The sequence below is a fragment of the Girardinichthys multiradiatus genome, chromosome 17, assembly GCF_021462225.1.
Source record: "Girardinichthys multiradiatus isolate DD_20200921_A chromosome 17, DD_fGirMul_XY1, whole genome shotgun sequence".
Lineage (NCBI taxonomy): Eukaryota > Metazoa > Chordata > Actinopteri > Cyprinodontiformes > Goodeidae > Girardinichthys > Girardinichthys multiradiatus.
The window spans coordinates 2,422,917-2,532,531 of NC_061809.1; the positions used below are offsets into that span (position 1 = coordinate 2,422,917).

General features: G+C 40.7%; 3 protein-coding genes and 1 long non-coding RNA gene across 4 annotated transcripts; 3 read left to right on the forward strand and 1 right to left on the reverse strand.

Moving 5' to 3' along the window:
* The first annotated feature begins 17,938 nt into the window (after positions 1-17,938).
* Positions 17,939-45,379, forward strand: lrig3 (leucine-rich repeats and immunoglobulin-like domains 3). The gene is made up of 19 exons (XM_047390221.1): positions 17,939-18,411; positions 25,962-26,033; positions 26,134-26,208; positions 32,528-32,662; positions 33,003-33,146; positions 33,282-33,425; positions 33,523-33,666; positions 38,989-39,132; positions 40,567-40,647; positions 40,730-40,801; positions 41,229-41,300; positions 42,312-42,475; positions 42,660-42,995; positions 43,080-43,361; positions 43,449-43,925; positions 43,998-44,156; positions 44,250-44,390; positions 44,479-44,727; positions 44,806-45,379. Exons 1-19 carry the CDS (start codon positions 18,215-18,217, stop codon positions 45,030-45,032), a joined length of 3,315 nt encoding a protein of 1,104 aa, XP_047246177.1. The 5' UTR covers positions 17,939-18,214; the 3' UTR covers positions 45,033-45,379.
* Positions 45,380-50,206: 4,827 nt separating this feature from the next.
* On the forward strand, positions 50,207-91,686 carry LOC124883280. Its single transcript, XR_007042144.1, has 3 exons — positions 50,207-50,356; positions 50,500-50,629; positions 91,423-91,686. It is a non-coding gene; the product is annotated as an uncharacterized LOC124883280 (long non-coding RNA).
* Positions 91,687-93,436: 1,750 nt separating this feature from the next.
* On the reverse strand, positions 93,437-96,541 carry atp23 (ATP23 metallopeptidase and ATP synthase assembly factor homolog). The gene is made up of 6 exons (XM_047390013.1): positions 96,291-96,541; positions 96,041-96,086; positions 95,034-95,115; positions 94,804-94,941; positions 94,641-94,724; positions 93,437-94,550 (listed from the first exon to the last, which is right to left on the reverse strand). Exons 1-6 carry the CDS (start codon positions 96,436-96,438, stop codon positions 94,347-94,349), a joined length of 702 nt encoding a protein of 233 aa, XP_047245969.1. The 5' UTR covers positions 96,439-96,541; the 3' UTR covers positions 93,437-94,346.
* Positions 96,542-98,768: 2,227 nt separating this feature from the next.
* rpap3 (RNA polymerase II associated protein 3) lies at positions 98,769-104,946 on the forward strand. The gene is made up of 17 exons (XM_047389240.1): positions 98,769-98,919; positions 99,097-99,257; positions 99,678-99,836; positions 99,924-100,034; positions 100,122-100,249; positions 100,847-100,968; positions 101,054-101,124; positions 101,198-101,326; positions 101,434-101,561; positions 101,651-101,772; positions 102,295-102,365; positions 102,452-102,544; positions 102,781-102,974; positions 103,824-104,001; positions 104,167-104,264; positions 104,354-104,454; positions 104,571-104,946. The coding sequence occupies exons 2-17, from the start codon at positions 99,105-99,107 to the stop codon at positions 104,654-104,656; spliced, it is 1,944 nt and encodes a 647-aa protein (XP_047245196.1). The 5' UTR covers positions 98,769-98,919; positions 99,097-99,104; the 3' UTR covers positions 104,657-104,946.
* Positions 104,947-109,615: the final 4,669 nt, after the last annotated feature.

Sequence of the window (109,615 nt, forward strand, 5' to 3'; positions counted from 1 at the left end):
TCAAATAATATTCGCTCATGTGAAGAGGAAATTTAGCACTGAGCCTTGTTCTTTTGAACCTGTGCAGTTCACTTTATTATGCTGGATATCAACCAGCATGACAGAATGCCTGGAGTTGGAGTTGACAATTTGTTGTCCTGATCACAGATTCACAGTGGGGTTAAGATGCAAGGAACAGGTCTAAAGGCTCAGCATGATTACCTTTAGCCTCACTGTTATCACAATTGCCCTGTAACATGACGCTCCATCTTTATTGTCACCTAATTGTGCCTAGACTGTTAAATAAAGTTGCTTTTAGAGTACAATAAGAAACCTCCCGGGGCACAACACAGAACGCATGACAAATATCACCTTTTCTTTTCCTGACAAATGCTTTTGTCTGAAGAAAGCTCTGCACTGGTGGCAACATAATTCTGCTGTACACTCAAAAAGAGATAGTCCTGGCACTTGTTAGATACTCCTGGGTGTCCTGAAGCTCTCTTTACTGCAGCTGAACCCCTCACCTTGAAGTTCTTCATGATCCAGATGTGTTGTTTCAGCTGCTTTATCTTTAGCTCTAATTTCCTTACATGTGTTGCCATCTTGACTTGGCCACACATGTGTGGCCTTCTTAATTTATGGTGTCTTGCTGACACAAGAACATAATGATTTCATAATGATTTGGCATCTTCTAGAAAGAGACTTAAAGAAACTGTCTGCCTGCAGACTGCTGCATCCAACTATAATAATGGAAGGTTGGTGGAAGGAAAAGCACTAGCTAAGTAAGCTAAGCAAGTAAAAAAGTCTATGAAATGTTTGACAAGATTTTTTTTATTATGTAAACTGTTCACAACTTCAGAACTAAATGGTGATTTTGGGCTGAAGTTTCCTTTCTTTTAAGAACACAGAAAACTCTTACAGTGCCCTCTGCTGGTGACAAATATAGGCTTTGTTGTGTGAAGTCTAATTAAGAAGCTTCAGCATCTTCCTACATTCATTGCTAAAGAAGCCTATAATCTATCTATCTATCTATCTATCTATCTATCTATCTATCTATCTATCTATCTATCTATCTATCTATCTATCTATCTATCTATCTATCTATCTATCTATCTATCTATCTATCTATCTATCTATCTATCTATCTATCTATCTATCTATCTATCTATCTATCTATCTATCTATCTATCTATCTATCTATCTATCTATCTATCTATCTATCTATCTATCTATCTATCTATCTATCTATCTATCTATCTATCTATCTATCTATCTATCTATCTATCTATCTATCTATCTATCTGTCTGTCTGTCTATCTATCTATCTATCTATCTATCTATCTATCTATCTATCTATCTGTCTATCTGTCTATCTGTCTGTCTGTCTGTCTGTCTGTCTGTCTGTCTGTCTGTCTGTCTGTCTGTCTGTCTGTCTGTCTGTCTGTCTGTCTGTCTATCTATCTATCTATCTATCTATCTGTCTATCTATCTGTCTGTCTGTCTGTCTGTCTGTCTGTCTGTCTGTCTGTCTGTCTGTCTGTCTGTCTGTCTGTCTGTCTGTCTATCTATCTATCTATCATCTATCTATCTGGATCCACTCCAAGAGTCCCACCATGGCAACATCTTTGGCATTACCCAAACACAGTATTCCAGGTATAGAACTTAATACCAAAAGTACCATGGCTTAGGGAGGCTTTGCTTCTGCAGGACCATGAATCCACCATGAATTCTACCGTATATCAGTGGGTGCTTGTAAAAAATGTTAGACTATCTGTGAAAAAAATAAAAGCTGAATCAGACGTTGGCCTTGCAACATCACGATGACCCATAACATACCAGTAAGTACACTCAGAACTGGCTGAAAGGAAATGGAAAGCCATAGGCCCAGATCTGGAAACCCCTAAAACATCTCAGAATTCAATTCAATTCAGTTTATTTATATAGCGCCAATTCACAACACATGTTGTCTCAAGGCTCTTCACAAAAGTCAGGTTCATACATTCCAATTAATCCTAACAATTGAACAGTTCAGTCAGATTCAGTTATTTATTCAAATTGGATAAAACGTTTTTCTGTCTAAGGAAACCCAGCAGATTGCATCCAGTCAGTGACTTGCAGCATTCCCTCCTCCTGGATGAGCATGTAGAGACAGTGGACAGTCACTGGTGTTGACTTTGCAACAATCCCTCATACTGAGCATGCATGTAGCGACAGTGGAGAGGAAAAACTCCCTTTTAACAGGAAGAAACCTCCAGCAGAACCAGAACCAGGCTCAGTGTGAGCGGCCATCTGCCATGACCGACTGGGGGTTTGAGAGAACAGAGCAGAGACACAAAAAGAGAACAAAGAAGCACTGATCCAGGAGTCCTTTCTATGGGAAGGAAAAGTAAATGTTAATGGATGTAGCTCCTTTAGTCGTTTCACCTAGAAAGAAAGAACAGATAAACTCTGAGTCAGAACTGAAGATGAAGAGTGGGGCAAACTGTATATATATATATATATATATATATATATATATAATCAAATCAATTCAAATTCAATTCAAAAATACTTTATTAATCCCAAAGGGAAATTAAATGTTGTTATAGCTCATATTATGAAGGTTTCCTCAAAGAGTCGTTGTAGATGCTGATGGCTGTGGGCAGGAAGGATCTCCTGTAGCGCTCCGTCTTACAGCAGATCTGAAGAAGCCTCTGACTGAAGACACTCTGTTGTTGTAGGACAGTCTCATGAAGAGGATGCTCAGGGTTCTTCATAATGTTCTTCATTTTATGAAGAATCCTTCTTTCCACAATGATCTCCAGAGGTTCCAGAGGAGTCCCCAGAACAGAACCAGACTTCTTTATCAGCTTGTTGAGCTTTTATATATATTGATACATATATATAATAGGTATCAACATATATAAGATATATATAAGATATATGTTGATATCTTTGTTTAATTAGAAAGACAAGGTTAATTTTTGGTCTTCCCCTATATTTAAATGACCAGACATGAATAAAATGGTAAGATTAAATATTAACATGTGAACATTTGTCAATAAAGAACTGAATATTTAAGGGGACACCTAGTTTTTTTCATGACTTGATATTGTAGTTTTATCCTTATAACCTCTACCTCTAGAGGGCACTGTATACCTTGGTTCAGAAGTTAAAAAAACTGTCCCTCTGATTTGTTTTTACGGATTTGTGATCCTGACTTCTCATATGTGGTGGACCCTGTTTGAGTTTCTGTCCTGCTCCCCTGCTTTACCTAAACCATGCAGGGCAGTGTGGGTGATGAGAGCCTCAAAAGGAAGTGAGGATCTCTCCACACCTTGATGTTTACCTTTCCTGTCAGCTTTGTTTTCACAAAGGCAACCGTGACTGTTTGGGTCAGAGGAGCTGCAGCTGGAGGGAACTTTGCCTTTTCAGTTCAATACACCCCCCTTCCATTTGTGGAGGTAGGGTAAGAAAGAAAGAAGACACTCAACAGCTGTGGCCTTAATAACACCTTCAACACTTGTATCACGTTTGTTCATGACAGATATTTTAATATTTGACTTTAGTATTTGCGCTTGTGTCCATGGTTTTGTCATTTTTGGACATGTATAGCAAGAATGTATCAAATTACCACCAGCAGTAGTATGTAAAATGTTTGTGGTTATAACAACTGTCACCTGAAAAAGTATTTTTACGTTAAGGTCAGAGTTCATGATTCAAAAATAAGAAAAACACTGGGCAACAATAGCCTCCATGGGAGAGTTCAAAGGCCAAAACATCTGCTGAGCATTAAGAAAACAACAATCTTTCTCATAACAACAAATTACAGGAAAATAGTCTGTGTAATAACAAGACAAACGTGGATTCTTTTTGGAAAGTGTGTGCTCAATCTGTTCAGAGAAAGAATATCATGCTAGTTTTCAAACATGGTGGTGTTAGTGTAATGATCGGCGGGTGTTTTGTATTTTCAGGACCTGAACAGCTTGTCACAATTGATAAAACCTTGAATTCTGCTGTCTAACAAGAAATCCTGAAAGGCAATGGCCATCAGTTGCTGATCTTAAGTTCAAATACAATGATCTGAAGCACACCAGCAAGTTCACCTTTGGATGGTTAATTAACAATAAGATTTTAAAGTGGCCTAGTCAAACTTAGCTTAACTCCAATCGGGATTATTTATTATAGCCATGAATAGACCCTTCATGCTTAAAACCCATCAAATGTGGCTGAATTAAATCATTTCTACAAAGAGTGGGCCCTATTACCTCTAGCTATGTAAAATACTCCAAAGACTCATGGCAATTGTTAGCCAAAGGAGGGACAAGCAGTTTTTAGGTTTAGGGGCAAGTGATTTTTTGTGATAGGCTGGTTTGGATAGCGTTTTCATTTAATAAATAAAATCATCATTTAAAAACAGTTTTTTGTTATTTTTGTCTGAAACTAAAGTGTGATCTAAAACTTTTAAATGTCATTATAAAACCAAAAACAGAAGGAAGTCTTTAAGCACTGTAACTACATTACTTTAATAGCAGTCTTTGAGAAGAAAATAAAAAATTTACATATTAAATAAACGTTTTTAGTCAGAACAAAACAAGTTGTGTCAGACGGCTCCATTTAATACCTTAAAAAGTGCTATTTAACTCTTTAGTCTACTGCTTTAACCTTACTGGCCTGAAATTAAATATGTCAAATATAACTTTTTACGATTTATTAATTCCACTACCAACCAACTATGTTGCCATGTTGGACTAGTTGACTCTTTATAAGATATAACATATTTCAATTTTGGTTCTGGTTGGAATCAGAAACAGATAATGAATAGACCGGAAGTCTAAGGTGGTTAAAATTCTTGCTCCATATAATGTTTACAAAGAATCAGATCAGCTAAAGAGTCCCAACAGACAGTTTTTTAGGTTGATGCAAACTTCTTTAAGATTTGATGTTTTCTCAATGTTGATGAATTTTTTTTTTTATTTACTAAGAAAATGATGTGCTTAAAGACAGAAGAAAATTCCTTATCCAGAAACAATAACCTCAAGCTGAGTGAGAATAACATACATTGTTGGTTAGCAAACAAAAGGTCAGGATGAAGAAGCAGAGGAGGTGAGAGGAGGAGAGCATACATTCAAGAGATGAGCAATGGGGGGTTTGGGGAGGACAAAAGTTTGTAGAGGGGGGCTGGGTGGGATTTCAGAGTTCCTGTGGAGTTCTGAAGATGCTCCATCCCCCTCTTCTCCTTTTCTTCATGAAACATAGCAGAATCTGCTAACACTGAGGATGATTTGTTAACAGATGTGTTTAAGCTGTTTGATTTCTTAATTTAAGCAACACATTGTTAGCAGTAAGTCAAACCAAATTCATTTTTAAAGTGACTTGCAAACTGATTTGTATTTGTAAAGGTTTTAATATTTTTCACAAGCATTATGTTTGAATGAAAACCTAACTAAAACTGCTCACCCCCCGCAACCCCATCTGCAAGTCAAAACATGGTGATGGCAACATCATGCCTTGGTATGTGTTTTTTCAGCAGGGTCAGGAAAGCTGGTCAGAACAGATGGAGATTAATATAGCACTCCAGGTGAATTCGCCACTTCACCACAGTTTATTCTAACTTGTTTACCAGATCTTACAGGGACTCACATGTAGCTCTGTTTCTTTTAGGGTCATTTCAGTGAGCTAGACTGAGAAATATGCTGACAATAGACAGAAACAAATGGAGCCAGGAGCTTCTAAGAGGTGGGAACAAACTGATTTATGATGTTGCTACGAAACGTCCTACAGCAGATCCCACCTTGTTTGACCCAAAAGGTCGGATAATTGCAAAGAGAAAAAATTGGGTGTTTTTATTTTCCTGAATGCAGGATATCACCTATTAAACGGCTGTCAAATTGTCCACTAGGCAGGTACATAAAAAGCCGAGTGGAGTCGAGTAGGGCCAAATCGAGGAAAAGGGGCAATAATGTCCACTAGGCAGGTACAAATTGATGAATATGGGTATAAATGCTTACTTGGCACAAGCAACCTGTCCACTAGGCATGTAAAAAATGTCCAGTAGGCAGGTACAAAATGGCCACTATGTGGGTGCAACCTGTCCAGTAGGTGGGTACAAAATATCCACTAGACGGGTACAAAATGTCCACCAGGTAGGTACAAAATGTCTAGACGGGCACAACCTGTCTACTAGGCAGGTACAAACTGTCCACTAGGTGGGTACAAAATGACCACTAGGCAAGTACAAAACGTCCACTAGGCAGGTGTAACCTGTCTACTAGGCAGGTGTAAAATGTCCAGTAGGTGGAGACAAAATGTTTACGAGGTACAAGTCGACCCATGATTGGTAAAAAGTTTCCAGCATAAACCATTACCTACCAGAAATACACGGATATGACCACAACCACAAAGGCATCAAATGGAGAAACATCGATCTGACCCACAGCTGATGGAAGTTAGTTCCTGTAAAAGACTACCTGTTAAGGTTCACCTTACTGAATACAAATCCAGGGCACACTTTAAAAATGTTTTTGTAAAACATTTTCAGAAACATGTATGCATTTCCTCTTACTTTTAAGCTTATCAATTACTTTGTGTTGGTTCATCACATTAAATTCCGGTGACCATAAACATGCATTGATGTTTATGGTTGTAAAGTAATGGGGTTCAAAGGTTATATATACTTTTGCAAGGCACAGTAAAAGTTCTAATAGTTGAATCTGTGTCCAGTGACCCAGTTTTTCACTCTGAAAAGTCCCAATGAAACTGAAAACATGCCCTCTCCCCCACTCACTCTCCTTTAGTTATCTTCTATCAGATAGCCCTACTTCCTCTGTTCTATGTAAAAATGAGTGACTTATTAACAGTGCGTTGTTTTCAGTGACCACGTGGTAACCCATCAGTGACCTGACAGCGGTGAGGTTTCATCTAGCCGCCGCACTTTGAAATGCAAATGCAGTGACGGCCACAAACACAGTCCTGACATTATTATCATGACAGAGGTTGTTCAGTTTTCAGCTCTGACCAGTGGGTGAGGTGGATCATGCATTTTTGATTATTTGTTGACTTTTCCTAACAGGTATTAATTATCTGTTTGGGCCTGAGGCTCTTTGTGAACAAGCTGCAGAGTTCAAATGTGTAATGTCAGACTAGTATCCTTTGAATTCTATTTTTACTCTTTTCTCTTAGTTCCCTAACTTTTTTCTGCACCAAGTGACCCCAACTAGGATGTAGCAGTCTGCTCAGTCATCTGAGACCTGATCCTACTCCTTTAATGTTCTACAGCATGGAACGCTGCTTAGCTGGTGAATTAAACATTTCTCACTAGATGTAGAAGATCTGCTTACCCAAAATACTTCTGACCAATGTAAATATCTAAAAATAGTCTTACCAACCCAGCTTCCTCCTACACACTATTTTAACAGATGTTTGCTAAACCCACTAATTCTTCTCAGTGGGAGGGGTAGTGAAGGTGAGAATGTGAAAATGGGGGGTTCTGGCACTGTGATTTAAGCGTCTTTAAACCAGATGCTAATGAAGAAAAATAGCATTGATGAGAGGTAAAAACAGTAAGACTAAGAATGTAAATTAGGTTCTTAGAACATGCAAGCTGTAATCCAATATAACCAGCTCTCCAAAATCCCCCTTTTCAGGTGTTCAGCATGAATATGTTTTGTTCACACAGCAGTTGGAATTCCTAAAGAGAAAAAACAGTGTACAATATTATAATGGCCATTATAGGATTTCCATGGATAAATGTGCATGTGGTTATGTTTGCCTTCTATTTACAATTAGGTTTTAACCAATGTACATTCAATTAGTAAGTCCCAAATTATTCATACCCCTGAAAGATTTAGAGAAATCTTCAATACTACCAATATGTTTAACATTTCAGAAGATGCTAAAGATCAGGGTAATGGCAAGGAGGTCCTTCCAACCTCTCAGACTTGGAGCTGATCACCCAAAAGAAAAGAAATTGTCAAAATACATGTGGAAACATGTAAAAAGCTGATGGACAGTTATAAGATTTGGTTTGGGTATGATTGATGCAATAGCATTGACAATTTTTCCATTGACAGTTTTGAAAAGAGAAACACAGGAAAGAGTGGGAGCTGCTAAAAAAAGCTGCCTGCTTGTGTGACACCGGTAGTACAAGTATTTAACTCTTTGGATGGACTATCATGGTCCTTAATGCCCACACCTGGCACAGACGTTAGTGACAAGAATCAAAAAGCTTATGGAGAGCAGTACCGACAATCTGATAATTCAAAGGAAAGAATACTAAAGAATCTCTGGATAATTGGGTATGGCCACCACACCACTTTAAAAGAGACCTTTTGGAACAGATGAAATGAGAACTGGCTATAGATGTGTTCTAAAGCACAAATATTTGAAGATAATCCCATTATTAACCATGGCGCTAGTTTCTGACAGATGGCTTTTTATAGGTTTTTGTTTTTAAAACAGAAAGTCCACTTGAACTGACTGGTACAGATCAATCTACTGCATAGTCTGCTGAGTGCATTCATTGGTTCACTAATCACTAATTAAAGCGAGCTGCATTGCCATGTGAGGTAAAAGTTATTGAAAGAAAATTGCAAAAGGTTGATCTGAAAGTTAAATTGGAAATTGAACTGACCAGCCTGGATTTCAGTCAGTGTGTTTGCGTGTTGGATTATAGGACAAATAGCACGCCAAGCAACTAAGCACTAACAAATTTGGAACAATTGAGGATCAAATTAGCAACATTATCAACTCAGGGTGAAAAATAATTACAATCAATACATTCCTCAGGCTAGAGTCCTACATACAATGTCCTTGAACCACAGCTGAATGGTTCAGCTGAGTTTTGATTTCTTGCAGCTGTTTTTCATTTTTGAGTAACTTGCATTGATGACCGTAATGATTCCCATATTAGGAGAAAATGTCCCTTAACACTGGTGTCAGAATAAAATTAAGTTTAGGATTAGTAACCTGCCTCAAGACAAAGCTGTTTGGTTTTTAAGCATTTATCCTTTCTGAGAGTGTGTGGAATTATTGGGTGAAATGATGCATGTTGACAAATCTTATGGCCACTACACTCCATGCCAAAGTCAGTCGTCCCATTAATTTTATGAGGCAGACGGCCTACCTGAGCTGTGCACACTGCCCCATTTATCCCCACTGACCTGTTCGTACAGCAAACATGTTGTTTCAGGCCCTGAGACTTGTAATTGGCTGCAGCCGGACAACGCAGACCTTTACATGGGCCACTTTGGAGGCTCTCAGCCACTCGTCAACATCAACCTCTAACAGGCTCGGCCTTGACAACAGATGCTCTGTTCCGATGTTAAACGCTCCTATGTTGGGTAAAGAGATTGGGAATAATACGGTTCGGCACTTGGAATAAACCTTATTGCTGGAAGGTCCAAATGCCTTATCCTCCCCTGAAATATAGCCAAGTACCTGAAATACAAATATGCAAATAAATAACTTTTAAATGAAGAGTAACATTTAGAAGTTCACTCATCTCCAGAAGGCTGACCAGCATTTTGCAGTTGAGGACAGATTTTGTCATTTTACTGTGCTGTGAATTAAATCAGCAACAGTAACTTCTGTGAAGATAAATGTATGGAACAGAAATTTTGTGACTGATCAAAAAGCAGCAAGAGGCTGGTGCAACATGTGGCATAGGGGTAGAGCGTTTGATCCATATATGGTGGTCTCAGTCCTCAACATAGACATCAGAGTCCCGATCTAGAGACCTCTGCTGCATGTCTTCCCTCTCTCAAAACCCCACTTCTTGTCTGTCTGCTTAGAAAAAAACAAAGGCCACTAGTGCCACAAAATGGAGAAAAGGCAGCCAGAGGTTCTTGTTCCATTCTGTTTGATAAACAAATGCCTAAAAAGTCCCATAGAAGATTTTCTTTGGCTTCTGATCTTCTGATCTTGTCATAACTTTGATTTTACTTGGAATGGTACCTACCTAAACACTGGAGATTATTGACCTCCAAATCTCTCACATGGCCTACGGTAGAAAACCTCCCCATCAGGAAGACAAAAGCGTGCTCAGAAAGCAAATATAAGCCTTTGGAAAAGATGGATGGCATTAAATTGGTCTCTGAAGAACCAATAAAGAACCTTGTTGGCCTCTTCCACCAGGACGTGTCATTTAAAGCCCATATTAAACAGGTTTCTAGAACCTATTTATTTCTCTTGCCAGTTTTGCCAAAATTAGAAATACCCTGTCCCAGAGTGATGCAGACCAACTATTCCATGCATTTCTTACTTCAAGGCTGGACTCTTATAAATGCAGTTAAAAGCCTTCAGCTGTTCCAAATTGCTGCAGCAGGGAGAGATCATATTGATATAGAGATCATATTGCACCTATTTTAGCTTCCATTCATTGGCTCCCTGTTAAATCCAGAATATAATTTAAAAAAAATTTCTGAAACATAAAGCCCATAATAATCAAGCTCCATCATACATCAGATTGATCTTTTGGGGTGCTTTACAGTCCCAATAACCCTCAACAAGCCCTTTCGTTGGTTTTGTCCAAACAAGACTTCTGTGCATAATCTCCTTTTCCTATTAATTTCCAATTGATGGTGGTGTAAAACTTTTACATTTTAAATAACAAAAAGCTCTTCAATTACAGGATTTGTCTCAATAAATGACACTTTTTACATCACATACTGATTCAGTTGTCAAAAGCAGCTATATTTTATCAGCCAAAGAAAGAGAGTGCACCTTTACATAACTATGTTGTCTAGCTATGATCAAGTTCAGGGACAAAGACTCTTAGAAAAAACTCAACAGGTTCAGCAAATACTTTCTTCAGAATCAAAAAGCACTGACATTGAGATGTTTTGGCACAGATTTTCTCATTTATTTTAGCAGTCCTTGGAAAATGCGTGTGCACACATAGCTGTACCTTTCCTACCCCCCTCTGCCTCCCCTTTGTATGTTTTTACTGGCAGAGGTATATCTGGAGCAAAGCATGCTGGGTAGTCATTTTTCAACACTGTTTCTATTTTGAGCATAATGTCTGGCAGTAGGCCGTACACAGCATTAGCAGCTCAACTCGATTTCTACCTACATCTGCCAATTCTTCATGAGAGCCCTGAAGAGGCTCTGGCAAAGTTAGCAGACTGACTGAAGAACATTGCAGGCTCCTACTAAACTCACTGGAGATGATGTTGGGGCTGTGAAGAATGGTACAGGAGGTGTTTCACAGCCAGAAAAACATCCAACGTGCAGGCGCCGCTGTGACCAAACAAATGTGCTCCGGCTAGAAAATATGATTTCACCGGGGGAGGAATGTGAGGACTGAGGCACGCTTCAAGGCTGGTGATACTGTGTGTGGCTGTGCAAGGCATGACAGGATCCGTGGAGAAAACTCTAGCAGACTGACAAGCTAAAAACGATTGTAGTTTAGGCTTGTTAAAGTTTTACAAAAATCCTAAAATATGTACTTTGATGAAATCTTCTACCTTTTACAAAGTTTTAAGGAAATAGTGTGAAGGACATTGAGGCAATTTTAAATTATCCGCTTGACTTGATGGGGACTCAAATTTTCTCGTCAGCTTTAAGATTAAACAACCTATCAAACTGTGGGGGGTGGGTCTGGCCTCAGCTGAACAAACCATGAGAAAGAATTTAGTTAATTGATGAGCAGGGCTGATTCTTGCATCAGCTCTCCAAAATCCTCCAGGAATCACACAAACTCAATCAATAACCACAAACAGGAAAATACCCAGATATCCCATTCCTGCACTGCACTCCTGCTAACTTTGTGGTGGCTTTTCTCTCCACAGAGAGGTCAGCACACCAAAGGCACTGTCAAACCGTTAATTGTTTTTAAAAAAAGTTCATTTCCATTGGCAGCGATGTTAAAATAGGTTGTGTACCCCTGTGGTTAGTGTTTTTTTTCCAGCTGCACTGGAGGAAACGGATGGACCTGATGTGAGTTTATGAATTATTAATGTAAAAGTGCTGATCAGACTTCAGTTTTTCAGCTCAGTTGCTTTACATTTGTTGGACATGCACTGTACCATTTTTGAAGTGATTCATTTAAATAATTAGTGGAAGACAAAAGAAAGTGCAAAAAACGTAATTTATGGAGCGCTTTACACACACAAAGTGACCAAAGTGCTGCACAGCTCCATAATATCAAATAATAAAAATAAAGGACATGAAATTAACAATAAAATACGACATCTACACTAAAAGTAATGGAATAAGAGCAGTTAAAACAAAACAAAAAACAAAGAAAACTATTAATAAAAACCAGCCTGATACTTCTGCTCAACTGAAATTCAAAGCCAAGGTTAAAAGATGAGTCTTTAAAGGAGTTTTAATATCATTGAAGGTGTTGGTCATTCTTACAGTGAGTGGGAGATCATTCAAAGGTTTAGAAGCCACAACAGAGAAAGCTTTGTCTCCTTGGCTCACAAGACAAGTCCTAGGAGCATCAACAAGCAACAGGTTGCCTGAACTCAGAAGTCTGCTGGGAACATGCTTGTGTAAGAGCTCTGATAAGTGAGGATGTGCCTGACCATTTAAAATCTTAAAAACAATCCTAAAATGTGCAGGCAGCCATGTGGCCATGTCTCCTTTTACGGGTCAGCAGATGGACAGCAGCATTTTGGACCAGCTGATTGAGACAAAGAAGATATTTGTCCATCCCAGCATAGAGAGATAGTAATAGTAGTCGATATGAAAATGATAGACATTTTTTTTTTGGAGACATGAAGTCACATTTCCTCATAGGAGACTGCAGGAATAATATAGAAAATTACTTTTAATAATCAGTTGTTAAGGTTGCTGTGAAACATCCTTGCACTAGGTATGAATTGACAAATGATCGTTCCAAAACACCTACCATCTTCAGATCATTGTACGTGAAAAACTGACAATGCACAAAATGGCCACGGAGCGTACAGACCACCACCCTGGAGAAGGTTTAAGATTAAAAAATAAACCAATGGCAAAGAAAAACAACATTTTTAAAGTTGCCTGTCAGATCACTTTCTATTTTACACTAGAAGCTGTCACACTGATCTGTGTGGCATTCAGAGTTCATGCTGTGTTTGGCCACAAGAAAATCTTTGATCAGTATTGGCAGAGGCCCAGGGAATATTTTGTCATAACATTACAGGCAATCTTTTAATTAAATTGAGATTTTTAATTTAAGAACATCTGTTACCATTTCTGTAGTTGTGTGTAATTTCTTTGTACAAATAAATGGTCCCAGACCCTTAAGTTGCTGGTGGTGGTGTTGAGGGGGCAAGGGGGGTCGCATTTACAGTGTCACCCTTTGTCCTAATTTAAATATAAATGAGTGGTTGACTGACCAAAGGGTGAATAACATACCTCCAGGCAATTTAGGCAATAAACCATTCAAAGAAAACATCCAAAAAACACTGAAGCTGTTTATTCATGATCAGCTGCTTTGTAAGGTCACTGTACTGAATAGCTGATACATTGTTTTGATGGTGGGAGGGAGGTTAATACATAATCTGAATGTTTATGACATACAGAGGATGTTTGAGGGTTTCCGTACATGAAGGGCACTGTTTAAAGTCATGCCACTCTAGCTGAATTTGATTTAACTTTGGACTAAACCTTCATTTTTGTCTTCTGGACCATTCAGAGGTAGACTTGCTGGTGTGCTTTGGACCCTTGTCCTGCTGCATAAGACAGTCCTACTTGAGCTTAACTACACAAATTGATGTTCCACATTCCCCTTCAGGATTTTCTGTTGGAGAGCAGAGTTCATGGTTCCATGAATCACAGAGTTACGGAGGTCTGTGAAGCAGAAAAACAGCCTGAAAACGTTAAACTACTACAACTGTGTTTGACTGTAGATGAAAACTGAAACCTCATTTGGTTAATGAGGCCTTATGTTCTATCTCAGATGACTACATAATGACATTTTCGACGATTCATTGTCTGACCTTTTATGGGTTTGTACAACCCGACATTCTATAAGCATATAATCAGACTTCAGGATATTCTAGTAAAGAGCAGAATTCATGTTTCCATCACTTATGGCAACTTGTCCAGGTCCTGCAAACAGCAAAGAAGCCCAGGCCATCACACTGCCAGCACCATGTTTGACTGTGGGTATGATGGTCCTTCTCTCAATGGCTGTATCACATTTTCCAAAAGTGTTGGTGTCAATCAACATGAGGCCTTTCTGTGTTTTTTAGTCAGCAGGGGTTTTGATAGTGGAACTCTCCCATGGAGGTAATTTTGCCCAGTCTCTTTTGTATTATTGATCATATACACTGACCTTAACTGAGACATTTGAGGCCTGCAGTGCTTTAGATGTCATTCTGGGTAATTTTGTGTCCTCCTGGATGAGTGGCCGATGTGCTTTTGGAGTAATTTCCCACTCATGGGAAGGGTGACCACTCTTGTTTTCTTCATTTCCAGATAAGGGCTTTACTGTTGTTCATTGGAGTCCTAAAGCCTTGGAAATGGTTTTATAGGACTTTTTGGGCTGATAGACATCAGTGACTTTGTTCCTCATCTGTGTTTGAATCCTTTTAGATTGGGACATGATGTGTTGCTTTTTGAGATTTTTTTTGCCCACTTTATGCTGTCAGTCCTGTTTAAATAATTTTTTGGCATTAGGTGTGGTCAGTGAAATTGAACTCAGCCTTCCAAAGAAATGGGGGTAATCATTGTTAATTAATTATTTAAAAAGGGAGGTGATTACATTTTCCACACAGGGCCAGGTTGGTTTGAATGGCTTTTATTAAATGTAATAAATGAAATCGTCATGTGAAAACTGCACTTTATATTTTCTTTGGCTATTTATGTTTGATTTAAAAATTGGTTTGATTATTAGAAACATTGAAATGTAAGAAAAGCATTAATAAAGCAGAAATACTTATTCACATCAATGTAGTAAGCAAATAATATGGAAAACTGAGTAATGGAACTAGTTTTTATTTGTTTCTTGCTCATGCCTCCTCTGTAGGGCCTCCAGAAACAACTAATAGTACAGTGCCAGCATGTGACAAAATTAACTTTCTTCTAAACAAGACAATGAAAAGGCAACCGACTTAATCAAAGTGTTAGATGATTGTTTGCTAAGTAAATGGAGACATGATTGATCTTTAAACAAAAAGAAAAAACCCATTTTTAGTTTAAAATTCTTTCAAACTATCCAAATTGATGGATTAAAAGATAAGAGTTACTTTCATCTCTGTATTACTCTACAGGCTAATAGGTTTGCATCCTTACGCCGGAAAGAAAGTGCTGGTTGACAGTAAAAGCATAACCTTGGTCAACAGGAAGCTGTTCAACACTTTGCCTGAGGAAAACTGACACTTCTGCCGGTTCATGAATATCCCATGCAGGGCCTTTTTATGTGGAAATGTGGAAAAAAGCACACATCTTTTAACTTGCAAATGAGAAAATATCAGCTGACTGACAACAGTAGAATATTAATTAAATCCTTTATTGGCAACTTTACCTTTAAGGTGAATGAGGTTGTTTTGGGTTCTACAACAAGGATCTCTCTAATTGACGCTATTTATGAATAATGTGCTCACTGAAACATGCTGTGCAGATATAAAGTGAACAAAGCCCCAACCTCTGTCCTTATCCAGATGACTACTACTAAAACAGCTTGTATAGCTGGGTAAGTTATTTGAACAAACCAGACAACAGACATTTTTCTGCTTTCAATTTGTGTTGAACTGCCTAAGGTGAGCTAGTTTTAGCCCATTTATGTAAATATTCCTAGCTTTCTGTGGTCTTGCTGACAAAATTTTATTTCTTTTGGGTTGGGCACCACATCCAAGGCAAAAAGTGCAATTAAAAATTGAAAGTTTGCCATCCTGTCAGGACAGAAACCGCAGACATACCATAGACGGAGCCAAGGGCTAAATTAGAAGTCTGACTGTGCAGAATTTTGCTCAGGGACCAGAATTTAATCATGTCCACATTCTTAACAAGCCGATTACATGACTCACAAGTCACACCTCCAAAGCTAACTATCACAATAAAGGTAATTCTTTTTCCAGCGGTAACATTTCTAGGATGTTTTATTTAAGTAAGCAAGATTTTTGCCTTTTGGATATCACCTGCCTCTCCTTATCTCCCAAAATGCTAGAAAAAAACATTTTATTGTGTTTTATTAAGTTTTATTATATTTTAAAATAAAATATACCAAACTTAAAAACAAATCTTTCTGAAAATTATCAGGATAAATAAAGAATAAATGTGCAATGAGAACATTTTTACCCCCATATATAATTCTTCTGTTGGTGCTCTTTTGCCACACTCAGATAATTCAGATCATCAGACACATTTTACAATATTTACGATCAACAGCTAACCTGAATACAGACAAACATGGTTTTCAGATGGTGATTTGATTTGTTAAGCCTACCTGGTTGATTTTTTTTGACACCTTGATGATCCCAAAAAACTTTTAGGAAAATATTCTGTGTCCTGATGAGACAGAGGTGGAATTATTTGCAATCCGTTAAATCTAGCCTAAAACTAATCCAGCATTTCAGAAAAAGAACATCATATTGAAATGATTAAATATTAAACTTGGATAACTTGTCATAATTAGGGGAACTATGAATTCTGCTCACAACCACGGAATCCTGAAAAACAATGTTTGGCAGTCACTTCATCTTAAGCTCAAACACACCTAGGTTTTGCAGCAGAACAATGAACAAATGGGCATTTGATTAGTTATGGTTTATTCTTTTGTTCCATGTTTTGGAAAATTGGTGTTTGTCCTTATTCTATACACATGTGCAGGGCTGCTGTTTCGAATGCCAGTGCTCGAATTGCCTCTTTCACCTATTGTCCCATAATACAGCTGCATGCGTACTTGGAAGCCTGGCATTCCAAGTTGCCAGTTGAAAATACAACAAGAACGCCCCCTGTTAATCAGAGGCCCCATAAAACAATACCCAAAACGGCTACAGTGCCAAAAAAAAAAAGCATTGAGAAAGTTGCAAGTACAAACTATTTCTTAGCACTTCTAACTTGTATCTTGCTAAACCAGAAGGACACATAGTGCAGAACAAATGGTTATTGTATTGTTCTTAATAGCTAAGACTACAACAAGCAAATCCTGCTTGCTTTCTGACTTGCAGTTAGAATATTCTTACCTCAGGTGTGACTTTACTACCAGAATCGTAATTCAGATTTCTGAGCAGCATAAATACTATTAACAATAGCAACCCTAGCCAATAACTATATAATTCTCTTCCTGGGTTAATTTAAACACTAAAGGAACACATTCAAGAATAGGTGTTGATTAAATGAGACACATAACGTCAAAAATGAACATAAACATAATATAAGAACAGATATTTATTCATTTTACACACAAAGACGCCATACTGGATTTTGAGATGGAAGCTGGTAAGGAATCTCTGACTTTTGAAGCCTGAATTCAGACTTCAGGGAGATTTGTTGTTTTCTTCCAATTTGGACATGTGAAAATCCAGGCTTCAGATCACAAATGGAACATGTACAGGTAGTCTTATTTATCTGCTACAACTGCTTCTAGGCCACGGTTTGGACATGTAAAGAGGAGGGATAGTGAGTGTGCAGGTAGAAGGATGCTGAGACTGGAACCAGCAGGCAGGAGGCCTAGAGGAAGACCAACGATTTATGGAAGAAGTGAAAGAGGAAATGAAGGTAGTGGGTGTGAGAGAAGAAGATGCAGAAGATAGGGTTAGATGGAGATAGATGACTCGCTGTGGTGACCCCTGAAAGGGAGAAACTGAAAGAAACAGAAGAACCGCTAATACAAAATACTACTAATAATAGTAAATGTAATAATAAAATCATCAGCCATAAATATTTCACAGCTCAAGGGCGAACAAAAGAAACTTCACATAAATTATACTGGATTTTGAGCCGGCAACTGAACAAACTACATTTCCCATGTACCCCAGTGGTCCCTCCCCACGCATACCTCTGGTGTGTGCTCATTCTGCGCTGTGGGGATCCCACACAGGACAAGTTGCCCCAACAGAAGCAGCGAGGCGCACGGATCCAAAAGTTTCCACACTGGAATGGGAAAGTTAGAAAGGAACGATTTCCTTTTATTTCTCACATATATGATACACAGAGGAATAAGGAATTGGATATAAAAGTAAAGCCGGTGGATAAAAATAAGCATTTTAGGGATTTTTGTGGTCACTTTCACTGAAGGAGTGATTTGGCACTTTGGATCGGCTGCGCTGCATCTGAAGATAAAACCTTTGAGGTGCGATCTCCTGTGTGGCGGAAGAAAATGCTTTCCTCTACGCAGCCTCGCAGTTTTGCAAGGTTTGCCGTGTTTTTCCTGCTATTTGTGGGACTGGAGCGTGGATCGGGGGCTCGCTCTGGGACGTGCCCCCCTCCCTGCGTGTGCTCTGGGGAACTTGTGGACTGCGGTCGAGTGAAAAGGGGCCGAATTCCAGACACGATCCCGGAGTGGACACTTCAACTGTGAGTCCACAAACAGAGCATTTTTTTTTTTTATCTTCTGCCTGTTGTGGCTTGTTGATTTCTTACTATCATTTATTACTATGTATTGGTTTGTGTGCTTAGTTGGATACTTCAGTTTAGTTTTCCTTCAGAACGGATGGGATGTCCTGGTAAAAGAGGAAAGAGCAGGAACACACATTATGAATTTGGTAGTTTTGAGAAAACCCCATGCAAGACTTTACACTAGAAGGATATTACACCATTTATTTTACATTTACAGATTTGCTTGTAAAACTATGCAAAATTGTACAGATTCCAACAACCATGAAAGGTAAATCTGACTACTGTCAGAAGCAACATACATTTACAAAGTTGTGTATAATTATGAACTCATCTTGCATGTAGATGCACCGATTAATCACCCAGAGATCAACATCGGTTCAAGTTCTAGACATGCACAAATTAGTTGGGTAGGGATTGGAATTGGCTGGCTGATTTCCTACATATTCTCCAACCAATCAGCAGGAGATCAGAATCAGGCAACTTTCTATTGATGCACCAATCAAAATCTGAAAAAAAGTTAGGAACATATAGTGGGGATAATTTTCCGTTGTGTAATTATTCTGTTGTATTCAAAACTACTAGCTCTATCAATAAACCTGCATAAGATTTGTATCGGCCAGGGAAAGTCTGACCCACACATTTCTAGTTTTGCATGAAGTAAAGCTTTTTTCTTATCTTGCCTTCTCATTTGGGCCTTCATAGATTTAGATGGTGCTGGTGGCAGCAGTTGCAGTAATTACAGTAACAATTTTAGTCTGTATAGTTGTTTTTCCGCTCGACTATTTGATCCCCCTTTTTAGAAGTAATTGAAACAAAGCTCCTGTTGTGTTTGCAATATTTTACTGAGTGTTTAGAGCCATTTTATAATGGTGAGGTTGTCTCACTACCTGTTCTGCAGCAACTCCACGACTTTAAAAAGGATTCAGGCCTATATCTGTGCGGTTTTCCTGAAGTGTTAAACACTTTCCTGAAGTCAGACCACTGGCTTCACAAACAGAGCTCAAACTCCTGCCTCTTGGAGCTACAGCAGAACGCACAACCTCAGTTTTAAGGTCATATTCCTCTGTGTCTTCTACTTTACAAATAATTATTCTTGGCTGATTTTTATGTTCCTGTGTTAGGACTGAGCACTTGATTCAGCACCTGGTCAAAGCTGTTGCTTTGCTGCTGAGTCCAATTTTTCTCTGCTGTTGCTCTGGAAACTTGTAATTGCCAGAGAAAACAGACCCAGCCTGCGCCTCATAACCAGAAAACCTGGCCTTCCAAAGAAAATGAGAGAAAGGGAAAAAAAGTTCCACTCGGGGGGGGAAAAAAATCTTTTCACTCTGGGATGTTAATTTACGAGTGGCTCTCCAGCACATCTTCAACCCCTTATAACCGCCCGACTCTTTGTTTTCCAGCACCCCATTATTTTTGCTGAATTAGCAAACCCCCGGGCCAGCAATGGCACTGATTAAGGAGGAGCGTGTAGCATTAGGTTGGAGCAAACTCACACTGATAGGAAAATGGGATGAAGAATGAACAGGGGGGAGGGTTGTTGGATGAAGCCAATGAAAAGAGAGATGTTTTTGAATTAGTTTCTACATATATTTATACATATGAAAAAGGAGAGAAAAATGTGCAGAAAGTGTTGTGGTAAAGAAAGAAATGTGCCTATATGCTTACATTACAACTCAAATTTCATTTAAACGTAAAAGTGGCCATTTGAGTATAAATCAGTTTGCAAAGATGTAGTTTTCCCATTTGTGCCCTATCCTGCACTTACCCATTTGACATTTCATGTCTTTCTACTGTTATTCCATACCTTTAAACCTACCATATACAGCCCATGTACTTTTCTTTTAATTTGTAGTTAAGTATTTTAAGGAATTATGGAGGTAAATGGGCAAAGAAATGCTTAAACATCATGTGTGATTTAATTGAATATCATTTTTGTAAACTTCATGTAACATCTTACTTTCATTTATTTTACTTCTCATCCTTGGGCTGGACGACTCTTATATGTACCTAATATGAGAGATTAGGACCTCTAGCGTCCGAAACAGACAAAAATAACTTGACCTTCGACCTTCTGCTGGTAGGTTATTGGAGTTATAAATCCACATTTCCTTACATTAGACTGATTTGAAAAATAAAAACTACCTTAAATTATCCTCTGGCAGGTTTGAATTGATGCATGGTCTGTTGGAAATATCTTTGCTCCGAGGCTTTGTTTTGCAACAGATTTCTTAAGTACGAAACGACCAAAAATACAAAGTTGAAAATCCCAAAGTGCTAAATTATCCAGCACCCTAATGTGGCACTGTTATTAGTTGGATTATGAAACACATCCTAGACACCAGTTTTATAGTTGTATAGATATTTATGAAAGTCTTCTGTCTTGTCTAGCTAAGCTTTGGTAATGCTCTATAGACTTTTGCGTTTTGAACTGGATGCACTGCTGTGCCCAACATTTTTAGTGTAAGGCATTGCTTCTTTAACACTGGAATATTATCTTTTAGTTGTCCCATTTATTTTATTTACCATAAAGATTAGTGAAAACCCTGTTTGTGGTGTTGTAGAACGTATAATGTTTAAAGTGTCCCACAACCCACTGAGCAAACGGAACTATAGCAGATGGTTCCTTTTCACTAACATCTGGGCCAAAGACGACTAATCTGGAATTGTACAAAATGGCAACAAAGAAAAAGAACCCATAGCTATATTAAATTCTGTAATAAGGAATATACTGAGTACGACGAGCAAAACTAATGCTGATTAACAACAAGGAGCAAAACGTTGGCTGTTTTTGTTTTACAAAATGCCAAATGGATCATACAACCCTACGTGCTTCCACAGTTGCCATCCTCCGCCAGGTAATATACCCAAAGGTGGCAAAAGTTATGGTATACCTACAGGGGTTGGACAATGAAACTGAAACACCTGTCATTTTAGTGTGGGAGGTTTCATGGCTAAATTGGATCAGCCTGGTAGCCAGACTTCATTAATTGCACATTGCACCAATAAGAGCAGAGTGTGAAGGTTCAATTAGCAGGGTAAGAGCACAGTTTTGCTCAAAATATTGAAATGGACACAACATTATGAGTGACATACCAGAGTTCAAAAGAGGACAAATTGTTGGTGCACGTCTTGCTGGCGCATCTGTGACCAAGACAGCAAGTCTTTGTGATGTATCAAGAGCCACGGTATCCAGGGTAATGTCAGCATACCACCAAGAAGGACGAACCACATCCAACAGGATTAACTGTGGACGCAAGAGGAAGCTGTCTGAAAGGGATGTTCGGGTGCTAACCCGGATTGTATCCAAAAAACATAAAACCACGGCTGCCCAAATCACGGCAGAATTAAATGTGCACCTCAACTCTCCTGTTTCCACCAGAACTGTCCGTCGGGAGCTCCACAGGGTCAATATACACGGCCGGGCTGCTATAGCCAAACCTTTGGTCACTCATGCCAATGCCAAACGTCGGTTTTAATGGTGCAAGGAGTGCAAATCTTGGGCTGTGGACAATGTGAAACATGTATTGTTCTCTGATGAGACCACCTTTACTGTTTTCCCCACATCCGGGAGAGTTACGGTGTGGAGAAGCCCCAAAGAAGCATACCACCCAGACTGTTGCATGCCCAGAGTGAAGCATGGGGGTGGATCAGTGATGGTTTGGGCTGCCATATCATGGCATTCCCTTGGCCCAATACTTGTGCTAGATGGGCGCATCACTGCCAAGGACTACCGAACCATTCTTGAGGACCATGTGCATCCAATGGTTCAAACATTGTATCCTGAAGGCAGTGCCGTGTATCAGGATGACAATGCACCAATACACACAGCAAGACTGGTGAAAGATCGGTTTGATGAACATGAAAGTGAAGTTGAACATCTCCCATGGCCTGCACAGTCACCAGATCTAAACATTATTGAGCCATTTTGGGATGTTTTGGAGGAGCGAGTCAGGAAACGTTTTCCTCCACCAATATCATGCAGTGACCTGGTCACTATCCTGAAAGAAGAATGGCTTAAAATCCCTCTGACCACTGTGCAGGACTTGTATATGTCATTCCCAAGACGAACTGACGTTGTATTGGCCGCAAAAGGAGGCCCTACACCATACTAATAAATTATTGTGGTCTAAAACCAGGTGTTTCAGTTTCATTGTCCAACCCCTGTATATAGAGCATCAACATTCCCTAATGAGCTGCCTTGTCTGCCCTTTTTTGGCTCTCGCATTGATATGAGTGTGAGAAGAAAACCCCACAGATATATTTGATAAAGGGGGGAAAATGTGCAACCAAGGAATTATTTAGTCCCATGACAAGCTCGGTCTGTGTGCTGAGGTGCATGAAATGCATGTAAAGTGTCTAAGGGACACTTTCATTCTCGCTGAGAATAAAATGGTGTTGGATCAGCAGATTAATCCGAAACAAGTCAGGTGTGATGATTTCTAAGGTGGTCGGGGTGTAGACAATCACACATGTCCATAAACAGCTGCATAAAGTTGCGTGTAATTGTGGAATGATGGCAGCTTTGACACAGCAGGAGGACATCGTCAGTGGAAGAAGTCGGAGGGAGCGTTTCCTTCAGAGATCGTACTGACCTGCTGGCATATGATGATGCAGGGCTTATTAGCTGGTGCAGATGGCCCAGGGAAATTATTCTGGAGCTTACAGAAGGAAACTAGGAGGAACCGTGCGCTCCCAGAAACCTAAAGCAGGCTCGGTGTGCGATGGCTGGCTTCTAAGTCATTATGACTTCCTGAATCGTTTTAAAGATTTACAATACTTCACATAGTGTTTGTGGTGACAGATTTCCTAATAGAAATATAGGAGGCATGTTCACTACAATGCTTAACAATAAGCTATATTTGAGCTCATTGCAGCAGCTAGAGAGCCCTGTTTGGATTTGATGCAGACATTGTAAAAAAAAAACTTGTACAAGCCGACAAACATTTTATTTTCAGCCAGTTTCTTTAACGAGTCACTGATGTCAATCAAGCAGTTGTTGGTTTGCTGCAATTCACTACAAATATCCCTCATAGTGTGGACAATGTTGTGACTGCAGCACAGGTCTGTTGCCATTGTCCACGCAGCAACTCAACTTTTATGCATGCGGCCCCAAATCTCCTGCAAAGACCCCATAGGCTTGTCCAACTACAGTATTTTGTTTGTATGGTAGCCATACCCACTTCAGTCGCTCAATAGTTTTTGGGCACCAAAGAAGAACAAGCTACAAGAACAGATTGATGTCATTTTGTTCTTGCACCCTGAGAGAGAACAAGTCACTCTGTTCTTGTAGAGTATGTACAGGCCTTGCAACATTCACTTATGTTCAAGTTTAGTTTTACTTCAAATAGGAACCAAACATGTAGCCTATTTGTAAATCTTCTGCTTTGTCTCATAGTGTGAACAGTAACGACAGCCTTTTTTAGTTTAAAGAGAAGCAGTTTTCAGTAACTGATAAGGAAGTGGTGCAGTGTTTTCAGCGGAGCAGCAGATACAGGTTGCAGCCTGTACACGGCTCTGCGTGTTATCTTTCCCCACTCAGAGCCTTCTTTGTGAGGGAAATAGAAGTGTAGGGTCTACTCAAGGTTTATCTTTCAAGCATGATAGGACACCTTTCCCACATGGCCTCCAGTGCTGCGGCTACATCAACAATTTATCGTTGAACACTCTGCGGAGAAAAGAGGAGGAAAGGAGGGGGATGGGGTTAGTTTAAAAAAGTAAGTAAAACTCGGCTTGATGTGTTCTTGAAATCTTCTGCCAAAGAACAAAGACAGGCACAGCAAGTCCAGCAGGGTGTCTCAGATGTACAAAAGGCGTTCCTCTTGCTTTTCCCAGCATTACAAATACATTAGTAGTTGTTAGGTACTCCCCCCTTCTCCTTGATGGATTCCAGATGAGGGAGGTAGGAGTAAGGAGGTGGGGAGGTGTAAAAAAAAAAGTGTCTGGCACCACAATGTTGATGGTGCACAGCAGTGCCAATAACTCCGCCACTTTATGGCTCATGAGGCTCCGCTTTCCAGATCTCTGTTGCTGGTTTTAAGGCTCATTTTCAAAAACAGGCAGAGGACACAAGAGTACAACCCCCAGTGAGCTGCAGCCAGGCTCGGTCGAGTGTAGCACAAACACAAAGAGAGCTCAGACAAAACTAGACACACCGGAACATTAATGAACAGACAATAAATATTCTACGTAGGCATGCTTTCAAGAGTTTAGACACATGCTTTAAAGATTAAAGACACGTTTGACAATATTGAAGTCAAGAACAGAATTGTGATTGATTTATGTCCAGGCAGTATATAAAAAAAAGACACACAGAAGCTCTGCCAGCGGTTAAATGTCTAATGAATTCTCTCACCGGCTTTACTCTCTGTTTCTGCAATAGTTCATTGGCTTGTGTAGTTTTGGCCTGGATATGAATGGAGCTGCTTTGGCAAGAAGAAACAAAAGCCAAAAGTAGGCCTTTAACGTCGGAGCCACACAGTTAAAGGGGAGGGGGGGGGGCGTTGTTTGTATGCAAAGTAGTTTGAGACTTCAATCTTCACTACAGTGGGGGGTTTTTAAACCTTGATACATTGTAAAGCAGTACTTATTACAAGGTATTGTGTTAATTACAGTTAATTATAGTTAATCCATCTGAAATCTTTACACTGGTAACTAGACATAGGCTGTAGTTCTTACACTACAATAACCTTGAGTAAAATAGCATGTTGTCAAAATACTACAAAAAAACCTAACCCTAACCCTAAAAACTATTAAAATGTATTATTATTGCATTTTTAAAAGGAGATAAGGCAACAACTATGCCTGCTGCTGGCACTATAAGCCTTCATGTTGATTGTTACAGTTACAATTTTTAGATGAAAATGTTAAAACATTTTATTGTTGTTTTTGACCCACAGACTAGGTATAGGTACATAATAAACATGCATTAAATTCACTAGATCATTCCACCTTTTTCCCATTCTGTTGTTGTCGTTAGACTGTTTCGCAACTGGAAATATCTCCTAGCAGCCAAATCTTTCTTTCCTGTAAGTGAGGGAAAAAGTGTAGTAGTCTCCTTTCAACCTACTGACCAGCAATGAGCAGCAACAGGTCATGGAATGACAGTGGTGTGCTATTGTCCATATAGTGAGAAAAAACCTTGGTCATTCCAGTACTTTGTGTCATTGAAATGACCTTAAACAGCAGGACTGTACCTTGATTTCCTTAACCAGCCCTTGCACGGTATGATATTAGCAACATTCTAAATGTTTTCTGTAGAAAATAATAGAAGATGATCCATCTGCTTAAATGGACTTTAAACCACAGGAACTGTAGAATGGAGACTTTTGTTGGTTTTGAAGCCATATCCTGTTAAAACCTTGGCTTACCTTCATTTCAGCAACCAGCCCATGCTTGTTGGTGAGGCATAACATTGCCAAAGATGTTAATGTTTTCAGTGGATCATTATGGAAAATTGGAGCTTGTGAAAAGTGCTGTGCATTTATGTTTACTTTTTTCCTCTTTCACAGGGACTTGAGCCATAACAGATTGCAAGTGCTCGACAGGAATTTGTTTTCCAACCTGCCCAATTTAAATGAACTGTAAGTGTTCACTGTTCCCAGTATTTGCTCAGGTTAATAATAGCATTTCCATCCTTCAATGTACTAAAAAGGATCTATTTATTTTTCCTTACTTCTACAGAAAACTGAATCACAACAAACTGGAAGCAATACCAGATCTGGGTCCCTGTGCTTCAAACATCACAACCCTCATTCTGTAAGTCAAAGTTTTTTGATAACTGTTATACTTGTTCAGATTGTCACCTCAGCCTGGTTTTCATGGCAAATCTCTGCCAGGAGTGTTACTGTTGGTTAAACTATTGAGTTGGAAAGTTGCTTCTCCTCTTCCCTCAGCCAAGCCCATCTGACTGAGCTAGTTCCCAGACGGGCCAGTGGGAGACATGGCAGTAAGCTCCAGACGGGCCAAGTGTTTGAAGACAAATGTCACCAGCGCTAAAGGAAACATTTTGTCTTCTGTCTGGAAAGAGAATTTACAATCTATTTAATCCCACTCTTTAAGTGGAAAAGTGCTTGATATCAGGGTTGTCACAAAAAAAACGATTAAAAAAATCTGTTGTCATATTTTATCCCTTGCAGACCGCGAGCTCGTAATTGTCTGGAATCTTGTTTTGCAAGACGTGCTTTCAGAATCACACATATAGTGTGTGAAATCTCAACAATTTTCATCTGGTTTGTGGCGCATTTCTCAAAATTACCCAGCATGAAGTTGTTGCGGAGGAATGTACATGTTGCTAGATGAGGCGTGTTCCTCATCAAGCCCCAACACGACAGCTAGCAACAGCTGTAGGCTGTGCAGTCAGTCAATCAACAATTTGCAGTTTTTGGAGAGAAATCTCACCTCCAGCAATATTTTTTTCCTAAGCAAAGAAACATGAGCAGGGTGGACCTTTTTTTAACAGTGCTCCTCCAACAGGGAAGTATCTCCTGTAACTTTTAATTGGGTTTAGGTTACATTTTAATCCCTGCTTGGCTTCTAATTTTCAGAAATTACCTCAAGTGAAAAGGTATGGCTTTCCCTTCTTGGTTACAGTGGAGTTTTACCATTTTAATAAGCACACCAAGTGACTAAAGCTCTACACCTCTGAAATTCCTGTTATGGTGCAGCTTTTCAGTAAATTCCAAAAATATTTTAAAATGTTTTAAAACTATCCAAGTTAATTGAAGGACAGTCATCCACTCATAAATGGGCAAGATGCCCTGCAGGACTCCTGTTCCCCCTGAGAATAAAAGACATACAATTGCTGGGCACCGCGTTTGTGCCGTAGGCCACTGACAAGGGTTGACTATGGCTGAGTGTGTTAAGTCTTCTTGCAATCAGAAAGTTGTAGGTTTGACTCCAGTTTCCTCCTCTGACTTGTCGATGTGGCAAGGAGCTAGCCCCTAGTTGCACACTGATTTGCATAACAGTGCATGAATGTGTGTGTGATTGTAAGTGTGACTGGGTAAATGTGGCTTTTATGATGGCTAGCATTCCTTATTTAGGCATCCTGATCTTACATCCATCAGCCATTTACACCAACTAATAATCTGTCCTGAATTTATACTAACTATTTAATCTAATAACGTTACCTGTTTAAATTTGTTATTAGATTATTATTTATAAGCCTGAAATGTGTAAACGTGACACAGCTGCCTCTGCACAACATATGAGATGCAACAACACACATCCATCCATCCATCCATCCATCCATCCATCCATCCATCCATCCATCCATCCATTGGCAATACCAGCTTATCCTTTATTAATAAAAAAAAAATCTCAGCTATAGTGGCCACTTTTTTGTTTCTCTAGATTGAAGCAAACAAAAAAACCTGCTGAACCATGTTTTTAAAACCAAGGCCCTGTGTCAACTCGTCCTTTTGTACGATAGGAACAGATTGGTGCTTGCAGAGTGTTTGTCTGCTTAACATGAACTTGTGGCGCATTAAATAAATCACATCCCTTCATCCATCACACTACTAAGAAAGCAGGCATTGTATCCTCCAGCAACATAATTTTCCTTACATGGTAGGGATGAGCGTTTTTTACCAACTTATCTTTATCTTTGTCCAAACTCCAAATTTTAGAAATATGTTCATTTTGGGTTTTTTTTTCTGTTCTTTTGTATTTGTTTTGTGGTTGAAAAATAGCTGGAAGAAGAGCTTTAAGTTTCAGCTGGCATGGTTTCACATGCTATCTCCATTAGCTCTTTTTCCCTAATGTCGAGCAGTTCAGTGTGAGTTAATTTTTCTTTTTCCACCAGTGAAACATTTTTCCACAATTTCTTTCTCTCCTCCTGTTTCTCCAAGCTGGGAGGGTTGTAAAAAAAATTAGGACCTTAGGGTATCAAATAGCACTTATTCAAACAGCCAGTCAGACATAGCGGCAGCCTTCGCTGACTTCTTTGACCTCTCAGCTTCGAGTAAAAACAAACGACAATAACCCTGCAGCTGGTAGTAATTAAGTCGTGATCATCTTAATTAATTGAACAATTTCCTAGGACTTTATGGAGAGGGTAGACCCCACCACCATGAAATTCCTCTGTTCGAGAAGGTTTCAACAAATGACCATAGAGCTACCAGGTTAGATTAGGTCTACAAGGAGCTGAACTTGGCATTTCTTCCGAAATAAGAAATTTGTTGAAAATGAGAATTACAAATAAAAAAAGGAGCAATTATAGTAATCTTCTGCGACGTTTCCAAAACATTTAAGAAGTCTGATAGAAAACCCCAGTTTTCATCGCTCAGTTTCAGATTCAAGACAATAACAGCCCTTCATTCTCTAAAAAGTGGCTTGAATCAGGACAGCCAATGAGTTAAAATGCAGTGCTGTGTAAGATATCTGACAAGTTTAATATGGCGTCTCAGCAATGAACGCAGTGCTGGTTTTCATTACCGGCGCCACGGCTGTGAGAGGGATTCATCAGATTGCGCTTGAAAACTCTGTTCTTTTTCCAATAGGAAATACCACACACACACACACACATACACAATCCAGACACACCACGAGCGAGACGGTTTACAGGGAAAAAAAGCTACTTTCCGTTTGAAAAGTTCTTTCTATTAAAATTATTTGCTGCTTAGTGGACATAGCTTTACTGAAAACACATGTCAACAACAACAGCGTTTGGGAAAGGCTCTCACAATTTCACATAGTTTGCCAGTTTGTGGGGTCTGGTCAAGGGCCCAAAGTGCTTGTGGATTCTGGCAGGTATGAACTGGTGCTGGTATAAAAAAATCAGAATATGGGACGTACACCCTGTACGAATATTAACAACATCTCTGTTACCATCCAGGAATCTTATCTGAAAATCAGCCTAAATCATTCACAGTCTTTGCCAAATTTCCCATTGGGATAAACTGGAAAGACTGGTTGCATCTCATGTGGCAACCTCGTTCTCCTTCTCTCAATGATCAGTCAGGACAACATGAAAACTGAGATACACTTTTGTTTGGGACCCGAGGGTTGTGATGCGTGGAGACCCCTCTGTGAGTCTCCCAAAAAAAGGTGTTTTATTGCAAGGATTGGTCCAAAGTATGGGACTACAGCCGTAAAATTCAGAATGCTGAGTAAAGACGTTTCAGAGCAAGGCATGTGCCAGTCACTTGTATCAACTTGTATCAACTTATACCAATGTATAAATAAATGTTCGTTTAAATACCCCAAAGTTTTCCATCGTAATGGTTCCACGGTTTAACAAGATGCCAGAAAATGTGACTTGGAGTTTGCTGAGCACTGCATGGATTGACACACCAATGCACCAGCAGAGCATTCTGGGACTTGTAATATTAGCTGTGCATCTATTGTTTACCATCTGGCCAGCTCCAATAGACATTTAGAATTATCTTGCCTGTAGGCCTGAGTTCGAACCATATGGATTAAATCATGTCATACATTTTTGTTTAAAGATGTTTTGCGTGCCTGCATGGTGGTCCCAGAAAGGACTGGATTTGAGTCCCAGTCGGGGGTCCAGCTTCCTCCCACAGTCTAAAAATCTGACTTTTATATTAATTGGTCTCTCTCAACTGCCCTTAGGTGTTAATGGGTGTGCACGGTTGTTTGTCCTGTGTGTCTCTGTGTTGGCTTACTATGGACTCAACCTGTCCAGGGTGTAACCTGCCTCTCGGCCATGGACCGTTGGAGATAGGCACCAGGTCCCCCGTGACCCTGTATAGTAGAAGCGGGTGTAGAAAATTGATGTTTTTGAGTAAATGCAGTGAAACTATGATGTTTTTACTTAAGGTTACTACAACAGGAGGATCGCATGGCAACCCATGCATAGACAGTGATGAAATATAACTATCAATCATTCATAAAGAAATATCTACACCACCAGGATTAGACAAAGGAAATTAGTCAAAGGATCACTAATTGTACACCCATTTCAACCCAGCCTACTTTCATTTGATAGTCTACCAGTAAACAACCCATTTAATTCCCGCTAACTTAAGTTATTGCATATTAAACATGGACTGATATTGGACTAAGAGTTATACATACATGAATACATAACAATCACATTTTATTTTATTAGTTTGTTCTGTACATTCCAGCCACTTCGTCTTTTAGCTAGATGACTCAGGTAACTTTTAGATGCTTGCACAGATTTGATGATTTGGTGAGTGGTGCAGAACTGGCTGCCTTTTTTGTTGGCTAAAAGCTGCTGTTGTGGTTGCTGCCAGGCGCTGGTATTTTCACCCCTTCGCTGGACCTTCGCAGTGTGGGTTATTCTGTTTCTGGCTTTTAAATAGTGTTGTCTACCGTGGGACATTTTACTCAAACATACCAACCAGAGGGAGGTTTCACCATTCTTTCTGCCATCCTTTCTTGGGCTAGGTTAGGGTCCGCCACGTTCTCAGGGTCCCACCACTCCCAGGCCTTTTCCAGTACATACATTCCTAGCTTTCCTCGCCTAGTGCCAAAACCAGGGGTCTGCAACCTTTACAACGTTACTAAGTTATTATGAGCCATTGTGGAAGGTACTAGGAAGGTCGCAAACCCCTGGCCGAAGCCTACCTCTAGCTTTGACACCTCATTGTGACTCTTTCTCTCTCTACCCTTGACCGCTTTCCCTTACCATAATCACAAAATAAATTTGCATAATCAATATCTATTTTATTAGCTTCTGTGCTGTTACGAACCAGAAGAGAACTTAGGTTTTTGGTAGATAATGCACTAATTGAAGTACTGTTATCTGGAAAGAGTGTTAGACTGATGCTTTACAGTGGTGCTGGGTCTTTCAGTGATGTTTAGAGTGTGCAGCTTTATATTATTGGCCTTCAGCCCCTGGGTTCAGACCTCGAGAGGGGCGGAAGAGCTCATCAGAAGGAAGGTATTGGAAAATAAGAGCATACTTGCTTTTATTTTGACCTTATAATATAAAATAAATCTTGTTATTTTGACAATTACAATGTTTTTGTGATTATTTGGAACAATTTTCATTAATTATACAGCTCTCAACTGATGCATGGTCAGGACAGAATGTCTCCTTTTTATATCTAAAATAGTTGGGTACAAAACAACCGAAATGGTGAAAGGGCCAAATGACCAACACCTAGAATGTTTCCATAGAAATATGTGTACAAATAATTAACCTTGGTGGTAAATATGCCCAGCTTAGCACAGTTGCTTGAATAAGTGAGAGGTTCCACTGCATGGTAGACAAACAGCACCTTGTAAGGAATACTTCTACCTCCAGTGTCCTCTCCGCAAGAAGAAAGACCTTGTATACCTGATGTCTGAATTGAATACTGACATGAGGACCAGCTTGGCGTTACTTAGGAATGTTTTTTTTCTGTTGAATTCCTGACACCTGAGGCACGTCAAATGATTTACAAATTCTAGTAAATGGCTCAATTTTTTAACTTGAACCTAGGCGTTAAATCGTTTGGAATCAGCCTTCCTTTCCTCCTGTTTTTCCTTATAAAATACCTCTAAACTCTGGTAAGCACTGTGTAGCTGAGGAAAGGACTGAGACTAAAAATGGGGCCTGTAGTCTGGTGCATCAGAGGGACTCTCTCCCTCCCGTCCACTCTCTACTGCTGAATCCCCACACACAAAGATGGCACTGTACAGCTCGGTTTATAACTAAGCAGTCCCTGCACTGCAATTTAGGAGGCGTGCAGTTCAGGAAATTGCTGGCCTCTGCCGAGGCATGCTTTCACTGAGGGAATGGTATTTATCAGCCAAGTAATTGGTGGGTAACCTTTTTAAATACCTTGTTGGTAATTACCTTATAAACAAAATAACACATTGCTAAACCTGAGGGTCTTTTGATGGGACGAGCAGTGACATTAGTCCTATTGAACAATTAGCTGCCTGTTATAATATATCCATGTAGCATCAGCTTAAAAAAGTGATGTCAGAGAGTTTCATGTTGGGTGGGTTTCATGAGAGTTTGACATTTTCTTTATACCACGGTGGAATTTACAGACTTGGCTGTTTGCATATTTGGGAACATAAAACTGTTTTGAACCACTAGTCAGATAGCATGTATCCCTGCAGTTTATTAGAGCATTGGTGCCTGTATTTTCAGAGCAAACAACAGGATCACCAGGATCTCAGAGGAGCAGCTCCAACCCTTCACCTCCCTCGAAACGCTCGACCTCAGTAACAACAAAATAGCAGAAATAAAGACCAGATCCTTCCCGGCTTTGCCTCTCAAGAACTTGTGAGTGTTATTTTTCATGTGTGGCCTGAACTTTTTTCTTTTTTTCACATTTTGTCACATTTCAACCACAAACTTTAATGTATTTCTTACGGATGTTATGGGCTTTCATGTGGAAGACCTGCACAAAGTAGAAGTAGCATAAGGGAAGGGAAGTAATACATGGTTTAGGCTTATAAAAAAAATTTTCCACTTCAAAAATATTCCTTAGTCTGTCACATAATATCCCGATAAAATACCCTGAGACTAGTCTAAAGTGACGATGTGTGAAAATCATTTGCAGGGCACTGTATATTGTTAAATAAACAGTACATTTATAGAAAGTTGCTCTAAAATCCTTCAGGTTTCTCTGCAACAATCGTATCTCGCCACTGGAGCTCGGCTGGTCCACCAACTTGGCCAACACTCTGCAAGTTCTTGAGCTCAGCCACAACCGGATCTCCAGTATCCCAGCCAGGTTCTTCCAGCTGCCCAACCTACAGCATCTGTAAGGTCTACTTTCCTATGAAAGTTGCATGTATTAACCTTTCCACAGGTTTCTGTGAAACCAAGACAGTTTGCAGGACGTTGGCTTGTTGTACCTGTTTGCCCCTCTTGATTGAGAACACTGTGTTTGTTCCAGGGATTTGAGCAGAAACCAGATTCGCCGAGTGGAGGGCTTGACTTTCCAAGATCTTCCCACTCTCCGCTCATTAAAACTGCAGAGCAACCGCCTCTCCCACCTGATGGACGGAGCCTTCTTTGGCCTCAGCAACATGGAAGTCCTGTGAGTTGTTTTTTTACAATCAGTGCACACCGAGCTGATTTTCTTCAAACATAATGAAATGTTGTATAAAGTGATACCTTGGTTCTGTTGGCTGCAGGCAGCTGAGCTTTAATAACTTGACGGAGGTGAGCAAGGGTTGGCTGTATGGTCTGGGGGCTTTGCAGCAGCTCTACCTTGAACACAACGCCATCAGTAGGATCCAGCTTGACACCTGGAAGTGTTGCCAAAAACTCAGCAAGCTGTGAGTCCCCTTTTCTTTCTCTCTCTCTGGACACCTTCCCCTCTCTAACCAACTTTGTTATTCCCCCCGGACTTTCCATTCACCGTCTGTACCCCCAACACTCCAACGTGCTGCTCTACCTCTCCTCTCTTTGCTGACACTTCAGTTCCTCCCATCAACAACCAGAAAAGCAGAGTTTCTATTGCTCTGCAAATCAGTGCCAGTATTAAAGCTCTGGCAAACTACTACACATCCCCTTATTTTCTTTTCTGCTGTTCTGTCTTCTGAGAAAAGGTATTTGTGATTTTCAATTTTACACAGACTTAAATAATTTCCCAAACCATAATTGTCTGTTTATGGTAGGGATGGAATGGTTAACGGTATCAAGGCTTAATAAGGTTTTAAAAAAATTGTGCTTTTAAACCTGCAACAATTTTCTGCCCCCTTTAAAGAGAGACCAGAGGAATCATCCGAGTGACCAGGGCTTTTGCCGGCACTGCTAGCCAGCTGGCTGAAACCCTGGAGGGAATGTCTGAAACCAGTTAATGGTTTTTACCTGCATTTAGTGAGCAATATGGATGCATATTTAATGAAGATTGATATGTTTATTGTGTAGTTTGTATACAGAACCAAACAGCATCGTGAAAACCATGGGCTGTGGTTACTGTTGTCAAGGTGAATGTCATGTTTTACGGCAAGCTTCTGACCCACATGCGAGTAAACTCTCCAGAGACAGGAATCAAAGTTTAACAGTTTATTTAAATATAAATTAATGGTGTAGACAGCTGGTCTGGAGAGGGCCCTGAGCTCGGTCAGCGGATTACTGTGAGGGAAGGATGAAGAAAGATGAGGGATGCGGATAACTAGTGTGGAAGCTGAGTAAAGATTTGGTCTTACTGGTTTGGAGTAGTTCAATTCAATTCAAAAATACTTAATCCCAAAGGGAAATTAAATGTTGTAGCTCACATTATGCAGGTTTCTTCAAAGAGTCGTTGTAGATGCTGATGGCTGTGGGCAGGAAGGAGCTCCTGTAGTGGTCTGTCTTACAGCAGATCTGAAGAAGCCTCTGACTGAAGACAATCTGTTGTTGTAGGACAGTCTCATGAAGAGGATGCTCAGGGTTCTCCATAATGTTCTTCATTTTATGGAGAATCCTTCTTTCCACAATGATCTCCAGAGGTTCCAGAGGAGTCCCCAGAACAGAGCCAGCCTTCTTTATCAGCTTGTTGAGTTTTTTTAAGTCCCTGGTTCTGATGCTGCTGCCCCAGCAGATGATGGCAGAAGACATCACACTTTCCACAACAGACTTATAGAAGATCTGCAGCATCTTGCTGCAAACACCAAAGGACCTAAGCTTCCTCAAGAAGTACAGTCTTCTCTGTCCCTTCTTGTAGATGGCTTCACAGTTGCATCTCCACTCTAGTCTGTTGCCCAGGTGAACACCGAGGTATTTATACTCCTCCACCACCTCCACTTCTTCTCCCATGATAGAAATAGTTTTTGACTTATTCCTGTTTCTCTTAAAATCTACAATCATATCCTTTGTTTTAGTCACATTCAAAATGAGATGATTGTTTCCACACCATGCCACAAAGCGGTCCACCACCTTCTTGTACTCAGCTTCTTGTCCATCTCTGATCCACCCCACGACTGCAGAATCATCTGAGTATTTCTGCAGATGACAGGAGTCTGTCTTGTACTGGACGTCTGAGGTGTACAGAGTGAAAAGGAATGGTGAGAGTACAGTCCCCTGTGGTGCTCCTGTGCTGCTGACTACCTGGTTAGACTCACAACCCTTCAGTCTCCCAAACTGTGGTCTGTTTGTCAGGTAGTCTTTGATCCGGGAGATTGTTGAGGCCTCCACCTGAGTCTTCTGGAGTTTCTGACAAAGCAAATCAGGTTGGATTGTATTAAATGCACTGGATAAATCAAAGAACATGATCCTCACAGTGCTGCTGGCTTTGTCCAGATGACAGTGGGTTTGTTGAAGCAGGTGTATGATGGCATCTTCAACGCCAACTCCACAACGATAAGCAAACTGAAGGGGGTCCTGATGGTTTATTGTTTGCTTACTCAGGTGGAACAACAGGAGTCTCTCTAGGACCTTCATGATGTGGGATGTCAGGGAAACAGATCTATTGTCACTGTGGACTGATGGGTGAGTTTTCTTTGATACCAGAACAAGACAGGAGGTCTTCCACAACACCGGAACCTTCTTCTGGTCCAGGCTAAGGTTGAAGAGGTGCTGCAGAATCCCACAGAGCTGCTCTGCACAGGCCTTCAGGACTCTTGGGCTGACATCATCTGGACCTGTAGTCTTATTCCAGTCCAGTCTTTCCAGTTGTCTCTTGTCCTGACTTCTTGAGACACACAGGTGGAAGGGGGAGGCAATGGGAGCATCAGTATCTTCTGATTTGTTTGAAGGCGAACATGTAGAGGTGTGTCTGTTTGGCTGTGAGCAGGAGAGGAGGATAATGAGAGCTTGTTTTTGAACTAAACCTATTGAAGAATGTGTTCAGTTCACTGTCCAGACGTCCATCGGTCCAATCTTCTTTCTGCTTGAAGCCTGTGATCTTCTTCATCCCTGACCACACATCTCTGATATTGTTTTGCTGGAGCTTGCTTTCCAGCTTCTTCTTGAACACCTCTTTGCTGTCTCTTATCTTGACTTTAAGTTATTTCTGTTTACTCCTCAATAATTCTCCGTCTCTGAAGGCTTTTTTTTTTTCTTGTGAAGCAGGTTCTTCAGGTCACTGGTGATCCAGGGTTTGTTATAGGGGTTTGTCTGCTATTCTACCAGAGTAGCAGACAAACTGTCTGTCACTCTCTGTTGCACTTCCAACGTTTTGTTAAAATCACCAGATATTGCCACAAACATATTGGGTGTTGTGTCTCTAGCTTAGCAACAACTAAGCTAAAGGTGGAACATAAACTGTTGCCAAAATAACACCGGTGAACTCTGGGTAAATAATATGGACAAAAACCTACTGCTAACATGTAAATATCTGGACTGCAGAGATGACACTTCACAGTATCTCTGTCTGCACCTATGGTCAGAAAGCCTGGCAGAGAGACGCTGGAGTCTGGGATATGATCCTGCCGCCATGTCTCAGTGAAACAGCCAGTACTCTGGCTGGGTCCTTTGTAGGGCCTGGAGTTCATCCAAATTGTTTCCCAACAATCTCACATTGCACATCATAATCAATTGAAGAGATGGTTTGAACTTCCTCCTTCTCTCTCTTCTCTTTGCTCCTGCTCTGCATCCACAGCGCCTCCTTTTTAACTCATCAGGGATTTTGGGTAGTAGTTGAAGTATTATTTGAGCATTTGAGATCTTAATCACCTGCTTATGGCTGTAAAACAAACTCCTTGTTGCTATGGAGATACATCATAACAAATGTCCAAAATTTAAAAAAGTATCAGTAAATGCTTTCCAGCTGCACAGCATCTGACACCTGAAAGGATAATCATCCGAAAAAAAAAAAAAAAAAAATTTGTATCCACCAAAAGAGAAATTTGAATCAGAATGAAAAGTAACAGAGCTACTCCAACCTGCAATATTGGTGAGGCTCCATGGAGAAGTGAGCAGGATCCTGCGTGTATTATATGAGTGATTGGTTCAGCTTTGGCGGAAGGCTGCTGCTGGTACGTTGGAGGGTGGACAAGTTAGCTTGGAGCTCCCAGTGGTTAGAGGAGATTCCTCTGAGAGACTTATCCAGGGGAGAACTCAGGAGTTTGCAGTTGCCAGGGAAAAGTGCTAGGGCACTTTTTAAGAGATACACAGAGGGGTAGAAGTACCACATGGGCTGACACTGAGGCGAGGAATGATCATCAGCCCGCTCCTCTTGAGCTCCAGTAAACAATGTTGATTAGGAGCAGGTGTACTGAAGGTCACTGCTCAGCCTCACCCTCCAGAAGGAACTGTAGCTGAGAGAGAGAACAGAATACCACACAAACAAGTCTTTGAGGTTGAAGCTCCTCCTTGGCATCACCCTAATCTTTAGCGCCTTTCACAGATTCTCTATAAGATTCAGCTCAGGACATTGACTGGGCCTCTCTAAGATGTCAATATTACTTCCAGTAAGAAGAAACATTTTGATAAAATTAAAAGATTACTTTAAACCTAAAATTCTAAGGAGTATGAATACTTTTGTCCAAATGGTACTTATATACACCTTTTAGTTTAGAGTACAGTGACAAACATTAGGGCCACTGTCTGTTGCCATGGAAAGCACGACGCGTTCTCATGTTAGCACTTCTTTCAGGCATAGCACAATGATCTCAGATGTGTTTGTCTGCAAAGCAGGACGTCTGCAAACAGTACCCGTTTGGTGGTCTGGAGCTGGGTTCAGAGAAGGTGGAACTGGTTTGTTATCGTTGTGTGGTAACCAGCTAATACCAGCGTGTTATTCCTATCTTAATCTATAGAGTGCAGAATGGCTAAAGTTTACGAATATTCACTTGAAAGACTGCAGCTTAACTTAGTGAAGGTTTGTTCTGCTTTCTGTGTGTCAAGATTAAATAACGACAAGTAATTGAGATGGTTATTGTTAATATAATAGTAATCATTATTTTGTTGTGTTATTTAAACAGCTGCTTTTTTAACATTATGTAAATACAGTGATATGTGATAAGGTTTGGCATTTTTCCTCAAGGTTATTATACCATCAGTGTCTTGTACTGGTCCATGCCTTGTCCCTGGGTGTAGATTTTGTGTTGTGGCCTTTTTACAGCAGTAGCCAGCTTAGTGTTTGCAATGTCTGGGATCCCTTTTTGTTTTGGCTCCTTCACTGTCAGTCTTGCTCTTATATCATGAACCCACGAGTGAACAAGCTGCCTGTGAGCCGCCAATATGTCCAGTCATCTGGTTTGTTTTACACCTGAGTTTAATTTGGATAAAACGAGGTTTTTTAAGGGGAGATTTTTTAATTATCTTAAAAATATGTCCTACCATTCCTGATAACCTGCCAAAGCAGTGCTCATGTTGGCTTTTATCGCATCAGAACCACAACCTTCAATATATATTACTCACATTTAGTGTGATAGACCAACACAAAGTAGTTTAGAATTGGGAAGTGGATGAAAAGGGCCAATGGACACTCTTCATCCAATCTGAGTTTAAGCTACTATGCGAAAACAAATGTCATATTTCAGCCTATGATGTGCAAAGCAGGTAAAGTCTCTCTGTTGTAACTGCAGCAAAAGGTGGTTCTACAAAGTTAGGCTTAACATAAATGAATGCCAGACTTTGCATTTGTATTTTAGATCGTATTTTATACTGTTGCATGGATTTAGGGTTGCAGTGCTGTGCTAACCTTCCTTGGTGTTCTTCCTGCCCTGCAGTGTCTTGTCCGCGAATCATCTGTCCAGGCTGGAGGAGTCCAGCTTTGATGGTCTCAGCCTGCTGCATGAGCTCCATGTCGGAAACAACCGTGTGAGCTTCATTGCAGGTGGAGCTTTTCGTGGCCTCTCAAACCTGCAGATGCTGTAAGATGTCTTCAAGTTACAAAAGTGTATTTTAAATGTCACCATTAGCGTGTGTATTTATGTGTTTCAGTTTTGCAAAAATCGGACAATCCACATATTTATGCTTAACCAAGCTTTTAGCTCAGTCCAATGCTTGAGTGGAAATATTCTGTCTGATTTGCATTGGGGATGAAGTAGATTATTGTCTTGAGGTGTTGCCACACATATATAAAAAATAAAAAACTCAGACAGGAACAACCACAACCTCAATAACCCCCCACCACCATCCTTTCCTCTGTCCAAATTGCTCTCCCACACTGCATCCACCCATCCCCCCTTTTCCCACAGAAACGCTCAGTAACATTTCCCGTGGTCGAGGCTAACTAGAACCAAATGTGAGCTGTGCTGCTGAGGTCACTGTAGGGCAGGTGTGCATCTAGGTGGACATGGATTGCTTCAGGGCTTCAACCACCACCCCCATCCCTCACACACACACTAGCATGAAAGCATTCACTCACACCCTTCCTCAATCTCAATCAGCCATAGCCAAGCATGCCGAGTAGGAAAATAAGTGTTTGAAGACAATAAAGCAGCTAAAGGATCAAAGGAAGTGATTTATCTGGGAAATTCTAGGCTTTTAGTAATCTTGGTGTATTTTTCTTTCTGCAGATATCAGAAAGAGCCGCGGTTTGAGTTTTCCTTGCAGAAAACATTTTAAAAGGAACATTTATGGCTGGTTAGATTATGTGGCCACATTAGTAGCAATTAGAAAAATTTTAATTGAGAGGTATTGAGTAAAATATTCTTTTCTACAGATGAACATAAATGTTCAGTTTCTGTGGTGGAAATGCTAACTGACATTAATACTAAAGATACTTCTGCAGCTACATTCAGTTTTTGTGGGAAGTTGGATTAAGAATAAGACCCAAATAAAGTCATTAAGTGATGAGTGATTGGTCTTGTTAACCTGCTGGCCTCACATTGTTTGGTCATTTATTTTGGACTTACTAATTTGTTATCTGACATAAAACACTAATCTTAGCTCCTGCATGATTGGTATGAAATCTTCATTGTATGACAACCTTGAGTAAAAATACCATGGTTCTTCAGAATCACTGTATTAAAACAAATATGGTAATTATCAAAGTAATTACTTCATTTAAATAAGAAAAGCCAAATGTTTACCTACTTCTTTTAAAACATAATGGTAAAACATTTTTATTTATGGTCATTTTCACTAAAAAACTTGCCCATATGTTACATACTAAACCATAGAATCTCTTGTATCACTTACTGTTGGTGTTGGTAGTATCGAATGAAGTTTAAAAACTTCACCTACCTTCTAGTGGGTTTTTTTTGGACATCCCAAAAAAGGCGTTGCCAACTTTAAAGTGCCATGAACCAGACCTCCGGTTTAAGGCACCGCTTTGAATATAAATTTAATGTCTCTTAAAGGGATCTCCAGAATAATGAAATCTCCTGGACCATTGAAGACATGAATGGGCCTTTTTCTGCACTCGAAAAGATGAAAACACTGTGAGTTTGTTATATCTGATTGAACAATTAATAAAGCCCAAGACTAAAGCTTGTAAACTGATCCAGCCTTGCTGTTTTCCAGATTCCTGCAGGGGAACCAGATTCGCTCGGTGACCAAAAAATCCTTCTCAGGCCTGGATGAGCTGCAGCACCTGTGAGTCGGCCTCATGTTACATTGATTGTTTTCAAAAGTCCGAGCTGTAAACAAAGCAGGCTGAATCATAGAAGGAGCCATTCATCCAGACTAACTTCTCCTCTTCCTCTGCTTTGATGTGGAGTCATGTGAGCCAAACTTTATCAATCACAAAGGTAGAGGAAGTGGAGAAAACTGTCTTTGTAAATGTGCGTGTGTGACTGTTCAAGAACTGCATTTGATTCTAATTAGAGCCAATGCCAGAGCTCAAAGCAGCTCAGAGTCGGGCCTCTTTTGATTAACACAGCAAACTTTTATTGTTTGTTTTTCTGTTGTGTTTAAAGATTTTAAAGTCTTTGCTTCTCATATCTGACATCTGCAGAACCCTCTGCCAGAACCTAGTCAGTGCTGATGCCTTTTCTTTGTCTATTTTTTTGTCCCCACGTAGAGATCTGAGTAATAACGGCGTCATGTCCATCCAAGCAAACGCCTTCTCTCAGATGAAGAACCTTCAGGAGCTGTAAGTGTCAGGTTTCACCAGAGCGTCCTTGTTTTTGTAGCATAGAACACCAGGTGAAAGTCATTATGGTGTGCTGGAAAAGTCGGCACCACACACTGCTGATTTCATTGTTAATATGAGTGCAGACTTTCCTTTGCCTTTTCCATCATAGAATAGTTAGATCTTTAAGAAATCTTGAAAGGTTCTTCATAATTCTGCAACTTTACAGTTTCCTCAATACATTCATCAATACAGCTGAAATCAGGGTTAGGGTTGACTGTGCTGTACTGATATGGGCTGAAAGGCCACTCAGCAAGAAATAAGCCATAGTTTCACACCATAAAAAAGTCAGTACAATTTACAAATGCTTTAAAATGCAAAGACCTTTATTTCTGGAAACATGTCTTGTGGTCTGATGAAACTAAAATTTAAGGGGTTGGTCATAATGACAAGTATTTGGAGGAAAAAAGCCTGAAAACACCTTCCCAGCTGTTAAACCTGGGTTTAAATGGGTCTTCCAAATGGACAATAACCCTAAGGCATATTGCCATATTAGTTTTTAGAGCCAACAAAGTCATTGTCTTAGAGTGGCCATCACACAGCCCTGATATCAGTCACAGAACATTTGTGGGCAGATCCTAAACGGAGTGTGTGCAGCATGGGTTGGAGGGAGCTACAAATCAGTTTTATCAATAGGAATAGACCACATTTCCATTGATTCCATTTGAAGAAGTAAAAAAATTAAAACAAAAACAATTCTCTCTTATTATTCTGATATTTAGCTAATATAAATAATTTATGCTAACTGACTCAAAACAGGAAAACTTTAATCTCATTTAACGTGCTACAGTGATAAAAACCTTGTGTCTATTTTTACAATTTTTTAAACATCTTGATTCAACTGCATATAGGAAAAATCCTCTTTAACTCAACTTCTTTAACATCTAGTTTCCTCTGCTACAACGTCTTCTTTCAGATTCACGTAGCATGTGAGACAACACAAGCCTTTCTAATATCTTCTTCTCCTGGTAGGCGCCTGAATACCTCCAGCCTCCTGTGCGACTGCCAGCTGAAGTGGCTTCCCATCTGGGTGGCAGAGCAAACCTTCCTGCCCTGCGTCAATGCCAGCTGTGCCCACCCACTGATGCTGAAGGGCAGAAGTGTGTTCTCTGTACGCCAGGAGGAGTTTGTGTGTGGTGAGCTCATTCGCTCAGTTTTGAGATCCTCACACACTCAGAAACAGGCATTATAATGGACTCGGATTGAGTAGTTTTTCTCCTTGTGTTTAGCTTAATAAGGAGGTATAATGGAAATTTACCAATTCTTGCATCATTTTCATGTAAAGATGCAGAAGGTAATTCCTTTTCTTTGTTCATCCAGATGACTTCCCAAAGCCCAAGATAACGGTGCAGCCAGAGACCCAGTCAGCCCTCAAAGGAACCAATGTGACATTTGTCTGTTCTGCTGCAAGCTCCAGTGACTCCCCCATGACCTTTGCCTGGAAGAAAGACAATGAGGTCCTGAATGATGCCGAGATCCACAACCAGGCCCACCTAAGAGTGCAGAGAGATACAGGAAGTGAGACGGAAGTGACGGAGTACACCACCACACTGCAGCTGCGGAACGTGGAGTTCTCCAACGAGGGGAGGTACCAGTGTGTCATCTCTAACCACTTCGGGTCATCATATTCCACCAAGGCCCGGCTCACGGTTAACAGTAAGTTTGGGATGTGATTAACTATTACACGTCTCACCAGCCCCTTTACTCCCAATCTTAACCTCTTTTGTTCCACTTTTTTAGTACTTCCTTCGTTCACTAAAATGCCAGTGGACTTGACTATACGGGCCGGAACGATGGCTAGGCTGGAATGTGCAGCCATTGGTCACCCATCCCCTCAGATCGCCTGGCAGAAAGATGGAGGCACAGACTTTCCTGCCGCCCGCGAGCGTCGCATGCACGTCATGCCGGAGGATGACGTCTTTTTCATCGTGGGTGTCAAGACGGACGACATCGGTGTTTACAGCTGCACAGCCCAGAACACCGCTGGAGCCATTTCAGCAAATGCAACTCTAACTGTACTTGGTGAGAAAGTTACTCAAAGACTTATATTATCTCAAGTCTTTTTTGCAGTATTGTCTAACTTGTAACCTGTGTCTGTATTTCTTGCAGAAACACCACATTTCTTACGCCCCCTCATTGATCGCACCGTGGCCAAGGGCGAGACAGCGGTTCTCCAGTGCATCGCCGGCGGGAGCCCTCCTCCCAGGTTGAACTGGACCAAAGACGACAGCCCCCTGGTGGTGACCGAGCGTCACTTCTTTGCTGCTGCCAACCAGCTCCTCATTATTGTCGATGCTGCAGAGGCGGATGTGGGAAAGTACACTTGTGAGATGTCCAATGCCCTGGGCACAGAGAGGGGCAATGTTCGCCTGGTGGTCCTGCCAAACCCCAACTGTGACTCCGGAGTGCAGAGTGGCGTAGGGGTCGCCATGGGGAGCGGATCGGGAGCGGATGATGATGGGTGGACCACAGTTGGAATTGTCATCATAGCAGTGGTGTGCTGCGTAGTTGGAACTTCTTTGGTCTGGGTGGTCATTATCTACCACACCCGCCGGCGGAATGAGGATTGCAGTGTCACCAATACAGGTCTGTGGACACTTGGTTTGTCACATTATCCAAACATCTAAACTTGTATTAATACATGTTCTTGTGCTCCAGATGAGACCAATCTGCCTGCGGATATCCCCAGCTACCTATCTTCTCAAGGAACACTGGCTGACCGACAGGATGCATACATCCCATCTGAAAGCGGCAGCAGCCATCAGTACATAGCATCATCATATAGTGGTTTCTACCTACAGCCTAAAGACATGAACGGTATCAACACTGACCTTTTCTTCTTTGCCTTTGAAACTAAACTTATTGAAATGGACATTTTCCTAACAAAATACTATTTGTTAACCCTGGCAGGTCTTTGTCAGCTGGATACAGGAAGTGAAGCTGACATGGAAGCGGCCATTGATCCTTTACTTTGCCATTACCAAGGTCCAATTGGCTCTCTGCTTTGTCGAGATAACATATATCCCAACGACCCATCTGAGGTCTTTACAGGTTGGTAAAAGTCTTGATCCTGTTCTAACAAACACATTTTTAAGCTCCAGAAAACAAACTAAAATAATGTCTGCCTTTTCATCCTCAGCTTTTTCCATTGAGCAAAAGCCAGTCAGCATTGAGTCCTACAGAGACAGCCTGACTAAATCCAAAAAGATGGACTACTTGCTGTCTGAGCATTTTGACCTCTGTCCTTCTCCTCTCATGGTGCAGCATCCAAACACCAGTTTGAATCTTACATCTCAGCAGAGGGACCGTCACCAAACTATGGATGAGGCAGATGTTCTTGACTGTGGGAAACCTCATAAATGTGTCTCTCCCTGCAACACTTTCATGGGTAAGTTTGAGCTTCTCATCAGAACTACCCTCATGTTGCCTCTGTATTATGTCTGACTTATAAAAATGTATCCCACAGGAACATTTGGGAAAGCTGCTTGGATTCCACACAATGATCTTCAAAGTCTGCCATCAGTTACGTATCATGGAATAGGTCTTCATGAGAATCCTTACACTGCTCTGGATGTTGACTCGGATCACGAGCAGAGCATCATCAAGGACTCCTCGGAAGGAGGCATCTGCATCTATGAGCAGCCTTTTGACTGCGGTAGGACTGATCCCTTCTCAGCTAGGTTGAGCTCCTAGCTGATCGACCTTCCTTTTTTTCATGAGGAGGACAACCAAAAAGAATGAAAGAAATGAACTTTGCTACCTCACTGAATGGACACTTTGGCAATAAAGGATGTCTGTAATGTGCAACAAGTGAATGTAAAGCAGTTATTTTGCTGAAAAAGATTCTGTTAATAACATAGATGAATATATAAATGTTTATGTAAAGTTTATTATATTTTGTAAATTGTTTATAAACAGATATGGTTATTTTTGCTTACTTTTTTGTACAAATACTTTGCAGCCATGGCTTTCCATTTATGTCCGCTTTGAAAAAAGCTGTTTTGCACATATGTAAACAATAAAAAAAACACCCAAATGTGTGCTGCTGTGGTCATTTATGGTTTTTCAGTCCCCTAGAAAATATCTGAATATATAGAATCTAGTTTTGTCCAAATTCAGTTCACTTTTATCCAATATAATTCTGTCATATTTAGATTTAAATACATACCAATTTAATCCTAATTATATTACAATACAATATGATTTATTTTTTTAACTAAATACAGGCTGCACTAATGCAAACTGATCTATTACATGAAGCCCATTACATGAGGAATTCTTCCCAAGCAAAGATGTTACAGTGGAGAGGAAAAAGAGCAGAACCAGGCCTTGTCACAGCAGCTTTCTTCAGACAACAGGAAAGAGAAATGGAAGCAATGGTCTAGGGGCACTTTTTATGGGAAAGAAAAGCAAAGAACGCACAAATCTAATGGGGCATTAACTTGATTGTTGGTTTCTTCAAGAAAAAAGACAGAATCTGCAACGTCCATCCACAAACCCTTTATAAGGGATAACTTTCTTCTTTTACATAATACAAGTCAATTCGCCAAAATCAAAGGCCTTGTGTGCTTACAGGTCATGCTGCTGGGGTTGCGGAAGCAAAGGGGCATGCCAATCAACTCACAGAATTCACCTTTAAAAGATTTGTAGCATTTCCCCTGGGCGAAACCCCCCGCAATACAGTGCTGAGCTCTGTGTTGCAGTCCTCATGCAGCTATGCTATCCAAAGGCATTTAGCACTTTATACAAGCAAAGTTCAACAGATTTCACAAGACCAACACATTTCTCAGATCAGATTGACACTGGAGGTTGATACAAGGCCTGCACTTTGTGTGTATGTGACTACTGCTGCTGCTATTTTTTCTTACAATGTCACACTCATTCAGCAATGCGGTACTACCCCTTACAGTTCATGGTGGTTCTGGGTTTATGACCACCTTCATCCTGGGTGCAATTATGGTGCAATAAGCAAGTATAGATTGTTTTGCTGTGCCTTTTGCAGTACAGCAAACCAAAGGGAGTACACAAAGACAAAAACGGCCATTCCTTCGGCATTGGCACTGTCCAATTAAATACAGAAGGAATGGGCCAGAAGTTTTTATAGGGAAGACAAAAAGAACACACAAATATAATGAAACAATGGAAAAATAGCTTCTTTGTGGTGTCATCCAAGAATGAGACACGGCTAAACACATAAGCACTGGGCTAGGAGTACGTTTAATACAAAAGACAGACAAGGAGATTACACAAATGTAATTGTAGTAGCAGCTTTATCATTGACTCCTACCCGGAAGTTAACGTTGAAGCATGTGCTTCCTATAGTTAGGCAAAACAACAAAATTACACAAATTTAATTGCCACAGTAGCTGATTCCGTGTTTCTGTTCACAGAAGCACTGAGCCAGTTGTACTTTCTATGGGAAAACAAAACAAAGGGAATGCAAGGTAATGGCAGCAATAGGTTTGTTAGCAGTTCAATCTAAGAAGGATGGGCAGCTAATTGCAGAAGGACTGAGCCAGGTGTCCTTTCTATTGGAACGAAAAACAAGGACACAATGAAAAGTAAATTGAAGCAATGTTTCCATTGGTAGTTTCTTCCCAGAAAGAGACACAGCTGACCCACTGTCATCTGGACAAAGCCAGCAGCACTGTGAGGATCATGTTCTTTGATTTCTCCAGTCCATTTAACACAATTCACCCTGATTTGCTTTGTCAGAAACTCCAGAAGACTCAGGTGGATGCCTCAACAATCTCCTGGATCAAAGACTACCTGACAAACAGACCACAGTTTGTGAGACTGAAGGATTGTGAGTCTAACCAGGTAGTCAGCAGCACAGGAGCACCACAGGGGACGGTACTCTCACCATTCCTTTTCACTCTGTACACCTCAGACTTCCAGTACAAGACAGACTCCTGTCATCTGCAGAAATAAGTACAGGGAGCTGGTGGACCGCTTTCTGGCATGGTGTGGAAACAATCATCTCATCTTGAATGTGAATAAAACAAAGGACATAATTGTGGATTTTAAGAGAAACAGGAATACGTCAAACACTGTTTCCATCATGGGAGAAGAAGTGAAAGTGGTGGAGGAGTATAAATACCTCTTCTATAAGTCTGTTGTGGAAAGTGTGATCTCTTCTGCCACCATCTGCTGGGGTGGCATCATCAGAGCCAGGGACTTAAAAAAGCTAAACAAGCTGATAAAGAAGGCTGGCTCTGTTCTGGGGACTCCTCTGGAACCTCTGGAGATCATTGTGCACAGAAGGATACTCCACAAAAGGAAGAACATTATGGAGAACCCTGAGCATCCTCTTCATGAGACTGTCCCACAACAACAGTGTCTTCAGTCAGAGGCTTCTTCAGATCTGCTGTAAGACAGACCACTACAGGAGATCCTTCCTGCCCACAGCCATCAGCATCTACAACGGCTTTTTGAAGAAACCTTCATAATGAGCTACAACAACATTTAATTTCCCTTTGGGATTAAAAAAGTAGTTTTGAATTGAATTAGAATGAATTCATGATTTAACAAGGGGGGCAATCACTTTAACACGTAAGACCAGGTTGGTTTGGAGAGTTTATTTTTCCGAAAAAAATTGAAACACCACTTCTGTCATATGTTGAGGTTTTTGTTATGGACCAAAGTGCAGATGCAGGCGAGGAGTCGGCATGGCGAGGCAGAACGATGATTTATTTAAATCAAAACAAAGGCTAAACTCACAGGTAGGCAGGCAGGATGAAAACAGAGAGTTTAGGAGTCCAGGTCTAACAGAGCACAAGAAACGAAGGGAACTTGGCGCAGGGAAGGTGACGCAACAAACCAGCCTTGAACACAAGAACCAAACTAACTAATATACTGAACGAGAACAAAGGCGGGTAATCAAGAAACAGGGAACAGGTGTAGCAAGGAGGCAGAAGGGACAGGTGGAAACAATAAACAATAAAGAGAAACATAGACCTAAGCAGAACAATAGACTAAGATAAAATAACCAAAACATAAGAAATCTAGAATAACCAAGAGGTAAAGGAAACAGAGGAACTGGAAGGAACAGAAGAATAACAAGAACCTAAGGCCTAAGCAAAAGGAGACCATAAAGAAACCCTGACTAGAATAAAAGTAAACAATAACTCAAGCTGACCTAACAGGTAGCAGAACTGGAACACTAGAAACTAAACATAAAGAACTAAGCTAGACAGAACAGAATAAAAACACAGAGAGGGAATAAAGACGAGTAGGAACAGAACACCTAGACTAGAAAAACAAGAAGAGTGCAAGGTGAAAAAAATACAGAGATACTAAAAGAGGAGCTAAAGAATCCAGGAGAACATAGAACCATAATACAAAGACTAATCATAATAATAGAACCATACAAAGTAATAAGGAAACAACAATAAGGAAACTTAATGAGGGAGGAAAACAACAAAACACCAGGACGCGGTAGAGGGAGCAAAACAAACTAATAAACATAATAGAAACATCTAGAAAAAATAAACCATCACAAGAAACCATAAAACAAAATGTCACACCGTGACAACTTCAGCCATTTGTTTCTACTACTTATCTTTATCTAATCTGAAACATTCAAGTCTGAGAAAACAGCAACAATGACAAACTCTCATTAAAAAACTATCTTAAAGTAAATTCTAACAGCAGAAAATCAAAGTCCCTTGAAACAAATAAATGCAAATTATGGAATAAAAATCAGTAAACGATGTTACGCATGATGCAAGAAGCATTGGTTGTATTCATCCTGTATTTACTGTCAGGTGCGGTGTAACGGAGGACCCCGAAATGCAGGTGGACAGGAAGCATAGGTGGTGAGTAAATGGTTTATTAAATAAAACTTATTTCGGAAGGTGATGGCAAATACAGGCATGGAAAGGCTTGGCATGAACAGCATGAACTGGCTGAACTGAGGGTGATATGATCCGAAATGTTTCCGCGAGGAATGAACAGAACAGAGGTGTATGAGGTGTATATATGGAGTAAGAACAAGGTGAAACGAGGAGACTGATTTGCTTAGTGCAGGTGAACCGAATAAAGTTAATTGAAAGACAGGACAAAACACAACGTGACTTGAGCAAAACTCAAGAAGAAATTCAAGGATACAAACTAATAGAAACATAACTAGAAAAACATGAAACTAAAGCATAACTAGATCCAAAAACCTAACTTTACAAAACATGAACTAGAAGACAAAAACCAAAGCATGACCAGGAAAATAATGAACAGAAGCATGATTCAAAACCTTAACTGTGAGAAACATATGAGGAAAAACCCGCAACCAAAAACCAAACAACCCCAAATCATAGCATTTACTGGTGTCCATTCCAGTTCATTTGGTGTGTGAAGCAGAAAAGAAAATCAAAAAATGGTCACTAATGATGCAAAAAACTTATTTTGTGCAAACTGTCCACCTTTTTAGCAGCTCAGCATGGCCGTCTTCCCAGAAGTAAAACAGGTAATTGACTAAAATGTTTGGAAGATGCCAACCAGCAATTACAAATATTAGTTCTTAGACGCCCATTATTTACAATTCTATTAATAAAGTTGGCTGTGATTAAATACAGCTTAAAATAATGACATATAATTTACGTTAATGGTGCAAATCACTGTTGGAACAGTGAGGCACAATGTACCTTAGCCAAAGCTAGGCGCTCTGTTTGCTGGGTGACTCATTCCTCTCCCCGATCACCCCTCCTCCCCTGCCCTTTTCGCCTGGTGGATTGTTGTTTCAGGCCTCTCCTCTTGAGCATGAGGGGAAGGTGTGCTTGTGCATGGGGCTAACTGTTGAAACTTGCTCTTGAAACTTGTCTTGCGGCTCCACGGCTGTCACAGTGGAGCTGTGTTTATGAAACGGCAGATTCACTACTGTGGTGCCAGCAGCTCTGAGAGGAGGGGATTTAATCAGATCCCCTATTTCAGGGCATGCTGCTTTAGTATTAAGAGAAACAAACCAATTTCTTAAGTGGAAATCCTGAACAGCAAAGAGATCTTTCCATGAATGTTCTCATTAGGTTTGTATATCGTTATGCTCCTGAGATTTGCTTTCATATGATGTATTATTTTTCAACCGTCCCTTTAGCTGAGTAATGTTTAAGTACACCTTTTCAGTGTGCTGTTGGGTGAGTGGTTTGTATGCCTTTGGTCTGTTTTAAAGGAATGACGGGGGTTTTTTGGAAGTCCTGCCAATTCTTCGAGGAGGCCACGATTAAGACAAGATGGTTCAGCTACACACATCCAAACACCTGGGGAACAGCTGCCGTGCAGCGGCTGAGGCAACACTCAAGGTCCAGTTGATTTTTGTCTTATCTCAGTGCCAACAAACATGAACTCCAACGACCAAGAGGGATTTCGGAGTGATGAATTATAAACTCAGGGGATTCTAATTACACTCCTTGTACAAGACATTGTGGTGGTATTTACAAGAGTGACCCATTGTTATGAGATGAATTTTCAAAACCTTTGTGTGAGGTCAACAATGGATGATGAACAAGGAGATGTATGTAAGATGTGCATAAACAGATGTCAGAGCGGGAGAGTATGGGTTGGGAGTTGAGGAACAGTGCAACAAAATACCTTTTGATCATGTTTTTCGGATTTGTTTTCATGCAGTTAAATAGTCTAAACACTGAGAACATAACATAAAGTTAAAAAGGTACAAAGGATTGCTTAATGGAAGACTTCAGGTTCCAAAGAGTAGTGGGGATTTTGTGGATGAAATATTTCCCTCATAGTTTTCATCAACAACCTTTTTTTCCTGATGAAAACTAAATGGAAACTAAATGAAATACCATCCAGGATGACTAAAACTAAGAGAAAAATGTGAAAATAAAAACTAGACATAAATGTTGGAAGGAAATGGAATCCTGTCAGGTCCAATTTTAGCCATGTGGAAAGGGACGACAAATTTGAAAAATAGCCAATGAGCCCTAATTTCCTGGAGCATTAGGAAGTTGATGGACGAGATGGTATTTGCAGAAAGGGTTCCTTTCATATATATAGTTCTTGCTCAGGTAGAACAGGCCCAATGGCAATACAATTCAATAATGAAAGTTACCATCTTTTGTCCACTTCTTTCTCAAGAAATCGACATCAATGAATAGTGCAGTCTCACTGGCTAAGCTGCTGTCAGCATATTTTTTTATCTAACATCAACTACCATCATGACTATGACAGCACTGTGTGTTATGTATGATATGTCCTCATTTAATATATACTGGCATATAGTATGTATTGGGATAGATGGTGTGTACTTCACAGTGTCCTACTGCGTAATGGAGTATGTAAGCCTAGATCTTTTTTGCTGCTTGCTGCATGAACTACAAACATGTCAGGACGTGTTGTAGAAAATATAGTTCCTCATTGTTTAAATTGCTTCTTACACCTTTGTGCATCCTCTGATTTTGCTTTTGAAGCACTCACAGATACTGCTAATAGCTTACTTTGACTGTTCTTCACTCGGGAAGTCTTCGGTCCACACCGAAGAATGTTCCAATGGATATTTGAGATTCCAGCTGGTCACTGACCAAAAATCTGGCCTACAGCTGATTTCTTGGTGCAGCTCTATAAAACAGAACTCTTTGCTTTGTCTTGGTCTTTCTAGAAACCTATGGTTAAAGGCAGTATTTTCTAATTTTTTGACAATTATATGCCTGATTCTCACTTAAAAAGTAAATAAGCTCATCCGAATGGTAGTTTTTTTTAGGTAGTCTGGTTGAGTGGATACAAACCATTTCACAATCAGTTTGCAACCCTAGTCAAAGGCGAGGTTTTACACTTCAATAAACTCTGCATGTAACAATTAGGCAGGCAACTGTAATTCCCCTGTACAATGGTTTATTTACTCCATTTAGGAAAGTCTATGAAATTGCTGCAACTATAAAACAATTTGTGGCCTAACAAGTGACTGTGGCACTGAGGGTTTCCACTTCTAAAAGATGTTTTCTGGTCGAGTCCATGCTCTGTGACAAACCTTTGCACTTCTGGCTCGGGGGCGGGATAATTTCCCCCTCTTTGATTTCGTGTCCAGCGAAATGAGACAGGAAGTGAACCATTTTAGCAGACCACTAGTTACTGGCAGGCAACTGACAGTGCCCTGGTCTTAGATCAGAGTCTAATCTTCTTTCCCATATCTTCGCTCTTTTCACGTTTGTAGTAAAACACTGATCTGGGGTCAACTCCTCAGGTCATGTCTGCTTTGAGAGAATGAGTGGATTGCATTCACCATGCCCTAGTCTTATCTCGCTGCCAGACACTCAGCATTTTGTAGCTAATTTGCTTTCATTATTGCCAGATGTGCTGACATGCAGACAGATGTTTATTGTCACTATTTAGAAACAGCTCACATTAATGATTTTGTTCTCTGTACTGAAGCTGATGAAATCCGCTGGAGGAGTGTGTTCTGAAATGTTAGAATTGCTAATACTGGAGTCAAGAATTACCTTCAAACTTTGGGCCGTATCGGATTGCAGATAAAAGGAATTATGTGTAAACGCTGAGATGGAGAAATCCCACGGCCATATAACATGCTCACATGAGTAGCCATCTTTGTGATTCCCAGCATGGATTCCATGAAACCCCCATCAGACCAGCTCTTTTTAGTCTCCAATCCAGGCACGACTCTTTGTATGATTAAAAGCATACACAAGAGCTTTGCATCTTGCAGATGTTGCCATAAATCAAGCGTTGGCTTTGCCTCGGCAACTGGCTGCCTGACAAATGTTCCACAATAACTGCAGGCCCCCTACTCCACCCTTCCAGTAAAAGAGGGAGAAAAAAGGAAAAAGGGGTAAACGAGAAAAGGAAAAAAACAGCCTTGGAATGTCTGCTTCTAACTCTTTTAGGACTATTGTAAAATCTCAGCCGTGTCAGCACAGGTGGAAACCTGACAGGTCATAAAACAGCAAAGAATGAAAAAAAGGCCCGCCCACTTTGGGCTTTCTCCTGTGCAACAATGTCTTACACTCCCTGTTGTCCCACTCAGCTCTCCACTGTGACTAATTCCACACAAATCAAAAAAGTTAAAGTTTTTGGACGTCACACTTGACACCTGATGCATGAAAAATGCACAATCGTTATAGCCGAGACAGAGACTGAGCTGTGAATCACACTCACGAGGAAAGATTGTGTCTGTAGGCAACTGTAGGCAAACTTTAGCACTGTCAGTAAAAGCACTGTCAAGTCTTGAGTCAACCCTGCTCCATTAAAATTTTTATTTCAAGGACTGAGATTGTCTTTCATTGTTGTGGTCCTGAATGTTTTGCTTTAGCAATTTGTCTGGACATGGCAAAGAACTTAGCAAAGCATGACAAAGTACGTTTTACCTTACAGATCTCTTGTTTTAGCTTGTTTAAGAACATCAACAACAACTAAGTTTGATTTTCAGACAAAGGTAACTTGAGTAAATACAACATGCATCTTTCAGATTGTGATTTAGTTCATTCAGGGGAAAAAACGGAATGAACCAAGCTGGTAGTATGTTAAAATTATGAATAAACTAGGATTAATCACATTTTTGGAAATCCAAATTAAATGTTACTGGTTTCAACTTGGCCTGTTTGCTGGCAGACCTGTAGAATCAAGAAATTACTGAAAGACAACCTGTTTGACAACATGAAGTAGGCTAAAAGATGAGAACAGATGAGAAACTAAATTATTGACACCTATCTGTCCAGAAAGGATTACAAAGTCATTTTTAAGACTTTGGGACTCCAGAGAACCACAATGACAGCCATTATACACAAAAGGACAAAACAGGGAATGGTGGTAAACCTTTATAGGAGTGGATGACCTACCAAAACTATTCGAAGAACGTCTCAACAACTCATCTAGGTGATCCCAAAAGAGCAGCTTAGATACAGTAGGGGATCCAGATTCAGCAATAAGAAAGAGACTAGGCAAAAATGGCATCAATGAGAGAGTTCCATGGCAAAAATCCTTCTGACCAAAAATAACATAACAACCACTGTCACATTTGGCAAAAAAACATCTCAACGATCCCCTCATCAGTCTACTATTTTATAGACTGATGAGACAAAAGTGGAACTTTTCGGAAGGTGTACGTCGCATTACATTTTGCCTAAAACTGACACATCATCTCAGAAAAGTACCAAACACTGTTGTGGTAGCTGAACAGTTTGGGTTTCTTTACTGCTTCAGGAATCTCGACAACTTGTTGAAATTGATAGAACTATCAATTTTGCTCTCTACCAGACAATCCTGATATAGTGTGGGACCTTAAGCTCAAGCGCACTTTGGTTATGCAGCAGGACAGTGATCCGAAGTACACCAGCAAGTCCACATCTGAATGGGTCAAAAAAACTAAATCAAGGTTTTGGAGTGGTCTACTTAAAGAACTGACTGAAATCTGATTTAGAGGAAGTGACATATCTCAAACAGGCCATTCATACTCCAAAATTCTCCAGCCTGAATGAATTAAAATAATCCTACAAAGAACAAGGGTAAATGTACAAATGGAATGTACAGGAACATACAATCTACAACGTTGGTTGGCAGCTGACAGTCACATATTCTTTGGTGGAACTAAAGTGCTCTGACAACAATACGGGGAATTGATCCAGTCGATAGGCTCAACTAACGCTAACTCCACAATAAAATAAGGAATTCTTGTAAAATTGTAGGCTGCCAATATCCTCTAACATAACGGAATATCCCACTGAACTGAACATTTTTAGTTTGACCTGTTTTGAACTGCTGAAACAGACAATGTATGTTTGACTAGCTTGTTAGTTTCCATTACTCTGAGGATTTATTTACTTTTGCAACAAACTCGTTGTGATACAGCTTTCTACTGCAGGCGCAGGACATATGATCGCTAATAACTTTACACAATCCCACTTTAAAGAATCTGAAATATCCCTTTAAATGTGAAAAAAAAAAACAACAGAAGAAACCTTTAATGGTGCAAACCTTTTTCAAAGCACAATAAGCTGGATCTTTTGCCTCTTAGTGACTCAGCCAGAGCTTATTCCAAAAGTATAAAGTGAAGGATCAGAGAAACATGATCCATTTCTTGGGCCCAGTGTGGGGCCTTTGCTGGATCTTTCTTACCTCTTAAAGAAAAAAAAAATTGTTATACTGTTTTTTGCCTTTTAGCAGACATTTCAATTCAGTTCAGTTTATTTATATAGCGCCAATTCACAACACATGTCGTCTCAAGGCACTTCACAAAAGTCAGGTTCATACATTCCAATTAATCCTAACCATTGAACAGTGCAGTCAGATTCAGTTATTTATTCAAATTGGATAAAACGTTTTTCTATCTAAGGAAACCCAGCAGATTGCATCCAGTCAGTGACTTGCAGCATTCACTCCTCCTGGATGAGCATGTAGAGACAGTGGACAGTCACTGGTGTTGACTTTGCAGCAATCCCTCATACTGAGCATGCATGTAGCGACAGTGGAGAGGAAAAACTCAATTTTAACAGGAAGAAACCTCCAGCAGAACCAGGCTCAGTGTGAGCGGCCATCTGCCACAACCCAGTGGGGGTTTGAGAGAACAGAGCAGAGACACAAAGAGAACAAAGAAGCACTGATCCAGGAGTACTTTCTATGGGAAGGAAAAGTAAATGTTAATGGATGTAGCTCCTTTAGTCGTTTCATCTAGAAAGAAAAAACAGATAAACTCTGAGCCAGTTTTCAAGGTTAGAGTCTGAAAGAGAGCACATAGAGTTAGTCACAGTAAAAGGTCAGTCAGTAGCCATGTTTAGGAGAGAGAAAGGGTTAAACACTGAAAGACAGGGCTATGTGGATCATCGGTAGAAGGTGAGCATTAAGTTGTTGCCAGCAGAAGCTCGGACGATGCCCCTCTCCAGAAACGTGACACAGGTAGACACAGAGTCAGGCCAGGTGTAGCTTCTAGGAAGAGAATATGGAGAACATAAAGTTAAAAGCTGAAATAACAGCAAATAATGCAAAATTGAAGAAGAGTGTGAGAATGTAGCGAAGAGGGTGAAAGTGGTCATTATGTCCTCTAGCAGCCTAAGCCTATAGCAGCATAACTAGAGATAGCTCAGGATAACTGAAGCCACTCTAACTATAAGCTTTATTAAAAAGGAAAGTTTTAAGCCTGGCCTTAAAAGTAGTCCATCTAGAGCCCACTGATGGCCATTGTTATACTAAAAACCACAACAATTGGGATACCTCTCTCGGTCAGATTGACCATCACCATTGGAAAATTCCTTCTCCAGGTCCACAAAGCATATGTGGACCTGTTGGGCAAATTACCCTGAACCCTCCTGTGAAGGGGGACCATCAGATGGTCAGCCAGTCCAGAGCTCTGTGTCCAACCGGCATCTGATGTTGAAGAGTCATGTTAGCATGTCAGCCACAACAGCCCCCTAACATTGACCTTCGGCCGCTGCTTGGCCCGTATGCCGAAACAACAGTCAGAGACCTCTCCCCAACCTGAAGAGGACGCGACTTTCTCATCTACCAAGGTTAACCCAATATGACACGACTGAGCTGGTTGACACTAACCAAACCCACCCCAGCCTGCCCCTTCTCCCCTCAGGCCACTCCAGAGTAGTAGAGAGTCCAACCTCTCTCAAGGAGCTGAGTTCCAGAGTCCACGCTGTCCTCATAAAGGCTTCTGAGCTGCTCTTTGTCTGACCCATCACCCAGAGCCTGTTTGCCATGGGAGACTCTACTAGGGGCGTTTAAGCCCGTAACAACATATCCTCTAGGATTATTCCCCCTTGAACTGCCATGAGGTAAAAATATTTAGTACCTCCGAATCAATCAACTTATTTATCATCACAAAAAACTTTAAAAAGCTTTTTCTTCAGTTTCTGTTTTGTGCAAATGTTCAAAAAGGGTGTAAAATAAACAAAGGCTGCAATGGGATGTCTTCATTTTTTTCACATGATTAACACTAAAGGTGTTATGATTTGGGGTTGTTTGGTTTCTGTTTTTTTTCATATATACTTCTCACAGTTTTTGAATCATGTTTTTGTTTGTTTTCCTGGTCATGCTTTAGTTTTTGTATTCAAGTTTTGCAAAGTTGTGTTCTTGGATTGGGCTTCTGGTTATGCTTTGGTTTCATGCTTTTCTAGTTAGATTTCTATTTGTTTGTATCCTTGAAGTTCTGTTTTGCTCCTGCCTCATCTGTGAGTGAGTTTTTGTTTTTTATTCATTAAATCTTTTTCCACTCACCATCATGCTGCCTGCTAGTCTGCATTCCGGGGTCCTTCGCTACACAAACCCTGACAAAAGGTGGAAAATGTTCCAAGATAACTTCTCATAGTGTCAATACTCTAAATAATTGTAGTGCCTGGTCATGTATGTAAAACATGAAAGAGGATGAATTAAAAGAGGATGTACTATCTTTTTACCACCAATGTAAACATCCACACTCCAGCCACAGTAGGGACTTTAAGAGCGCTAGCCATTATGAAAAGTCAATTTAGCAGCAAAGTTATTGCTACATATCACAATGTTATGTTGCCACTTGTCAGCCTGTTAATAGAGGTCTTGCTAAATATCTTCATGTAGGCTCTTGCTCTAGCTGAGCTCTCTGATTGGTTATAACTTCCTCTGCTGCCTTACTAGATGCACAGATTATCTATTTGATTGCACAAGTAATAACTCAAGTAATAATGATACAATTATTTCAATGCAATGAAGAACAGGGATTGCCTTGTTTAGCAAATGAAGCATGACACTAAGAGGAAAGACACTGTGCGATGTGGAAAACGTTTCTGCACTTTATACACAGCTGGTTAAAGATGGAGTTCACAAAATGCATTGATTTTTGTGAAGCAAACATCAATCACAAACAGAGAAAACAAAGATAAATGTCAGTGACTGTGATTAAGTTGATGTTATGTTAAAGATAGCATTAAATTTGGTAAAGTGTTTCTTTCTTACTGTACAAAAAAGGCAGTGGACAGTGTTTAAAACCAGTCCGGTAGTAAAGCTGACAAAGCACCTTGCCAGACCATTTAACATCTTGAAGAAGGATCACATTGGCACTGAATTTGTGCTTGACCGCCACGAGTACACAGATTTGCCTTTCAAATTTAAATACTGATCTCATATAGACAACTTTGCCTTTAAAACGATATTGTTAGCAAAGTTTTAACTTTTATTTATTTATTTATTAAGACCTCCATGACTTTTGTGCGCCACCCAAGGGCGGTTTCCAAAGAGACTCAAGTGATGATGTCTTGATGGAAAATTATGGGAAAGGCTTTGCGTTGACAACAAGCAAACAAACACTAAAGAGGTTTAATTTCAGAAGAAGCCTGCTGTCAGCAGCTCAAACAAATGCAAGCAAAGGAAGGAATCAGGATGGGGTGGGGGGGGGGGGGGGGGGGGGGGGGGGATGACAAACAAAATAATAAGAGAAAGAGCAACATGACACAAGACTACCTGGGCTTCAGTCTTTAGGAAGGAAGAAATATCCCCTTTTGTTTATGCTGAAAGCTGAAAGCTAATCTGATAACAGGGTGTGATTGTTTTTTTAGGTTATCCTCCTTTCTATTTACTGAGACCTGGGAACACCAAATAATGCTTGAGAAATGTGCCACAGTGAGCCTCACTTTCCCAGTCCTAACTGCTTAAAACAAAGGGTTCATCTTGTTCCTGCATCTAAAATAAAGCTTTGATTGTGCTTTTTGGAGAGAGAGTTTTTTGTCATTTGCTAAAGGTCCTTAAGCTGGAATACCCCTGCCAGTCATTAATGAGCACAATATGGAAAGCCTGACTGGATGCAAGGATCTAAGTCATTGCATCATGCTGTATGCATCCAGATTTAGAGCTTTTAAGAACAAAGAAAGCACAAGAACGCACATTAAAATCATGGTGAAGTCAGCTCTTTTAGGTAAAAAACTGAAAGTTATGTGGGCTTCTACATTATAAATCTGGTGTCTGATAAACCACCAGTATTATCACCCCCAGTAAGCCCTCCATGCATGCTCTGGCAAGCACTGTTGTGCAAACAGCCCTGGTTTTTAGAGCAACTGAGCTGCTGAATATTTACTGTTTGGTTAAGGTTTTAGTGAGAATTTATGACATCAGTCATGGGAGCGATGCAGCAAGAAAGGCGAGTGGAGGAGAGGGGGATTTCCCACTTTTCGCTCAGACTAACTCAAACTAGAAATGCACCAATCTGTCCAGAAACACAGTTAAGGAGGGTGGATGAGTTCAGCCTTGGCGGACAGGCTACTCAGTCTGACGTTTAATGGTTATTAGTGCTACTGAACAAAACAGCTACTTCTGTTTGTCTTTGCAAAATTTCAACACCTAAAGTCAGCACCAAAGAATGGAAGAATAATTCACTTCAACTGTCATAACCCCAAAGCTTGCTTTTATGAAATGTAAAGTTTGAAAGTCTTTCTTGTTCTCAAGCTGTGCCAAAGAACCAGCTGAGCCAAGCAGGTTTTCAATTTAACTGGTAGCATCATGATGTGGATGATTCCTGGAGGGGAACCCGTTTGTTGTGGTGCGACATTTTGGTCAAATGAGGTTATATTTTCAGATAAGCTTTATGAATAAATTTGGTAGGGTATAGGTTTAGGTTCTACAAAATATTTGCTAATGGGGGCTGAATAGAAAATGCAGGCTGCCCTTTTTTGCATGTTTCTTAGCAAATATTATAAAACCATCTATGATTGTAGGTCCTCTGTAAAATTATGCACTAGTTTATATTGGTAAAAAACCTAAAATCCCAGTAACTTACACTGAAACGTGTTAAAAAGTGAAAAAGTTCCCTCAACCTAACCCTACTCAAATCTAAAAACTGTTCAGGCCAATGGACAAAAGAAAAACAAGTAAAACATGAAAGGTACTATTTAAAGGCTTAAATTTCAGTGTAACTGTACACAAAACTGCTGAGAAATACAAAAATGATCTATCACAGACTTAATGTGTCATATGCTTGCAGGCCCACCCAGGGAAGTGACTGCAGTCATTTTTTATTTTTTTTTCATAAGCTATTTTATCATCTGCAGTGTTGCACTGACAGTGTTCACACAACCTCCCAGACTGGCTAAGTGAGCTCCAGATGGAAAACGAAGCCATCTTTCCCACAGAGTGTGGACGGGCATATCTGCACCCATTTTCATAACAAAACATTTTAAATGATTTCCAGACTGGATGGAAACAGACGCTGTGTGGCGGCTCGGCATCTTGAAAAACTTCTTGGCAGCGTGGGCTCACTTTCTGACACATAAATAAGGCTGTTAAAATGTTGCCTGCCTGGAAGATGGCGGCTTCAACAGTGCTGCTTTTTGGTTGTTCACCACTGTTGTCTATGATGGGGAGAAGGGTCATTTAAAGTACCTCGCAAAAGTATTCATCTGCCTTGAAGTTGTTCACATTTTGCCACATTACAACCACAAACCTTACTTTTTTCATTGGGATTTTATGTGGTAGCAATGGATATTGTAAAGCAAAATGAAAAATATACATGGTTTTAAATGTTTTTATGAAAAGATTTATAAATATGTATTGAGTCAACCCCTTTTTACACTTATACCCTTAAATAAAATCCAGTACAATCTAAGTCATCTGATTGTTAAACTCCATCTGTATGTAATTTAATCTCAGTATAAATGCAGCTGTTCTGTGAAGGTCTCAGAGGCTTGTTAGGGAACATTAGTGAGCAAACTGTATCATAAAGACCAAGGAACACAGCAGACAAGTCAGGGAGAAAGGCGTGGAGAAGTTTAGAATACGTTCAGGTTCTTAAACAATATCCCAAACTTTTATCCCCAACATCTCACAGAGCTCTGCTCAATCCATAATCTGAAAATGGAATGAGGATAGGCCAACTTCAAACCTACCCAGACATGGACGTACACCTAAACTGATAGGCCAAACAAAGAACACAAAGATCAGAGAACCACCCAAGAGGTCTGGGATAACTGTAGAGGAGCTATAGATATCCACAGCTCAGGTGGGATTATCTATTAAAGTAAAATCAATTAGACTTCCAGTTTGCAGTTTGTCATAAGTTGTGTAGGAGACACTGCAACCAAGAAGAAGGTGCTCTACAAAGTTGGACCTGAAATAAACTGTCATGGCCTGCATCAGTGACTGTAGTGCATATTAAACATATAGATGGAACCATGATGCTTCCACCACCACGTTTCACTGTCCCAGCTTTTCTTCAGCAGGGAGAGGGAAGCTGGTCAGAGTTGATGGAAAGATGGATGAAGCAAAATACAGGACAGTCCTGGAAGAGAACCTGTTGGAGGCAACAAAAGAGTTAATACTTTCCATCTAATCTGACTGTCCCTTTTTTAGCAAAGAAGAATGGAAAGAAATTCAGCCTGTGCAAAGCTGGCAGAGACATATCGCAAAAGACCTGAGTCAGGGCCCTGAATACAAATCCACACCACGCATTTAAGATTTTGTAAAAATAAACTGTATAAAAAATTATAATTTACATTCCAGTTTACAATTATGCACCACTTTGTGTTGTTCTATCCAATAAAATCACAATAAAACACACTGAGGTTTGTGGTTGTAACATGTGTAATCCTAAAACTAGTAGATTTGATTTAAGAGCATCTGAACTATGCCACGATTGCATAGGTCCGACAAAACAAAAGACAAAAAGAGGAGAGTCACAGCTGGGATTCAGATGGGACAGAGAATATGAAAGAAAGAGAAAGAGGAGAGAAAACCTGCAGAGGCTAACTTCTACCCTGGTCGGAATTACTATCATTACTGTAATGACTGTAATGTTTTCTTGCCTGGACCAGTAATTGTTCCCAACCCCTCTGTTCAAACATGCAGGTGGACAAATTGCTACAGAGAATTACTTTCCTTGATCATGAACTTAATTATTTCCAAGATCCAGGCTTCAAAAAGGAGTTATCCCCTTTAAACCTAACCGATGTCATTTATGCCCTAGTTTCCTAACCGTTCCACTAAAAACAATCTAATGACCTTATTGTAGCTTACTGTTTTAGTGTAATTAACAAAGCTGATAATAATATAGTTGTCAGGACCATGAGAAGATGTTAGATGAGAGCATTGAAAAACAATGGAGGCTGTTGAAATGGCAGACAGGCGGTGTTCGCATTTGCTGACCCTTTTTTACTTTCATGCTCCATATAACTTATACACGCCTTACCACCATCTGCGGCAAACTGACCATGACTCTTAAAATCAGCCAGATGTTGCTTCAAGTCCAGGATTCCCGAGCCCCATCAGAACAAATACCAGTGTCTGATCCAGTGGATGGATGTGTTTTTTGTAAAGATAGGGGTAAAGATAAATTGAGAACAATCACAACTGCTTAAATGGTATTCAACATTCATTCATTAAAATACATCCAACTCTACACCTCTGGTTCTATAGTTAAATTGTCTTCCCAACTGTTTACTGCTGCACTTAATACAGGAAGTGTGTGTGTGTGTGTGTGTGTGTGTGTGTGTGTGTGTGTGTGTGTGTAAGGGGCAGGAGGTTTCGACCACCTACCTCTACCCTGCTACCACCCACACCTGTAGCACAAATGTAGTAGACGTAATTTTAGGATATCACAACTAAAAGCTTTTGGTCCCATTTATGTAGAGACTAGCTGTGGCTCTTTAGCACACCTAGATGACCCAGGAACTTAGAAAAGCAACAGTGTTGTTGATTTTTACCATAGTTACAGTACAGATTGGGTTTGGGGATTTTCAGATATTTTTTAGGTTTACACTCAGTTATTGAGCCACCACGAGGCAGGTTCCTCAAAGAATGAATCATTGCTGCTATAGATGTTAGACTGGCAAGAACGTACCACATTAGCACTCTAATACACACATATACATGTAAAATGCTTTCAACAAAAAACGTATTTCCTGCCTTACACATTTCTTCTGTTTTTGCCTTTTTTATCATACTTAAATATTTCTTATCATAAAAAGTAAGGCACCCAGTGGTAAATCCTGAATTCAGGAGGTTTCATTTCGCTCACCACAACCAGGTCTGATTACTGGTAGAACTGTGGAATCAATAAATCACAGAAAGAGAACCTGCTGGACAACATGAAGTAGGATAAAAGAGCTAACCCAAATGGCTAAAGAAGTTTAAAGACAGATGAAAGGCAAGTCATTGACAACTATCAATCAGGAGAAGGTTTAAAAACCATTTCCAAGGCTTTGGGACTCAAATAAACCACATTAAGAGCTATTATTTAGAGATACAATAAACATGAAACAGTGTTGAACCTTCTCAGGAGTACCTGGCCTACCAAAATCACTCAAAGGGCCTGATCTTCAAAGATCCCAAAAAGGGAGCGCTTTTTTTGTACAAAAAAAAACAACTTTACGTTCAATAAGTGGGCGTGCTGCGTGTGATTTTCAAAGATTGTGCATGCAGTGGATAATAGGTGCAAAAGAGCTGCAGACCGCCCTATTTACAGGAGAAAATTGTGTGCACTACTGGCTGGCTGCTAATGATCCCAGCGGAACTAGAAGAAAAGCATACAAAAGCGGTGGTGCTTAAAACATGCAGGGCTTGTTGCGCTGCATCATTATAGATGTCTGTTCTGTTTTGCTCCTGCTTTTCTGGCGTGTTTCCAGTTTGTTATCTTTTTTCAACGCTATCACAGCAGCAGCTTTGTCATCTCAACCTCTTCCCTGATAAGATTATTCTTCCTATCTGTTCATTTGCACTGGGCGCTTCTGAGTGTGTAATTGTGCATGAAGAAGAGTTTGAAGTTTTTCTGTGAGCAGATGCTTTATGTTTACATTCTGCTTTGCATTTAATAAAAATATTGGATTAAAGGCCATTATGCAGGAGGGCAGAGCTGTGTCCTCTGCCATTGGTGGGCACATGGGGCATCTTGTCTGGGCTGACAGCACAATAGGACCGCACACAGCTTATTAACTGTGTTGCTTGATGTAACTTGCAACAAATATTAAAAGTTGGCCTCCTTTCAACTTTTAATTCCTTTTGGAGACTCGGTGGGTTCTGTTGTTTTTTTGAGAGTATATGTTTGAAGATCTCACAGTTTATCACAAACAGCTGCAATATTTAAGCCTGAACGTAATAATAGCAACATTGTTGTAGGATTTGGTTATCAGTATATTATAGCTTTACCAATTTTAAAACATAACATAACATCACTGTCCTGCAAAGAATTTAAATCGAACATTTATACGTAAAAATAAGTTATTGTCCAATGATTTTACTGAAATTATTTTGCCAATATTTTAATGATTTATAACGTGTTTGATTGTTTAAATCGTTTTTTGGTGACACAAAATCATTTTTCACTGTATGAACGCTCATCTGCCATATGTTCACATTTAAACAATGTAATCCAACTGATCCAGCTCCAATTGCTCTGCAATGACACAATGTTACTTTCAATAATGCAATTTGTCTAGTGACAAGGTTAAAGCATACACCACATGGAACAGGCTGCCTTAAAATGCAGATTTTCCACCTGCTAAAGGTGATTTTAACATCCATATTATTTTGTGCAAACTGGTTTGTGCTCGCTTCTCTGGCGGATGATCAGTTATGTGTGCACTTCGCCATGATCAGGTTTGTGCTGCAGATGCAGATGATCTCACTGACAGCGATGATACACTGGAATGATCCAGATGAAAGAAAAAAGGATTGCATGGAGTTTTGTCATAAGAGATATGTCATGGCTTTTGTTTGTGATTGGCTGCGTAGAATCCTACATGGAAAATCCAAATGTGCTGACACATGTACAGACGATTCTCTCTCTCTGCCGTCTGTCATTCTATCTATGTATCCTTCTGACCACAGTGACAGTGGACATTTTTACATCCCAGATAGTACCTGCATTTCAAATGTGCTAAATCTAGATTCAAAAACAGCACCCCAATCTGTTTCTGGTTTGATCAACTACATTGGCGGTGGTAATGGATGACATTTGCATGTTAAATAAACTGAATTGAATTGAATAGTGTGTGTTGTTATTTGTCCAAGCTCTGTAAAATGTAAACAGGAATAATAATTGTATGGTATATATGCAAATCATGTAAAAACTATAGGAATTAATAAAAAAAAATTTATAAGATCAATACCTGACATTTTGCAGTCAGTAGTCCCCTTTGATTTGAGAAAAATATGTTTTAAAATAATAAAGAATTAAATTTGGTGTTAATGAAATAAATTGAACTTTGCAGCAGAAAAGACAAACTACAGAGACAAACTGGAAAAACCTCTGCAAAAAATCTAATTTTTACATGATTTACTGTGCAAATTAGTTTCCATTTATTAAATAAGTGTAGCCTTTGAATGTGGGTTTTGTTTTTAATGAACATGTGAAAACACACTGTGGACACATGCAGACCTGGAAAGTGTTTCATTCCATTTTCAGTCATTAATGTGTCTCTCTCTCACACACACACCCTCCACACACACACACACACACACACACACACACACACCTCCATCTCTTCTTTTTTCCCAGCAGTGACTTTCAGTCCCAGATGGTCTTTCACAGACGTTTTTCCTTTATAACCATCACAGGCCAACTTACTTCAAAAGCAAATTCCAAGTCATTTGAAACAGTTGTAATTGTGGCCCTGAATGCAGCACATATGACATGCTGTGTCAGTCGTACAGTAACTCTTGATTTTAATCACATCAGTATGGCTGCGGCGATTGCTTTGACACCCGCAAAACAGCTGAATGCCTTAAACAGGAGAAGTAGAATATTAAAGACTAGAATCACAGAGAGAAGAGCACATGATAGCCAGCAGCTGTTATTGTTTCATTATTGTTTTGGTGAAATTGGAAACAGTGTGTGATTAGTAAATTAATTTTACTCTTTTGCCTGGAGTAAATGTGAAAACAAAGCGACCTGACATAATGATCAATGTCTTCCTTTTTTTAATCTAATCTTGACCTTTTGTTTTCTCTGTTTCAGAATGCAGGTTTTCAGGTATAAGTATCAATTCTGAGACGTTATCTTGCTTTCTTTCAATGGTTAAATGAGTTTTCCGCTTTCTATAAAAGTGAAAAATAACCTTATTGTTACTCCTATATCTGCATTAAGCTTTATAAAGTTTCACACATTTCAAAGTGTTTTCTGGGATCTACTGATGAGCTTGTGTGTGGTTCTATGTTGTGCTTGAAGATCCCCACAATGAGTCCCAGCTAAGATGCTTCTGATGTTGTCTCTGGTTCAGGAGTGGCTTAACACAAGGAATGCTACAGTTGTAGGCAATCTCCTGGATATGTCTGTGTTTGGTGGCCCTCGAAACTGTGCCCACTTGCAATCCACACCTTATTAATATGCCACAAACTTTTAAATGAACTTTGTTTCACCACCCTCTCAAGGCTGGGGTCATCCCTGTTGTTTGTACACCTTCTTCTATCAGACTTTTTCCTTCCAATAAATATAACATAATACAATACTTTATTTCAGGAGAGCTGGTGCCTATCTCCAGCAATCTATGGGCAAGAGGCAGGATACACCCTGGACAGGTCGCCAGTCCGTCGCAGGGCAACACACAAACAACCAAGCACACACTCATTCATTCATACACCTAAGGGCAATTTAGAGTGACCAATTAACCTAACAGGCATGTCTTTGGACTGTGGGAGGAAGCCAGAGTACTCGGTGAGAACCCATGCATGCACGGGGAGAACATGCAAACTCCATGCAGAAAGATCCCTGGCCAGGAATTGAACCCAGGACCTTCTTGCTGCAAGGCAACAGTGCTACCAACTGCACCACCGTGCAGCCCAAAGACATGCCTGTTAGGTTAATTGGTCACTCTAAATTGCCCTTAGGTGTATGAATGAGTGTGTGCATGGTTGTTTGTGTGTTGCCCTGTGATGGACTGGCGACCTGTCCAGGGCGTACCCTGCCTTTCGCCCATAGACTGCTGGAGATAGGCACCAGCTCCCCCGCGACCCACTATGGAATAAGCGGTAGAAAATGACTGACTGACAATACAACACGTCAACTAACTTAAGTGCACCTTCAGAGCTTTATTCAAGCGTCCACTAAAACGCACACAAAAAGAATACCCACTGTAAACGTATAAGCTTCCAAGACCTCTTAAAGCTCTTTAAATTACTCCTCCTACTAGAAAATAACATTAAAACCATAAAAAATCAAATGACATGCAATATTTCAATCTTGGTTGCTCCTTGTAAAGTATCTACCTTACGTTTGAATGGAGTAGAAAGATACGCTTCCATGGAAAATAACTGTCCAGCACACAGTTTCTACACTGTAGGATACAACCATGCGAAAAGAACCTTACAGAACCACACATCAAACATTCTGAAATAACCCTTTAAGGCCAACACTCTTACATACAGGAATAATAAAATAATTAAAAGCAATCTATTCTCAAATGTTTTCAATTCTTAAAAGCACCAAATCAAAAAGGATCTTCCATAGTTTCACTTTAACATTTTCTCAATATTGACAGAAGAACTAGCAAGTTTTTTTCACAGCAAATAACATTCATGATGCTGTCTTTCAGCTTCTGTCTTTGGCCTTCAATCTCCTGACTTTATTTTCTGGTGTGTGACTCACACAGCATGTTGAACCTTGTATAACCACAGCTTTGTGCCCTTATGTTAGTCTGCCATGAGGCCTCCGGGGCCGAGCGAGTGTGCCTTGCAGGACCTTTCCATGCTTTCTCTGTGAAAAAACTTCCAAAAAGCTGTGTTTCCCATCAGCGGTTGCTTCAGCAGATATTTCCTCCTGTTCTCCTGAGTTAAGAATGGAAATGACAGGATTTGAGGGGTTGGAGGATAGAATGGCCGATAAAGATCTTTATTGACTATGAACACATCTATTAACCTCTTCAATAATGCCGAGTAAGATTTACTGCAAGGGGAGACTCTGTGAAGGAGGTCACCGCTGCCTTTGTGAGAAAAGAACAATCAGAGCATGTTCTTAACTAATGAACTGTGAGATGACTCCCTTAAACTTACATTTAAGGAATTAAATTTTAAAGAGAAGTGCTGCGTCTTGTTCAAGCTTCACGTTTGGTCGTGTTCACAGTTTGTCAGCCTAATGCAGGTATTAGTAAGAAAAACAAACCAGTTAAAAGGCCTGAGGTTCTATTTGTCCATATAAGGTTGCTCATTTGCTTTAGAAGAGGGCATAAATCATGCATGTATGTGGTTTAGTGTGTATTCACATGAAACAAGTCACGTTGAGTCTTACGGTTAACCTAAACTGAACCCACTGAGACTGAGACGATCTGCAACATACATAAACAAAAATGAATAGAGTAAAGAGTTCAAATAAATTTCCAGCAAACCTATAATAATTGATTATTGCATGGATTATCGCAAGGAGAGACATTTTCAGAGACCCAGGAGAACCACAGTAATACTTCGGAAGCTGGAGAGATCTACAGCTCAGGTGTTTGTCAGTCTATCACATAAAATTCAAACAGAATTCATTGAATTTGGTTCTTGTATCATGGAAAAAATTGGAAACTGAAGCTATATAAATAGTTTTGCAGTGGATTGTATATTTTATCTATTAAGCCAAGACTTAACCTTCATTCTAACAAGTTAGATATAGATTTATGAAACCAAAGTCAGTCTCTAAAAGTAAAAGGAAAACATTTAAGAACATTTCGAAGGTGTTTTAAAGCAAAACCTTTGGTCAGAATGAGTAATATAGCAAACAGGATAAGACTTGTTAAAGTGTGGAGGATTCTTGTAAGAAAAGAAGAAAGCAGCACCACAGCGACCCCTTAAGGACTCATAAAGAACTTTAGTGCTGCTTAAAGAAGAAGACTGTGAATTACTGGTACCTTCTGTGCAGAACATTGTTCTGCCTTTTCAACTCAGAGTGAATTTCAATATGACTCACTCAATATATCGAACACAGATGTATGCATAGCTGACAGTAATAGAAGGGTGGACGTTTTCAGAGTTATGCTGATAGTCTCCAGGGAAATCATATCCTTCACAGTTTTTCTCATCAACTACAGCTGCCCTTGAGCAAGGCTCTTAATCAGGACTGGATGATATTTAACTGCCTAGCTAAGTAAACCAGGTCTACACATATAGTGTCATTGTATAGTTTGTCCCACTTTGGTGATGTAACCTTGATTTCTGGAGCAGGCGTACATTAACCATTTTTATACACAATAACTGCTGGGTTTATGCTGTTGGGACAGAGGTTGGGGAGTCTTAACTAAAAACGGCATTGATCACAGTTTTGTAACTGACTGCTAATTATTTTTTTGTAAAGCATTGAACTGCTGGTACAAATCTTAGCTGAATCTGATTTCTACCAGGCAAGTATTATATAAAAAAATAGGAATGCACCAATATGAAAAGCCACCGACATTGCTTATCTGCTTCAGGTAGGTTATCTCACAATCCTGCGCTGCATCACTATACCTGTCACATGCCCGAACAAATACCATATGGCCAATCCCCTCCCTTCCCCCTCCAAAAACACATACACAATTGACAACAAGAGGGAATTAATCATGGGTTATTAATAACAGCTGTTGGGACCCCACAGCCATGGGTACAAATGAAAGGCCAGTAAGAACTTTTCTGGAACTTTCTAAATAAATCACATTAACCTATTTCCAGCACAGCCAGGAAAAGGGGTAACAGCGGACTTCCAATGACGTCACTGTCCAAATAAAGTCACCGCTTTTGCAACAAACTGACCTCTTCCACCCGGGTCCCCAGAGGAACTGGACGGAGAAACAGTGCGCTAATGTCTCTTTGCTGGCAAACAGACATCATATGCAATAAGTTAAGTAGGAATGAATTGCTGTTTGTGTATCCGGTATTCATTCATGAACGGGGTAATTAGACATGGAAATTGACTGAGCTTAACTGTAACAAACTCTATGTGCTCTCTTTCAGACTCTAACATTGAAAACTGGCTCAGAATTTATCTTTCTTTCTTTCTAGATGAAACAACTAAAGGAGCTACATCCATTAACATTTACTTTTCCTTCCCATAGAAAGTACTTCTGGATCAGTGCTTCTGTGTTCTTTTTGTGTCTCTGCTCTGTTCTCTCAAACCCCCAGTTGGTCGTGGCAGATGGCCGCTCACACTGAGCCTGGTTCTGCTGGAGGTTTCTTCTTGTTAAAAGGGAGTTTTTCCTCTCCACTGTCGCTACATGCATGCTCAGTATGAGGGATTGCTACAAAGTCAACGCCAGTGACTGTCCACTGTCTCTACATGCTCATCCAGGAGGAGTGAATGCTGCAAGTCACTGACTGGATGCAATCTGCTGGGTTTCCTTAGATAGAAAAACGTTTTATCCAATTTGAATAAAAAGCTAACTCCGACTGCACTGTTCAATTGTTAGGATTACTTGGAGTGTATGAACCTGACTGTTGTGAAGTGCCTTGAGACAACATGTGTTGTGAATTGGCGCTATATAAATAAACTGAATTGAATTGATTTGAATGACACCGGGAGCCCAGTCCCGACAATCTTCTCGCGAGCACTCGGAGACCAAGGGACCGAGCGCTTTGGCGGTCATCCGGGATTCATAGAACCATAGTTAGATTTGTAACTTTCGTTCTATTTCATTCCTACTGACCGCCAGAGGCGGTGCTTCAAGCACTGGATGATGCATACCAACAGGGTCCCGAGGGATCCCAAGGAGACCCCAAGGAACACAGCAACACCACTAACCTCAGCGGGACGCAGGAGGCGGGTGCTCCAGTATTCCCTGCAGGGGATGCGGCGTGGCGACATTCACCCTGTAAAACCTGGCAAAGGCCTACAGAGGCACCCCGGTCATGGCAGCCTACGAGGTGGAGAGGCTCCTAATGGAGTGATATTGCACGCCAGCCGGCCGGGGCTGATCCTGCAAGGAGTAAGCCACAGAGATCATCTCCACAATCCAACGTGCCAACCGCTGTCTAGAAAGGGCCTAACCCTTCCGAGAGCCAGCATAACAAACGAAGAGACAGTCAGTCCGACGAATGGGTGCCGTGGAGCGGACATACGCTCGGACAGGGCAAAGAGGCTCAGAGGGGGCACCAGGATTAAATCGGGAAAGCCGGAGCGGCAGCACACTGCCAGCCACTGCAGGCACCTTTGGCACAAAGGAAGCATTAGTCCACAGTGTAATACCGGAGCCATCCGGGTTCCACCGACAACATGGTTCAGACACAGACAGAGCATGCAATTCCTCCACCCGTTTGGCAGAAACTATGCCTAACAGGAAGGCGGTTTTCAGGGAGAGCCACTTGAGGTCTGCCCTCGTAACGGGCTCAAAAGGGGGGGACTGAAGAGCCGCAAGCACTGGCGACAAATCCCACGTAGGGGCCACAGGACACCTGGGCAGACACAAGCGCCTGGCACCCTTCAAGAACAGCGCGACATCCCCATGCCGACCAACAGAGCAACCACCAAACCCAACATGCCAACGGGAAATGGCTGCTACATACACCTTCGAGGTGGAAGGGGATCGCCCTAGATCCAGCAACTCCTGAAGGAAAGACAGCAAATGGGAAACAGGACAGCGAATAGGGTCCAGTCCCTTACCACGGCACCAGCCAGCAAAGACCGCCAACTTAAGGCCATTGTCCTTGATGGTATGTCGGAATGTTCATCAACCGGCCACAAAGTTCTGAGCAGGTCCACAGATGTCCTCAGGCAAGGGAGGGGGCAGAGGGAGCAGAGCGTCATGTTTACATAACTTCCAGGAGAAGTTGAGGATAGCCAGCCATCAAGGCCGTGCAGGGGAGCCAGATTCAGAAAAACAATGACTCTTAATTTTCCGTCAGCCTTGAGAGTCTCGCTGGTGTTTCTCAAAGGCAAATCCAAACAGCCAAATTCCTGGTCTTTCTGCCAGATCGGAGCGAACAACTTTTTCCAAGATTTATCCCATTTCACCCCTGAGTCCAGGAACCGCAACCTGCCCGCGATCCTGTGTAAGGATCACATCCAGTCTGCGATTCAGCTCACGTAACATCTCAGTGCTGATCGCCCTGAAGATCCCATCACACATGCCAAGCAGCCACACAATTGCCAGAACAACTGCTGACATTCTCCGAATTTCTCGATATGCCAGGTAACCGCTGACTCCAAAAAGCAGAAATCCTGATATCAAACATCCAATTATATACATATTTTCCACATCCTCGACTGACATTATCGACAAACACACAATCCTCCACTTCTGCCAGAAGCCATTGTGTATCCAGAGAAAAATGTCCCATCCGAACAAGTTGGGCTCTCCTTCACCCTGTCTTCTCGTTGAGAAAATTTGATCAATTGCATTGAGAGACCAGCTGACCAAATCCATAACTCAGAATTTGGAAGATATGCAAAAAGAGGCTCCAAAAAAAGAAGACAAGACACAGAGCTGGAGCAGGGCAGATATTGGAGGGGTGCGGGAGACAGAGAAAAAGCGTCCTCCTCCACCGAGAGCAGAAAGAAAAGGGCGAAGGCCTGCAGAGAGGCGTCCAACAAGCCCTGAGTCGACTGGTCCAAGGGAACCGACTCCAACGATGAGGAGAGGCCCAACATCAGATGTGAGAGTGAGCTCCCTATGCGGCCCATCCGGGCACCTGAGTCGTAGGCCCTACACAGCAAATCGTCCGTGACACGGCATTGCGGTCGTAGACAACAGGCACTAGGCCTCAACGCCTCATCGGGAGGAACAATGAAGGAGGCAATGGCAGACTCGACAGGGGGCATGCAGCCCAACACAAACTTGGGCACCTCGTGCATGGCAGCCAGGGCCCTGCCATCCGCTGTCGGGCGGGAAAAGGCCCTTGTGTCCGTCCAGAAAGCATGTAGCTCCTGGACGTACTCTGCTAAGGGAAGAACAACAAAGGCGGCCTCGGCATCACGGCCCCCAAAGAAGGCGCTAGATGGAGCAGGCTGGGCCAGGGGAATGTCCAGCTTTTAATAGCTGCAGACACCGGTTCCCCCGCACCTCCCAGGGAGGCACCGGAGCCCGGACCTGCGGTCCGGGAGCCCAATTCCGGAAAGACCTCTCGAAAGAGGGTGCCCAAGGCCGCAACCGAAATAACATCATGCTCGCAATGCGAGGACCCGCCCTGTTCAGGAGGGGAAAACTCACTGCGGCCACCATCCGCCTGGAGAGACTGAAGGAGGGCCTTCATCTGGGCCAGCTCTGTAGAAAGTTGGTCCACTCTAGAGGACAGTCCCGGGGGCCCTCGCCGCTTGGCTCTCCTCCCAGACGCCAAGGGCACATCCTCAGCAGAACGTTTCGTGGAGGCCGCACCCTGTCCAAGCGGCAACAGATCCTGCTGGACAGAGACCGTCCAGTTAACAGGCTGCTCCACCGAGGACAGCTGGGCCAACCACACTGCTCAGGGCAGAACGCTGCAATTAGAGCAGGCATGATCTGAAAGTGCCTCCCTGAGATGGTCAACACCAAGGCAGGAAGGGCACATGTCATGACCGTCCTCCGGGTGTAGGAAAGCCGAACAGGACGCACAATAAAGATTGTCCATGACCCAGTGGACAGACGGGGTCGAACGGGCAGAAAAAAATGCCGTCAAGACCCTGTTACAGCAACAAGCCGTAGGACTCAGCACGAGCAGAAACGCCACCGGCTGGTCGGACAAACAGGAAGAAACAAAAGCGAGCAGCAACTACTGCCAAAAACCAAACGGACTCAGCACGAGCAGAAAACGCCACTGTCGGACAACCAGGAATAAAGAAAAGCGAGCAGCAACTACTGCCGAAAACTAAATAGACTCAGCACGAGCAAAAGAAAATGGCGAGCCAAATCAAAGCGAGCAGCAAACCACTGCCGAAGAAAGTAAATAGACTCAGCACGAGCAGAAAACGCTACCGGCGAGCCGAACAAACTTACCAGAAACCCTGGAAGAAAAGGCAGCATGCGCAGCCTCTGAAGGGCAGAATCATCCGCAGCTCCGACCACAAACGATCACAAGGCTCCCAGCAGCAAGCAGCAAGAGGAACAAGGAACAAACAAACACAAGTCAACACCTGCATTCATCTACCTGCGCGCGAGAAGAAGGAAGGGACTGGGCTCCCGGTGTCATTTGACTATATAGACTCGTCTGAGCCACCGGTAGGTCACATGTGACCATGCTGTTATTAATTTCTCGACCTGTGCATGTGCAAGAATGATCATTCTTGCGGTAGCACCGCCTCTGGCGGTCAGTAGGGATGAAATAGAACAAGCCGCCCCAGCCCACAGCTACGGAGGTTAGCTGCAAGTTAACCCTTTGTTCACTGTGGAAGCTATCTTCAAGCTTCGTCGCCCTGGACAATTTTTCCTCAGCACGGTTCACGTAAGAGGTTAGGTTTGGGCAGAGAGAAGTAATTTAGAATGAAATAATCTAAAACTTTTTTGTTTTATGACGTTTGGTTTTGTCTGTGTTGAAACTCCGCTATCTTAGTGCTAGCAGATTATCTGCTCAGTACATGTGCTCAGTTTGTGTGTTCTGTGTTTGTGTTTTTTTTTAAGTTAAGACAAACTTTATTTAAAGGGTGTGTTTGATTCTGATGATAAGCTATAAGCTTCTGTCGAGGTAGGAAAACTTTACTGGCCGTCAGTTAACTCTTACATTACTCCTCACCTCTCATCGATTCTTTTTATTTGGCACCCCAAAGGACAATCCTCAGTCAGAGATCAGTTGTACGTTTCCGCAAGTTTATTAAAACCAATCTGAATTCAGAGAGGAGACACACACTTACACGGGTACCTGGAAACGTCTGTGTGTTGTCTCCTTTGGAGGTGCGCCACAATACCTTTATATACCCCTCGCTGCCATGCAGTACATATACACAATCATTCTGTCCGTGGATATCTCCCCAGCAACAATATAACCGCTCCTCATATCCAAATAAGAAGTATTTCTGGTTCTTCTCTTCTAGCTTGTCCTCCCCTGTCTTCAGTTTTCAATATAATTCTCGGTTCTCAAACATAAACATTGCATGGTTAGGTCGTCTTACTCTTTTGGTCATGGTTTTCAACCATCTTTAATCAACTTATTTATATTGTACATAGTCCATTAGTCTTCCTTATTCTTTCATTCTGCTTGGTAGTTTAGTTGGATTGTTTTAGCATAGTAAAGAGTTTGTTGATTGAAATATGTTTGACTTTGAGTTGACTTATTTTTGTTAATAAATTCTTGTATTTTAAGAAATTGTGTGAATTCATTCCATGTGTGCAGAGTTTTGCTGTTCAATTATGTCAGAGCTTGGCTAACACCTTTCAATTTTGTCCTAATACCATCACCTTACTGGGCTGGTATTCACAGGACAACCCTTAACAGACCAAAATATTATTTAATAAAATATTAAATATTAAGATATTCATATTCATAATTACAACACAACCCAGTTTTACAAATGAGACCAACAATATCAATATGTTAAAAAATGACTAACATCGGCCAATACCAATGTTAATGCAGATATATTGAGCATCCCTGAAAAAATATAAGGACAGCATTACAGCTTCTCCCATGGCAGATGGACAAGGAAAGCTCTAAAAAATGAACCAGATTATCTTTGCTGAAATATGTTCCATCTTCCTTTTCTCTGCTCTAAATCTTGCTCTCTCTCACTTTCTTGTAGCCTCAATGATGGCAAACATGCTTCCACATATACAGGTTCTTCTCAAAATATTAGCATATTGTGATAAAGTTCATTATTTTCCATAATGTCATGATGAAAATTTAACATTCATATATTTTAGATTCATTGCACACTAACTGAAATATTTCAGGTCTTTTATTGTCTTAATACGGATGATTTTGGCATACAGCTCATGAAAACCCAAAATTCCTATCTCACAAAATTAGTATATTTCATCCGACCAATAAAAGAAAAGTGTTTTTAATACAAAAAACATCAACCTTCAAATAATCATGTACAGTTATGCACTCAATACTTGGTCGGGAATCCTTTTGCAGAAATGACTGCTTCAATGCGGCGTGGCATGGAGGCAATCAGCCTGTGGCACTGCTGAGGTCTTATGGAGGCCCAGGATGCTTCGATAGCGGCCTTTAGCTCATCCAGAGTGTTGGGTCTTGAGTCTCTCAACGTTCTCTTCACAATATCCCACAGATTCTCTATGGGGTTCAGGTCAGGAGAGTTGGCAGGCCAATTGAGCACAGTGATACCATGGTCAGTAAACCATTTACCAGTGGTTTTGGCACTGTGAGCAGGTGCCAGGTCGTGCTGAAAAATGAAATCTTCATCTCCATAAAGCTTTTCAGCAGATGGAAGCATGAAGTGCTTCAAAATCTCCTGATAGCTAGCTGCATTGACCCTACCCTTGATAAAACACAGTGGACCAACACCAGCAGCTGACACGGCACCCCAGACCATCACTGACGGTGGGTACTTGACACTGGACTTCTGGCATTTTGGCATTTCCTTCTCCCCAGTCTTCCTCCAGACTCTGGCACCTTGATTTCTGAATGACATGCAGAATTTGCTTTCATCCGAAAAAAGTACTTTGGACCACTGAGCAACAGTCCAGTGCTGCTTCTCTGTAGCCCAGGTCAGGTGCTCCTGCTGCTGTTTCTGGTTCAAAAGTGGCTTGACCTGGGGAATGCAGCACCTTTAGCCCATTTCCTGCACACGCCTGTGCACGGTGGCTCTGGATGTTTCTACTCCAGACTCAGTCCACTGCTTCCGCAGGTCCCCCAAGGTCTGGAATCGGCCCTTCTCCACAATCTTCCTCAGGGTCCGGTCACCTCTTCTCGTTGTGCAGCGTTTTCTGTCACACGTTTTCCTTCCCACAGACTTCCCACTGAGGTGCCTTGATACAGCACTCTGGGAACAGCTTATTCGTTCAGAAATGTCTTTCTGTGTCTTACCCTCTTGCTTGAGGGTGTCAATAGTGGCCTTCTGGACAGCAGTCAGGTCGGCAGTCTTACCCATGATTGGGGTTTTGAGTGATGAATCAGGCTGGGAGTTTTAAAGGCCTCAGGAATCTTTTGCAGGTGTTTAGAGTTAACTCGTTGATTCAGATGATTAGGTTCATAGCTCGTTTAGAGACCCTTTTAATGATATGCTAATTTTGTGAGATAGGAATTTTGGGTTTTCATGAGCTGTATGCCAAAATCATCCGTATTAAGATAATAAAAGACCTGAAATATTTCAGTTAGTGTGCAATGAATCTAAAATATATGAATGTTAAATTTTCATCATGACATTATGGAAAATAATTAACTTTATCACAATATGCTAATATTTTGAGAAGGACCTGTATAAAACAGTGTCTTACATCTCTGTGCTTCCTTTGACTTCAGGTGTCTCATTCCCTCAGTAGCAGTGTCAACCAGGATTAGTGTTGTCCTGTGACCTGGGGGTGCATAGATATAATGCATTCGTTGATCTGAAAAGGGTTGATGTTTAGAGTTTTCAAACTGTTTGACACCTGTTTGAGATGATCAAGCTTAAACTTCTTTTTTTGTGACTGGTCAACAATTTCAGTTTTAGCCAAACACTATCTATTTAATTCGAGTACAGAAGAGATTAGAAGGAACCACCTCATACTTTATATATCTCCATTTTGGACGAACTGATTGAACTGCACAGACCTTCCCAAACTTCTTCCACATGATAAAGTAAGAAATTGTAAGAAGGAAATGTCATACTATGTAATATTGTTAATGACCCTGGGTTGTGTTAATTAATTAAGTAACTCTAAAGAATTAGTTTGGTTACTTAAAAGCATGGTTTAGATTTTTTGCGCTTAGGTTCTGTGAACTTATCATCAGTAATATTTACCTTTCCTCTAATAGACAGATGTTGCATCACAGTGAAGAACTCCTTAGTGTGGTGGAAGGCTAAACAGTAACTCAGACATACTCCCCTCATTTGAGATGCTTGTAGCAATATAAAACAACAAACTGAAAATGTTCACAACTTTAGAAAGTAATGCTATAGCTACTAGCAGAAACTGTTTTTTAAGTTGCTGCTGTTTTCACAGGTTTAACCAGCGTGATCAGTTCGGTTTACTCCACTCTAAGTGGATTTACAGCGAACTTATAGGTCTGCATTCTATCCAATCAGCACAATAAAACAGTACCTGAGCAATATTTGCATGTTCAACTATTCTGTTCCTTCATCCCTTCACTTTGATTCTTCTTTCTTTTCGAGTCACAAAGTTAACAAAGAGATCCATATGTTTCTCTTGGTTCATCCTGTAGGATAACTAGAGTGTTAAGGTTATATTCTCCTTGTGTGTGTTTGTGTGTTTACTCCTTATTTGCTCTTTAATTGTCTGTTGGCCAAGGTAGGAGAAGGTGTCTGAGCCAGCAGCTGATCAATAGCTGTGAGTGAGTTGTTAAAAGCTGACCTTGGCTCATCAGCAGGTGAATAATGACTGTGATGTGGGATGAAGTCATCACAGGGTTGGAGCCATCCTCCTGGTTAATGAACAGCATGCTGTGCTGGAATCCACACTAATTTGGGTAACTTATAATCAGTCAGGATCATGCAAAAGTTTAAAAGCATGTGATCTCTTCCAGATATAAATGTTTGCTTTGTTAACAGACTGGTTCTTTCTTCTAGTCTACTACTAGACAGAATGAATTCTACCATGTATCAGAAGGGGTTTGAGGAAAATGTGAGAATATTTGTAAAAAAAAATTAAAGCTGAAGCAGAAGTGGACCCTGCAACATGATAATGACCCAAAACAAACCAGTAAATCCACAAAGGATGGTGATGCTGTGGGGGTACTTGAAGCAGGCTGTACATGCTACCAACCAAAGGGGGTTAGACTAGTTCTTATGGGTGGGCATTTTTTCTAGTTAGAACACACATAGTTGTGGATATCTTTTATTTTTCTAGATATGAATTAAAAAAGATAAGATGTGAATATTTGAACATTTCTTTCAGACTTAAATGGGGTGTTCTAATTTTTTCACATCTGTATGTTGTTCAGTCTGAAAGTTTAAAAGATCACATCATTGACCTTTAAGGTGCAGCTCTATATGCCTGTCTTCTGCCACAAGCTCAATCCAATGTCCCAGTTCCTATCTATCCTGTCAGGAAGAAGCAAATGTTAGGGAAAAAAGGCTGTAATCTTTCTCTATAACAGGTCCCTCACTGAAGACATGGTAATCCCTCTAGTAGGGAATGTTCAGGTTCAGCTGCCACGCCTGCTGCCAGAGCTCAGCCATGGAAGTGTGACAAAGCCCCTCAGATTGGAGGACAGCTCTCTGGACTAGCAACACAGGAGAGAAGAGTTCAAAGTAAATTGGCTCACCAGGGAGCAGAGTCCACCCTTTAGGCGTTCGCCTACTTGTCCCTTCAATGAATTGGAGTTCCCACAGGTCGACCGCTTAGCTCAAAGATGGATGACCGCGTTTCACAAATGGAGCGGGAAGGAAAATGAGGTGATCCTCCCAATGTCATTGGAGTCTTACCTGACAGGGTCTTTAAAAGCAGAAAATCATTCTGTTTTAGTTGTCCTATAAGTTGAGTTTGGCTTGTCTGATGTCATTATGGTGCATCTGCAGCATCGTTTTTCACTTAATGGCTTCTTCAAACTCATAAGACTCTCAAAAAGCTGCCAACATTTGATCAGAAATAAAGAGAGCTGCAAAATGACCACAAATTGTGGAAGGTGTCATGACCACAGGGAATTCAGAGAAAATCTCCAAAGTACAGTTTATCTTCAAAAGTCCACAAGGTGTTATTAGCATCTGTCACTTTACTTCATTTCTTGTTATTTCACCATGCACGTCCTCCACAGTGGCTCTTTATATGTTTGGCCAAATATAACACAAACTCAACATTGTTTTAAAATATGAAGATAATGTTTTCATTTCATTTAACAACTGCATTAAATTTAAACAACAAAATGACAATGAAACAAGGAATATTTTTTGCTCAGTTGTTTTTTTTGTCATTCTGCTACAAACTACATCTTTTTCCCCCCATTCAGTTTACATCAAAAAATCAAGAAAATGATTTCATTGGTATTCTAAAACCTAAAAATAGAAACAAACTTTAGGTTATTTGATGAGAAGGTAATAAACTAAAATAAAATCTTTTCAGTTTGAGGCTTTTTACAAAATCTATTTAGTAGGAGCAAGGGAACAATGGTAAAGAATATCCTTGTCTCAGTTACTTACCTTTTGGCATTCTAAGTGAGAACGAGTAAAAAGCCCTAAAAAAAATACATTTTTTATTTCAGAAGCATAGCCTAAAAAAATTTATTCTTTAATTTGAGTCCATTCCTTCTATGGGAAAAAATCATGCCAAGAAATAATTGTTGACACCTTCGCTATCAATACTTCGTGCAATTATATTTTGTCAATATGCCGAAACTTTAGTTTCATTTTCATCATTAATTTATTGGACAAATAACTCAGTATGCATTCCACATATTTAAACTTTGCAAAACTGAGACATAAATACACAAAAAGAGCAACATGAGGAAAAAAAACTATATGATTTGCCCCAGCATAATACCGATGGCCATCCAAATTTAAATATAATCAAAAATAGTAAATAGTACAACCAATGCAAACACTTTTTGGTAGCGGCAATGTTTATGGTGTGGAGCATGTAGAGAGATATCAGGAAGTGATCCTGCAACCAGTGGTGATCCTACATTTTCACTCTTAGGGACCCATAGATATCAATATTACATATTACATACAAATATTACATGTCAAAAACCATATGAGTCTCATTTAAAAAAATATATTTTCTCAGTTTCAAATTTATCAAAAAAACTATATTAAGGGTAAATTGTCTTTGCTGAGGAGGCTCTATATAGTGTACTTCACAAAGAGAAAAACCTTTAACAAAAAATAATAATAATAATATTAAATCTAACAACATAACAGAAAATTCTGAAGGGATTTGAGATTGATCTTTAGAGTATCAACTCATTAAAAATTTTACTTTATCAAAACTATCAATCTCTCTCTCTTAAAAATAGATGCAAGATTTTGTGCATAATTTTGAGTTTTGATTACCTTTTCTAATAGTGAAAGCAAATAATGAACTCCAAATAAATCTCCTTATGTCTATTAGTTTTTTGGCACAGCAGCAAAACAAAGATACCTTGCTGGAACTTTTAAGATTAGACGGAGAACCAAACAAAAAAGCTGAAGTGATAAAAACCAATTCCAGAACAAATTCTATAAAGAAAGCACATCTTTTGTATCCGATTGGACCGTATTATTGCTTGTTCTGTTACTATTAAATCTGTCAGTTCCTCACTCTTTGATTCTTATTCTCAGACTCAGCATTAAGATCTCAGCTCAGAGAAAATTTCCCAGAGTTTACCAAGTGTCATAAGACGGTCATAAAGAAAAACTAATTCTACTGTTCTCTATGTTTTAGAGAGAAAGAATGCCTGAATAAGAAAATCCCAGGCTGGAGGTAGAAGTCTAACTCAAGGTTACCAACTTGCAGTAAGAGACAAGAATGCATTCATTCCCGGTTCTAAATAAGCAGAGTAAGATCTTTACTTTAAATAGAATTATTTGACATGTATTGACATGCATCTAAATAAATAGTTTAATCATAATTGCTTCAGAGTCACAAACATATATTCTGAGAGTCTCAGGAGCAATATGTGGAATAAAGATGATTTAATTATGATTATTACTTAATCTATTGTCATGATGGTCTTTACAGCAGTCTTGGTGATAGGTGTGGGTCTTTATGCAGAAAGTTGGATTTCTGAGTGTGTGTCATACCACAACAAAATATGAAGTGTTTATAAATGCAAAAAAACTCTTAGCTTTGTTAAAAAATGCTATGCTTTTATGCATTTTAATCCATAGCGGAGTAAAATGTTTTATTTAGCTAAACTAAAAAGTATTTCTATTTTTCAGATTTTAGAACAAAATAAATCATCTAACTTTTATATGAGTAAAAACATTTTTTTTATTTTGTAGAATGAGGCAATCTGAGTGAGCCCTTCCCATAAATATGGTAAATAAAGATAGATAGTTAGCCCACTTAAAAATATAAAGCACATAGTTTGAAACTTAAACTGTACCAGTGGTGCCCTTCTGTATTTATTCTATGCAGATTTTGCACAAAGGCATCTAGTGGAACTGCTAAAACTACCCTTTCTTATTGCCTTTATAATTAAAACTATCTTTTATTTGGTTTTGTAAGAGCCACAGTGGAGGGGCCAAAGAGCCATACGTGGCCCTGGAGCAGAAAGTTGTAGACCCCGATCTAAAAGACTGTGTAATCTGGAATAGTCAAAGATACCTCTCTGAACCCTTTTTGTGTTGAATTGACCATTTGTTTTGAATCAATACCCAGCTAAAAGACCCAAAAATGATCCATTTCCAGTCTACTGGCAGAATTCATCAGAATTTTAGTTAAACCTTCAGGTATTTCAAAGAGTTCATGATGCCATACATTTTAACAAGGTTCCCAAGGCCATCTGGAAGAGGAACAGACCCAAAGCATCAAAGATCCTCTGCTGTACCTAACAGTAGATGTGGGGTACATTGATCACCCTTTGTCTTACACCAAGCCCCCCTCCCTGGACTGTTAGTTGCTGAAAAGCTCAGTTTTGTCTCATGTGACTGATATTCACAATTCCTGGCATCACTCCCAAACATTAAGTATGCTGCTGTTGGTATGTAGATAGGGTCTTATGGTTGTTATGGAGACTTGTAGACCCCTGGGTTCCACAGTTTTGCAACAGTGAGCTTTGCAGATCTTTCTTGTTACATCTTCTCCTTCTTTATTAGTCTCCCATTGTAGAAATGTGTGTTGGACAAAAGATGCTGCAACACAGTACATAAATATAACAAAACAAGCAACATCAGTTACAACAATAAATGTAAAAAAAACAACTTACTGTGGCTAGATTAATGTGGGTCTTGTCCAGCATAGGGGGTAAAAGAAATGGGGCTCTTCCTCATAATGTATTCATACCCCAGGGGAAACAGAAAGTCATTAGAGACTTTCCTAAACTCCTAGAAAAAATTTGATATAAATTTTTAAAATATGCTTCAGTTACATTTGATTTAAAGGAACTGTTTGGGGTGCCAATAAAAGCACCGTTGGTAATTTGGTTAAAAATTGTTATTTCCAAACATGGGGAAAAACTGAACAAATATAACTTACCTCTGCTTCCTGCTTTCAGTTCTTTTCTTTTTATTCCTGCCCAGCATACGGCATTGGCTGTCAGTCCACGGCTGAAGAGTTTACCAGATTGCTTTCAAACACACATGACTCACACAGTACTTTTCAAGGTTAGCTGAGATGGCTCCTAGGGTTTATTAATGAGCCTGTGACTTTAGGGGAGGTAATAAAAAGAAAAGCAGCTCTGCTCTTATACCCTGGGACACTGTCCAGCGGTTGTTATGTTAATCATTCAGGCCTAATTAATATCATGCATATTATTAGGAAAATGAAGATCCAAATGCCAGCACGTGTTAATTACCATTGTAGAAGTCACCCAGTCTACATTTTCTCTGTGAATGTTAAGAGTCTGCCCTCGTTAATTTATCTAAAGCCATCTCATCTGTTTTAGAAAAGAAGTAGACTGAATCTTGTTGGAGTTTTCAGGGCCAGTGGTGGAAAGCAGGATCATTTCTGAACATTGTCAAATTTTAGATTGATTGAGGGCATTTCAGTGATTTGACAGGTTGACTGTCCCAGTAAGCCTGTGCTCAACGCAGGATGTTTTGCGGTATCAAGAAGATCTACATGGGCGCCTATGTGTATGTGTGCATGTGTGGGTGTGTGTGTGTTTTGGGGGGATTTCCTGATATAATCTTCCCGCCTTTCATTTCTAAGAAATCTCATTCAGCATGCCACACATTCAGCATGAAGTTATTGCAGCTATTGAGACAACATAGGAAAAGGAAAAGCACTCTCAACTCGCCAAACCCCCTTCATTTCTACTTGCCACACATACCACTATCAAAACCACTCAAATATCTGAATCTTTATATTTTCTTACCAAGACATTTATGAATGTTTAGAGCTACCATTAGAGATAGATAATATCCATTGATAAAAACAATATCTTACAAATTGTGATAAAATGCTAAATTACTATTAAATCACATCATTACTACAATAAAACTACCTAAAGCATTTATAAAACATGCTTTTTTTTACATTAGTTGTGTTCTTCCATAACATGACCCTGCCAACACACAGAGGCCAAAAGGTTGAGTTAAACTTGCATAAATTTGTCATAATTTGAGAATTATCTTTGCCAACTTTCAACAGCTTCTTAATTAATCCTCAACTAGCACACATAATTAATTGATTTACATGCAGCCCCCACAGCAGTCTCCAGCAGGGCTTTCCTGCTGGGGAAGTTAATTGTCAGGTTGAACCATTCGCCTCCAGAGACTTTGTGCTGTGAATTACGAGTTTAACTCTTTTTCTCCTTTTACTGTTGAAATTGTGCTTCCAAGAATAAAAAAAAAAATAAAAAAAAAGATGCTATAAGTTAGTTTCAATCAGTCCGAAACAAATTGAATGGATGTTTTGAGATGGGGTGTTGAGGAGTAGTTATGAGAGGTCAGTATCTTAATTACAGTCAAAAGCTCCCTTTTTTGTATCTGCACTTTGATTTTAAAAGAAATTAAAGGGCCATGTCTGCCATATTATACCACTATCTACACTTTCATAGTGGCTAATATGAGAAACTTTTACCACTAGAAAGTTGTTGGTCAGATTTTCATGTTGATGTGCCCCTGGGCAAGGCACTTAACCCCAAGTTGCCTACTGATCTGCATATTGATGTGTGAATGAATATTTGTGAGTGTGACCGGGTGAATGTGTGTCTTGTGTAACATGGTTTCAGGTTAGGGGGAAAGCATAGTAACTGCTAAATATGCCTTGTTTGTATTTGCACTGATGACCTCACTTGAGGTAAAATAATTAAGCTGATTAGATGACATTAGTCAACACTATGCAGTATGAGCCACTTGTAACAGATTTGAACACAGATTTTGAAGCAGTCTGCCATGGCTCACCACTTCTATTTAAGTTTTACCAAATTTTCCAGAAAGTGATGCCACAAACATTTTGCTGCAGCTGCACAGAATGCAAGTTGACACCAATACGTTAACACCAATTAAAAACAAAAAATTACTTCATTGCAAATCGCACCAGAAGCACATGCATGAAATGACCATTACCCAGCACTTAGTTTGCTGCTCCTGACTGTTGATATGAGCAAGAACACCATGGTGAGACCCAAAGAGCTGGCTGAGGCCTTCAGATAGAAAATATAGCTGCTTCTGGTAAATGATTTAAAGAGGTCTCAGAAGAATTTCAAATGAAATAAGAAGATTGACATTTCTGGGAACACTTATTAATAAATAGCTGAATTTTTAATAGGGAGATGCTAATTTCTTTCACCTGTATATAGATAATTAAATGTGAGCAATGTTTGCTTGTTATCCTGTTTCAGTCTTTTGAAGAACACAAGCTAGCAAAGTTAGATTATTAGATTTTAAAAGCAAGCCATATCTTTTCCAGTCATGGTTGTAACCAAAACGATTGTACTGAAGAAAAGTATTTTGCATGTTTTCCACTGTTTTTACAAGAACTAAATACTCTGCTGTACACTTTTACCTTTTCTTTCCTACACTTTTTACTGATTGGGCTTATTTATTAGCTAGATTTTGTTTAATGAAACATGTAAGATGTGATGTCACTTGATAAAATCCGTTCCAGGTTGGCCTTCTTTATTCCTACACTATAGTCCTCATTTAACTGAATTTGACTTTTCTCCCTCAGGCTAAAAAAATCAGTGAGTGGACTCAGTATATTTCCTTTTTCAAGCATTCCCCCAGAGTCCTGGAGGTAGAAAAGAAAAATGAATATCACAGCCAAGCCGTGTCACGTCATCCTACAGCCGGCTGCCTTATTTTATGCCATGTTCATTTCAAAGTCATCTGAGACCTTGAGAAGGAATGTAGCCTACATGTGAAATGCTGTGTTTTATTTTTTCTGTCAAAGTACAGAACTTTTTTTCTAAAAGCATGGATTATGCAGACACTTTCTTCTTTATTTAAGAGAGCTATGCTTATCTCATTACTTTGAAAAGCTAAATAATTTAAGTGCCTCATTATCATCTCCACCCCTGAGAAGAACAGACGCATCAAAACTTTACTGAGGCAGCTGGGTGTCCTCGCTTTTCACTGTCTTCTCAACACAATAGCCAAATTTGACTTCATACTAATTAATGAGATGAGTTCATTACTGCTCTCGAGGTTAATGTGTTGTCCTACAGCAGATTAGTGAAGGGATTTTAGTGCTGCTCAAGCATCCTAATTAAATCACAGTGGGTGCTACCTGCTTGAATAGATGAAAATAATGAAAGTCGTCACTCTTCTCAGCAGCAACTTGATTACTGCGTCCTATCTCTGCTCATAAAAGGCTCTACAGTCATCTGCAACAGAACACGTTGAAATTAATTCAATTATATGAAGCAATAAAAGAGTAAAAGCGGTTTCTTTGGAACTTTGAATTGGATGTACTTGATGACAAAAAATGGTGGGCCAAAAGTGCCATCTAAAGGACAGCGACAGAAGTGCGGCCATACATGAGCAGGCTTACTGTACTATAATATAACTACATTTCTCTGCCAACATATTGTAAAACACACTGAGATGGTTATATCTAAAGTAATTACCTACAGCAGCAATGGCATCACAAAAAATCCAAACAAAATGTAATTTTGTGATTTCTTTTATTGCTTAGTCAAAAAAAAACTAATCTGTTTCCTGAATCCTGTTCCACAGTTGTTTATATGGTTGCATAAAACCTCATCTAACCAATGTCCTCCTTAATGCTGACAGTAAAAGATCTACTGTATAGTATGTAAATGTTATAAATCAGCTAAAATGGTTTCATGACTAAAGTAACATATTAAATGTCTTGATGTAACAACTCAGTTACCTTTCCAAAATTAATATAAGGTTTGGTAAAAAAGTAAAAAGATCACTGTTAGTTATAGTAGTAGTCATTAAATATTTAAGTGATTTCCTTCTATTTAACATTTCGTGTTTCACTTGGCTCTCATCTGCATCATGTCACAAACAACCAGGATATATTAAAAAGCATTATATGGTTAGCTTTGGAAAAAGCGTTCAGCTGAACAACACAGTTGTTTGTATCAGTTGCTGAAATGGCTGTCATTTTACATGTCTGACATTTGTTTTTGTTTTTAATTGCCCATGATATTTTTGAGTCTTACTTTAAATTTTTATGTAATTTGATCATTTCCATTACTAGGAGATAAATCTCACTGAACCTAACATCCCTCCGTTTTGTGGTACTTATTAGCATCTTTTAGCTAACTATTTTAACATCATACATTTTAGTTTATACAGAGTTTTATTCCCATTAAAAATAACTTTTTGCATTTAGGCTATTTCCATTAAAATAAATTTGCTTAAATGTTTTGCAAGTTCCATCATTTGTGTTTGCACACATTAAAAAAACTGGCTATTTTATAAAATATGTTTTAGTTTTTGCAGTTTTATTTCCTTCACACTACATGGCATTCTTTTTTTTATTATTCTTATTGATTGTCATTATTGAATATTTCCATTTCCAGGAAATAATTCTGCCTAAAATTATTAATCAACTTTGCAAGTTCCCTTGTTAGCATCTTTTAGCCAAGTACTGAAACATGACATTATTTAGTTTATAAATGGTTTTATTCACTTTTATTCACCTAACCACTTTTCCTTTTTTGTATGTTGGTGTTTTTATTATTCATCTGCTTCAAAAAGTAATTCACATTTGCCAGCTCCATTGATTTTTCAGAGAAAACATGTTTTAGCTAACTACTTTTTTATAACGAAGTTCCCTTAGTTTTTGTAGTGTTAGCCCCTTTAACAATTTTAAATCATCTTTGTTAGCTAATGCATTGCTTCATTCCCTTTATAAATAAGTGCTTTCTTGCAGCACTGACTGGCTAAAACATTCATTTATGATAGACATTGATTTACTTGAATTTTAAAGCTTCTGACTTATAAATCCTTATACCGTACTTAAAAAGTTAAGAATGTTAAACGAAACTGCTTAAGCCTTTAACTGTCATTGATGTGAAAATGTGATTTTCATTTCCCTGGTTACTTCGCCTTTCGAGATAATTTATTTAGCGTTTTCTACGCTATGATGTTAGCATTGCTTCATTCTATCAGCCAGTGTTTGTGCATTAGGAACATTTGTTATGTACGACTTTGATGCTTTTCTTTTTGCTCCTGACCTCAGCATGTTTTAGGTGAATCCTGGCTACACTCCACAGCACAAAATCAGCCATCATACACATTCCCAGTCTTGTTTTGCATGTCGAATTTCATCAAACGTATTTGGCAGCTATTATTTGTTTACATGCCCAATTCCATTAGTAGTGCTATTGTTTAGTGTGATTTCTTCATTTAGTCTGATTGGGTGTACAAATCCAAATATCATTTTTGTCTTTTGTCTTCTTGTCTTTGCCTCACATTAATCCCCCCCTTTCCAAGCTGTTCTCATCATTTTCTTGGTAAAGATTCTAAAATTAACCTAATCCCACCCACTCGCCTTGATGTTCAAGCCTACGCTCATCATTTTTTTTAGTGGTATTAAGTGGATCGTATTATGAGTGGACTATTACACTCCAGTACCAAACAACGCAGAATGACTTTGTGATTGTGATGCAGAGGCTGTTGTCTTTGAGACAAGGAGTAGGGGGAGATGAAGAAGGTTTGGGGGGATTATGCGCTAATACAGAATGTATCCCTCTCTATAATCTCTGACAAGGCACCCGAGACTCACTAAATACTAAAACCAAATAAAGTTGTCAGTAATGTCCTTTTACAGAAGCAGTACAAATATGAACAAAGTTGAGGGTTGTTTAGAAACATTTCCCTTCATAATTGCTCAGAGTGTTTACTGGAAAAATCCTCTTATTTGGGATTAGAGTCTTACTTTTCTCACACAAGTTGGCAGCGTATAAACTGGACTGAGGCAACAGGTATGTTTTTCTCCTCAGAATGACTTTGAGATCCGAAATATTAAAACCACAAGCAGCTCTTTCACTTTTTGACATTTACAATCACAACCCTAATACAGGTCCTTCTCAAAATATTAGCATATTGTGATAAAGTTCATTATTTTCCATAATGTAATGATGAAAATTTAACATTCATATATTTTAGATTCATTGCTCACTAACTGAAATATTTCAGGTCTTTTATTGACTTAATACGGATGATTTTGGCATACAGCTCATGAAAACCCAAAATTCCTATCTCACAAAATTAGCATATTTCATCCGGCCAATAAAAGAAAAGTGTTTTTAATACAAAAAACGTCAACCTTCAAATAATCATGTACAGTTATGCACTCAATACTTGGTCAGGAATCCTTTGGCAGAAATGACTGCTTCAATGCGGCGAGGCATGGAGGCAATCAGCCTGTGGCACTGCTGAGGTCTTATGGAGGCCCAGGATGCTTCGATAGCGGCCTTTAGCTCATCCAGAGTGTTGGGTCTTGAGTCTCTCAACGTTCTCTTCACAATATCCCACAGATTCTCTATGGGGTTCAGGTCAGGAGAGTTGGCAGGCCAATTGAGCACAGTGATACCATGGTCAGTAAACCATTTACCAGTGGTTTTGGCACTGTGAGCAGGTGCCAGGTCGTGCTGAAAAATGAAATCTTCATCTCCATAAAGCTTTTCAGCAGATGGAAGCATGAAGTGCTCCAAAATCTCCTGATAGCTAGCTGCATTGACCCTGCCCTTGATAAAACACAGTGGACCAACACCAGCAGCTGACACGGCAACCCAGACCATCACTGACGGTGGGTACTTGACACTGGACTTCTGGCATTTCCTTCTCCCCAGTCTTCCTCCAGACTCTGGCACCTTGATTTCCGAATGACATGCAGAATTTGCTTTCATCCAAAAAAAGTACTTTGGACCACTGAGCAACAGTCCAGTGCTGCTTCTCTGTAGCCCAGGTCAGGCGCTTCTGCCGCTGTTTCTGGTTCAAAAGTGGCTTGACCTGGGGAATGCGGCACCTGTAGCACATTTCCTGCACACGCCTGTGCACGGTGGCTCTGGATGTTTCTACTCCAGACTCAGTCCACTGCTTCCGCAGGTCCCCCAAGGTCTGGAATCGGCCCTTCTCCACAATCTTCCTCAGGGTCCGGTCACCTCTTCTCGTTGTGCAGCGTTTTCTGCCACACTTTTTCCTTCCCACAGACTTCCCACTGAGGTGCCTTGATACAGCACTCTGGGAACAGCCTATTCGTTCAGAAATGTCTTTCTGTGTCTTACCCTCTTGCTTGAGGGTGTCAATAGTGGCCTTCTGGACAGCAGTCAGGTCGGCAGTCTTACCCATGATTGGGGTTTTGAGTGATGAACCAGGCTGGGAGTTTTAAAGGCCTCAGGAATCTTTTGCAGGTGTTTAGAGTTAACTCGTTGATTCAGATGATTAGGTTCATAGCTCGTTTAGAGACCTTTTTAATGATATGCTAATTTTGTGAGATAGGAATTTTGGGTTTTCATGAGCTGTATGCCAAAATCATCCGTATTAAGACAACGAAAGACCTGAAATATTTCAGTTAGTGTGCAATGAATCTAAAATATATGAATGTTAAATTTTCATCATGACATTATGGAAAATAATGAACTTTATCACAATATGCTAATATTTTGAGAAGGACCTGTACATACACACAAGGATTTTTACACACAAAAAAAAATCTGAAAAGTCTGCCATTTCCATCTTCACAAATCCTTAACGCGAGTGTTGTGATAAAGCCGTGAAAAGTCCTCTTTACAATTCAGGACATTACAGGTGGAAAAAATTGCTCTGGTTCAAAGAGACCTACACTGACTTCTTTGACCCACATGCAAGACACTAACGCTGCATGTCCCGATTAACTTTTAATCCCGTTAAACATGGCAGTGGCAGGATCTTGCTGTGGGAATACATTGTCAGCAGAGATAACTAAGATGATCAGAGTTAATGGGAATTGGGGATAAATGGGGGATAAATACAAGGTAATCCTGTAAGGAAACTGGTTAAGCTTGAGACTGGGGCAGAGGTTCACCTTCCAGCAGGATGACTGTGAACACAGCAAGAGCTTCCATGGAATATTAATGTGTGTGGTCCAGTCAAAGTCCCAATGTACAGGGGTTGGACAATGAAACTGAAACACCTGTCATTTTACTGTGACAGGTGTTCTCGATCCTTCTCGATCCTGAGAGCAGGGCAAGCGCGTCAGAGGCCCTTGAGCTCCCGTTCTTCAGCGAGTTCAGAGATGTGGAGGAGGAGACTGAGGCGCTGCCATACGATCAGACAATAGACAACACAGACCTGCCGCTGGAACAGTGGAAACGTGAGAGAGGACACTCCATTCCATACATTTTGCTTGCTGTAGTAACTTAGATGTAATGAACCAGCATCCTTCAGTTTAAACTGTTGTGATTTGTCCCAACATTGCTCATTTACAGGGGTTGGACAATGAAACTGAAACACCTGTCATTTTAGTGTGGGAGGTTTCATGGCTAAATTGGACCAGCCTGGTAGCCAGTCTTCATTGATTGCACATTGCACCAGTAAGAGCAGAGTGTGAAAGTTCAATTAGCAGGGTAAGAGCACAGTTTTGCTCAAAATATTGAAATGCAAACCACATTATGGGTGACATACCAGAGTTCAAAAGAGGACAAATTGTTGGTGCACGTCTTGCTGGCGCATCTGTGACCAAGACAGCAAGTCTTTGTGATGTATCAAGAGCCACGGTATCCAGGGTAATGTCAGCATACCACCAAGAAGGACCAACCACATCCAACAGGATTAACTGTGGACGCAAGAGGAAGCTGTCTGAAAGGGATGTTCGGGTGCTAACCCGGATTGTATCCAAAAAACATAAAACCACAGCTGCCCAAATTACAGCAGAATTAAATGTGCACCTCAACTCTCCTGTTTCCACCAGAACTGTTTGTCGGGAGCTCCACAGGGTCAATATACACGGCCGGGCTGCTATAGCCAAACCTTAAGTCACTCATGCCAATGCCAAACATTGGTTTCAATGGTGCAAGGAGCACAAATCTTGGGCTGTGGACAATGTGAAACATGTATTGTTCTCTGATGAGTCCACCTTTACTGTTTTCCCCACATCCAGGAGAGTTACGGTGTGGAGAAGCCCCAAAGAAGCATACCACCCAGACTGTTGCATGCCCAGAGTGAAGCATGGGGGTGGATCAGTGATGGTTTGGGCTGTCATATCATGGCATTCCCTTGGCCCAATACTTGTGCTAGATGGGCGCATCACTGCCAAGGACTACCGAACCATTCTTGAGGACCATGTGCATCCAATGGTTCAAACATTGTATCCTGAAGGCGGTGCCGTGTATCAGGATGACAATACACCAATACACACAGCAAGACTGGTGAAAGATTGGTTTGATGAACATGAAAGTGAAGTTGAACATCTCCCATGGCCTGCACAGTCACCAGATCTAAATATTATTGAGCCACTTTGGGGTGTTTTGGAGGAGCGAGTCAGGAAACGTTTTCCTCCACCAGTATCACGTAGTGACCTGGCCACTATCCTGCAAGAAGAATGGCTTAAAATCCCTCTGACCACTGTGCAGGACTTGTATATGTCATTCCCAAGACGAATTGATGCTGTATTGGCCGCAAAAGGAGGCCCTACACCATACTAATAAATTATTGTGGTCTAAAACCAGGTGTTTCAGTTTCATTGTCCAACCCCTGTATATCCAACTGAGAATGCGCTGTCAACAGGCCCTGCCCATCCAACTGGACTGACCTTGAGCAATTTTGCAAACAAGAGCAGGCAAAAACCTCCGTATATAGATGCATAGCAGATCTAATTGCAGCAGAAGGTGCATCTATAAAGTATTGACTCAGGATAAAACCACACATTACTTAGCAAGGAACTGTAATGTGATTAATAGCTGTAGAATGTTAGATTTTCCAATTTACTATTATTCTAGTATTTACTATTATTTTTACATTTGACACAAGGAATATTTTTAATAAGTTTGTCAGTTTGCAACTAGTTGTGCTGTTTCCAAAAGGCTAAACGCTGACTTCCAGCTTATAAATAAGTGCATAATGTCCAGGTGGTTCCACACACTGCTTCTCTAATGGTAGAAACCAGAAAGAAAATGCTGAGACACAGAAACATAAAATCAATCTTTCTTTCCAACTGAATACAAGTCTGTTTATAGTGAGCACAGCCAGCTTTATTTGACAGATTTGTGTTGAGGTCATTGTGGCAACCAGAACCACTGGAAGGTGTACAGCTGAAACCAAATGTTTACTTACGCCAAACTTCTTGCAGACTATTGAGAGAAGCTTCTGGAAGGATACCCAATATGTTGGATCCAAGTGATACGGTTTAAATGTATAAAATTCTGAATTTGAAGTAAAAAACTAAATTTGCTTACATTATTCTAACTGATCTAAAACAGGAAAAGTTTAGTCTGATTTAATGTCTGACAGTGAAAAACATGAATGCAATGAGTCTTTTTTACAGCATACGTAAACATCTGGTTTCATCTGCAAATCCACACAACTTTTACTGCAAAACCTGACAGACGAAGAGGAAATCTCTGACTTCATTCCACTTACTGATCTTGCAAAACTACAAAAAAGGCAAAAAACATTGCAGCCTTGAGTCCAAGAGGGAGAAAATGAAATGTATTGTTGCTGTCATGCACCTTTGTTGTGCTTCAGGGTCCCTTGTAAAAATAGAGATGGCAAATGGAGTCAAAGCTGCTTTCTTACACCTTTTAACCACCAATGGAGAAACTCAAAATAACCAGAACTTTTACCTCTGCTTGGAGCAGCCAATAACAGTGTGCTGTGTGGTTCGAAGCAGAGCTGGGCCTTGTCTGCCTGGTCTGTGTGAATTCCCAAACAGAAAGACCTGCAGCTTCTTTAGAATGTCCCTTTATGCTGATGGTTTATGCAACCAACGTATAAAAAGAGCTTCTGAATACACCCTCTAAAAGGGACACCGATTGTTTGAACTCAGTCATTTATTACTATCCAGACCGAGGCTAGTAACAAGTCCAGCCGTCGGTCAGCTATGTCACCAGATCACCTGCAGGGTACCGATACGTCAAACACTAAAGGTTAGCGTAATATCGATCCCTGTTCGCGTATTCCCTGTAGGCGAACTTGGCGTCCTTGTTGCCATGTGGGATCCGTCCGAAAGGGGCGTGATCATTGAAACACGAGTCGAAGACCTCATTGACAATTTTCTGCGCCTCCTCTCGGCTGATTTTTCGCACAGCTAGGATGGAGCGTACAGCACGACCCCTGACACACTCCTGTTTGAAGAGAATGAATGAGTTTGATTACAGACTGCAGACACGGAGCTGATAATTACGACATTGTGACATTTAGCCCAGCTTATGTACCTGGTGATGCTCCTTTAAGCCAAAGTTGAATCTGGCAACTTCATTGCTAAAGGAGCAGTCTCCACTAAGGTTAGCTGCTCGGATCTAAGGGGATAACCAGAATGTGTGAAGCTCCGCAACTAATTTGTTTACAAGACATCCGTGTTACAAAGCTGTTACTCACCTCAGAACAAGCTAGATGTTTGAAGTTGTTGAACCAGTCCACATGGGCCCGGCAGTGATCAAATGCGTGGATTAGCTCGTGGGTGACTACTCTGTTCATATGAGACTGCTGGTGAATGTTGTTCTGACACAAAACAATCTGGGGGAAGGGAAACATAGTTCCACCGAGAAGAAGAAACGTGAGGTCCAGTAGAACAGGCATAACCGTCTCTAAATATTTTCATTTCCTACCTGTGAAGAAGCTGCATCAAAGCCACCGCTGACCGTCCCATCGCAGTCTTCACAGGAGAAATGTCGGTCTTTCAACACTTTACTGTTCACATAATAAAAAAGAAAGCGAGATGTTTCATACTTTAGTGGCAATAATAGAAAACACTGCCGCTAGTTAGTAGTTTCAGTAAATCATAGAGATCAGCCCGAGGGATATCGCTACATTCAAAATGTCTGTTTCTCGTTTAAAAACTGAGGCCTAGTCCTACTTGTGAAACACTGCAGTGAGAGTATCATGATTTGGGCCTAGTTGGCTTCATCTGAGTAACATGTCCAATCATGAAAACACAGAGGTGGTAGTATTATTGTCTGGGCTCCTTTCATTGAATCTGGGCACGTTGCAGCATCACTGATGGAACAATTCATTTAGAACACCATTAAGCTATAAAGCTAATGTTCAACGCATCCACATATCTACTATAAGAATCTCACAACGCATCGAGTGAAGATTGGCGTACTTTGGTTCCATAGATAAGTAAAAGAAAAGTTAATGGAGGTGGATGTTTTTAGGTAGAAACAGAGCCATTAAGAATAGCATCCTATTAGTGAAATACGGTGGAGGTAGTATAATGCTTTGGGCCTGTTTTGTTGCATTTGGGTGAGACTCATCATTAATGAGGAAACAATGAATTATGAATTAAAGTATAAAGACAAAAGTCTATGCATCTAAGAACTACATGAATCTCACACTGCATCAAGCAGAGGTTAACATCCTCGGTTTCCCAAAAAATTCCTCCTGGATTCTTTTGTTCAAGACAGGAACTAAACCTAAGTAAAACTAGTTAATACATAAATAAGCTTTTATTCTTTACATTTGACTATAATTATGCTCAAATGTTCGAATACTAAAGGAAGCCATGAGACTAAGCGTTTATGTAAATGTTCAGTGAGAAAACGGCACAGTCTGCGTTAACAAGGCATTCTGTTTCCGGGTTTAGAGCACAATAAAACTCTGTAATCCAACGTACCAGCCCGAGTTCTTCATGGCACCGAGGAGGAGTTTAGCATATGGACCTGACCGGGACAAACAGAGGAGTTAGCTTCCGCTGAATACAACTAGCATTCCCAAGCAAGCACTGCTAGCTCCATGAGCTGATGCTGCATGCTGTAGTCACACTGTCACTGCTCATGCATTCAAATAACAGGCACGTCTCACATGTCTTCATATTAGGACGGATTTCCCTTTAAAATGCTACATTAGCAAACCTCCACACTCACTGGTTTCAATGGCGAACGTTAACATGACCTGACACTTGTGGTTGAACATGAACAAACTATCTCTGATTAGGCTCTTCTTGTGCTTCCCCGTGTTTCTCTCCGGGAAGAGATCGTATCCATATTCCTCGTCTTGTTTGGTCTGATCCATTGTGCTAGATGCTCACAGCGTTGAAATGTCAGCATAAGTTCACCGGGTTTTCTACAGCTAGCTAACAGGAGAGGTCATTGCTGGTTTTCTAGATCACGTGGTTCTGACGTGGTCAAAGTTGGCCAATGTCATTTTCAGATAAAACAGTTATTTTAAATGTCAGTTATGTGGAGCTTTTAAACAGTGTTTGTTCTGTAATTTTTATAATTTAAGGTATTTTTTCTGCTTCAGTTTTGTAGGAGTGGATACACATCATAAACTATCCGGGGAGACACCGGTGCGCCGGGTGGGCGTTGCTTGCACTCTATTCAAAATGACTTCCGAGAATGGAGGAGACCACCTTCGCTTGGGTGATTGATATAAATATGAGTTGTTTTGTTGCCAAATTAATATTAGTGTCTTAAAATGTTAACAAAGTTAGTTAATCTGAAGAATATCATGAAATGTCAGACTGTGCATTAGTAAGGACTTGTCTGTAGTACTTTGTATTCCATCATTAATGATGTCATAGTCATAGTGTTTATTTTAATATGTACTCAAAAAATAGATTTTCTGAGTTCCCTGTCAGAAATACAACAACAAAGTTGGAGGTCTCAAAGCACCCCAAAGTTCAGTATCTATTACGGCTGCCATGCGAATAAACCAAGAAAAGGTTGCAAGGTATAAATACACATACAAATAGCACTGTACAAACTCTATGATCATGTTCCATTTGTGTTTTAACATATATGTTGGAGAAAAATACATCATTATTCTTGTATTGCTAATAGTAGCTTGAACATCACAAAATGTGCATTTCATGTTGGCATGGGCGGTTCTAGACAAGGGCCAACAGGGGCCTGTGCCCCTGTAGAAATGGTCCTGGCCCCTGTTATAGCCCCTGTACTGAAGACATTATACTAAATCAGTTTCTTATGATGATATACGCTGGCACAGAAACTGGTTGGATCAATTTCATGTTTTACCTTTTCCATTTTATTTTAACAATGAATTAAAAATGAAGGTGTTGCACTTTTAGCGTCAGCCATTTAAAAATAGGATCACAGTTTCCATCTGCACCTCCAGAGCTGCAGGTGGCTCTGTAGCTCACTTAATATATAGAAAGGATTAAATATTGTCCTGTTTTTTTTTTTTGTTTGTTTGTTTTATTCTTGTGTTTCCTGCTCCTATTAAAAAAAACACTGGCTCTACCCTACTATAAACTATTAATTACATATTCTGATGGTTTGGATCACAATACATCAGTGACACACAGTATTGTAGAGCTTGTGTTAGTTTATATGTTCCTTTACTGTTTGAGTGCATGGAATGGAGAGAAATATATTATGACCTTGTATTGGTATTAGCATTTATCACCCATTAGTAAATCCCACCAGTTTCACAGACTTGAAACTATGTTGTTCTTGATTTGTCTCTGAGGTTGGAGTTTTGATTTTGGGATGACGCCACATCAGAGTTAAATGCTTTTTAATTGCAGTCATTTGTTGTAAAGTTAAATAGTATTAGCCATACAAGTCAACGACAGCATATTTCTTTCCATTTTGTTTGCTCAAACATGAAAGCCACGTGGGAATTCCAAGTTGTCGCACCGTTGTCTGGCATTGATGAAGAATTCTTCCAAAAAATTAGGGATTCAGATGGTGCTACGCATCAACACCAAAATCTAATCATCTGTGTCTTGTCCTAATACTCACCTTGTCTGAAAATGTCATCCAAATACGTTCAGAACTTTTAAAGATATTTTTCAAACAGACAGACAGACAAACTTAGCACAAACATAACCTCCTTGGCAGAGGTAATAAATTGGTTATACCTGCAACTTCACTACATTTTTCCATTGCAACTATTCTGGATACTGACTTGGAGCTGCTTGGGAACGTCACTCCCATATGGAGTTTTGACTTCAATAAGCATTCTTGATGAGGAAAAAGTAACTTCAGAACAGAAAGAGAATCCACCACAAAGAATGTGCTCCACTCATTAGTGATGTCATTCCCAGATCCATGTCCTGACTTCCTAGACAATCCAAAAATGCTTTGCGCTACATTTAACTCCACCTTTACCGTTTCTTCGTCACTCCTACCCGGTTCTTCCACCGGCTGACTGTAAAGGACTGCACCTGGTTTCTTTAAGCAAATGCTGGACATTGCCATTCATCAACTCTATCGAAAATGTGTGAGCCAAACCGATAAACTTATCTTCCTTCCACATACACAACGCAATTATCAATGCATTTTCATAGAGGCTTTTCATATTTTTTTATTATTGAAACACGTCAATGGTTTGTTTATGCTTTAGTGAGAAATACATCGTTTTGTCATAATAGACGATCTTTGTTTACGTCGTGCGTACGTAGAGCAAAGGCTGCTGGTACTCTGCTGTCATGGCTCCGGACGTAAACAGAAAGCAACACTTTTCGTAGTTTTCTGTTACATGAGCGGTAACTGTGGATTTCCTGTAAACCCCGGAAAGAGACGACAGGTATTTTAAAACGTTCAAGTGAGAGGACCGTCCTCTCCGTCCTCGTTTAATCCATAATGATCTGTTTGCTAAGAGGTTAGCAGCATGAGCATCACAACGTGATTCTCGCTGCCGCTTGGATCTAAGCACGAAAGTACAAAAAAAAAAAAGTAATCTGAAAGAATGTCTGTTTCTCAGGAGGTAACATGTCCGGAGGGAACAAAGCCGTGGAGGTACAGCTTCAGATTAGGCAAAATGCTGAGGATCTTCACAGCTTCATGACGGAGCTAGAGAACTGGGAGACGGACATCAAGAGGAAGGATGAGGAGCTGAGGACTGGCCGAGTCCAGGAGATCCGGGTATGGCCCTGCTGTAGGGCATACAGTGGTCTTATCCCAGGAACCTTTTCACATTTTCTCAAGTTACAATCGTTTAGCAGCCACTGATGCCCTTAAATAAAATCCATTCAAATAATTTAATTTGGAAATATAATCCAAACGCCCTGAGAGCCTTGTTAGCGAGCTTTTAAACATTTCATGGAGCATTATGGTGGTGGCAGCATCATGCTGCAATGAAGCTTTTCCTCATGGGTAAAGCTGGTCAAAGCAACTGGTTGTTCTGGATTTTATTTAGGGGTAAAGAGGGCTGCTTACAGGCACACTTCTTTTTATTTGTAAAAAATGTGAAAATCTTGCTGCCATGTCGGAATCTACCTGTTACCCCTTCTCTGTTCATTGGACGATCGTGTGAAACACCTGCTTGATGTGTCCGTGTTGCAGAAAAAACTCCCACCTGTACGTAACAAAGACTACAAAACAAAGATGAGGGAAAAGAGGAAGAAAAAGGAGGCTGCTGCTGGTGACACAAAGGCAGACGAGCCCAAACAAGCTTCCAGGCTGAAATCCTATGATTATCAATCATGGGACAAGTTTGACGTGGTAATCCTTTGCTTAATGTGATATTTCGACACCTGTGTTTAACTTTAACTTTGTACCACAGCTTGTATTTTCTTCCTCTGTCGGCAGGATAAAGCTCTGGCGGAAATGGATAAGGAGGAATGTCCCGCTGAGTCAAACGAGTCCGACTCGGAGGATGCTGGAGTTGATAAGGAGAAAGCGCTGGCTGAGAAGGAGAACGTAACTACTGTTTAACATGTGTTGCACAGATGAAAAGAGAGGTAGATTAAATGATGGCAACTGCTTTTTATTTTTAATTTTTTTCAGGGTAACGAGTTCTTTAAACAGGGAAAATATGATGACGCCATTGAGTGTTACACCAGAGGGATGGCTGCAGATCCATACAACCCAGTGCTTCCCACAAACAGAGCTACATCCTTCTTCAGACTTAAAAAGTAAGTACTCAGACAAATGCAGGGTTGTGTGTAATTTCAAAGTAGCAGGAAAAATCATACCAGAGCGCAGCTGTTCTGTGAGGCCTCCGAGGTTTGTTGGAGAACATTAGTGAATAAACAGCATCATGAAGACCAAAGGACACATCAGACAGGTCAGAGGAAAATGTAAAGAAGCTTAAAGCAGTGTTGGGTTCTTCTTTTTTGAAGGGCGATGAGACTGAAACTTGCAAAACATGGTAGTGGCAGCATCATGCTGTGTGATGCTTTTCGTCAGCAAGGACAGGGAGGGTGGTCAGCATAGAGCCGAAACAACAATGGGATGGTTCAGACAGAAACATGTTTTTGTTATATTTGTTAGACTGGTCCAGTCAAAGATGCCCTCTATTAAATAGGACTAAGCTTAAATGGTGTAAAAAAGTATTTCCCTTCCGCTGTCAGTCTAGCACTTAAAATCTCATTGGAAAATATTAAAGTTTGTGGTTTTAATGTCGTAAAGTTGAAAAAGTTTAACGTGAATAAATAGTTTTACAAACAGTTGAATGGATTTTTTCCATTTTATCTATGTATCTATGAACGGACAAATCGTGTCCTTTACAGATATGCCGTGGCAGAGTCAGACTGCAACCTGGCGATCGCTCTGGACAGCAGCTACTCTAAAGCATTTGCTCGGAGAGGAGCCGCTCGGTTTGCTCTGAACAAACATGAATCTGCACTAGAAGGTATGAAGCCGTTTAAAAACAAGGTTTTATGTCACCTGATCACCCTGAGCTTGACAGTGTCAGCAAGTTGAATGTTTCTGAACAGATTATGAGATGGTTCTCAAGCTGGATCCAAGCAACGTGGAAGCACAGAATGAAGTGAAGAAAATCAAGGAGGTGGGTGACGACTCGCGGTCAGGTTTGTGTGTTTAGTCTTTTTCCGTTTAACGTATTGTTCTGGCTGGTTCAGATCTTCTGTCAGCAGGACCCCCCGACTCAAAATACGCAGCCTGCAGAGGCTCCCACAGTCGATCCTGACCAGCAGAGACGACTGAAAGAGCAGCAGAGAAAACAGGAAGCGGTCATGCAGAAGGACAGAGTAAGCCCTGTAGATTTGAACAACTACTTGACAAGTTTTGGCACCAGTTCTTGCGTCTTTTCACCATCAGTTGCTCTGCAAACCTACCCAAGCTGTTTGTTTTTCAGGGAAATGCTTACTTCAAAGAAGGGAAGTACGAAGCAGCGGTGGAATGCTACAGCAAAGGAATCGAAGCAGACACCATGAATGTTCTTCTGCCTGCGAACAGAGCCATGGCCTTTCTCAAGCTGGAAAAGTAAAAACATGACATTTTCGTTTTATTTAACAAATGTAAGCAGGATACTCATGGCAAACCATATCTGTCTTCCTTCTTTCCTCCTGCAGGTATAAAGAAGCAGAGGAGGACTGTACGACCGCTATTTCTCTAGATAACACTTACTGCAAGGCTTTGGCCCGCCGTGGCACAGCCCGGCTGGCGCTCGGGAAACTGCAGGAGGCCACGGAAGGTGCTGCAGACCTCACAGAATCAGCAGCAACAGATTGTGTTTTTTGGGTTTTTTTCTTTTCTTGCACATTTAAACGGGCCAGCCACTCCTAGGAAGGTTCATCCCTGTTCCATGTTGTCTCCATTTGTGGATAATGGCTCACAGTGGTTCACTGGAGCCCCAAACCCTTATGAATGGTTCTGTAAGCCTTTCCAGAACGATAGATGACCCTGGTCAGAAATGTCTTCAGATCGGGATATGATGCTTTGCTTTTAGAGATCTTTTAGCCTGCTTCGTGTTGCCAGGCGTGTTCTGTTTAAAGGATTTCTTGATTCTACAGGTCAGACAGTAATAATGTGGTTAGTTACAGTTAAATGATGATTTTAAGAGACGGGCAGTTATAAATTTGATCGTCTGAGTCATTTAAGTGTAAAAAAAAAAGGAAACATGGGAGAAGAAATCTGTCAGGGGCTAAAAACATTTCTACTACACTGTATATTCTTGAGTTATTTTCTCAAATTTACGTGTTTATGTGTGTGTCAGATTTTCAGCAGCTGTTAAAACTGGAACCAGGGAATAAGCAGGCCCTGAATGAACTCCAGAAACTCCAGACTGTATGTTTTCACCTCCCGTATTTTACATTTGAGCTTAAGGAGACATCTGTTCTCTCAACTAATCTGATAGCTTTTATGTTGTCTAGAACCTGGGCCCTAGTGGTGCTCTGCAAACAGAGGACAGCTCACAAAGGAGGATGGTCCAACCTGTAGACAAACCAGAACACCTGCGCTCAACTGTGAGTTGAAGACCTCACTTCTAAAACAATTCCTGTTCTAAAGAAATGAATTTATTGGAATTATAATTAGTTGCATTTTGTGATTAACAATTATGCATTAGATTTGGATTAAATTTAGACAGTTCCTCCCTATGTGCTGTAACATCTTACCACCAGCAGGTGGCCTAACAGATCCATAAGACTAAACGTCTCTATGATGATGCTGTTACTAAACCAGCTTCTCTTCTGCTCTTCAGAAACCTCTGAGAAGGATTGATATTGAGGAGATCAACGGGAAGTTAATGGCACCTGAGGTGGAAGCAGCTCCTCCATTAGTCCAGGAAGTGGAGAGGAAGACCGAGGACGGGTCCTCTCCACTGTCCTCATCACCCAGCGCCAAGATGATCAAAATCGAGGAGATAGCAGAAACCCCATCGCAGACATCTGAGCGGTAGCTTTTACATACAGTAGTGTGCTAAATTAAATAGTCCTCCTAAAGTTTTGCACAGTGTATAATTATGAGGTGGAAGGGAAACACTGGTCTTTCAGTAAGAACAATTTGAAAAGTGATGCATGCAGTGATATCCGTTAACACTTTCACTGCAGTTACAGCTGCAGGTCTCTACCTACTTTAAAAAAAAGGCTCAGGCTCAGTCAGATTAGATGGGAAATGTGGGAACATCAGTTTTCTAGTCCTGCAACAGATAATAAAATGGATTTAGATCAGACTTTTTGCTGGCTTACTCTGACATAGGAATATGCTTTGATCTAAACCATTCCACTGTACCTCTGGCTGAATGTTCGGGGTTGTTGTCCCGCTGCAAGGTGACCCTTCCGCCTAGTCTCAATTATTCTGCAACCTTTGACCGATTTACTTTAAGGATTGCCCTGTAGTTTGCTTCGTCCATCTTTCCATCAACTCTGACACTATATCTCTGTCCTTGCTGAAGAAAAGCATTCCCATACCATGCTGCTGCCACCACCATGTTTTATCATGGGGATGGTGTGTTCAGGGTGACGTGCAGCGTTTAGCATGTGTGGCAGGTTTAGTTTTGATCTTATGTCACCACAGCTCCCTCTTCCACATGCCTACTGGCTTGTTAGAAACCGCAAGCAGGACATCTAATGACTTTCCTCCTGCTACTGTTCCCTAAAGGCCAGGTTTGTGGATGCATGCCCAACCTGTGTGCTGTGTTCAAAATAAATTGAGTTTTTAGGTTTCAATGTGGCAAATAGTAATAAGGGGGTGTGGATACTGACTGTATACGGTATTAACGTGTCCATAAATGTTCTATTCTAGGTTCTGCAGAGACTCCAGCCAGCCACCATGGGAGGGAACTGTTCATGTTCCTGAAGCACCAAATTCTACCTCGTCCATAGAGACAGACGTGCCTCCTGCACCTACCAACAGCTTTCAGCTGGAGTCGGACCTCAGAAAAATCCGAAACCAGCCCGAGGCGATTTATAGATATCTCACGGTGAGCTTTATTTTCTATTCACTTCAGCAATGGCGGCTCCTTTACTTGTCGTTTCATTTTGAAACTGAAACCTCTGATTGAAAGCAAGTTTCTTGAAGGCTTTTGGAAGCTAAAACCTTCTGTCCCTGTTAGGCTTCCTTTTAACTTTCTTATCCTTGTCGGCAGCAAATCAGTCCTGCAGCGTACGGCCAAATTTTCAGGAATGCGCTTGAACCGGACATCCTCAATCAGATCCTGAGAACTCTGCGTGATTTCTTCATAAAGTAAGGTCTTCTGGAGAAATTGATTCATTCTGTAAAATGGGTAAAAGTGGCTTGTTTCGAGCAGTATTACAACATGAACTCCACCGCAGGAATGAATCTCCAGCCTCCATCTTGGAGACTCTCAGCAGTCTGGCAAGCGTGAGGCGCTTCGACATGGCCGTCATGTTCATGTCTTCGCAGGAGAAGAAAGGTAGACTCCTTTGTATCTGCTACAGCTGGGGACATATTATTTTGTTTTTCACTCACAAGAGTAATCATCCTAAAAATATCCTGTATTTTTCTCATCCTCCCCCCCCCTCCTCACAGTGCTAAAGGAACTGTTTGAGTTCCTTCTCCAAGCCGAGCCGCACCAGTCATGTGTCGCGGTCTTGCAGAAGAAGTATGGTGTATGATGGACTGACAACTGAGGATCTTAGAGCCAACTGTTATTAAATCAAAGCCACTTTTGGGTTCTTTTCTTTGTTTCCACGGATCTCCAGATTCCAAAAGGAAAAATGTGTGACTTTCCAGCTTATGTCATCTTTAATGCAGTGTAAAAAGAATGCACCACAGTTTGAGAGTACTTGGTGCTGTTTGCATGGTCCACTTAGTCTTCAACCTGCCAAATAAACCCTGACCTTTGCTGAACTGACCGGGTTTCACTTAACCAAATAAATAAAAAAGTTTATTTTTTTGAAATGTATATTTTTGATTTTAACCCTGTTATTCCAATGAGTATTTGATTTATTTTTGCAGGGTGGAACTTGTCTATGATGGAGCCCAATACGTCAAGGCACTTGCAAAACATTTATACCATTAAACATGCGCCAGGGACGACAAGATGCAAGGGATGAGAAAACAATAGGGAGAAACATTTTCCAGTAAAACACAGAAACACAGAGCTGAGCAAGTCAAGTCCTCCACCTGTTGGCTCCACCCAGTCTACCTGCAGTTAATCCTCAGTCAGTTAACTTTTAGCTGGATGCTTGCGCTCTTCAGAGTTATCTGCTTAACTTGTTAACTTGTGGGATTTGGATTCACCTAAATGTGACAGTGAAAATGTTAGTCACACCAGTGTAACCAGTTAGTCTGTGGCGCTGTTACAGCTTAGCCTGCTGATGAGAGCTTATTTAAAACTTTGCAGCAACAACAACATTATTGTGGATCCACCAATGGTCTTGAAGATGGTTTCTCATTGGTTCGGTCTTGGTCTTGGCCTCGGCCCATTCAAAGTCTTGGTCTTGACTCACTCTCTGGTTAGGTTGTCTTGACTGCAACACTAGCCTATAGAGCTTTAGGTATTCTGAGCCCTCTGACCTCCTTGATGAGTCGTCAAGTGAGCTCTTGGAGTAAGTTTTAAGAGGCCGGCCGCCACTGTGTAGTTTGTTTTTTGATTAGTTTATTTCAAACATGAATAGAAAGTACAAGTAAAATAAACTGAAAAATACAGTATATTAACATACAGGTCCTTCTCAAAATATTAGCATATTGTCAGTCAGTCAGTCATTTTCTACCACTTATTCCATAGTGGGTCGCGGGGAAGCTGGTGCCTATCTCCAGCAGTCTATGGGCGAGAGGCGGGGTACACCCTGGACAGGTCGCCAATCCATTGCAGGGCAACACACATACAACCATTGCACACACTCATTCATACACCTAAGGGCAATTTAGAGTGACCAGTTAACCTAACTGGCATGTCTTTGGACAGTGGGAGGAAGCCAGAGTACCCGGTGAGAACCCACGCATGCACAGGGAGAACATGCAAACTCCATGCAGAAAGACCCCTGGATGGGAATTGAACCCAGGACCTTCTTGCTGCAAGGCAACAGTGCTACCAACTGCACCACTGTGCATGACATTATGGAAAATAATGAACTTTATCACAATATGCTAATATTTTGAGAAGGACCTGTACATAATCAACAAAGATTTCACACTGTCCATAACATAACACTTCCACGTTACTAAGTATAAACGTATAAAATCTTACCCCAGTACCTCAAAATCCAAACTGTCCTTGTCTCATTATGTGGATGGATCTGTCCGCAGCCATTACGCGTTATACAGGTTCTTCTCAAAATATTAGCATATTGTGATAAAGTTCATTATTTTCCATAATGTAATGATGAAAATTTAACATTCATATATTTTAGATTCATTGCACACTAACTGAAATATTTCAGGTCTTTTATTGTCTTAATACAGATGATTGTGGCATACAGCTCATGAAAACCCAAAATTCCTATCTCACAAAATTAGCATATTTCATCCGACCAATAAAAGAAAAGTGTTTTTAATACAAAAAACGTCAACCTTCAAATAATCAGGTACAGTTATGCACTCAATACTTGGTCGGGAATCCTTTTGCAGAAATGACTGCTTCAATGCGGCGTGGCATGGAGGCAATCAGCCTGTGGCACTGCTGAGGTCTTATGGAGGCCCAGGATGCTTCGATAGCGGCCTTTAGCTCATCCAGAGTGTTGGGTCTTGAGTCTCTCAACGTTCTCTTCACAATATCCCACAGATTCTTTATGGGGTTCAGGTCAGGAGAGTTGGCAGGCCAATTGAGCACGGTGATACCATGGTCAGTAAACCATTTACCAGTGGTTTTGGCACTGTGAGCAGGTGCCAGGTCGTGCTGAAAAATAAAATCTTCATCTCCATAAAGCTTTTCAGCAGATGGAAGCATGAAGTGCTCCAAAATCTCCTGATAGCTAGCTGCATTGACCCTGCCCTTGATAAAACACAGTGGACCAACACCAGCAGCTGACACGGCACCCCAGACCATCACTGACTCTGGGTACTTGACACTGGACTTCTGGCATTTTGGCATTTCCTTCTCCCCAGTCTTCCTCCAGACTCTGGCACCTTGATTTCCGAATGACATGCAGAATTTGCTTTCATCCGAAAAAAGTACTTTGGACCACTGAGCAACAGTCCAGTGCTGCTTCTCTGTAGCCCAGGTCAGGCGCTTCTGCCGCTGTTTCTGGTTCAAAAGTGGCTTGACCTGGGGAATGCGGCACCTGTAGCCCATTTCCTGCACACACCTGTGCACGGTGGCTCTGGATGTTTCCACTTCAGACTCAGTCCACTGCTACCTCAGGTCCCCCGAGGTCTGGAATCGGCCCTTCTCCACAATCTTCCTCAGGGTCCGGTCACCTCTTCTCGTTGTGCAGCGTTTTCTGCCACACTTTTTCCTTCCCACAGACTTCCCACTGAGGTGCCTTGATACAGCACTCTGGGAACAGCCTATTCGTTCAGAAATTTCTTTCTGTGTCTTACCCTCTTGCTTGAGGGTGTCAATAGTGGCCTTTTGGACAGCAGTCAGGTCGGCAGTCTTACCCATGATTGGGGTTTTGAGGGATGAACCAGGCTGGGCGTTTTAAAGGCCTCAAGAATCTTTGCCAGGTGTTTAGAGTATCTCGTTGATTCAGATGATTAGGTTCATAGCTCGTTTAGAGACCCTTTTAATGATATGCTAATTTTGTGAGATAGGAATTTTGGGTTTTCATGAGCTGTATGCCAAAATCATCCGTATTAAGACAATAAAAGACCTGAAATATTTCAGTTAGTGTGCAATGAATCTAAAATATATGAATGTTAAATTTTCATCATTACATTATGGAAAATACTGAACTTTATCACAATATGCTAATATTTTGAGAAGGACCTGTACTTGTGTTTAAACAGTCAGCATTGTCTTTAACATATGGCAAAATTGGCTGGAGTCCAACATGCACCGGGAACAGGTCCGACTTGTGCCGGCAATACAGACCAAACTCCTGCTCCGCTCGTACAGAGACCGGACGCCCCCTAATAAAGGGCCCCCGACTCCGTATCTCTGGAGCACCCCCCCCCTACAGACAGCAGCATCGACAACGAGGGCTCTGGCAGACATTCCCAGCAGACCCTCACTATACTCTTCAGCCTGCCAAGTCTGTCCGGCTTTCCCCTCCTCCAGCGGATCCAACTCACCACAAGGTGGTGACCAGTGGACAGCTCAGCCCCTCTCTTCACCCGAGTGTCCAAAACATGTGGCCGAAGGTCTGAAGACATGACAACAAAGTCGATCATCGACCTCCTGCCTAGGGTGTCCTGGTGCCAAGTGCACTGATGGACACCCTTATGCTTGAACATGGTATTCGTTATGGACAATCTGTGACTAGCACAGAAGTCCAATAACAAAACACCACTCGGATTTAGATCGGAGAGGTCATTCCTCCTGATCACGCCTCTCCAGTTGTCACTGTCGTTTCCCACGTGGGCGTTGAAGTCCCCCAGCAGAATAATGCAGACCCCAGGAGGGGCACTATCCAGCACCCCCGACAAGGACACCAAGAAGGCTGGTTATTCCGCAGTACTGTTCGGCCGGCAGGCCGAAACGACACTCACCTGTCCCCAACCCGAAGGCGCAGGGATGCGACCCTCTCATCCACTGGGGTAAACCCCAACACGAAACGGCCGAGATGGGGGGGGGCAACAAGCAAACCCACCCCAGCTCGCCGCCTCTCTCCGTGGGCCACTCCAGAGTAGAAGAGTGTCCAGCCTTAATTGAGGAGTTAGGTTCCAGAGCCCACCCTGTGCGTGGAGGTGAGCCCAACTACTTCTAGTCGATAACTCGCGACCTCCCGCACCAGCTCAGGCTCCTTCCCCCCCAGCAAGGTGACATTCCACGTCCCTAGAGCCAACCTAAGCATCCAGAGATCGGGCCGCCGAGGTCTCCACTTTCATCCGCTGCCCGATCCTCTTTGCACCGGTCCCTCATGGTTCCCCCTGCAGGTGGTGGGCTCACTGGGGGATGGCCTTGTGTCTCTCATTCGGGCTTGGCCTGGCCAGGTCCCGCAAGGAGCAACTTGACCACCAGGCACTCTCCGACAAGTGAAATGTGTTTATTTTTTTTTTAAAGAGAGGGAGTTGTATGGACTTTCCTGTATTTCTACATTGAATCTGTTTCAGTTTCACTCCACAGATGAAAACAAAAAGTTATATTTTCTTCTGAGATTATAGGCTCCATCATGTATATTTACAGGCAGTAGGTTGTGTCTTACTTTGTGCATCGTTTCTGCTGTTTTGTATTTGACCAGATCAACAAACGTTAGAGCATTTGGCTTGTAAAATAGCACATTTGTATGTTCATGATAGCCAGTATTATTAATCATTCTTATAGCTCTTTTCTGTAGTGTCCATAACGGTTCAAGTGCTGTTTTATGTATATTGCCCCAAACTGTTACACAGTACTCCAGATATGGTACAATAATAATAATAATAATACAGTAGCTGGAACCTGCTTTACCTAAATTTGAAATACATCTTGTTAATTTAGATAGTATATATGCTAGATTTGATTTCAAACTAATGTTTTGATCTATTGT

Bases quoted from the DNA above. Each gene is read 5' to 3' on its own strand.
- lrig3 (XM_047390221.1), top strand. From the start codon at position 18,215: ATGCTTTCCTCTACGCAGCCTCGCAGTTTTGCAAGGTTTGCCGTGTTT. The intron at 32,663-33,002 runs GTGAGTGTTATT...AAAATCCTTCAG, and splicing joins GCTTTGCCTCTCAAGAACTT to GTTTCTCTGCAACAATCGTA. The intron at 44,728-44,805 runs GTAAGTTTGAGC...TGTATCCCACAG, and splicing joins TCCCTGCAACACTTTCATGG to GAACATTTGGGAAAGCTGCT.
- atp23 (XM_047390013.1), bottom strand. From the start codon at position 96,438: ATGGATCAGACCAAACAAGACGAGGAATATGGATACGATCTCTTCCCG. The intron at 96,087-96,290 runs GTGAGTGTGGAG...TGTCCCGGTCAG, and splicing joins AACGTTCGCCATTGAAACCA to GTCCATATGCTAAACTCCTC. The intron at 94,551-94,640 runs GTACATAAGCTG...CTCTTCAAACAG, and splicing joins GCTTAAAGGAGCATCACCAG to GAGTGTGTCAGGGGTCGTGC.
- rpap3 (XM_047389240.1), top strand. From the start codon at position 99,105: ATGTCCGGAGGGAACAAAGCCGTGGAGGTACAGCTTCAGATTAGGCAA. The intron at 100,250-100,846 runs GTAAGTACTCAG...TGTCCTTTACAG, and splicing joins TCCTTCTTCAGACTTAAAAA to ATATGCCGTGGCAGAGTCAG. The intron at 102,545-102,780 runs GTGAGTTGAAGA...TCTGCTCTTCAG, and splicing joins CAGAACACCTGCGCTCAACT to AAACCTCTGAGAAGGATTGA.